The sequence below is a fragment of the Juglans regia genome, chromosome 14 (genome assembly GCF_001411555.2).
Source record: "Juglans regia cultivar Chandler chromosome 14, Walnut 2.0, whole genome shotgun sequence".
NCBI lineage: Eukaryota > Viridiplantae > Streptophyta > Magnoliopsida > Fagales > Juglandaceae > Juglans > Juglans regia.
Genome location: NC_049914.1, coordinates 6,733,869 through 6,846,375, shown reverse-complemented (window position 1 = coordinate 6,846,375; position 112,507 = coordinate 6,733,869). Strand labels below are relative to the sequence as shown.

Below are 112,507 nucleotides of genomic sequence, written 5' to 3'. Positions count from 1 at the left end.
GTTTGTGAAAATTCTTTTATGGAGATTTCACTGATGAAGATTTTACTGATGAAGATTTCGTTGGTGGAGATTCTATTCTTCGGGTAGCCGAGGGCTGACTCGCACTTCTCCGCAAGAGGGCTAGAGCAGCCTTAGGCATTACACTCATTCATTTCACCTCGCCGGGAGGTAAGTTGCTGATGACGATCCCATTAATGTAGATTCTGTTGATAATATCCATGTATTTCTCTTCATTATTCGGGTGGTTCATAGACTCGGCCCGCTCTCCGTCGGGGAGAGGTCGGAATGCCTTATGTCAAACCGCTTCTTTCTCCCTCGAGGAGATAATTCGGACAACAATGTAGCCAGTCTGCTCCTACGCCATAGTGGGGGTTGGGGTAAGTTATTATCGCAAATCTTTAGGTTTTAGTCTCATTTGATATTGTTATAATGTATTATTATTTATTTTATTTTTTGTAAATTGATGTTTTGCATTGTGATGTAAACAATAATGTAATATGTTGTATGCATATATTTTGTGTGTTGGTGTATTATTATTTATTTTGTATAAAAAAATAAAAAAATAAAGGCCTATAAAAAAAGTCTTTTGAATTGTTAAAAGATTTTAAAAAGAAAAAACCTTTTAAAAAGCATTTTAATTTTTTTTTTAAATATGGATATCAAATATGATATTTTTTTTAAATACTATAAAAACATTTTTTAAAATTTTAAAAAGACATTTTAAAAAAAGGTAGTATCGCTCGGATTTACATCCTACTGGTGGTTATCGTCCAGATTTTTTTTTGGGACTTATCTGGGCGGATAGCCGCTCGGTTTTTAAAACTCGAAACGAGTTATGGTTGGATATTTAGATCCGGATCCAGATCCAGTTCTACACCCCTAAACTTATTTATAGCATTAATGGTATCTTTACATCTAAAGATAATTTAGTACATGTAGGTGACTTGCAAGCCTCCAATCCAAACCAAGTAAACGACGGTTAATAAGGTATGTTTCCCTCTCTTATTACTGCAAATATGCTAAATATTTGTCAACCTAACATACATCCTAATTGATAAAATAAATAGCTTGGAGATTTGGACATCGATTTCTTCTTAAAACTCAAACGTGAGTACGGGCTCCGCTAATTACTTTGCTTGTTTTAGTGGAAAACTTAATGGAAGTTAAAATTTCAGTGAATTATGTATGTTATTCGCTTTTCTTTAATCCAAAAATTTACAAAACTTACAAAAATTTACAAAAAAAATTTACTTCTCCATATGTTAGTTATTGATATGCTGAAAATCATTAAATTTAAATTTCAAAAGAAAACAAACAAAATGAATCTTACAAGTAAAAGTATATGAAAAATTATAAATATATGTAGCACTACACTTTCCTATAATACCATGTGTTATATTAAAAGTGATTTTTTATTTAATTGTTTGATTTACGAATAATGAAGTCACTTAAAATTTAAAATATAATTATTTTACTTCAGTATAGACCAAAGTTTTAAATTTCGTACCGTACCGGCTGGTTCGGCCGAAATTTTCTTTTCGGCCGTCCGGCCGGTACATGTATTATATCTATTCCGTACCGGTTAAAATACCGGCCGTACTGGCCGGTACCGGCCATTTCGGACTGAATTTCGGCCTATATCGACCTATATTTCGGCCGATACCGGCCGGTACCGGCCGATATTTCGGCCTGTATGTTTTTTTTTTTCTTTCCAAACTACAAATTTATATTTTAACTCCTAATTTAGACTAGACTATTTATAATTTATATATATATATGTATTTATATATAATTTATTTATATATAGACTATTATTTTGAAATATAATTTTTATATATATTTATATATATAATTTATTTATATATCGACTATTCCGAAACGTTATCCCGAAACGCTATCCCGAAACGGTACCGATACCAAAATATTTCGTTCCAGTGCCTTGATCGGTACGACATCCGGTACGGTATTCAAAACATTGGTATAGACACATTTTTTATGTCACTAAAATAAAAAATATATATAAATTAAATCTTATCATATTAGTGAGGTAGAAAATTAGTTCTTTATTCAAACTTGTAAATAGATTAATTTTTAAAACATAACATGATAATATAACAAGTGATATGATTAAAGACAATAAATAATTACATATTTTAATAATTTAAGTAATACTAGGTATAATTTTAAAATGCGTAAGAGTCGCTTGTTATTCTTTTAAAAAGGACCCACTATTAGAAGATATTTTTTTCCATTTAAGTTTCAAATTTATCTATTTAAAAATAAAAAAAGTGTACGCGACTGCATATCTTATAACTATATAAAACGTTTCCTTAATAATTTTGATTATGTTCGTTTATTACAAATAAATCTTTTTTTTAATAATTTTGATTAAAAAAATTATATTAAACAGTCTTATACTATACACTTATTTTTATTTTTTATCTTTATATTTTTATTCTCTTAAAAAATGTGTAAGATAAGAATGTGAGCAGAATAAGATGGGTTTGAATGTTGAATTAAATTGAGTTGAGATAATAAAATATTATTAGAATATTATTTATTATTATTATTATTATTTTGAGATTTAAAATAGTTAAATTATTTATTATATTTTAAATTAAAATTTAAAAAAATTATAATAATAAATTGAGATGAATTAAATATCCAAATGAAGCCTATCTCTTTTGATTATATTCATTTGATTACTATAGCTAAAGTATTTTCCTCATATTTTTGCTCAAAACTCAAAAGTATATAGATACTGTACAATCGAAGCTAGACTTCGGACATTGACCAATCTCCATTCAAAAGGCACAAACCCAAAACATCAGTCATTTCCCAAACTTGCGTGAAATCACGAAGATTAGTCTGAAGGACTGACTAGTACGACCGTCCCCTCCTACTCCTAGATCTGCCTCAATCTCCCCTAATCTCTCTCTATCCGAGGGTTATCCCCTCCGATCTACGCCGCCATGGCTACCCCCATGCCGGCCGCCAACGCCCCCATCACCATGAAAGAGACCCTAACGGTGAATCCCCGTTCCCTTAGCTCTCTCTGGATCATCTTACGCTTCCGAGACAGTGTAATTTGTTGCGTCGGTTGATCCCGATTCTAGTTTGATATTGATTTTGTTTTTGTGGTGGTTGCAGTTGCCAAGCATTGGGATTAATCCGCAGTTCATCACGTTCACGCACGTGACCATGGAGTCGGACAAGTACATCTGCGTGAGGGAAACTGCGCCTCAGAACAGCGTGGTGATCGTCGACATGAGCATGCCCATGCAGCCCTTGAGGCGCCCCATCACCGCCGACTCCGCGTTGATGAACCCCAATTCCAGAATTCTCGCTCTCAAAGGTACGGAAATGCGTTTGCCCCGATGAATTGTGAATTTCGCTTTCTCATTTCTCAGTTTGGTGTGCTGGTAACAAATATTATGCCCCCGCGGTAAATATAGTAATATGGAAATAATTTGGGCATTGTGGAGGGCAAGACTTTGGGCAAAGTTTGCGTTAGGTTAACTTTCTTTGTTTTATGTCAACGATTGACATTTTTAGTTGGCTTATTTAAGATGATCAAGATGATCAAATTTGCCATTACAGAGTGGGCTATTAATATATTAATAATTATTTTTATTTAATGGTTCGAAATTTGTTCGTGGAAGGGAATGGAAAATGTGAAGGATCATCTAATGGTACACGATGCCAAATCTGAACCGTTTATTAAAAAAATGAATGTTAGAACTTTCAGCGCTCCAATTGGGGCTATCCTATAAAAGCTAGAGGAGCTTATCCTTGTACAGTTAGAAATGTAACACATGATTGTACTGAAATCAAACTTGGATCTGATAATCTACTGAAAATCAAACTTCGCTTACGGTTTTTTTTTTCTAATACATGTAAAAGCCAATCTACTGAAAATTAGTAAACTCTGTGGACATTCTGAGGTGTATCGAAATACTGTGATGAAAATGAGTCTGTTTTGAGTGTTTAAAGCTCATTGAAATAAACTGACCTTTTATCAAACATAAACAGCTTATGTTCAATGATGTAGATGGATCTTAATTTACTATCTTATCATTAGAACACTGGTATTCTCAAGCATTGAAAAAACAACCATTTTGCTAATTAGCTATTGATATGATTAGAGTTTATATTTATATTGCCAAGCATTATAGTAATTTCTTTCTTCTGAGTTGCTGATTGATGTAATTGCTGGGTTTAGCATTCTTTCTTTGGAAATTGATGGAAATATGTACATTTTATACTGTTCATATATTATGTTCTAAACATTTTAACATAAAAGTAGTACTGGATTCCGTTTTGTGCAATAGTAATAACAATGCTATACTGATGAATGACTTTATTCAATTTGAAGCTCAAGTTGCGGGAACTACTCAGGATCACTTACAAATATTCAACATTGAATTAAAGGCAAAGGTCAAGTCACATCAGATGCCTGAGCAGGTGATAGTTTTGTCCAGTTCAAGCATATTCAAAGTGGATGACGTTGTTTTTATCCATTACTTTGTCATATTACGAGTTCGTCCTTATTTTCTCGTTCCTAGAATGTATTTAGGTGTCCTTTTGTATACTTCCTGTGTACACAGGCTATGCCTATTTCATTCGTATCAATGAAATTTACCTCTTACTTATAAAAAAATATATTATGAGTTCGACTTCTCTAAATGTTAATCTTGTACTTTCTCTTCGAATAGATTGTCTTTTGGAAATGGATCACCCCAAAGATGCTAGGTCTTGTCACGCAGACCTCAGTATATCATTGGTCAATTGAAGGTAAGACATCTAACCTTTCCCCGTTTGTTGCTTTATTTTAACAAATTTTCCTTTTATGTTGTGCTCTCTTTCTCTCGTTATTTGTTCTTATACCATTCTTGATGCATCTCTTATTTTAGGTGATTCTGAGCCTGTGAAGATGTTTGAGCGAACGGCTAATTTGGCAAATAATCAAATAATCAACTATCGTTGTGATCCTACTGAAAAGTGGTTGGTTTTAATTGGAATTGCTCCAGGTTCAGCTGAGGTAGGTGGTTAAGTGGTTCTGTCCTTATTGTAATCCGTGCCCATATTGTCAATGTTTCTTTGTTTTTCACACTTGATCTTATCTTTGTATATCTTCCACTCAATTCTTTTATGTGAATGTTCTTGTTGGTTGGGTTCTTTTAGCATGCCATAATGCTGCAGACATTGGACATAAAACACTTTTTTTTCCCATCATTGTGGTTCTGCCTTTAATCTATCTTTTTATGGTAAACAGCAGTGTTGCGCTTTTTTTTTTGGTTTCTTCTTGCAAGAAGACTACAACTTCAGGTAGTATCTTCTGCCCTGATATAATTTTTACTCTCTATTTTGATTGTAGAGGCCACAACTGGTCAAAGGAAATATGCAGCTTTTCTCGGTGGATCAGCAACGTAGTCAAGCTCTAGAAGCACATGCTGCATCGTTTGCTACATTCAAAGTATGACTCTCCTTTGCTGATTTGTTTCATATGGGCTTTTCGTATGTGCTTGTGCTCTGTTATCTTCATTTCCATGTTATATGCAGATTGCAGGGAATGAAAATCCTTCAACTCTAATTTGTTTTGCCTCAAAGACCTCGAATGCTGGACAAATCACATCAAAGCTGCATGTTATTGAACTCGGTGCCCAGCCAGGTCCATCAATTATTCATTGGCAACTGTCTTAACATATACGTGCATGCATGTGGCTAGCTTTGTCTTCCCCACTGCAATCGTTTTTTGTCATATGCATGCTTTTCGTAAGTTAACTGTTTCCGTTACTTGCTATCGTTGTGTACTGATTATGGGTTTTTGCTGTCAGGCAAACCGTCATTTACCAAGAAACAAGCAGATCTATTCTTCCCCCCGGACTTTGCTGATGATTTTCCTGTGTCAATGCAGGTCAGTATAGTCTCTTACTGATTCTCTTAGTTCCATTTAGGCTTACTATAAATTAAGCTGCTATTCTTCATGTGGCAGATATCGCAAAAATATGGTTTAATATATGTGATCACGAAGCTTGGACTTCTTTTCGTGTATGACCTAGAGACAGCTGCTGCAGTGTATAGAAACCGAATCAGTCCAGATCCTATATTTTTGACTAGTGAAGCTTCATCTGTTGGGGGCTTTTATGCCATCAATAGACGTGGACAAGTGTTGCTTGCCACTGTAAATGAACAAACAATTGTGGAGTTTGTTAGTGAATCGGTATGTGTGTTAAGTTTCCCCTACTTTGGCTGCCAGAACAAAGGAGAGATTGTATTTTGAATTTTATTTTTTTGGATTTTGCAGTTGAAAAATTTGGAACTTGCTGTTAATCTTGCAAAAAGAGGAAACCTTCCTGGTGCAGATAAGATGGTAAATTAGCATTGATTTTGATTTCATTTATCATAATGGTTTACTTTTGAGCTATCATTGGTGATATGTAGTTTTTTCTTTTGCTTATAAAAAATGGTGACGTGTAGTGAGCTCTGAGCAGATAAGCTGGTGAACTAACATTGATTTTGATTTCATTTATGATGCTGGTTTTGCTTTTGACCTGTGTCGTTGATATATGGGGAGATTGGAGCAGTGCTTTAACTTATTTCTGTTTTATTCATTATGGATAGGTTATCCAGCGGTTTCAAGAGTTGTTTGCTCAGACCAAGTATAAGGAGGCTGCAGAGCTTGCGGCAGAATCTCCTCAGGGAATACTTCGTACCGCTGATACTGTTGCTAAATTTCAGGTCTGATCTCAGCTTGGCATTTTTTGGTTAGCTTTTGCTTTATTTTCACTCCTAATAAATTGTTGTGCTTTTCAAAAAAAAAATTGTTGTGCTTTTCATTTGGCTCTGTTGGTGAATCAGAGAGCAGGATGCTTCATCTCTAAGAAGTGCATTTGATCTTTGGGGCGTGATTATAATATGCTTGTGTTGTTTATTCGTTGCAGAGTGTTCCTGTGCAAGCAGGGCAAACACCACCATTGTTGCAGTACTTTGGAACGCTGTTAACGAGAGGAAAACTCAATGCTTTTGAGTCTTTGGAATTGTCACGCCTTGTTGTAAATCAGAATAAGAAGAATCTTTTGGAGAATTGGTTGGCAGAGGACAAGCTGGAATGCAGTGAGGATCTTGGAGATCTTGTGAAGGTCTGTATGAGAGTTATTCAACACTTTGGGATTTGCTTAGAAGTTTTCAAGACTTTAAGGCCTCGTTTGTTTTTTGAGATGAGATGAGATGAGTTAAGATGAAAGTTGAATAAAATATTGTTAGAATATATTTTCTTAATATTATTTTTGTTTTGAGATTTGAAAAAGTTGAATTGATATTTGAAAAATTTGAATTGTTCATTATATTTTGTGTGAAAATTTGAGAAAATTATAATGATTAGATGATATGAGTTGAGATGAACTGTGAAAACAATCGAGGCCTAACTCTCTTTTCTTTTAATAATAATTTTTCTTACATATATAAAAATTAGTTTTGAAGACTTAATCAAGTAATGGACTTTCAAGCTGGCAGAGCTTGAATGTGAGCTCATTGGGTGGGGTGGGTAGGGTTATACTTTTTGGGGAGAGGGCTAACTTTTTTCAAACCAAAACTGCATACCATTTTTACTTATTATTGACAACTGCCTCCTTGGATATTTTGCAGCTTGTCTGTTTAATTGGTTCTTTATGGTCCTTTCTTTTAACTAATCTATTTTCTCTTTTTGGTCTTTCTAATCTTTTGAAATGGTTTATTTTGCAGACAGTGGATAATGATCTAGCTTTGAAGATATATATAAAAGCTAGGGCAACTCCAAAAGTTGTTGCGGCATTTGCTGAGCGAAGGGAGTTTGACAAGATTTTAATATATTCAAAGCAGGTGACTTGGATATGCATATGCTTTCCCTACTATTACCAGAATCTTCATATATTATTGAAGCCAATAATTACTTTCTTAATAAATCACTACCAATATTAGACCTTTGTCATATTATGCGATATAATTTGTGATAAGTACTCGTTGATGCTCATCATACTGATGGTTTTCTTTACCAATGCAGGTTGGGTTCACACCTGATTATTTGTTCCTTCTGCAAACAATTTTGCGATCAGATCCGCAGGTGTGTGGATTATTTTGTATTAGTAATTTTGAGGCATATCTTTTTCTTTTTCCTAACTGGGACATTAGAATTAAGTTGGATGCAACATTTGAAGGTTCATATGCCAGATCTAGGTATTAAATTGTATTAGGCTATTGGCAGTTTCTGTTGCTTCGTCAAAGAAATATCTCCTTATTAACTTGTGATTCTCTTCTCAAATGTTGAATGTGTCTTTGTGCAGCACTACATGTTGCCTGATGTTACTTATTAAAAAAAAAGCATGTTGCCTGATGTTTACTGTGTTTGTGATATGGAATAATTTGCGACTTTCTTGATTGCAGGGGGCTGTTAATTTTGCATTAATGATGTCCCAAATGGAGGGAGGCTGCCCGGTTGACTACAACACAATAACAGATTTGTTTCTTCAGGTTCAATTTGACGACTTAATATTTATTGTTTTATCAGTTTACAAGTCTGTAATCTTCTTTTTTCTTTTGAGGATAATGTCTTGGATATGAAGTCATTGAAGTGAGATATCTTGCACTTTTTTCTAATCTCTGTTTAGTATGTTCAGATTTTGTACTTGGAGAAAATTATTGTATTCTCTTGTTACTGATATTTGCAACCTGAAAACTTCTTATTACTGAGGATTTCTGTTGTTGCTCAGAGGAATTTAATCCGTGAGGCAACGGCTTTTTTGTTGGACGTGCTCAAGCCAAATCTACCTGAGCATGGATTCCTTCAAACTAAGGTCCAGTTTTTATTAATCGTATTTGATTTTAATTTCTTATTCTATTTCTCTTAATGTCATGTTTCATAGCTCGCTTTCCACGTTTTTACTTGTTTTGGTTTCATCTCCTGTTCTGTTTCAGGTTTTGGAAATCAATCTTGTTACATTTCCAAATGTAGCGGATGCTATATTAGCCAATGGTATGTTTAGTCATTACGACCGCCCACGTATTGCGCAGCTTTGTGAAAAGGCTGGTTTATATTTGCGGGCCATACAGGTATGCTTGCCGCTGGAACTTTGATTGCAAAACTCGTTACAAGGTAGTGAATTATCTCCTGGTCTGAATTGTTTTTCATTGTGCAGCACTATACAGAGTTACCTGATATTAAACGGGTCATTGTGAACACACATGCAATTGAACCACAGGTTTGGTCTCAAATGCTTATACATAACTTGGTCAAATGTGAATAGGTGAAATTTTCTAATCATTTACTGCTTTCCAGTCTCTTGTTGACTTCTTTGGAACTCTTTCTAAAGAATGGGCTCTTGAGTGCATGAAAGATCTTCTTGTGGTCAATCTTAGAGGCAATCTTCAGATAATTGTGCAGGTAAAGTAGTGTTTCTTTTGTCCGATGTTGCTGTTACTGCTGTTTTTTAACAGAAGCGTTACATGATGTATTTTTGCAGACTGCCAAAGAATACTCTGAGCAGTTGGGTGTTGAGGCATGCATAAAACTTTTTGAGCAGTTCAAATCTTACGAAGGATTGTACTTTTTCTTAGGTTCATATTTGAGTTCCAGGTACCCTTCTATTTATTGTGAAAGAAATGGAAAAACTGATGTTTGACTCCATGCATGAGGTGGGCGATTTTCTTTTCCTGTTAATTTTTATTACTTTATATACAGTGAGGATCCTGATATTCACTTCAAGTACATTGAAGCTGCTGCTAAAACCGGCCAGATTAAGGAGGTAGAGCGTGTGACCCGGGAATCAAACTTTTATGACCCTGAAAAGACAAAGAACTTTCTGATGGAAGCCAAGCTTCCAGATGCACGTCCTCTGATTAATGTCTGTGATCGTTTTGGTTTTGTTCCGGATCTCACCCATTACCTGTACACAAATAACATGCTGCGATATATTGAAGGTTATGTTCAGAAGGTATATATTTTATGAGTTTTGCTTATACACACACCTGTATAAGTTATATATATATAAATATATATTTATATATACAGTCGGTGACTTCTATTTTTTTTTTTTCTTGCGAAGCTTAGTCAATATCGAGTGAAGTATATATTTCCTATCAAAAAAAAGAAAAGAAAAGTGAAGTATATATTTCTTGGTCTGCTTGATAGGTCAATCCAGGAAATGCTCCTCTAGTTGTAGGGCAGCTGTTAGATGATGAGTGCCCTGAAGATTTCATCAAAGGTCTAATTCTTTCTGTTCGTTCTCTTCTTCCTGTTGAACCCCTGGTGGAGGAATGTGAGAAGAGGTGTGCTATTTCTTCATCATGCTCCATTTCCAAAGTCATTTTTTTGTAATGTTTAATGTTGCTTGTCTATTTATTTATTTTTTTCTCTCTCTCTTTTTGCAGGAATCGTCTCCGCTTGCTCACTCAGTTCTTAGAGCATCTTGTGAGTGAGGGAAGCCAAGATGTGCATGTTCACAATGCTCTGGGCAAAATCATCATAGATAGCAACAATAATCCAGAGCATTTTCTCACAACCAACCCATACTATGATTCTCGTGTTGTGGGAAAATATTGTGAAAAAAGGGATCCTACTCTTGCTGTTGTTGCTTACCGCAGAGGGCAGTGTGATGATGAACTTATAAATGTCACAAATAAAAACTCCTTGTTCAAACTTCAGGCCAGGTTTGTACATTTCTGCATCCCAATACGATTTTCACAAATTTTTAGCAACTTTTCCTTTTGCTAGTTAGGTTGATCTCTTGTATACTTCCTATGAACCTTGATACCTCCCTCTTCTGAATAAAAATATTATAGTTTATAAAAAAAAGGGTTTGGACATTTTTGCTTGCGTTTAGATATGAACCTACATTTTAGCACTTTAATTTGGCATGCTGGTTTCATTTATCTGTTTTTCCATCAGATATGTGGTAGAAAGGATGGATGGTGAGCTCTGGGAGAAAGTTCTTGATCCTGAAAATGAGTACAGAAGACAGCTAATTGATCAAGTTGTGTCTACGGCTTTGCCTGAAAGCAAGAGTCCTGAGCAAGTATCAGCAGCTGTAAAAGCTTTCATGACAGCCGATCTTCCACATGAACTAATTGAGCTTCTTGAGAAGATTGTGCTCCAAAATTCTGCATTTAGTGGAAACTTTAATCTGCAGAATCTGCTGATCCTCACTGCCATAAAGGCTGACCCATCAAGAGTTATGGATTATATTAATAGGTTAGACAATTTTGATGGACCTGCTGTTGGGGAGGTTGCTGTGGAAGCTCAATTGTATGAAGAAGCATTTGCCATCTTTAAAAAGTTCGATTTGAATGTTCAGGCTGTGAATGTCCTCTTGGATAATATTCGTAGCATTGAACGAGCAGTAGAGTTTGCATTCCGGGTAGAAGAAGATGCTGTTTGGAGCCAAGTGGCCAAGGCTCAACTACGAGAGGGGTTAGTGAGTGATGCTATTGAGTCGTTTATCCGTGCAGATGATCCCACCCAATTTTTAGATGTCATACAGGCTGCTGGGGATGCAAATGTGTACCATGACTTGGTGAGGTACCTTCTAATGGTTAGGCAAAAGACCAAAGAGCCCAAGGTGGACAGTGAACTCATTTATGCTTATGCTAAGATTGATCGGCTCAGTGACATTGAAGAATTCATTCTCATGCCAAATGTTGCTAATCTCCAGAATGTTGGAGATCGTTTATATGATGAAGCCCTATATGAGGCGGCGAAGATCATATATTCATTTATCTCTAACTGGGCTAAGCTGGCAATTACTCTGGTGAAACTAAAACAGTTTCAAGGTGCTGTTGATGCAGCTCGGAAAGCCAACAGCTCGAAAACATGGAAAGAAGTTTGCTTTGCTTGTGTTGATGCTGAGGAATTCCGCTTGGCTCAGATATGTGGTCTGAACATCATCATACAGGTGCCATTCATTTTTGAAGTGCATCTAATGTTTGTATCATCTTGCTTATGGAAGTTATTATATGGTTTCATATTTGGGTGTTAACCTGTCAAGGTGTAGCATAATGGTCAAAGGTGGGCTTGGGATGAGCTGTAGACTTTGATTTAAGTTTGAAGTTTGATTTGATTCTGCACTAGGAGTTTATCTAGATTACTTGATACATGCTACGGCGGGTAGCGTTTTGTAGTTGAGGTTTACTACCCTGGGAGGTTTTGGTCATAAATTTATGACATAAATTTCCCTCTGATGTAGAAGCAGATTCCACACCTGTCCCCTCCCCCCCTCCTCTCCTGCCGCAATAGATTACGGGTGGTTTAATCATCATCAACCTAATTGCATATTCCTGGGCTGGGATCTGTACTTTTGGTCCACTCTTGTACAAGATAATTAGTTTGTTGCTTGTTTTAGAATCCCATATCTATTTGGTCCACTACTTAATTCTGTTTATTTTGCTATCTAAGGTGGATGATTTGGAAGAGGTCAGTGAGTATTACCAGAACAGGGGATGCTTTAATGAACTCATTTCTCTGATGGAGAGTGGACTAGGTTTGGAACGTGCTCATATGGGCATCTTTACTGAGTTGGGAGTTCTATATGCAAGATATCGTCCGGAGAAGCTTATGGAGCACATTAAATTGTTCTCAACCCGTCTGAACATTCCAAAGCTCATACGAGCTTGTGATGAACAGCAGCACTGGAAGGAATTAACTTACTTATACATCCAATATGATGAGTTTGACAATGCTGCAACCACCATAATGAACCACTCCCCTGAAGCATGGGACCACATGCAATTCAAGGATGTGACAGTCAAAGTTGCAAGTGTTGAGCTCTACTACAAGGCTGTGCATTTCTACTTGCAAGAACATCCTGATCTTATTAACGACCTTCTTAATGTGCTTGCCCTTCGTGTGGACCACGCCCGTGTAGTGGATATAATGCGAAAGGTATGAATTTCAAATTATTTTGTCATTAACATTTTCTCTTATGATGCTGCTCTCAGCTCGTTCTCACTCCCTTAGTGGGAAGATGTTGATTAATTTGTTGGTGGGAATAATTGTCTGTAATATCTTTTTCTTTGCTATCCTTTTGGGTGTCAGGCTGGTCACCTCCGTCTTGTGAAGCCATACATGGTTGCAGTCCAGAGCAACAATGTTGCTGCTGTAAATGAAGCTTTGAATGAGATTTACATAGAGGAGGAGGACTATGACAGACTACGTGAGTCAATCGATCTGCATGATAACTTTGATCAGATAGGCCTCGCACAGAAGGTGAGTTGAAAAATCTTTTACTCACTGGAAGTTCTTGATGGTGGAACTCTTATTAACCCTTGCTGTTAATGAAAAAATGTGCAGATTGAGAAACATGAGCTTCTTGAGATGAGGCGCGTTGCTGCTTATATTTATAAGAAAGCAGGAAGATGGAAGCAGTCCATTGCATTGTCAAAGAAAGATAATCTTTACAAGGATGCCATGGAGACATGTTCACAGTCTGGTGATCGTGAACTTTCGGAGGAGTTGCTTGTCTATTTCATCGAGCAGGTTTGTGTTCTTATCATTTTTTTCAAGATAGTACATGGTTCCAAAATAAAGCAGGGATCAGTAACACATCTATATGTCATTGACTTGTACTTGTTCTCCTCCTCCCTTCCCACCCCTATCATCTTGATTTTTCTTCCTGGATTATGATATTTGGATTAGAAGAAATGTAAGCCATTAGACTATAGTGCTGCTATAATCGTTTTTGTTATATTTTGATCAGAAATTCCACGTGCCTTTGTTCTCATTTTACTTGTTTTCGGGATAATCTCCTATTTTCTGTCTGATGCATTGGTCCAGATGTGTTTACTTGAAGACTTGAAGTTTGGGTTCACCTGTGAAAACTACTTGGTATTATTGTCTAATATGTGCCCTGACATATATGCAGGGAAAGAAAGAGTGTTTCGCATCATGCCTCTTTGTTTGTTATGATTTAATACGGCCAGATGTTGCTCTTGAGCTAGCATGGATGAACAATATGATTGATTTTGCCTTCCCATACCTCTTGCAGGTAAACCTTTTTTTTATGTCAACATAATTCTTCTTCTTCTTCCTTCTTCTTATTCTGTTAACATCTAGTTCTTTAATTTTTAAAAGTTTATTCGAGAGTACACAAGCAAGGTAGATGATCTTGTCAAGGGCAAACTTGAAGCTCAAAATGAGGTGAAAGCTAAAGAGGAGGAGGAGAAGGACTTGGTTGCACAGCAGGTATGGCTATCTGCCAACATCTTTTTGTGTCATTGAGGAAGCCTTTTCTGCACCTAGAAATTATGGTTCTGGGTAGGGTTTGTAAGCAGGTTGCCCCAAACCAATCGGGCTTTGGCTGCCTTGGATCTGATTGTAAGGACACACTGTAGGCCTCATATTTACTAGGAATAAGTCATATATTGAAAAGTTAAATTTCCTTTCTTAAGTATTATGCTGTTTGAAAAATCGTCTAAATTCTACCATTGTTTAGATAAACTTATTTAGTCATACCTGAGTCTAGATCATTATGGGACATTTTGAACTGCCATTTAGCGTAGATAAAGGTGTCTCTAGAACTTTAAAATCTCGAAATTAGTAATGAAAAGACTGATTTGTATGTTTTCCTTATCTGCAGAATATGTATGCCCAGTTGCTGCCTCTTGCTTTGCCTGCACCACCAATGCCAGGTGTGGGTGGAGGTTTTGCTCCACCACCAATGGGCGGGATGGGAATGCCTCCGATGCCAGCCTTCGGTATGCCACCAATGGCTCCTCCCCCTTACTAATCTCTGTGTTGGGGAAGACACACGAGATAACTACTTGTAGGTAGTCCGGGATTTTGTCTTTACAGTCCTATAAAAAAGGTAGAAACTTCAAAGCTTGGTAGCAGATAATCTCCCTCTCTCTCGTGCCAGTTTATTGTTTATGGAGTTGTGGTTTGTCTTATTGTTCTTGAAGTTGCATGACCAAATATTTATTTTGTGGCGGTTGGAGGCTGAGCTGAGCAGGCCATGCTTGACTGATCTTTATGAGACCTGGAATGTGTTTCGGGGTGGCAAGCCTGGCCCGTGTATAGGTTTTTATTTTTGGTTTATTGAAACTTTTGTCGTTAGTGTCAACTGTCGAAAAATATTAGGTTCTTACTGTGGGTTTAGGAAATTTTGTACAATTTGTATTTCCGTGTAATACAGTTTTCTTGTCTAATTTTCTAATCGGTCGCCATTCATGTTTTGTTTTTCCAAATTCTTGCCCGTGTTATTTTTTTTTCTTGGTTTCTCTTTATCTTCAAGTGTTTTGTCAATCTAAACCCTAAGGGGTTGGCCCAAGAGGTGAAAGCCTTGTTCTTGGGGTATCACTTCCTTCAAGGTTCAAGGTTCAACACCTCATAGGTGCAAACAATCATTTGGGACCACACCTCCTGATGAAAAGTCAGCGATTTAACTAGTTTCGTGTTGGAAAATTTTCGAGGGTGTGGTGCACGAGATTGATATTTACCCTACAGGGATGGATTCGAAGGGCCTTACTTTGGAGATGTTTTTCGACATAAAAAAAAAAAAAATAGTGTTTTGTCAATCTATTTTGAGGCACGCATCGGAAGGTGCTGAATCATTCTTTGTGAGAGTGTCAAGATGTGATGGAATTAGTAGTTAGTACTTACTAGGGATTGTATTGATTGTATTTGGGGGGTTCCTTAAAGTTGCCTATGAATTACGGCCTCTGCAAGTTATCCTCGCATTAAGCTTAAGCAGCAAAGACTCTTTCTTTCACACTTTGTTGTAGCCAAGCTTACTGCTAACCTATAGGCTAGAGGCAAGGTTCGATCCCAACTGCACGTCTCTTTTGGTTGCCTTATTCCATCACTCAAGGTCCATGTCAAGCATTGGCAAAGATCTCTCGATTCCTCATGGTTGGGAAAGCTTGGAAGCAAGCTACCTAATACCTAGCTTACCTCTTTTCTTGTTATTAGTAAGATGATTGCCCATTTCCCCTTTCTCTAATAATAAGGTGAGCTTCCAAAGCTCATTCCCTTCCAAAGCTCTTTCCTTCAAAGTGAGCCTATGTTATTCCTGGATCCAATTAAAGAATACAATCGATGGAAAAATCTTTTAGATGTATTATCGCATTCCTAAGGATTGACCCACTTTTTACAGGGTAGTGAAATCTTTATGCACAAAGTTCTGATTTAGGTAGTGATTTATTGAATTGGTACTTCCAAAGGCGTAGGATATGCCATTCTAACCCTTCTAGTGGGATTTCATTTGCAAATGCAAAGTTATTGGCTAACAGATATTGCTCATCATCATTTAGCTATTGTGTTTATGTTTCTCATTGCTAGTCATTTATATAAAATTAACTTTGGTATTGGATCAAATTTTACAGCTTTTTCTTTAGCAATACCTCAATGTGACATGAGTGTGAAAGGAGTTCAACAATCTGTTTTCTTTTTATATGGGCTAAAATAATTTATTTTGGCTTTTTGACCCCATATTGTAGGGTGGATTTCAAAAAGATATGAAAGATCTCCCTCCAAGATGTACATACAACTTTCATTGAACATGACTTTTCGCAGAATCCTATATGTATCATAGCACATCCATTGCTTAACCACTGAGTCAAACAAACTAAGACTCGGATTGGACTCTTCTGCTGCCTATGATGTGAACAAGATGAGACTTCCACTTTTTTTAATGGTAAGCCGGGGAAGACAAAGCCCTTTTAAAGTAAAGTAAGTTCAGGCGGAAGTAACTCAATCTTCTTTCTCACTCCAAATCAAAGGCAAGGGAAGCAATGGAGGCATTTATATACTTAGCAACAACCTACTCTCAGTCATTCCATAGGTTCCCAAAATCAAACTACCCTCAGTCTCAACAAACAACTAATCATAGGCGTCTCGACCTTTTTGACTTCAACATTCGTTCCTATTTGTGTAGCTTAACATTCTTCGAATGATCTTATTTCTCTATCTTTCTTTTTTCCCAAATCAACAAAAAAGGAAATCTACTACAAAGGTACCCAGAGGCAATTACAACGCACCTTTCCTTATGCAAAAAAGAATCGAGATCAAGGGGTCTTGCCTATGGTGGTTCCCGTTGCCTTTGGTGATAGACCAAACAAATAGGATCTACCTAGATCTATGTCCTTTAATAATCGGATGGTCCTTCGACCTTCCTTCATTGGATCTTGACAGCTGCATAGATCTCATGAGACTCGCCCATTAGTCCTATGAAAAAACCTCTACCCTTTCCCTTTCTCAACTATGAATAAGATCGAGAAGGGCCCGAAAACCACCAAACCAAGAATGAAAATGAAAGCCTTTCGATTCACTCTCCATTCATGATTCTTTCTAGCATTAGTTAATCTCACTTTCTATTTTGTTGTATTGGAACACAAACATCGAGAATAGACAAAAAAGAAAACATCTCTTTCATTCCCTGTTGGTTTCATCGGCAAGACGAGCATCCGTGGTGGCTGAAGATCCATTCCTACAAACCACCATGCAAATAAAAATAATTAAAACCTAACAGGAGGGTGGGAAACAAACTCCATTGCCCCTTGCACGGTGGCGTGGAGCCCCTTCCACCGTTGGAGGGGCTGTTGTGGGAGGCGTAAATCCTCTCCCTTCCTACCACTTTTCTCTTTAGGGGTAGATTGAGGTGGGCATGCCCCTTAACCCATCTAGTGGGTTAAGGTGATTCATTTCCCTCTAGCCCTCCCCATAAAAAATTTGGCAATTTCCTCTCCCCTGTAGGTCCTATCTCCACACCTTGGGAGGGGTTAAAACATTAAAGATTTAGAAATTCTCACATATTTTGTTACTAATTTTGGACAAAAAATAAAATAAATTAATGAATGCAGTAACTTTTGAAAGAATACGGGGATGCTTGAAAAATGAGAATATATGAAAAATTTGTGAATAGTAGTGAAATGATTTTGAGTTAAGATATTTTATAGGGTTTTTGGAAAAGGAGAGAGAAAATGTTGAATAAAAATATTATAAAGTTAAAATATTATTAGAATATAAATTTTAAATATTATCATTGTTTTAAGATTTGAAAAAGTTGAATTATTTTTTGTGTTTTGTTTGAGAATTCGGAGAAGTTATAATAATTTGGTAATGATTAGATGAAAAAGTTGAAAATTTGAAATTGAAAAGTGCTTATGTTTGAGTGATGTTTGAGAATGAAATTATGTGAAATTATGAGATGAGATGAGATGAGACGGGTTGTATTTCCCAAACAACCCCGAATTATGCCAAAGAAATCTGAATACTTATAAAATTTGAGTTAAATATAGAAAACCATTTGGCTACCCCATGGTTAGCCCTGAAGTTGAAGGGTGGTTGGCAGAAACTAGTCTGACAATATAGTTATCCATCAATTTTTTGCATCATTTGTCATTCCTGGGGTGGTTATTCATCTGCATGCGAGTTTGAGTGTTTTGAATTGTATGTTTTAGCTTTCACAATTTGCACTAGCATCTTGAATTGGCTAAACAAATTAATGCCCCATTTATGGCAAAATGCCAATTTCTACAAACTCATCTATTCTTTCCACCTAAGTGCAACACTGTTCTCTCGTATTTGTTTGGACCAAATTGTGATATACTTCAGGTGGGATGACATTTTATGGAGAAGATTAGTTTTTAATTGGATTATCTTTCACAGCCCCAAAAGGTTCCTGGGGTTCTATGTTTCTTTGAATCAAACATGTCAATGGAATAGCTAGATAACATAGTTTATGTTATGAGTTCTTGAGGCGCCACGTGGATGGGAGGGAAAGATGAGATAGCAAGGGAAGATTTATTGCTATCAATAAAAGAATGCTCTGAAATGGTATAGCTTATGAGAAAGTGGAACGCTACGTTTTTACTACATATTGCGTTTTACTACAGATTCTAGAAGAATGTATTAGGTTGTTTGTACTGCTGCTAGGTGGAAAGTTTGTTAGTTTGTTATTCTGTTGTATATTTTGTTGCTATGGATGTATATGGGAAGAGGGAACGAAAGGGACATCTTATCCAGAACCTTATGAACGTACGTAATTGTGGAGGTTGAATTATCTCGGACTAATCCATGGCATTTCTGTGAGAATTTCATCACTCATTTTTATCTATTACTTCTTCTATTCATTATAATTGTTTGGGGAGTTAATTTTCATTGGAGTCCAATGGCCAACTTCATAATAGCCGGTATCAGAGACCCGATTCAGATGGCAAACAACACTAGATTCAAGCAGCAGCAAGAGACCTTTCAATGCCAGGTTGAGTCATACGAGGAGAATACACAAGGAATCAAGGAGAGGTTCGAGCAACTCGCTGACATGATGAGGACGATTGTTACTAATCAAACACAGATGGCCAACAGAGAGTTACCCATGAGAAATGAAATGGAGTTACGGGATCCTAAAAGAAATTTTACAATGGGAGTTAAACTGGATTTCCCTCACTTTGATGGTGAAAATCCATCAAAGTGGATTTTAAGGCTCAACGATACTTTGAGTTTCAACAGACCATTAATGCTCACCAACTTCTTATGGCCTTGTATCATATGGAGGGGGAAACCCTAATTTGGTATCAAGATGCTTTGGAGAGTGGACAGTTTAATAATTGGGAGACCTTTACACGAGCACTGCAAGTTATATTCGGGCTTATAGCTTATGATGATTTGATGGAGGCACTCATTAGGCTCAAGCAGACCACCACTATAGTGGTGTATAAAGCCCAATTTGAATCCATGTCGAATCAGCTGAGGGGACTATCAGACAGTCACAAACTAAGTTGCTTTCTCAATGTATTGAAAGATAAGATCAGGCTGCCCATCCGAATGTTGAATCCAATTAACTTGAGTGCTGCGTTTGGTCTGGCCAAGATAGAAGAAGAGTATTTACTCAACACAAAAGGTCTTTAAACCAACTAGGGAGACTCTCACCTCAGGAAGGAAGCTCCCAGACTCATTTGGGTCAATCTGGAGATAATAGTAGTAAAGGTAAGAAGTCCTTCCCACCTACAAGAAGAATTTCATCAGCTAAAATGAATGAAAAGAGAAAAAATGACTCTATTATCATTGTGAATGAAAATATAAATCCGGCTCATGTATGTAAAAATCATAGGATATATCTGTTACAATGAGTGGATGAAATAGTAGAACAAAAAAAGAGATGTCTTCTATGACTCTTAAGGAGGTAGAGAAAGGGTTGGTGGTAGTGACAACAGAGAGGGAGCTTGAGATTTCTCTTAATGCCATCACTGGAACTCCAAGTTCAAATATAATGTGACTGGTTGGAAAGGTGGGTAGTGAGATAGTAGTTATTTTCATGGACTCAAGTACTCATATCTTCTTGGATCCTTCAATAATGAAGAGAGAAAGGCTAGCTATGGATCACACTATCAGATTATATGTGAAGGTAGCTATTGGTGACATAATCAAGAGTGAGGGTTTGTGTAGAGAAGTGAAGATGAAGATTCAAGGTAACCATTTCTCCCTTACCTTCTATGTTTTATCCTTAGGTGGTTGTGATGTTGTACTTGGAGTGCGTTGGCTTGAAACCTTAGGACCTATTATTTGGGATTTTTCCTAGTTATCTATAGAATTTAAGTGGAGGAAAAATGGTAAGGTTAACTGGTCTCAGTTTGAGAAATCTGACATTTGAAAGGGATAATAAACTGATGTTAGCATTAGCACACATGGGGAATGGGTTGGTAGTTTAGTTGCTATCCATGGAAGAGAGTTTGCAGGATGATTATCAAGAGGTGGAAATAAATAAGTTGCTGGAAGAATTTTACAGGGTTTTTGATGAACCCATGGGTTTACCCCCAAAAAGAACTCATGATCACAAGATCATACTTAAAGCTGGTATTGCCCCCATTTCAGCCAGACCTTATAGGTACCCCATTACCAAAAATCTAAAATTTAAAGGTTGATATCAAAATTATTGAAGTCAGGGGGTGATAAGGCCAAGCTCTAGTCCCTTTTCATCACTTGGTTTATTGGTGTGTAAGACGGATGGGAGTTAGAGGTTTTGCGTCGACTATAAAGCTCTAAATCAAGAAACTATAAAAAGAAAAGTTTCCTATTACTGTAGTTGATGAGCTCTTAGATGAATAGCATTGGTCAGTGGCATCTTCCAAACTCGATTTGAGGTTCGGGTACCATCAAATCAAAATTGTGACTAAGGATATTGCCAAAATTGCATTTAGAACTCATGAGAGGCATTATGAGTTTTTAGTGATACCATTTGGGCTCACTTATACCCCATCTACTTTTTAGGGGTTAATGAACCATATTTTTAAGCCATTTTTAAGAAAATTTGTGCTGGCTTTCTTTGACGACATTTTGGTGTACAGTAAGAACTTGGGGGAGCATCTAAACCATTTGAGACAAGTACTGAAGGTGTTAACAGATCATAAGCTATATGCCAAAAGGTCAAAATGTAAGTTTGGTATTTGGGGCACATAATATCAGTAGAGGGAGTGAAGGTAGATCCCTCTAAAGTGGCTTCTATGCTAGATTGGCCAGTACCCAAAAACTCAAAATCATTGAAGGAATTTTTGGGCTTAACTGGTTATTACCGAAAGTTTATTATGAATTATGGACTTATTGTAACCCCATTTACTGCTCTACTGAGGAAGAATGCATTTACATAGGATGAAGGGGCGATACAAGTATTTAATGAGCTCAAGTTGGTCGTGACTAGACTACCTGTTCTGAAGTTACTAGATTTCTCCAAGACATTTGTCATTGAGTGCGATGCAAGTGGGAAGGGGATTGGGGTAGTATTCAAGCAATCGAGATAGCCTATAGCTTATATGAGTAAGGTTTTGAAGGGGAAGACTTTCTTACTTTCTATTTAGGGCAGTATTCAAGCAATCGGGACAGCCTATAGCTTATATGAGTAAGGTTTTGAAGGGGAAGACTTTCTTACTTTCTACTTATGAAAATGAGTTACTAGCTTTAGTAATTGTCATTCAAAGGTGGAGACCCTACTTATTAGGCAAATCCTTTACTATGAAAACAGACTAGCAGGCACTTAAGAGTTAAGTTTCTCTTAGAACAAAATGTGGGCACTGGGGCCTGACAAAAGTGGACAACAAAGGTGATGGGGTATGATTTCGTTAATGAGTATAAAAAATGGAAGAAAAATAAAGTGGTTGATTCACTCTTTAGAAAGCAAGAAGTAGAAGATGAGGTAGAAGGACTTTTGGCAGTAATTACCTTCCCAACACCAGTATGGATTGAAGAGCTTAAGGAGAGTCATACAAGATCCCCAAAAATGATGAACTTGTTAACACAACTCAGGAATAACTAAAAAGTGCCAAAAGGGTTCACTCTCCTCAATGATCTTATTCTTAAAAAGGAAAGGATTGCAATTGTTCCTAAATCCTCTTTTAAAGCCAAGGTTCTTCAATATATCCATATTAATCTGCAAGCTAGACACTTAGGTTATTTGAAGACATATAAGAGGGCAAAGAGGGATTTTTTTGGGTAGGAATGAAGAGGGATATCAAGCAGTTGATACATGAGTGTGATGTGTACCAAATTTCCAAGAATGAGACAGTACCACCTGCAGGGTTACTACAACCTCTTCTTATTCTTCAATAAGCTTGGGAAGACATCTCAATGGATTTCAAAGAGGATTTAACCTTATCCCAAGGGCGCAACGTGATTTTTGTGGTTACAGACAGATTTACTAAGTATGGGCATTTTATGGCCCTGTCTCACCCCTACCATGCACAAAATGTGACACAAGTGTTCTTTGATGGGGTTTTCAAACTACAAGGCCTACCCAAGTGTTCCACTTATCATCCCTAGTTAGATGGTCAAACGGAGGCCTTGAATAAATGTTTGGAAGATTATCTAAGATGTTATGCATGGACTAAACCTAGGAGCCGGTCTTCATGGTTATCAATGACTAATGGTCATATAATAACTTTCAAATCACTATCAAGATCTCTCATTGTATTGGATGCTTCGAGTAATGAAGCTGTGGATCAGTTGTTATGCATCTGAGAACAGGTTAAAGCTTTGTTAAAGGAGAATATAAATGTTGTCCTGAACTGTATGAAGGTGTATGTAGATAGGAAAAGGACAAAGTGGCAATTTGAAATCGGAGATTGGGTTTACCTCCGCCTTTAGTCGTACCATCAAAAGTCTGTGGCCATGAGCCACCACACGAAGCTCGCTTTGTGGTTCTACAAGTAGTTCCAAGTTATACAGAGGCTGGGCAACGTCGCCTACTGCTTGAATCTGCCAATGAACTCAAAGATACACCCTGAATTCCATGTGTCCTACTTTAAGAAGAAGATTCGTGAGTAGATCCAGCCTATCCTAACCCTACCCCTAGTCAATGCATACAGGGAAGTCAAACCGGAACATTAAAAACTCTTGGATCACTGCCTCAAACGTGTGGATCATCGGCATGTGACAGAGGTGTTGGTAAAATGGGCAAGGGCTATGACAGAATACAATAGTTGGGAACCTTTTTGGAAGTTGCAAGAACTTTATGCACACCTTGTGGGCAAGGTTCTCTAAGTGGTGGGAGTTGTTATGAGTTTCTGAGGAGCCACGTGGATGGGAGGGAACGATGAGATAGCAAGGGAAGATTTACCGCTTTCAATAAAAGAATGCCCTGAAATAACATCGCTTAGGAGAAAGTGGAACGCTGTGTTTTTACTACCCATTGCATTTTATTACAGATTCTTGAAGAATGTATTAGGTTGTTTGTAATGCTGCCACATGGAAAGTTTGTTTGTTTGTTATTCTGATGTATGTTTTGTTGCGATGGATGCATAAGTGAAGGGGGAAACGAAAGGGACTTCTCATCCAGAATCTTATGAACGTTTGTATTTATGGAGGTTGGATTACCTCGAACTAATCCATGGCATTTCTATGAAAATTGCATCACTCAGTTTTATCTATTTCTTCTTCTATTCATAATAATTATTTAGAGAGCTTTTTATTGGAGTCGACGAGCTTGATAACAGTTTATAACAATGTTTTGAATACCGTACCGGATGGCGTACCGGTCAAGACACTGGAACGAAATATTTCGGTACCGGTACCGTTTCGTGTACCGTTTCGGGATAGTCGATATATGAATAAATTATATATATAAATATATATAACAATTATATTCTAAAATAATAGTTTATATATGAATAAATTATATATAAATACATACATACATATAAATTATAAATAGTCTAATCTAAATTGTGGGTCAAAAAATAAACTTGTAGTTTGAAAAAACGAAAAAAAAAAAAAACACAGGCCAAAATATCGGCCGGTACCGGCCGAAATATAGGCCGGTATTTTGTCCGGTACGGTATATATCTAGTACCTGTACCGGCCGGACGGCCGAAACGAAAAATTTCGGCCGTACCGGCCGGTACGGTACGAAATTAAAAACATTGGTTTATAATCTTTATGCTTGCTAACTACTAAATTAAGAACCTTTTTTTTTTTGGTTTTTTTTTTTTTTTTGGTTTTGTTTCAGGAGAGCAAAATGCCATTTTAGCTATAATTAGCACGCCATTCCACGTTTATTGGGAATCTTTGTGATTGGAAAAGGTCAACAAGATATTGAGGTCCTATAAACGATCAAGTGGGGAGACTCTATTGTTTAACACATTCCATGTCTTTGATTCATAGAGTATTCGGTTGGACTGACATGATTAAACTATACCTTCCAATGAATAGAGCCGCTCTCTCTACCTACATTTTTTTCATTAGCCATGAGAACTGAATCCATTTAAATTTCACTCAAAACCTTATGTGGGAAGCACAACCCAACATGCGTGGTTACAGAATGATTACCTCATGCTAAAGACACTCACTTTTCTCCACTAATTACTACCAGCTTGTGTAAGACTCAAGTCAAATATCCCATAAAATTCTCAATAATTTCAAACCTGCTCTCACTTTCTCAATAAAGGATTTTGGTTGGTGGACAATTACACGAGTAAATAATGTATAATGCTATGTACCATATCGCTATTTAGACCATAAATGAACCAGTCTGTTTGATAGTCTACTTGGTACTCACCAAGTTAAACTCGAATTGAACTCGACTTATAAAAAGAAAAAAAGCTCGCCCATGAAAGCAAATACCCGCTCAATTAGTAAATGACATATACCCGGCAAAACTCGATTTGACTCGGCTAAGACTCGTTAAGGCATGTTCGTTTATGCCCGAGTCGACTCGTTAGATCGACTCGATTAAAACTCATTCATAGAGTTGTAAAAATAAACCGAAGAATCGAAAAATTGGCCTGAATCAACCCAGTCCGAGATCCGTTCCTCCATTTTAAAAACCGGTCATAACCGATCTGGTCTCAATTTTATGTTTTCTAGGACCGGACCGGTTCGCATATATATATATATATATATTTAATGAACTTTTAATATTATATATAAAAAAATGTTATATTATTATTTATAACATAAAATTTTAATCTTAAACATGAACATATATTTGATCATACATTTTAAATATAAAATTTAGATTAATTACATTTTATAGCTTAATAAATTCTCAACATATTCCTTTTGATAAATATATTAGTAATACTAATATACATTAGTATATTAATTACTATATTATTACTAAAATATAGTAATAGTACTACATCAATAGTATTACTATATAATAATAGTATTAGTGTATTACTAATATTTACATATATTAATATTTATAGATATATAAGTATAAGAGATTAAAGATTTAATATATATTAAAAACTAGAAAACCTGACTAAACCGGACCGGAATCGGTAAAACCGGAAGTACCGGTTTAGGAGGGTAACGGGTGTGGTATCGGTTCTTGAAAATACAAAATCGGTGTATATTGGTTCGATCCCAAAATTTGTCCAAAATATACCAAACCGGACCGGTTACACCCTACTCATTCATATATTGATAAATATATATATATATATATATATATATACCTATATATATATACACACATATATATATATATATTAGCTAATAATATAAGCATAATACTTTTATAATTAAATATATAATATGTAACCAAATTACTTATGTCTCTATATATTGAATATACTCATAGCTATATTTTATAATTTGTACAATAATTACTTGATAAAATTTAATAATTTCATATACTATAATATGGAAACCATATATGAAATAGATATATGCTATCATATTATGTGTATGTATTAATAATTTATGTAAGCATATAATATATTGTTATTATAGATAAATATCAACTAGTTAGACATTAATTATTTATAAAGTTATAAAATTTTATATTCAATAGAGATTCTACTTGTTAGAGCATCCTCAATGGATTAGCTAAAAGTTAAATCCAATGAGTATTTAGCTATTAGAGAGCAAAATATGCTCACAATGGATTAGCTAAATTCCAAATATTTAGAATTTAGTTACAGTGACTTTCAAAAATTTTTTCAAATTTGAAGGTTACTGTATATACATCAATTACATATTTTATTAATTTTTTTTCTCTCTCTTTCTTTCTATCACATATTTTATCACAATTGGTATATTAATTTGAGTTAGTGATATATTAATTTAATAATAATATGATTATTAATTAATATATAATAGATAGAATAGTAAAATATGGTAAAATAAAATAAATTAATAATTAAAAAAATTAAATATTTTTGAAATTATTAGTTATTCATTACTATATAATGAATAAATAGATAATCTAATGTGGAGATTTGATGTGAATAACCAAAACCAAATTCATCTTATATTATTTTATTGTTATATAATGAAAAAATAGTTATTCCAATACGGAGATTTATGTGAATGAAATAACCGAAAGTCAAATTTTTCATACATTCATAAAAAATGTCATTTAGCTTTGGCTAATCCATTAAGAGTGCTCTAATTGTACAAATTCAATATTAGATTTTTTATTTATCTAATTTATTAATTATTAAATCTTATTCAAAAAATAACAAAATAAACAATATTTAAGCCGAGCTCAGCTTGAGCTCAAGTTGGAAATTTAGCTTATCGAATCGAGCTCAAACAAAGAATAAATAAAAATCTTGAGTTCGAGCATTTTGAGTCGAGAAGCTAAAGACCGGCTCGGCTCGACTCGATTACAACCTTAATCGCTATCTTACCAACATCTTGTTATAGTAATGTCAAATGTGGGGTAGAGTGTCAACACCCCCATTCCATCTCATTTAAAATAAAAAGAACAATACTATTATCATTTTTGTGAGTGTCATGTCACCATAATAGGATGTCAATGGGATACTGATATTGTATATCTAAAAAAATAAAAGTGCTAAAAATTATAATATTATCTGAACGAGTAAGGGTGATCTCAGTCTAGTTCGGTCCGGTCTTAGGCAGTTTTATGGACCGGACCTATTCGGTCCAGGGATTTTCTACCTTAGATCGGACCGAGTAATGTATAGGACCGGACCAGACCAGACCGGTCTGGTCCATTTTGGTCTTGTCCAGTCCAGGGTCGACCATTCGGTCTAGATCAATCCCAAAATGGGCCATTTAGCCCATCAATCTGGTTTTTTTGGCCCCAATTTCAATTATTTTCGGCCCACTTTGAATTTTGTACATTTTTTAGCTAAAAATACTAAAAACAAAACTTGATCTTGAAAAATACAATGATAAAAAAAAAAAACTAATCTATAAAAAAAACTAGAAAAACCAAAAAATAATAATAATAATAATACAAAAGTTATTACAAATTACAAATTACAATCTAAAACTTAACAACTTAACATATAATGGGTACATGGCATGAAGATCATATTTTTCAACAATATGAAGACCATATTTTCCAGCAATATGAAGATATTCCTGCACAGAAAGAGAGAGATTTAGCATGCCATAAGATCTGTTCTGCAACTCATGAATGCAAGTAGGAACGCCTTAAAAATTAGATTATGTTGCTACAAAGTGTTTTCAAAATGCATCTCATGGATTTTAAATTTTAACAGTCGCTTCTAACTAAGTTTTGTCAATCCTATCAGGGGTGCAAAGTACTAGCATCTAAGTATGAAACATATAAAGATTGAGTTACAAATTTTAACTTCTCATGTACATTATAGAAGCCCAAAAATCACTCACATGAACATTTGAGTGAGTGCACAAAACCATTAAGCAAGTTTAAGTACCATGTCGAAAAGCAAGTATTTTGGCCAACTTCTTGTTCGGATTGGGCAAGCCATCACTCAACATATTCACTCCCCCACCCACCAAATAATTGTTACAAACAACGTTCATCCAAAGCATAACAATCAACATACGAATCAGCACAGAAATAGAGAGAGAGTATAAAGGAATCAGTCGTAATGAAACTCCATGTTTATCCATTCATTTGTTTTCTTAAAAACCCAAGTCTTTTCATAATGATACTATCACACCATATCAAAATAAAATGAAAAAGAAGTAAACATCAGGATTTGTCATAGTATATAAACTCATTATACTCGCCACTTCTATTGTAAAGATTCAAAGAATTTATAATGAAGGTATATCAAACTATATGTGGTTTCATTACAATCAAATGGAAAATATAAACATTAATTCATAATTAATCATAAAAATATTGAATTATTTATTCTTTACTTCATGACTGTCCATGATCATGTCCCACAATATTGCTGCCATAAGATATTTCTCTTTTGTGGTCCATTCCAACCCACATCACCATCATATTTTCTAACAAAATGAAATTAGCTCGATGATAAAATCCAAGATCAAAAATTATAATCAACAATTTTCTCACCTCTTTAGTCTTTAATCAACGTTTGGTATAGGGCCAGTAGGCATTGAATTTGGCGCCTACACAGAATCATCCAAATTCGAGTTCCTAACAAGTTCTATTCATAAAAATTTAAAACAAAACAAATTAAAATGTTAAAGTTACATAATATAGAATATAAAACACAATAAACCACAAAAGATATCAAATGTAATTTTATTACATACCCATATTCAACTGCTTCTCAAATTTCTCAACTTCATCCATTAAAGTCCTAAGGTTTATTGGAGTAGAAGAAGAACGAAGCCAGTTTTGTGCACATATGAGACCCTCAATACTCATTGGATTTAAACTACTTTAGAAAAGGCCAAGTACACACCCGCAGTGCTAAATGTAAATTCAGAGGCCACAGTAGATATCGGTATTGTAAGTACATTGCATGCAACCTTTGAAAGCACGCAATATCTAACTGAATTCACCTTCCACCAAATTAGAAGGTCAAAACTATCATCTTGATCCTTACATCTTTCAGTTAGATATCTATCAACCTTTAACTTACTTTCCAAACTATCTTCTGACTGTAACTGTTGCTTAAATTGGGCCATCAAATTTGTCTTTCTACTCACCATCTTGTCAATTGAAGGAGCTACATATTCATGTGAGGAACTTGCGTGCTGAGAAGAATGCCCTTCTTCATTTTCCATGTATGCCTCATACATGCGGATAAATGCATTTCTCACATTCCAACTGAAATCAATTTTTTTTTGCATAATCATGTGTATATATTTTTCCCAACCCAAAATCAAGATATCATATCTTGTAGCAAGGATCAAGAAGAACACCAACATAGAGCAACAAATTATGATTTTCCAAGTTCTCCCAATACTTGTCAAACTTTCTTTTCATATTTGTAGCCATTAATCCCACAACGAGATTTTGTTCTTCACACTCCATGTTAATGACATCTTTAATAGTAACTAACTTCAAGAAAAAAACATTGCAAGTTACATATTCACCCTCCGAGAAGCGTAAAGTTGCATCATGAAATAATTGAAGAAACCTCACAAACAACTGTTCCTTCTCCCAATCGGATCCATTGGGAGGCCCTAACTTTTTTGACATTCTCGTATTCACCACATGGTCCACATTTTTATCATCGACATCGTCATCATCGTCATATCCAATACTACCAAGGAAGCACGGATCTTCTTCCTCCAATCGATCAGAAGCCCTTCTAAATTTTGAAACCCTCTCCAACATAAGATAGGTGGAGTGTTAATACATCTAGGGAAACTTGGCTTTTGGATTAAATCTCTTCCAACTCCACACATTTCTTAAATGTACTCCACATTTGAAGGGAGAATTTAACATACTTTACAACACCCCTCACATTCGCAATAGACTCATTATATTCTTTTAACTCCTCACAAACGATTAAATTTAAAATGTGGGCACAACATCAAATATGCAAGAATTCATGTTCCAAGACCGTGTCTATCCTATACTTGTTTTTTTTTCAAATAAGAAACAACCTCATTATTAGAACTTGCATTATTAAGTGTGAGTGCAAATATTTTTGGTCGCCCTCAATCATGCAAACACATCTCTATGCCCTTACCAAGGGTATCACCCTTGTGATTTTCAACCAAACAAAAGGAAAGAATCATCTTGTGTAACTTCCCGTCATCATCAATAAAATGTGTTGTGAGACATATATAGTTTAGGTTTTGCATTGATGTCCATGTATCCGTGGTGAGGGAAATTCGCTGCCCTCTAAGAGCATTTCTCAACTTTTGTTTTTCCTTCAAAAACAAACAAAAGCAATCCTTAGCAACCATCATGATGGAATCCCTACCCACTTAGAGCTAACCATAAGCATAAATTTCCAGAAACCCTCCCCTTCAGCATACCTAAAGGGGAACTCATCAAGAATAATCATTTTTGTTAAGGTTTGTCGGCAAGTCTCAACACTAAATGCAATAAGTACAAGTCCCCCACTACCACTACCACTACCACTTCCTCCCTCCACCTTCCAACCTAGAGTTTTCTAGGATTTATCTGTCTTCTTAAACGGACATTTCTTACATTGATGCTCAATGTAATACTTCATGTTTTTCGTACCATTGGTCTTCGTATCACATGCATACGAAGCATCACAATAATGACATACAGCCATAGGTTTACTCGAATCATCTTTTAGTATTATTGTAAAGTGATCCCAAACAAAAGACCCAACTCTACCTCTTTGTGACCCACCAACTGATTTATCACTTACATTAGATGGCGATGGGGGTGGGGGTGGGGGTGACTCTTGCACATCATTTGAAGAAGACTCCATCTATAAAAGGACAAAAGAATTAGAAAACAAATATTAATTCATGTACAAGCAAAAAGATGATGAATAACACTTTCAAGAGTAAAGAAGATATATAGTTAAGGAGGTTCAATACAATATTGTCAGCTCGCAAAGCTAAAGTTAAGTCATGCATATGTCTTTAAGAGAAGATGTGGGAGTTGTTTTCATTTCTCTCTCTCTCTCTCATTTCATTTCAGCAATGGACTGTTTGCATATTGAAGCATTACAGTCTAATTAAGATCACAAATCATAAGGTTCATAATAATACAATATAATAAAACTATAATTCCTGAGATATTTCTTAAAAATTAGAATACAATTTATCATGTTTTCCTCTTATTTCAATAATATATTTTTTTTTTATATGAAACATTATCAAGTTGATATATATATATATATATATATATATATATATTCATAAGATGTAGGTTGATGATACACAACTTTTCTTGGGGCCACTGATTGAATTTGAGGGGTTATAGAATAACAGAAATATTTGTATTTGTATGATTTAGGTAAGATATCTAGACAGTGACTATTTCTGAGTTAAAACTAGAGGCATGCAATTGCAAAACTTTCATTATTAATATATACATAAGATAAAAAAAAACTTATCTCATGAAGCTAAAAGGACATGACATTAGCTCAAAAAACAATCAATATCTAGTACTTATAATCGTATCTAAGACTATTTAATGTATAAGTTGGGCATTACAGGAAAACTTGAACTCTGCCTACAAAATCAGAGAGAGAAAGAGTACCAATCGATTGCCTGCTGTGATGGAGGGAGGATCGCATCACTTTTAGTTTGCAGGAGGGGAATAAAGGAAAAGTAAAACTGAAGTGGAAATGATTTTTTTTTTTTTTTGGGAGACGATAGAGTCGACAGGTTAGCGACGTTAAATCGAAAAAAATAAATAAATAACTGGATTGCATGAAAGGGAAACCTAGTTATTTTTTTCGCCTGCAGTGACTAAAACGGCACCGTTTTGATCCAATTTTGTACCAAATGACGTCGTTTCTGGGAAGGCAGGCTAGCAGCTCACATGTCATAGTCACATGTGTGTTTTGTAACTTTGTTGTGATTCTGTTATCTTTTTGGCACATAAATTAATTTTAAAAGTTGTTTAAATTAGTAAAATTAAAATTAAAATTAAAAAAATTATTTGATGTGTATTATTTAATTAATTCATTAAAAAAATAATAAATGATAATTATATTTATATTTATGATGTTAAATGTTAATTTCTAATTTGTTACTAACTTAGAGTATGTCAATGACTCAAATTCAATGTATTATAAATTTATAATTTATGATTCTATGAATCTATGATAATTTTCAATTTTTCAATATATTAAACTTTTAAGTTTTTACATTTTGTATATGTAAATTTTTAATATGATTAATAAATCATTGTATTAGCCTATAAGCCTATTAGGTATATATAGTTATAACTTATAACTTATAGTGATATTAATACTATACTATTATACATATATTATGCTATAATACTATAACTCTTATATGAGTATAGTTATTATCACTTATAATAGTTATATAATTAGTATAATATAATACTTATATTATACTAAATAAATATAGACTATACCAATACTAATAGTAATATTAATATTATATATTATACTAATAGTGATATTAATATTATATATAGTTTATAGACTTATAGTAACATATTAAGTTAACTATACTGTTAGTCTATTATATATATATATATATTATGTTATAATTCTTATAATATATTAATATATACTAATCGTGGAATATATATTATATAATAATATATTGATACTAAATTATTACTAATACTATATATTGTATTATGTTATAACTCTCATAATATATTAATATATACTAATACTATATATTATACTATTATAGCGTTACTGTTACTACTATATATAGACTTATAGTGTGTTTATAGTGTGTGTGTGTGTATATATATATTATAATGATATAGTGATACTAATATTATATATTATATAATAATACATTAATACTATAGACTTATAGTGATTAGTTATTATGAATCATGATTAGTATAATTATATAATAGTATTAGTATTAAACTATTAGTAATATAATATAGCTATATATTAGTAATATACTAATATTAGTTATAGTGATTTAGTATAAGTTATAACTATATTTGTATAACCATAACTATAGTTTATATTAGACTATTAGTATTTTTTTTTATACCATATTAGAGTCTAGAGTCTAGACCATTAAAATAATACTTGTATTAGTATAAATATTAGTATTAGTTAATAATTACTTAATGGTGAGTAAGTGAAAGGATTAGGTTAATTGGTTAAATGAAAATTATATAATTAATATATATAAATTATAAAATATATATTTTTAATTTTCATTCGGTCAAGTCTGGTCTGAAAAACCTCTGGATCATGGACCGTACAGAATGAATTCGATCCTATGAAATTCGGATCGAGACCGACTGAGACCATTCCCGATTGCTGTCCGATTCGGACCGAATTAGCCAGTCGAATCGGTTTTTCCGGTCCGGACTGCCCGATTCTCACCCTAACGAGTTTGGTACTTACAAGATAATGTGTAAATATACTGTTTATTTTGTGATCAGTCAGTCATAAAAAAGTTTACACAAATATTTTTTTATGTTAATTCATATTAGTAGAATATCTAGTGGGTTAGTAAATAGAGTTACAAATAGCATTTTTCTATTTCATTTTTATCTTAATTTAGAGTTAATAACCTCGTTAAAAAAAAAAAAAAAAAATGGGAAAAAGGTATTGCTTAACACCGACCCAAGATAGGAAATTCTATATCAGGAGTAGGGTGTCACTACTTCTTGCAACCAAACACACCCCTTGTCTCTCCCAGTTCTCTCGGTCTCTTATAAACCGGGAGCCTCGAGCCTTTTCACGCAAGCTTCTTCAGACACTCTAACCCTCTTTCACTCTGCTAGAAAACCTCACTTATTCCTATCCCTGCAGCCGAATTCCCAATCCCTTTTTCTCTAGGATTTTCGTAGAAGAATATGGCGAGCACAGAACCGGTGCACGAGCACAGAGAAGACGAAGAAGCCGTCGCCAACGAGGACGAGGACACCGGTGCTCAGGTCGCCCCGATCGTCAAGCTTGAGGCGGTCCCCGTCTCCACCGGAGAGGAGGACGAAGATTCCATTCTCGATCTGTACGATTTATTTATATATGTCCTGCCTTGTTCTTCTAAATCTAGGGTTTTTTTAATCATTTTGAAAAGATGGGTACGATTTGATTTTGGTTCTCACCTGCAGGAAATCGAAGCTCTACCGATTCGATAAAGATGGGAACCAGTGGAAGGAGAGAGGTGCTGGTACCGTGAAGCTCCTAAAGCACAAGGAGACCAGCAAGGTTCGCCTGGTTATGAGACAGTCCAAGACCCTCAAGATCTGCGCCAACCATCTCGGTCTGTTTCAATTTGAGTTATTTTGATTTTCTTGGTAAAGGTAGGGTTCTTTTTATCTGATGCGGGGATCTTCGGTGTTATTTTCTCAGTTCTTCCGACGATGACGGTACAGGAACACGCTGGGAACGAGAAGTCGTGTGTGTGGCATGCGACTGATTACGCGGATGGTGAACTGAAGGACGAGCTTTTCTGCATTAGATTTGCTTCCATTGACAGTGAGTCTTGATCTCCTTAATAGAGTCACAGTATATTTGAATTTTGATCGGTAAATCTTGATGTGCTTTTAGATGCTAGCCAAGTATTCTAGTTTTTTTTTTTTTTTCACAATCGATTAGTTTTAATAATCTGAGTGATCAATAATATTGGGTACGGTTCTTTTATGTAAAGAAAAAATATCTGAATGCGCAGTTCACATAGTTTTCTTATTGCCAATAATATATGCAATTATGCATGCATCATGTAAAGATTTTGCTACGTTATTTTGATGTTGCACAAGTTATTAAAAAGCTATGTGAAGTTAGGAGTCAGAGAAAAAACTCAGAATGGAAATGTGATTGCAAGCGTCAAGAATTGTGATTTGTCACTATCACACCTTATTTTCCATTAGTTTAACCACGATGATCTTAATTAAGGTGGTCTCAAATGATTGTAGTACTTATTTCAGGTAATCTTAGAAATTCATTCATTAATTTTGAATGACTCGAGGGTTCTGTAATTGAAAGAGACACCTCAATTCTTAGATGATATCTGTGCTAAGTCAATAGAGGGTTCTGTAATCAAAACCAAGAACTACACGGTGTAAAGTTTTGCTATTGATTGGGAATCTTAATTTCAATTGTAAAGCATGAAAGTAAATCCACTTTATTGGAGAGCTCACTAAGCCTGCGAATATGTGAAGAAATAAGAAACAATGAATGCACCATCTTGCTCTAGATATTGGAATGAATTATGAACTCGTTAGATTCATTTTTTTGGGATGCAAGTGTGCAGGAATGAATGCGTCATCTTGCTATAGATATGATAATCACAGAAAACTATCTTCTTACTTATAAAAACATGATAATCACAGAAAACTGTTTGGGAATTTTAGTTTAGATAGAGATATGAACTTAACTATCCCATAACTTTAGTCAACTAGTATTTTCTGCAGTTTACTAGATGCATTTGTGATAATTTCCAGCAACCATCTCTTGTTAAATTAGATTGTTGCACAAAAGTCGTCCTATTTCCTGTTAATTTAAAAGGTTACCAACCCAACTGTTGTTGACAAATTCTTTAGTGCAGTGAAGAATTAAGTACATTGTCTATATCTTTTTGCCTTTTTCTTTTTAGTAAATGATTCTCTTACTCAGGATATTATTTATTTTTTCCTGTATCAGATTGCAAAGCCTTCATGGAGAAGTTTCAAGAAGTTGCTGAATCCCAAGGCAAGAAAGAGGAAAACAAAGATGCTGCTGCAGCTGCTGGGCTTCTTGAGAAGTTAAGCGTTGAAGAAAAGAAAACTGAGGACAAAGCTGGGGAGGAGGTACCCATTGCATCCGAAAAGGAAACTGAGGACAAAGCTGGGGAGGAGGTACCCGTTACATCCGAAAAGGAAACTAAGAGTGATTCAGAAAAGACACAGAAGAAAGATGAGGAGCCTGCTTCCTCAACTTGAAGAGGTGATGATTTTAATGCCATAAATACCTGGCAATATGATGAGGTTGGTTGGCCGACCTTTTTCCCAACCCATGTCTTGGTATACGCATGCAGCGAAAATTCATAGGATTGTGATTTGTGGGTTGGATGGTTTGGGTCGTCTTGTGCGTCCTTCAGATGGAGTCTTTTTCAACATTTGGTCAAACTTCGTTTCTTGTTTGGGTATTTGAGGGTTGTGTTTTTGCGATCTTGGAATTGTCGGAGTTCAGCTTATTATCAACACTATTTATTTACTTGATGTATGCTGCGAGTCATTAAGCTCGGGAAGGTGCTGCAGGAAAGAGCTATTATACACCGAGTTTTGTGCAGAGTATGGAGTTGTTATCTTTCTAGTTAATGATCAGAAGGTCGTTTTTGTTTCTGCTTGTGCGTGCCTCAACCTTCAATCCATTCGCTGAGTTTAATTGAGGTACAAACTGTGGATTACTTTCTTTCAAGAATTGTGAATTGGAGCGACATATATATATATATATATATATATATAATTGAAGGGAGTGAATTGGATTCATGAGTGCATCTTAAAACCAAAGCTTGGATGCTCTATCCTGAGCAATCAAACACAGCCAACCCAACTGTCTTTTGATGACACATCAGTGGAGGATGTTCTACACTTTTCCAGATTCTTTTGCGCGTACTAGAGTCTCTATTTTGCCCCCTCGATATTCAAGCCCTTGCTACTGGCTCCCTCACCGATGGGATCAAGATATTTCTCGGCCTTCGTGTGCATATTAAGGTCTTGTTTGTTTTTATATTTATCTCATTTCAATTTATCTAATTATTATAATTTTTTTAAATTTTTATACAAAATAAAATAAATAATTTAATTATTTTAAATTTTAAAATAAAAATAATATTAAAAAATATATATTTTAATAATTCTTATTTAATTTTTTTAATTTTAATTTCAATCGAAAACAAACTCAGTCTAACTCACGTTCAAGGACTGCCCAAAAAATTAGGTATTTGGGATCCGTCTGGAGTCTGGACTATGATGTATAATTCAGGTCTTTTTACTTCGATTGAATTGGGAACCATTTAGGTGTTTTTGTGGTTTATCTGTGGTGCTTGCGTGAACGACTTGGGACAACCCTAGTGTTGAGAGTTTCATACTTGTGTCGGCACAGAATAATACTTTAATATTTTGTGGACTTTTTCATGGTCTGGATCGTGTTAGGCACTTGGGCTTAGCGAACACTTTCTCATATGGTATAAACCACTAATCACTTAAATGGACTTTTCTGCCCACATAACATATCTAAAGATCCTTTCAGACCAGAAAATAGAAAGATCCGACCCAAGATACCAGCGCCTTGTAATATATAGTAAGCTCCAATTTGGCCTGATCTCCTGGCTCCAGCTAATATCAATCACAGAAAGAACAGATCAGCATATGCACACGTGGCAACATCTAAGGTTAGAAACTGACTGATTGCCCCCTGAGAGACCCACTAAAACACAGACACGTGGACCAATTGGCTTACCTTTTTTTTTTTTTGGTCCATCAAAGCAACTTTTGGATAGGGTATGTGACCTTTCAAACATCCCACAAATCCAATCTTGGAAGGCCGAGCATTGAATCAAAATGGGGACAAACATAAATATTTGAAGTAGAAAGCACACCTAACATAACATATCCCCAGTTCTGACTCAAACTCTTTCATTCTTTTCTTTTAAAATTTCCACCGTCTCTCTATCTGCAACCTGCAATATGCAATATGCAATGTATTCAGAACTTTAAAACAATTGTGGGTTGGAACCCAATAACATCAGGACTAGATAGGAAAACAGACGACAAAGACCAACTTGGTTGTCTTGTTATTCTAATCATCTGTCTTGCAGTTCAAAGCCACAAGCAATCAATTTTGCCATAAAGAAATCCAATAATGGTGATGAACAAGAACTTGTACGGCTGGAACCCAATGACATGAAAACAAAGACAGTCTGATTTGGTTGTTAAGGAAGATATCTCACTTCCTAGTTATGCATCTTATGATTAAAATTCAAACACAATTATTTTTGCCCATAATGTAACAACCTACCTCACGAGCCTCTGATTGACTGACTGTCCAGCTTCCAGAATTTTTTTAGTTTAAAGTGTCGATAGATTTGTGTGGAATAGAGAGAGTTGGGAGATTAGACATAAGTTAACATCGTATGATCTTTTAGGTTAGTTGATATAATAATGTCTATTTTGTTTCTAATTTGGTGGGTAACATCAAATCTTAGCATCTTATACCGTTTCCTGATAATGCATATCAATCACAATTACTTTGAGGCTGCTTTCAGAATTTTATGGACCACAGATAAGTCAAGCAGTCCAGACCAGCATTTTCTTGACCACCTTCAATTTCCATCTTTAAGAGTCGAACAATACTTCAATTATTCAGCTTTTTTTTGGAATAATGTATATTATTTAAATTATATGAAAATATTACAAACATACTCAGGGCCGAATTTTCAGATTTTGTTAGAATTAATTATTTGAAAAGATTTGGGACCAAAATTTAAATATATGGACTTTTAAAATTTTCAAACTATGATTATCATCCACCAGAATAATACCAACTCTGACAAAAAGGAAATAATTATAATATTTATGAAAGAGTAATGCTAGGCTGCCACCCAGCAATGATCGTTGGACGTGTCATCTAGGCAAAATTCATGTGTTTTATTTTTTTCACATTTTTTAACATTTTTAAAAAATAAAATAAAATATCAATATACTAATAATCACTTCTTTAATCAACAAGTAAAAAAAATAATCAAAATAAGGAGTCAAAATAGCATTATTCTTTACTAAAATGTTCAGTTCAACTTTTTTTTTAAAAAAAATGTTCAGTTCAAAACCATTGACAAGCAAATTTAGAAGGATTTTTGTTTGCTTTCTTGGCCATAAGATCCTCAGAAAATATGGTGATCCTGAGCAAGGTCACTTTTTAGGAGAGGACAAATATGGTGGTCCTAGGGTTCAGTCAAACATATAATTTTCTTTGTGTCACCAACAGCAGAGCAGAATTATAATAGACAGCTGTGATACCCTAGTACTTTCCTAAATCAATCTCTTTTTCCTTTTTTTTTTTTTTTATTTTCCTTTCTTTATTTTTTGCAAAAAGAGATATGCAGGATCTTTACTGTAGAAATCGGAGAATGTAGAGGAAAGGATTTTAGAAGGTACACGTGTGTGTCATGTACAACCTTCTGGCATTTTAGCAGCAAACACCATACATTCTGATATCAGCTGCACATAAGAGTTACATGACATGTCAGTAGCCAGTAGGTATGATTTAGGACCTTCTTGCTGAAGAAGCTTTGCCTAATTTGTTTTAGTACAGTTTGGCTGGTCAACTTTAACGTGGGTTCCCACACTGAATGGAACATGAACCTAGAACTAACAAGAAAATTGTCTTTTTCCTTTTAGGAAAGTCGTTTTTTTCCCCCTAAAAAGATCAAGTTGCTTTTTGGGTCTTGGGAGGTAGAATTTTCTTAATGAAATCATACACATTTATATATGGTAATTAGAATTAGATCGCATGGTTTTTTTTTCCCCTTCTTTATGTTATAGTAATTACTTAAACTTCTCATTTTGTTACAATTCAACTAATTTAGATCATTTGTAATTCAACTAAGCCAAGCTGATGCGAAATTTTCTTTGTCTATATTCAAGCTTTGTATTCTAAAACAAATGAGACTATGATGTCCATTCGTCGATCAAGTGAAAACTGAGAAGTGCTAAATTTCCATGAGGGAACTGTTATCAAAGGCTTTTGTTATGACATTAATGGTTCTACCGATTTCCAGTAGTTGGTGATATTCTACAAGGTTGCTAGAACCTCGAGGCTATTCATTCACCCTTGCCAGCAAGACGGTAATGCCTACAAGAGAAAAAGATGAATTGGGTAATTAAATAGCAATTAAAACAACACGATAAGCATAATATTTTGGTGAATATTCTGCTTTTCAGAATTCATTCTGAAGCCAATGTTCGTACACCATTGTTTTTCAACAAATGTATTAAGAAATTCTTCTACTTTATACTTAAAACAAATAAAATACACTTAATAAAGCACAGGATGAGAAATGGAGAATAAAATAACTGCAATTTAGAGAGAAATAACCCAATGTTTTAATCCAAAAGATTTCTAAATAATTTCTCAAAGGAAAGAGAGGTCGAGAGAATTGAATGCGTTTTGGACATGTACACCACTTGCCAACTTACTGCTGCTCACTTCCTACATCCTCTACTTTCTCCCTCACTATTTATATTCTCATTCTCAGGCATCTTCCTTTTCAATCGCCTCTCTTACTCTGCCTCCCTCTATTTCTCTCTCAGAGCCATGAACCCCTCTGCAGAATTTGTAGAACACGGAATGTCTCAAGAGGTATGCTTCTTCTGTTGCCTCTGAATTAAGCAGTTATGAATGTCGATGTTAGTGTCACCTTTTTCTCTTCAATTTTTTCCTAAAGAGTTTCTGGGTCTATTAGAATTAACGACATTCTATGATATGATTTCTATAAATAATGTGCTTACGAAAACTAACGTAAAAAATAGTGAGCAGTAGCACATTCGGATTGTGAGTGGTTCCCAGGTTGATTAGTTCTATTTTAAATGGAGTTCTGACAAAAGATTGATTGCTGAGTTTTCGTATGATGCAGTAAAAGGAGGAAGGGTGTATTCTGCTTCAATAACGTAGTTCAGGGTTTTTGAATTCCCTAGCTTTTTCATTTTAAATATGACATCATTGTGTGTAAAGTGATGGCTTTTTCATACGCTTCATCCCATGCCTTCTTGATAGCCTTTCAAGCTGGAATCTCAACCAAATATTCTGTCTAATGGCTCTACAGCCTTTACTAAGCTTGCTGCCTCAACCATGCCAATCAGGGAAAAAAGAAAGAAATATGACTTAATCTTAGTCAGGCTTGAATGCTGAACCTGGTAGGGTCGTGAATTTGTGACAAAGCTAATCCATTATAAATAGATTTTGATTCAACCACTAATGCTTGTTCATTTTCTTTTCTTCTAAGTTCATCTCATATATGTTAATAGATTTAGTGTCTTGAACCAGAACTTGAAAAGGGTCTCCCGCACAACAGTGCTCAAGTTGGCTTATCAAAGTCTAGGAGTGGTGTATGGAGATCTCAGCATTTCTCCCCTCTATGTTTACAAGACCACCTTCTCTGGCAAATTGAGCCTCCAAGAGAATGATGAAGAGATTTTTGGGGTGCTCTCCTTTATCTTCTGGACAATTACTCTCATTGCTCTATTTAAATACATATTCATAGTGATGTTGGCCGATGACAATGGTGAAGGTATGACTTTGTCATTCCTTTCAATAATTAATTATTTAAGCTTGATAACGTGATCAAACTTATGAGTCAAATTTACTTATCCCTCAACTTTCCCTCACACCCCTGATATAGTTGACTAGGACACAAAATATTATGACACCATTTGTTGCACAAAGATCATTTCTTGCTCTAAATCTGGACTGCAACTGCATGTATGGAGAACATGCATGCTGCATCGCCAACAACTGAAAACAAGTGGTTTAGTAAATCTTACAGCTTTTATTCAAGCTATTTTCCCTTCTTACAAATTTGGGCAGTTATAATGTCATACTAGCAAGTTAAACACTGCTTACTACAGTATAGTTTCCTCAACACCGAGAAGGAGCAGCTGATGCTTTTTCAAAACTTTGTGCCTGAGATTTCCTTCTGTATTTCATATGGAAGGCATATAAGCATCAGATCCATATTTATGCAAAGAAGAAAGTTAATTAATGTCAACTTTTTGCTTCTGATGCAGGTGGTACCTTTGCATTGTACTCCCTTCTCTGCCGACACGCAGGACTAAGCATTCTACCCAATCAACAAGATGCGGAAAAGAACTTGCCTTCATATTTAACAGAAGAATCTGCAGAAACATGGCAGAGTTCTGCTCTGAAGTCATTCTTCAAGAAGCACCCAAGATTTCGCAAAGGGCTTTTTATTTTTGTACTGCTTGGGACCTGTATGGCGATTGGAGATGGCGTACTCACTCCTGCAATATCAGGTAGCTAGATTTGGTGTAGAAGCTTGGCCTCTGGTGCTTTTTGCTTCTTAACTGATACGCTCTCCATCATTTGAATTTTTCTGATAGCCAGATTTATTCACAGCAAGTCCACATGATATAGATTCAAGTTTAACTAGCATCAAATTTTTCTTAGTTGCATATAGCAAATATGCTGCAGATTTACTAAAGCTCTTAGCATTTCATTTCACAAGTTTGTTTCCATTATAATGAGATTACAGAATATCTTCATGAGATATTGGCAATGAAATTTATAATGAATCCAGATCTTAACCACATAATTCTTTATAAAACATTCCATGTAGTTATGATATAATTTAAGTAATATATTCATTTATGTGATATGTCTAGTTTTGGGACTTTTTAGAAGCAGAAATGTAGGAGTCAGTCATAAATGACTTTTTCACTGATTTTAAAAATTATTTTTGGAAAAGCAAAGAATTGTTCATGTAGAATCCTGGATCATAATTCTAAAAAGAGCCTTGGCTGAAGATGATTCTGCATCATAAAGGAAAAGAGTGTAAAACTAAAATTCAATGGTACTGCGTTTTGGTGGGATGGACACTGGACAGGAAGGATTGTTCATCTTCTCTTTGGTCTTGATCCTACATGCTGAAAGTTTGCCTTTAGAATTTGAGTCAAATGAATATTTGCTGGTCTTTCAATTTTATTTCTGCTTCACTTTTCACTAATGCTCTTGTAAAGATCGACATATGTTCCCATTTCAGTTCTTTCAGCAGTTTCGGGCATCAAACTGAAGATCGCAGAACTTCATGAGAGTAAGTCCGGCTTAATACACTTCTATCTTCCAGTTCCCTTTTAAACTCCTCAGCATCTAGTCTATTTTTGTTGGGCGGTGGGAGGGGGGGCTTCTACTTGTTCTATCTGATTGTCTTTTCTTTCAGATTATGTTATCATAACGTCATGCATCATCTTGGTGGGGCTTTTCTCCCTTCAGCACCATGGAACACACAGAGTAGCTTTCATGTTTGCTCCTGTTGTCATATCTTGGCTTCTTTGTCTTGCTGGTATTGGGGTGTACAACATATTTCGGTGGAATTCTCATGTATATCGTGCACTTTCTCCGATTTACATGTTAAAATTCCTTAGAAGCACAAGGGTTGAAGGATGGTTATCATTAGGAGGAGTGGTTCTTTCAATCACAGGTAACTCCTTCACAATTCCAATATGACTTTCTGTTTATTTGTGGCTAAAAGGAGCAACTGGAACTAGTTTTACTTGGAATATTGTCTCAGGTGTGGAGGCAATGTTTGCTAATCTGGGTCATTTCTCTCCACTCTCAATTAAGGTAATCTGAAACTCAGTGCATGTATGGGACATCAATGGCAAACATCAATGCCTTTTCTTATTATCAAACCTAGTGCATAATACTTGGTTTTCAAATCCCAGATGGCCTTCACATTTCTGGTCTATCCCTCTTTGGTTCTTGCATATATGGGTGAGGCTGCATACCTCTCTAAGCATCATGAAGATATTCAGAGAAGCTTCTATAAAGCCATACCAGGCAAGAAAATACTGAAGTGCCAGTTAGTTTATATCATTCCTTCCTGATCTCATGTTAATGCCATTGTCCTCTGTGCAGAAGCTGTATTTTGGCCGGTGTTCATAGTGGCCACTTTTGCAGCTGTGGTAGGAAGTCAGGCTGTAATATCAGCTACTTTCTCCATCATCAGCCAGTGCTGTGCATTGAATTGCTTTCCCCATGTTAGAATCATTCATACTTCGAGTAAAATATATGGGCAAATATACATACCTGAGGTCAATTGGTTGTTAATGTGCCTGTCTTTAGCTGTGACAATCGGACTGAGGGACACAAACATGATGGGTCATGCATACGGTATAAACTTAAACCACCAGTAAACATGCAAATTTCTAATGCTTCTATAGGCCCTTCAGGTCCATGAATGAACTTGGTTGTTCTGCTGAACATACAGGACTTGCAGTTACTACTATCATGTTTGTGACAACTTGCTTGATGGCATTGGTGATGATAATAGTGTGGAAGCAGAAGATAATTTCAGCTGTTTCATTTCTTTTGTTGTTTGGGTCATTGGAACTGCTTTACATCCCTGCATGTATGTTCAAGGTACCTGAGGGTGCATGGATTGCGCTGGTAATGTCTTGTGTCTTCATGGCTGTAATGTATGTATGGCACTATGGAACAATGAAGAAACACCAGTTTGATGTGGAGAACAAGGTCTCAATGAATAGGATAGTGTCTTTAGGGCCAAGCCTAGGCATGGTTCGCGTCCCTGGAATTGGACTTGTATACAGTAATCTGGTGACAGGGATCCCAGCTGTTTTTGGACACTTTGTGACTAATTTACCTGCATTCCATCAGGTGCTTGTATTTGTTTGCATAAAATCTGTCCAAGTTCCCTATGTTAGTGAAAAGGAACAGCTTCTCATTGGTAGGGTTGGCCCGAAGGAGTGTGGTATGTACCGGTGCATCTTGAGGTATGGTTACAAGGATTTACAGCAAGAAAATTACAACTTTGAGAACAGGCTGGTGTCAAGACTAGTACAATTTGTAGAAACGGAAGAAGAAAGTGCATCAAAAGCAAGAGCTGATTTTTGTTTAGAGTTTGAAAACTTGAATACTGAAACCTTTGATTTTTCAGTGCACAGTATAGAAGGGGACAGTGTGAAGTCTGCACATGATATTCAAGCAATGACATCTGGCATCAGGCATGTCGAAAGTTTTGTCCTAAAGGATGAGTCTCTGCACATTTTAAGAGCTAAAGAATCGGGTGTCACATATGTTCTTGGGCATTCCTATGCAAAGGCAAAGAAATCATCTTCCATCTTTAAGAAATTTGCTATTGATGCAGTATATGCTTTTCTGAGCAAGAATTGTAGAGAACCTAATATTCTTATGAACGTGCCTCCTACTTCTTTGCTGGAAGTTGGTATGGTTTACTACGTCTAATATCTATAATGCTAAAAAAAGAGGGGTTCACCAGCGGTCAGACTCAGAATATCTCTCCACAAGTGTTGTTTCTCCCCTCTCTCTCTCACAGATTATTTGTCACTGATCTTTAGGTTTGCATTGCCAGACTCTGAAATCTTAGGATGTAAATCATATGATTTTCATCGTTTTGACAAGAGTAAATCCATACAGCAGAACTAGCACTTCCTTAAAACCATTTCTTTTTCCTCTATGGTAATGAATCGAATGATAAATTGCTTTGAGCCTTTAGCAAGTTGTTAGTCTACCACCCTACAAGGTCCCCTGCCCAAAGTAGCATTAGAAGCTAAAGAAGGACAAGGCCAAGAGCCCTCTAGAAATTCCAGATCTGTACCAGCTACTGTTCCATTTAAGTCACTTCAATTGCTTTTAAGGTTGTAAAGAAGCATCTAAGTTCTGTCGAACCTAGTAATTGTACCTCAAGTTTACATGTTAAAGTGAGAGGAGTTAAGGGGCATTGAGCAACCTCTCATACTATGTTGTTTAATCTTCTTTACCACAATTATTATTCTATCAGATTCAACTACCACTGAAAGCACAGTTTCGCCATCAAATTACTTTGCCCATCGCACCATCATATTTGTTTATGTAAAAGGCAACAGTGATGTCAAGGAATTCCCAATCAACTAAGATCCCAAAGTATAAGAGATTAATACTAAAAGTTAGTTAGGCTTAAGGAAAAATATCAACTAATTGTCAAGAAGATCACATTCGGAATATGGTAGGCTGTAATAATCAATGCTTTTTGCTTTTTCCTGTACTTTTCACTGTGAGCATCCTTCACCAGTATTCATTTCTCACTCCCTTTTTCTTTACTTCCCAATGATTCGCAAGCAAAGAATACCAAATGGCAATCAAGTCCACGGAGAAATACTGCATCAATCGCCCTAGGAACCTCAGAAATGAAACCAGATTGACCTAATGATTTCACCATCCCAATCTGTGATTGACACTTGGGCCACGAGGATTTCAAAGTTCCAAACATGGGAAGTTGGACTGTTGGATGTTTTCTATCGGTCATATTTCCTTTTCTATTCTACGCATGTTTCAAAAATTATGTAAAAGTATGAAGCAAGTAACACATACCGGCAAATGATCCCAACAACACACGCCATATCAGGCTCATTGGTTTTGTACCATGATTTTGTCAATACCAACATTACACAACACATAAACATGTAGTAGGAACTACAAAATCGAGTTTAATGGTAAATTCCACAAAGAGTTTAATGTTGTACCTACCGAAAACTCATTGAGAATTATCACATGCTAATTTAATCTGACGTTTTTTCAAACTTCAATTTGAAAGACCAAGACTTGCACATGCCGAAAGCATCCTTGTCTACAGTATGTATACTGTATGCCCCAAAGTGCAATTACTAGAATATCCAGGGGGCATTTTCTTGAATACCACTTGTGAGAACATTGCAACCTTCAAAAGCAAGGTCATAGACATAAGAGGGGAGAAAGATATAGCAATTGGGTATGACTCTTGTTCCTGTGTCATCCTTAGTATGAAAGCAGAGCACAAGAGAATGCCACAAGAGGATGATGAATCAGAGATCAACCTCCTCAAGAAGGAACTTGAAGTCTCTCTGCAAAGAATTGATACATTGGAGAAAGAAAACCAGGAGCTAAAACAGGAAGTAAGCCGTCTGAAAGCGAAGATAAGTACCCTTAAAGCATACAATAATGAGAGGAAGACCGTGCTCTGGAAGAAGTTACAGAATTCTCTGGACAGCAACTATACAGATGCACCTCAACACAAACCGTCCGCTTTCATCAATGTATCAGAGCAGATTCCAGGAACTGAAAAATCATCTACTAGAACAAGTTTCCTGGAATCAACAGCGGAAAAACCAGTGAAGGTTCCAACGCCGCCACCGAGACCCAATTCAGTCACTCCCACTTTGCCCAACAAAGTGAAAGGAAATAAAGCTGTATCTCTGTCATCGCCAGCACCAGCACCGCCACCACTTCCATCTAAATCGCTAGCTGGGTCGAGAGCAGTGCGTCGTGTGCCAGAGGTGATCGAGTTGTACCGTTCACTAACTAGGAGAGATGCTGCCCACAAGGAGGACACAACCAATCCTACAGGAACTCCAGCAGTTGCCTCTACTAAGAACATGATTGGAGAAATTGAAAACCGCTCAAAATATCTTTCTGCTGTAAGTATGGTTGCAGCCTACTCTTAAATAATAGTTACTCTAAACAAAAACCCTGTGCTGACAAAATGAAAATGAATGGACAGATAAAATCAGATGTGGAAAGACAAGGGGATTTCATCAAGTTCCTTATAAAAGAGTTAGAATCTGCAGCTTTTAGAGATATTTCCGATGTGGAGGCCTTTGTGAAATGGCTGGATGGGGAATTATCTTCATTGGTTGACGAAAGGGCAGTGCTGAAGCATTTCACACAATGGCCAGAACGAAAAGCAGATGCACTGAGAGAAGCTGCTTGCACCTACCGAGATCTAAAGAGCCTTGAATCTGAAGTAACACATTTTGTGGACAACCCAAAAGAGCCTTTGACCCAAGCTCTGAGAAGAATACAAGCATTGCAAGACAGGCGAGCGTGTACAAACTAAAATATAACAATTCAGTATTTCATTCCATTCTTTAGATTAATTACATGATCTTATTTTAACTTAAAGGTTGGAGCAAAGCATTGACAACATAGAAAGGCTGAGGGAAAGCACAAGCAATAGGTACAGGGATCTCCAGATCCCTTGGGAGTGGATGCTGGACACAGGGCTTATTGGTCAGGTACGTAGAACATAACTGATCTTTGTCCCCAAAGCTTAACAGCTTACCAAAAAGGAAAAGGTTTGATAAGCACTGAAGTTGCAGTTTGAAGTGGTAGAAATCCATCAATTCTTCAAAGGTTTTCTTTCTTTTAACATTTTTGGCTCAAACCTTTGACCGTCCATCCATAACCAATACAGTAAATAAGAGACTAGTAGTCTGTGTCAATATTTTATAACAAATAATGCTAATATACCCTCTCATTTTGCCCTCTCATTTTGACCGTTCATGTATTTAATTTTTTTTTACTTATTCATTAAAGAAGTGATTATTAGTATATTGATTTTTTTTTATTTTTTAAAAATGTTTAAATATGTTAAAAAAAGGTGAAAATAAAAAATAAAAAAGATAATTTTGCCTAGGCAAAAACCCAGAGGTCATTTGTAGCAGCCTGGCATTACTCTTTTCTAACACTAAAAATCCTCATCGACATTTCACCAACCAGCAGCCGACCAAAAGGACAAATAGTCAGAAAAATTACCGGCACAAGCATTCTTCGATCCGGTCTGTGATGCAAATCGGTAAAAGGCAACCCATAAAGATATCTATTTTGGATCCATTTCCAGATCAGTCAATCTGTTTATGATTTTTCTTACTGTTACAGATGAAACTAAGTTCATTGAAGCTCGCCAGAAAATACATGAAAAGGATAACTAAAGAACTGCATGCTCATGAATGCTCGGGTGAAGAGAATCGCATGCTTCAAGGAGTTCGATATGCATATCGAGCACACCAGGTACAATGGGGGCTCCAAACAATGAATGCAACCTTAAATGTCCGTCTAACTAACCATCAGAATGTTCAGTTTGCAGGCGGTTTTGATGCAGAGACCATACAAGCATTTGAAAATCTAAAGAAGGCTGGCTTGAGGAGAGAGTGATTTTTCAACTGTCGCTAAACACCCAATACATGTCAGAATATGATAATGGATAAGTGGTATAGAATAAAATCCACCAGTATTATTAAGCATCCTAGCTAGTTAACTCATATGATTCGTTCAATGATTGCAAATGTTGGTTCCATATTATAGGCAAGGGTCATAGATTAGTGGCCGTAGTTCCAAACTCTAAAGCAAGACATTCAAAGACGTGGAAAACCAACCTTGGTAATTTTAAAGCTTATGAAGCAAGTCCTTCCACCTATTCCACCTATGCAGTGCACAGCCGTTGCAACCCACTAGACGGGGTCAATTCACTAATGGATCAAATAAAGTAGAGAGCCATTCCTTCCTTGGCTGCCTAGGAAGCACTAAAAAATAAAACTTTAGGTGATAATATACACATGCAAGCTCAATATGTCCTAGAAGATTGCAAAAACACCACGCAAAGCTCAACAGCATTTCAGATATTCTGCATGATACAGCAAATCAGAGACTCTGTTCTTTATATATCGCATGGAAAGCATAGTACAGAATGCTTTAAACACAGAGATATCACAGGGGTTGGATTCTACCCATGAGAACCCACGCATTGACGCAAGTGCATCATAGTTAACATAAATCCTAGGAAAACTCTATTTGCAACCGGCTGCAGAACCCCCCGCGTAACCGATGCAATAAAAAATTTTATTCTCTCTCCTCATTTCGTCCCCTCTCTCTTTCTCTATCAATTTTTTTTTGAAAAACTCTATATGCAGGCCGAAGAAGACCTGGCATGACCAGCTGGAAAATGATACAGGCCATTTTGGGGAGCTCGAAAAATGGGATGCGTCTGAGTGGGAGAAATGGAGAGGAGAAATTTCATGTGTTGAAATCATTGAATGAAAACAGTGGCGGAGGTGTGCAGAAGCACATATTTATCTACCCCGGTGATACATTGATCTCATGCCTCTATAGATGTTAGCTTCTCTGTTTCTTTCCATATCATGGTTAGGGAAAAAAATGATTTTTTGTCAAAATCCATGTAATGATCATCCATGTCATGGAGCTCTTCGAAAGCTAGGGATTTCTCTCTCGCGCGAATAGGAGCCGCGATGTCCCTGAAATCCGGACCCAATCCATTGAGGATATATAGGGTAAGATCATCATCTGAGATTGGATGATCTATGAGAGCAATTTCGTTAGCAAGTGCTTTAACAGCTTGGAGATAATCCGGAACCGTGCGATTCCCTCGCTGAATCAAGGTCAGTTCTTCTTTCAACTGCATTGCTCGTGTACGCGACTTGCTAGCATACATATTTTTGAGTTTTGTCCAAGCTTCTTGAGAGGTCTTGGCTATGGCAATGAGAGGTGTGATAATGGTGGATGTAGAAGCAAGGATAGTGCTAAGAATGAGCTTATCTTGGCGAATCCAGTGAGTTCTTTTGGTCTGTGATAAGGGGGTTCCATCGGAGACAGGACACAGAGAGTCACCATTTACGTAGTCCATTAAGTCATAACCAATTAGGAGTGCCTCAAATTGAGCACGCCATTTGGGAAAGGTGGAGGGTGTGAGTTTCTCATTGATTTGTGCAGTTATGTTGAAGACGACAAGAGGATTTTCAGTGGAGGAAATGGTTTGGGTGTTGGTGTTTGTTGCGGAAGCCATTGAAGGGATCGAAAAACTCGTTTGAGAATAGAACTTCTGATACCATATAGAGAATAAGATACTGCAGTTTTCAAAGGAAACTTTCTCACACTTTTTATTGATTTGATCCGTAACTATATATACAATGCAGCTGTTTCATCTTAGGTAAATATATAGTAATTAATGTTAAGATACTAACTGTTACAAAGAATAGAAACGTATGCAAGATTTTAGCCTACACTAATTACAGAGAATATCTTGATTTTGTGAGCTGTCCATCTTTGAATCACTTTCCTTAATATGGAGAAGATAGCTCTTTGATGCTTCATGTGGCCTTGAACTCAGCTTTCTATGCTCCTGTACAACTAAAATGTAACTTCAGTCTTTCTTTGTATGTATGCCATATGAGTTAAAAGAGCTTGCTTGAAGCTATTACATATACACAATCTACCAAATCTGGTAGCAAAATGATGTTCTAGTTTTCAAGAGTAGAAACAGAGAAAGAATGCAAGGGTGTTCTCTGATAACATGATAAATATTGAATTGAAAAATGAAATCATTTCTTACAATATGGTCTGAACATTGGTGTAAATATATACGAAAAAATATTAAAAAAATCACAATAATCTAGGAGAAAATCATGCTATCATGAGCTGTAGTTAAGATGTTGTAGCCGTTAATGTTTAATATGGTATGTGGCGTGATCTCAGGCTTAAGTGATAGATTGCGTATCTGTAATAGAAGCAAAATCACGACAGGAAATTCTAAATAGGAAGCTGAGATACAAGTGCATGATGGCTGCTGCTAGTACACAGCTTCTTAACAATACATTTCTTTGCATCATGTTAGGATGCAAAGCTTCGTGATGATTTGATGGATATCAGCACCTGTTGTGAAAAAATACTAGGATCAGGTTCCTTTGATAGTTACAGATGTAAATATTGTTTTTTCTATAGGATATATACTTCTTTTCCCGTTATTCTTCGAGACTATGCAAATCAGATTTGAGAACGAAGAAATCGAACGGAACTCTGCTCTCTTCTTTGTCGTATATTTCTTCTTCTATTTTTTTTTTTAAACAAGAGCTTACGTGACGACGACGATGCAGCAAAAAAACAAGAGACCCAAAGACGACAACGACGACGCAGTGAGAAAACAAATCTGTTCTTTCACGTTTTCTATTGCTGCATTGAAATTTCGAATTCTTCCCTCACGTTTCGTCAATTTTTTTTTATTTTTTAAATACATCGACTAACGTGGCATAATACCACATCAGCCGATTACATCCGACAGTTATCTGTGGCATTGTTGGCTAAAGTTTTGTTTGATAAATAAACTTATTCTAACTCATCTCAACTTATTATTATAAATTTTTTAAAATTCAATATAAAATATAATAAATAATTTAACTTTTTCAAATCTTAAAATAATAATAATATTAAAAAATAATATTCTAACAATATTTTATCATTTCATTTCAATTCAATTTAGATCAATATTCCATCGCATTCTAAGATATTCAACCGATCGCGTTTGCCGTTCACAGAAACCGTACCCATCACACAAGCATGAAAAAATAGCTGCAACGATGTCACATAATCCATTTCATAAATGCAAAATTAAACGCTTAATAGAGTTAATCACTACGCCAGGATGTATAAATTGAAAGATAAAAACAAAACGTTACGAGATGTTCCACAAAAAGGCATAAACTAAAGCCAGGAAATGAAAAATGGCAGCAAGAGCGAGCCTAAAGCTGGTAAAGAGCTCCATAGGCCCCAATGTTACTCTGCTTCTACTTAGATCTCTGCCTCATCTTTCGGCGCTTCCTCTTCAGCCTCCTCATACGCTTCTTCTTCCACTGCAAAAACACGATCACCATAGTAATTTACCGCGGTGAAAATTCCTTTTACAACAAAAATGATATATTACAATCTTTTGATTACTACCTTGGCTCTCATGGCGTCGCAGAAAGAGAGAAACCTGCCTAGCCTCCTTGAAACCCTAGATGGCTCTGCGCAGCGAAGGAAAACGAAAACTTATGTCTACCGGTGCGTTTGGATGTGGCTTAGCGGTATTTGTATGCAAACCCTAGAACTTTTAACTAGGCCGGTTTTGAAAACTGGGCGAGTCTGGATCTGACCCACTTAAAGACCGGGGCCTTTAATGGAACGTAACGCTTGCGTGGCCACCACACTTGGGAGCCCATGAGCCTAGAGGATCTTCGTGGTTGAAAGAACCAACAGAGAACTAGCAAAACGTCAGTAGTTCAACAAAGAAAAAACTTTTCTCATATTTACTATGTCATGTGAAAAACACTTTTACATTTTAAAAAAAAAATTATAAATATAAAAATAAATAGTAACTGATAAGTAGATAAGAGCATTAATAGTGGCTCAACTTAACCAAAATTTAGTCAAATCTTCGTTAAATTGCAACAAAATTGACTACAATGAACTCTATATAACTACAATGATTTTAGCTCAAGGTATTTTCATTGATCAAATCTGATCAGCTCAAGTTACTGGTCAAATCTTATTTTGTGAATAAAAAATACTCTTCTCGCTTGCTATGCGTCCCGTGCAAAAAGAAAAACACGAAGAAAAGCTTGAACTCCTTTATTTCTCATTGTCCCTGAACTCGTTCATTTCTCAAAAGCTTGAACTCCTTCATTTTGGCCAATCCAGAAGCTACAGTGACTCCTAGTAAGCCACGTTTTCCACCGTCGCCATTGAATGCCTCCTGGTAAGCCACCCAGTCGTCGCCTTTTTTTTTCTTTTTTCTCTTACTCAGTTTTTTTTTCTTGAAAATTTGATTTTTACATGGTTTCTGATTAGGAGTTATATATATAAATATATATATATATATATATATATTTGATTTGTTCATTCCATTTGATTGTCGTAAATCTGTGAAAGATTTATGAGATTTTTCTATTTTAAGTATTTCTTTGTGATTGTCATAAATCTCGTGGGTGGGTGTTTCTCTGTTTTGGGATCCATGGGAAAGGTTTGTCATAGCCGAATGTGACCTATGGTTTGATATCGGTCTGCGTGGGTTGCAGAGAAATCGAGATAGTGTTGGGTCTCAATTGGCCGAAGGTGTGTATACATCTAGTGTTGGGTCTCAGTTGGCCGAAAAGTTCAAAATCATTATTTTAATATAATAGTGTTAGATTTATTAAGTCTGTTATTTGATATTATTAAAAAATGACTTATTAAATTCATAAAAAAAAATTAAAATAAATTTTAACCCAAATTTATTGAGTCCACTCTAACGGATAATAACACAAGATAGAAGAACATTTCTTACAAAAAAAAAAAAAAAGAAAAAAAGAAAAGAGAACATTCGACTATCACAGTTAATAAGACGTGGCAGACAATGACCGGAGTGCATGCGAAGATTCGTGGATTTTGGGGCAAAGTAGGCCATCCCACCCATGTCGTGGTAGCAAAAGGAACGCCCAACGCAGTCACTTTTTATAAGACGGACCCGATAACTCCCACAAGTGCGCATACATGTCCAATGGAAAGATAAGAACCGCCCGTGTCCACTAATCGAAGCCAATGCAAATACACGTGATGTGAGTACGACTTGTCAAAAGCGACCCAAATAACTATGATATCCAGATAAAATTATATATATAAATCCCACGAATTTTGACCCCTTTCTCTTTCTTGTATAGAATTTCCGATTTCAATTTCGACGTGTTTATTAATTTGTCGTGCAGTGCTGTCGTCTAGGACAAGTAAGGAAACAAATTGTGATTTTGACTTATTTTGATGTCACGTTTAGTTATGAATATTTGATTATATAGATTAATTTAAATATAATTTATTAAATTAAATATATCAAATTTTAAAATCTTAATTTAACCTATTTAGATAATATGTCGTATTTTATTATTTATTTTGATCTATTTAATAATTAATTAGAAATATGTTAACATGATATGGCACGACTCATTTTAATCTATTTATTTCATATAAATGGGTTAAATTAAAATACATAACTCATTTAACCTGATTAATATAATTTTACATAAAAATTAAAATATATATATTTATTAATAATCATAATATCTTAATTAAATTTTAACATATAATAAAATCAATATTACAAAACCATACAATAAAAAATATGAGTATAAGTCTAAAACTACAATTCCAACAATAAAAATAATAAAAGCATAATCATACTGAAAAATATCAATATTATAACTTAACAATAATAAAATCTTAATTTTGAAGTGAATTCTAAACAGGTCAAAAATAATTGATTTTATGTTAAGCAAGTTTACCTGTTTATAAATCGTGTATTAACAGGTCAACCTGTTTTAATCCGAACTAGCTAACATCAAAGTCAAACTCACTAATTTCGTGTCATGTTCGTGTTGAATTCATAGGTCATGTCACATATTGTCATCCATAAGGACAAGCTAAAAACCAACTGCAAATAACTACGAAACAATTAAATTTGTCATAAATCAATTAATTTAGACCTTGTTTGGTTATCAAGATGAGATTCATCTCATATAATCAATACAACTTTTTCAAATTCTCATACAAAATATAATAAACAATTCAAATTTTTTTAAATTTCAAAATAAAATTTATATTAAAAAATTATATTTTAACAATATTTTATTAAACTTTCATCTAATTATTAAACTTGTTATCTCTCATTTCTCAAAACTCCATAAAATATCTTAACTTAAATCATTTTAATATTATTCACAGACTATATTACTGCTATTATTTATTATCTTATCTTATCTCATTTGTGTTACCAAACATCAAACAAGGCCTTAGTATATATTTGAGATTGTGGTGTATAATATAGGTTTTAATTTAAGGAGGTTTAGGTTGTGTTTGGATGTTGAAGTGAGTTGAGTTGAGTTGAGTTGAGATGATAAAATATTATTAGAATATTATTTTTTAATATTATTATTATTTTAGGATTTGAAAAAGTTGAATTGTTTATTATATTTTGTGTTGGAATTTAAAAAAGTTGTAATGATGAATTGAGATGAGTTGAGAGGAGTTTGGTAACCAAACGAAGCCTTAGTCATAGAGTTCAAGTTTTGAGTTTTACTATTAAAAAATTATTTATTATTTAATAATCATATGTCTAAAACACTTCAAACATGAAACATGTAATATTTATTTAAAAATAATATAAAAAAATATTTGTTGACTTAAGAATGACATAACAGGTGATTTGAGGAAGTGCCGTGTATGTAATAAGATTACAGGGTAAATATGTAATTATCTAAAAATTTATTGTTATTTTCATCATTTGTTAATCTTCTTTAAAATTGAAACTATATTTCACAATATTAAAAAAAATACGTTTGAGGAAAAATATCAAAATAATTATTTTAAATGTACATTTTTATTTTTATTTTTTAGATTAAAACAACCAAACAAATTAATTTTATCATTAAAATTTTTTTGAAACTATTTAAGTATTTTTTATTAGGAAAAGTCTTTTTGCAATGAGTTTACATATGAAATTGCACGCAAATAATGACATGTAAGGCATATATTTAATGAAATAGTGCAAATTAAAGATAAAAATAATTTTCATGAGATATAAAACTTTTTATTCTCTCAAAATTTGTTTTGTTTTGTTTTTTTTTTTAATAAAAAAATTATGTTAGTGTTGGTAAGCAATTTGGTGTACCTAGCAAAGCTCTCTTTACAATCTTTGACCCAACCACCCCCCCAAAGCTCTTTAGTATACGAAGCCAATTTTATAATATCGACGTTAAAAAATCAAGTTAGCATAATATCTCTTTGCTAATATATAGAATAAAATATACTTCTTTCTATCATCATAAACTTTTAAAATAAATGGTGATTTCATTTGATATCATAGTAGAGGTCATAAGTTAAAATCTTGACTCTATACTCTACTCATTTAATTAAATATTTAACATGTTGGACCCACTCATTGAAAGAGAGTTTGGCCCACGCGTGAATGATAGTGTTTAAGATATAAAATAAAATCTATTTCTTCTTATCAATTTAAACTTTTAAAATAAATAATAATTTCACACTCTCATTTCAAACTCTTATTTTTACTCAAATTTTTATTTATACTAGTCTCATGTATATTCTACTTTTATCTTCTTCTTTTTTCTTTAAATGATTGCCAAAGACTTTGCTCATAAAAAAGAAAAATGTACAAATTATTCTTTACTCCTTAACATAGGGGGGGTTACTCGTATATGTGGGGGCAGGATCTTCCACCCTCCCCCCCGGCACGAGGTGAGGGTCAAGCCCCCCCGCCCACTCTGATGGTACCGATGGTCCATTGAGTCTAAAAATTTATAAATATAATCATAATTTTAAAATTAATAACATAATTTTTAGATATAATTTTTAAATTTGTTAGACTTGTATTTATAAAATTGTATTGATTTAGCCTCCTAAACCAACATTTATATAAAAGGCCAATGCATTACAAAAGTTTTACTTGAGCAATGTAAAATTTACTATAAGTCTAACAAATTGTAATATATACAATTTATATAAATATATATAAGCAGGGGCGGGGCGGGGAAAATGTAGACTGGGGTTGGGCTGCTGAGCCCTCACTGGGAGGCTAGATAAAAAATCATATATGACATGTGGTGTAAATATGATGAGTAGAACTTTTCTTAATAAAAATATTCTCAAATAAATTTATATTATCGCAACTTTATTAGATTATACTGATTGCGCGAACCATTTTTATGGTTATTTTATTAAATTTAAATATTGGATTTATTAAATTAAATATATATTCTATAGGCCAAACAAAATTTTGAATTAAAATCTAGAAAAACACAAATTTTATCACTTGAACTAATTGATAATATTTATGAGTGTATAAATATTTAATAATGGAAAATTCTATACACCACTATTATCTTACTTTCATCATATTATGTAAGATGTGATATATTTATTATAATTAAATAATATTTTATTAGATAATTTTTTATTATTTAATAATGATAAATATGCTACATATTATATAGTAAGATAAAAGTAAAATGAAATTAAATAGTGTTAAACTCGTTATTCTGTTAATCACAAATCAGAAATTAAAACTCTGCTAATAAAAATGTAGTGGATATTTTAATTTTAATTATTTATTTTATTATTTTATAATATGGTATTAGATAATTAGAAATTATTTATTATATTTTTAAATTTACGTTTAATCTCATATGAATAATAAGACGATGATAAGAAAATTGACGATAAATAGATTTTTTCGTTTTCGACATTTCGGAAGAGAAAATCCTATTCCAACGTACTGACCCGGAAGCAAAGACGAATCACTAGTTCATCCACTTCCGTCGATACCAGTAAATTCCAAACGCCTCACCTCTCTCTCTTCATCTCCATCTCTCAATCTCTCTCTCTCCTCTATCCAGTATCAGAAGAAACAAAATGGTGTAACTTTAGAATAAGCTCTGAACACGTTCATATCCATCCGCTTCAAGCACAGGCGGGAAAAATCCAAAACTAGTGGTACAGGTTTTTGTTTTGGGAGAATTGGAATCGGAATGGGAACCGGTGCGTCGAAAAGTACTGACGGCGGGTCTCACGGGGGCGAGGAAGAGCGAGAGGAGAACCTAGACCAGGCCGGCGGCCAACTCTACGTCTCCTTGAAGATGGAGAATTACAAGCGCAAGGGGGACCTCATTCCCCACGTCTACGGCTCCGTCCCTCTCGTTGGCTCTTGGGATTCTTCTAAAGCCGTATTTAATTTCTTCTCTATAGCACCCATTCTCTCTCGGTTATCTCTGCTGCGTTGGATTGCGTTTTTCTAGTTCTAATTTTTTTGAACTTTCTTTTCCTTTTAAAGCTTCCGATGGAACGCGAATCTGCGTCAATGTGGGAATTGAGCTTTGTTGTTCCCCCCAATCACGGTAACCATGTTTCACCATGAGGTCCTTACTGAATTAATCATCTTAATTGCTTTGGAAGTGCTTAGTCGCTTCTGGAAGCATAAAATGTCTTCATGCATGCTCAATAAATCAACAAACAACGCTTCCAAAATATACTAATTTATCATTGTTCTTGGTTTCATAGAACAAAAATAAAAGAAATTGTTGTACTCAATTGAGAAAACTAGTGTAACCACGGCGTAACACCGTGGTAGGCATTGATATGCCCATCACATCAACCATAAAAAATGATTGACTTTTCATGTCAGAAGTGTCACACTAAGGCCTCGTTTGTTTTTACAGATGAGTTGAGATTAAAGTTAAAAGTTGAAAAAAATATTGTTAAAATATATTTTTTTAATATTAATTTTTATTTTAAAATTTAAAAAAGTTGAATTGTTTATTTTATTTTATGTAGAAATTTGAAAAAGTTATAATAGTTAGATGAGTTGAGAGGAGTTGTAAAAACAAACGTGGCCTAAGGGTTCTGCAAGTAGAATTTTTCTTGATATTATCCTTAATCCGTTGGAAAATATGGCTTTAGATGGTGAGAAATGAAGGAAAAAGGAATCTAGTTATTTCAATTTTCAAATATGCAGCAAACAGTTATGCAATAAAATTTAGGGGTTTCGGCTTGTGTATTTCATGTTTTTATTTTGTCTTGGATGTAGAAACATTGGACTTCAAGTTTCTTTTGAAGCCTATGTACAATAATGCACCCTGTATAGTGGAGGAGGGTCCGAACCGACTGCTCACAAGGGGAACCTTGCAAGGGGATGCAAGGCTGGCTCTGTTTAGGCTTAATGCTGAAGAGGTTCTTGAGTATCGGATATTCATCCATGCTGATAGGGTTTCACCATTCGATCTTGCTGCAAGTTGGAGGGCTTATCAGGAGAACCTTCGGCCTTCGGCTGTTCGTGGTATTCCTGATGTCAGTATTAATTCAGTGCAGGAGTTGGGTGCCGAGGTGCATTTTTCACTTACAATCCTTTACCACTAATGCTTCTTTGTTAAGACTTTGTTGAAGAGGTATTCTGATGGAAAATAACTTTGAGAGTTGTATTCTCATTTCAATAAGATATGAAATTCAGTTGAACTAAAAACATATAGAGAGCTTGTTCCTTTCCAAGAGATGATTTTATATAACACCATCAAAATTTGAATTTTCTTCCCCATGCCAAATTAGAAGCTTGAGATATCTCTAGTTCTATTTAAGGCAACTGAATATTGGGTATAAACGGATTGTTTATGAAGTGCCAATGAGGCTTTCTTCGCTTGAAATATGAGTTTATACTTTATGACATGTATTTTGCAATGTCTTATGTAGCTTTATAAGAGTTTTTTTTTTTTGTTTCCTTGTCGTGCAGAATGGTTCTTCAGCTAGTTTGGAGCTTGATCTTGAACATTATCTTGTTCCAGCTCCATCAACTTCTGCCAATTCAGGTTTGGTTTATGCAGCTAACAACACAGAGACTCCAAGGTCATTAACACGTGCTGGGGTTTTTAACAATATGGATGCCTCAGGGAGTGTTTCACATTTCTTTAAGGATGGTGGTGTTTCCGTTGATCGACCTGCAACTATAAAGGTTTTTCTTGGTAACCTATCCTGCAAATATGTAAATTGACTTTATTTTGGGCTTTGGAGTAATTGTAAGCTATATTAGCATGAGGATATGACTTTCGACATTCAGGTGTTCTTTAGTCCATAATGGAATGGAACTTACCATATGCAACAACTAGCATATTTATGTTTGGCACACTTGTTGATTCAGTGGCAACACGGCACTATTACTTAAGGAGCTAGATAAGACACTTCTGGTCGATAAATCTGTCTGACTTGCATATGCCTCCAGCATGTATCCTTTTCTTTTATCAAATACTATGTTATTCTGGACCTAATGGTTTATATTCATTTGTATGTAGGAGATGGAGGTAATTGTCCCTGATTCATCCAGGGTGTATTCGGGCTCTGGAATGGTTGAATCAAAGTCAGTTGGTGCATTTTCACCTTTCCAAAAGCAAGATAGTCACAGGGGTCTCCTCGTAGATAGGGGTGTTGGATCTCCTAGGCTAGTTAAATCGGCTAGTGCAAGTACTTTTGCTATTGATCTCAAAATTGACGCAGAAACAAAGGTTTGCAAAAATATTCATTTCCTCTAATCAGTGAAGATTGTGCTGGTCAAATAATTGCTTTGGTGGTGTTGGTTTTATTAAATGATCATGTGGTTTCTTTTTAATTGTTAGAATTCAATGCCGGCTGCCGCTGGAGCTGTTGCAGCTGCAGCTGTAGCTGATCAGATGCTTGGACCAAAGGAGGATAGACATTTGGCGATTGTCCTGGTATTTCTTTGCAGGACTGGAATTCAAAATTTGAACCTTGCTAGCCTGAAAACTGGGTGTTGGCAAATATTGCCAACATATCAGCTTCCCATTTCTAGCTTCATAAGGAGTTCCATTGAGAGTGAATAGTTCTAAATATTTATTTTGACTTTAGGTTGGTTTGCCAGCTCGAGGAAAGACTTTTACTGCAGCCAAACTTACTAGATATCTTCGTTGGTTGGGTCATGATACCAAGCATTTCAATGTTGGAAAGGTCATTTACATTCTCACCATGACTGTTCCTTTTGCTCTTCAGACCACTTGTTAGTGGAGAAAAATATGAAGATGAAAGCTATCCTGATTTTTTTTTTTCTCTTGGTTGCAACAGTATCGACGGCTTAAGCATGGGGCTAATCAGGTACATCACTGACCTGTTTTCCACATTGATAATTCTTTTAAGTTTTCTGAAGTTTGGTATGAGTAATTTCAGGCAGATCTGACTATTTGATTGTAATCTGTTGAGTGGTTTACTGGTCGTGTGATGGTGGTGTGATAAATACGTTTGAATAGTTGATCTCGTAGTGTTCATAAATGATGCTCTGTTTCCTTCTCTGCTAGTCTCACTATTTCTATATATGATTTTTTTGTCCTTAATCTCACCTCCTCTTATGTCATCAAAGGCTCACAATTTCATATGATTCATAACCGTGAAGATGACATGCAAAAGTGCAAGGCAGAGACGATAGTAGAAAACTATTTTCAGAAATCTTGTCAAATAGCTGATGGATGTGTGCATGAATAATTCCTAAATTGTTTTGGTAGGATTGGATCGGGTTTCCAGTCCACTTTAGCAAACTAATCTACAAGTACATTTTGGGATTGAAGGGGAAAAGAGAACTGGGTGTGGGCTTGGGTTACAATCGGTCTGTCATGATGTAATGTTGGGTGTTGATGCCAATTTTGGTATACCTGCCACTGCCTCACTCCCTGCAGTCAGAATGAACCTCGGAAACCCGAGGGGGGACACCTCCAATACCTAAGTTAGTTCTTTACCCTTTAGAGTGTGTAGTATTAACGAGGAAAAGATAAGGGATCAGGATCTAGGTTTACCTCCCATTTCCTATATATTGCTGGAGCTGCTGGCAAAGCCCCCCTTTTTCCTCTACGGCCCGATATGGACATTTAATGCAGTAACCTGCTCTAAGCGTTTGATCTTTACGCCTTGCCATGGGCATGTCCCTTGAGAGGGCATATCGGGGCATTTAATGTGGCAACCCTCGCTGGGCACACAATTTTCATTCTGCTCTGACATGACCACCAACTGAGCCGGTTGGGATGGAGTGACTGTACTGGCCAATGTCGATAGGTTAGCCATCACGGGTCGTACTCTGCTGGGATGTGGCCGAACGGTGACGCCCATTCGTGGACTTCCCCTCGTTGGGCGGTCCTTAGCCGTGGGAGAGAGGGGGCTCCAGGCCCTCTTTGACCCTGCAATTTTCTGGGCCCATTTCCCATAACATTGGGATATATTAATTTCGAACAAGAGGGAGTTGGAGTTTGATAGGGGGTACAAATGTGGTTGCCTCTAATTATTGTGTCCTTTCTAAACAAGCTAGCCTGGAAGTTTTTGTTGCTGGAGGAAGTGTTGTCTTTGAAATGTTAGGGACTTCATAGTTTAGGAGAGGAAGCCCAATGTTTATCTGTCTGCTACATCTGCCAGTGCAGCAGAGGGCACCCAAGCTTTTACAGGGGAATGTATTTATATCCTTAAGATGTCAGGGTTTTCATATTTTGTCATCAGGCCAAGGTTTCTTTTTGGAACATCTTTTACTAAAGTCTGAATAAGATTTCATTAGTTTTCTTAACTTTCTGGAATGGGTCCTGATAAATAAAGAATATATTTGTGCAGTCTGCAGATTTTTTCCGAGCTGACAATCCTGAAGGAATGGAAGCACGCAATGAGGTGAATATTTACCAGAATGATTTGTTGCTTTGAGTATATCCTGCAAGTATTAATTTGTTCTCTATATTACTCATGGCTTATGTAGATGAGGTGAATGAATATGGTGATGAGGGATAATAGTTAATTGATTATACTATTGTGAATTGGGTGTATCATCCCTCTAAGACCTGATTTGTTATTATAATGTGATACGAGTAGTTTTTTTTTAAAATTATATTCTGGTCAATTGGTAATATTAACGCCATATTAACCCTCTTCTTTGTACATAGTTTTAATATATCACATGCTACTAGGTAGCAGCCTTGGCTATGGAAGACATGATATCTTGGATGCAAGAAGGTGGCCAGGTAAGTTTATCTTAGATTCTTTCGTGTATCTGTGGCTTCTGCTAATCCATTTTTTTCATTAATCCCAATTTGGTTTTAGGTAGGGATATTGGACGCAACCAACAGTACCAAGAAACGAAGGAATATGCTGATGAAAATGGCTGAAGGGAAATGCAAGGTACCATGCCACTGCATGGGTAAGGAACCCCATGCATGAATAGTAGTATAAATAGTATTGAATCTTGATGCATATTATTTTGTTTGAATGCAGATTATTTTTCTGGAAACACTCTGCAATGATGAGCGCATTATTGAAAGGAATATACGACTTAAAATTCAACAAAGCCCTGATTATGCGGAAGAGTATGATTGCTCTCTGAAACCAGTTGCTTCTTACCTTGATTGAAAGTCGTGTACCTCATAAATTATGTCCTAATGCAGGCCGGATTATGAGGCTGGATTGCGGGACTTCAAAGATAGATTAGCCAATTATGAAAAAGTAATTGCCTCAACCTTACTTCTATCAATTGACTAGGTGAGATTTGGTTAGTAGAATGCTTTGCATCATACTAAAATTTGCACCGCGCTCCTGTTACAAGGTTTATGAGCCTGTAGAAGAAGGATCTTACATCAAAATGATTGATATGGTCAGTGGAAACGGTGGACAAATACAAGTAAGTTTGCTGACTTTATTTGTTTGAAGAATCTTATGTAAAAAGTTGTTTTCTAGTAAATCTATGTTTATCTCTTAATCGTGCACTCTGTTAATTGGTTTGAAAATTGCTTGATGATTATTGAGAAATTTTGGATGTGGTATTAATTGCTTATTGTTTGCTTTACTGCCTTATATTTTTGAAGATTAAATTCTATTAAATAGTACTTTAGTTCATAGCATTGGCCTCTTGTATACTCCCTGCGTGCATGGGCTATGCCTAATTATGTGGATTAATAAATTTTTACTTATAAAAAAAGTTCATGGCATAGGCTTCCCTGCGAGGTAAGGGGGACTGGTCAGGGGCAGTAGTTGTCAGTTAACATGTTTGTTGTTTCTTGTAAGCTGTTGTTATTACTTAAAATATATATAAACATATATATGTCCTGCAAATCCTTTGATGTTCATGCATCTTTGTCATCCTCCTGATGTAATTGTGCTGTGAGACCTTGATTTTCAATTTACGGAAGACATTTTTTGTTTCTTCAGGTGAACAATATCAGTGGCTATCTTCCTGGGCGAATTGTATTTTTCTTGGTATGTTCTTGTGAAAATATGGTCATGGTATATATTATATCTTCCTTATTTTATAAGGCTTTGTGATCTCCAGAATCTTTTCTCATCTTGTTTAAGCATATGACCACATCTGGTTTGTTCTTTAGTATGCAAATTGGTCAACTGCATGGCTAGCTCTCACATATTTATAACTCTTGTGCAAAGAATTGTCATTTTTCAAATTTTGGATGAACATCTCTGCGTATGTGGCTGTACTATGTAAACAGCAGGTATGCCATTTGTGTCAATGATAGCTTAGGATGTACTGGATATGGCCTGAATAAGTTTCTTTTTATTTTTTATTTTTTTGCAAGTAAGTGGGGCTTGAAAAAGATCAAATTAAGAGATAGAAGTGTAAACTGTGATGATTAATAATCTTCACATAATAGGTTCCCCACATATTTTCCAATAGATTTGTTTCACTAAATTTAAGCTTGTAAATAGGGACTGACTTCCACATCACTACACTTTAAGATGAATGAGCGTAGAGTAAGGTTACCTGGAAGGTGGTACATTTAATTTCGTGGCATCCCTATGGGAATGTGGAAAGCTTGGGCCCCTTATGTCGTATGGTGGGGGTAAGCTTAGTTGGTTTGCTTCTTGGTCATAATACACATTAGGACACGATTTGGGTCATGTGAAGATCGCCATTTGTATTTATGCATGCATGCATGTAGCCATTTCGGTAGGTAGGTATGTACACGTATGGATTTCACCATTTGTATTGTTGCATTGTTTTCAGATATGAGATGTTTTTGTGCTGTTGCTCATAAAAAAATAAAACGAGATATTTTTTGTGCTGTTACCATGTTTTGATAAATCTTCAAATTCTTGGAATGTTTCATCATATTTGTTGCAGGTTAATACCCATCTCACACCCCGCCCAATTTTACTTACTCGGCACGGGGAGAGCAAGGATAATGTTAGAGGCAGGATTGGAGGTGACACTGCTGTGAGGTATATCTTTCCCTTTCCTTAGAGACAGTATGGTAGTATCTTTAATTTTCATCTGTTCATACAGATATGGTATTCTGTTAGTAGCTGAATTAACAAATTGGAACGAGTATATTGCAGTAGTGCTATCACCAGCCTTTGAGAAATGTCTTCTTTATGGGGAGATTGTTTCCAAGGAAGAAGTTTGGTTTTGACAATCTGGTGATAAGATTTGGAATCTATCCTATTTTTTTTTTTCCTTTTATTGGTGGTACTGCTAGAACTGCACGCTTGGAGAATTTGGAATCTCCCCTATTCTTTTTCATTTGATTGGAGGTACTGCTAGTCTCCACTAGGACCACACTGCAGACTTGGACACAAAGCCATCTTCTTGCAATCCTGCCATCCCGCTTGGGTTTGCTGAAGATCTGACTTCATAGACCAGAAAAGCTATTTTTGCAAGTATTACAAAGGACTAAATTCTACTCTTTTGGCCAATGGCCTATGGGCCAACTGGCATCCACCCTGGTCCTCTGGGACCATGGACTAAAAGCTGGAGGGTTCGACCCTCACTCTAATGCCTCTAAAAGATTTCCTAGCAAAAGAAATAATAATTCTACTCTTTTGCCCTTCTGAGAGCTTCTTAAGAACATAAATTTGGCAAAAGAGACATGAAAAAAATAGAAGAAAGTCATCAGTGCTGTCAATTGGTTGAGGCTGGATGGTTTCTGTGGTCTTCTAAGGAAAACACGTCAATCACATTGATATATCATAACTGTATCTCATCTGAACCTTTAATTAACACGAAGGGAATGATTGACTATGCAAACACCAACTGCTACTCATAAATGCATCAAAAAATGAAGGTCTAGTTGTTTGGATGCTGGTTCAAAACCCAGAGAAGTCATAATATCAATGTTTTGAATGCCGTACCGGACGCTGTACCGGTTAAGGCACTGGAACGAAATATTTCGATACCGGTACCGTTTCGGGATAACATTTCAGGATAGTCGATATATAAATAAATTATATTTCAAAATAATAGTCTATATATAAATAAATTATATATAAATACATATATATAAATTATAAATAGTCTAGTCTGAATTGGAGGTTAAAAAATAAGTTTGTAGTTTGAAAAAACGAAAAAAAAAAAAAAACACTGGCCGAAATTGAGGCCGATACGAAACAGATATAGTACCTGTACCGGCCGGACGGCCGGTACGAAAAATTTCGGCCCTACCAGCTGGTACGGTACAAAATTCACAACACTGCATAATATACCTTCCTGATTTGATGTTTTCGGTGAATATTTTGTATAACATTATACAATGACATGCCAACAGTAACACTAAAGTTCTATCTGAAAATTTGAATGTTTTATCTGTGTACCTAATCTTCTTCTGGCATCTAATTAGTTTTTTTACCCTTTTCCTATCATGAGTGTTGCCCTGTATCTGGTTTCATTTTCTTAAATTCTGAGATATGTGTGCATGTTTTACCCTGTCCGCTTAGCTGTCTAAGCTATGCATTGTGATTTATTTATGAAATTTAGTTCTGCCACGGAAATCGGTTTCAAACCATGATGTGACTCACCCATCTATACTGCAACTTGTTTGTACAGTGATCGTGGAGAAGTTTATGGTAAAAAGCTGGCTAACTTTGTTGAAAAGCGACTCAAGTCAGAAAGGGCTGCTTCTGTAAGCTTCTTTATATTAATGATAGTGATGTTTACTTTTATTGTATCATTTACTTTGAAGCAATATTTTTTTTGCGTTTATAGTGACTTGCATGTATTCTTCCAAGTACAAGAATTGAAGCAATAGTAAGTTGATTCTCGAACCATAGAGGACCTTACTCTTTTTCCTCCCCTTTGCAAGGCAAACAAAATAACCTACTTTTGTTTATTTCGTTCAACCGCTGATAGACTTGGGAATACAACTATCTTTATTTGAGGTTTTGAAATTCCTTTTCTTGCGCTCAACTATCTTTATGAAGCAAATTGGTAATTGATGTTCTCAAAAGCCAGAAGCAATTCCAATTTCCAAGATGTTATGTATTGACCTAAAAAAAGCTCAAACCACATTTGGACTTATACTCTAAAGCTAAAGATCTAGTCAAGGTTATGTATGGAACCTATTGGAATCATTTATAATCCACAAGAATCTTTACCTCCTAGGCAATGTGGGACCCCACACCCCCTTTACTACTAAATCTAGGGTATCGTAATCTCTTCTCCATAAATCTCATCCTGTCAGTCCATTTTGTTGTGGGTGGTTCAGCTCAAATTGACAAACCCTACATTAAAGCATATTCATTACATACAATGTAGCACAAGCATTACATTTTAAAGCATTTGCAAACTTGAATTTATAACATATTGAAAGGCTAGTGACATGGCATATAACATGACAATTCATTTAACGTAATGTAACATTTAAACTTGAACATTAAGGGCATGGTCATACTTGCCTAGACTTGAATGTTTAAAAATGGATAGAACTTTTCTAGAATCATTCTTGCAACTTGTCTATATTGCTTATCACTATATCGATTGACTTTCAACTATTAATTGTTGAACTTCTTTGAAGTGACGGACTACTTTCTTTTATACTTCGTAATCTTTTAGATTTGGACAAGCACACTGCAACGAACAATTCTGACAGCAAGTCCAATTGTTGGATTTCCAAAGGTTTGTCTTGGTCCACAGGAATGTCACTGGACGAAGCATCCTTTTTTTCTACGTTTAAATGATTTTGGTGGGCGATAGATCTCGATTGAAATTTATTCTACAATGTGGGTAGGAGGTTGTGTAATTTCTTTTGTATTTTTGGTAGATACAATGGCGTGCACTTGACGAAATAAATGCAGGAGTTTGTGATGGGATGACATATGAAGAGATAAAGAAGAACATGCCTGAGGAGTATGAGTACGTTGCAATTTTCATTTATTTTATTTTTATATTTTATCTGTTTCTTTTAGTTGGTAAATACAAGAATGTATATAAAATCTCTCCGAATAACAGTTAGTTCAGTACATTTTTTGTTGGTATGAATAAGCTGTGTTTTATTTAAGGTGTGTGCTGGATAATTATGTCATTGAAAAAATGTCAGGGCACGTAAGAAGGACAAGCTGAGGTATCGGTACCCTCGTGGCGAGTCCTATTTGGATGTTATTCAAAGGTCCCAATATTCATAGTCTTTGGATCCATTGTCTTTGAATACTTTGTTTTGCAACACATTCTACAGTTTTGACATCCTCCCACACTGCAGGCTAGAACCTGTAATTATTGAGCTTGAACGACAACGGGCACCTGTTGTAGTGATATCTCACCAGGTTATATATATATATATATATATCATAAACTTCTGTTGTATCAAGTTTTGATGTTGCAGTTATGATTTGGTTAAAGCTTCTCTATTGCTTTATCCTTGCAGGCAGTATTGAGAGCGTTATATGCATATTTTGCTGATAGGCCTCTTAGAGAAATTCCACACATTGAGGTTAGATGGCCTGTAACATTGCCTTTTTATGCTTGAATATATTTTACAGTTATCTTTACATTCCCTCCATGTTTTGTGCATGTATTATGTTGGGGCAAGAGGGGTAAGGATCTTTCTCCTCCACTAGAATATAAGAAATCATCCTTACTAGGGTTTTCAGACAATCATCTGTTATAGTTGTTGATACTGTGTATGTGGAATTTCATCCTAGTAGGATTGGTTTTCTGGTTTTCAGGTGCCACTTCATACTATAATAGAGATTCAAATGGGAGTTACAGGTGTCCAAGAGAAACGATACAAACTCATGGACTAAAATTAGCGTACAAGAACTCTGTAATTTTAGTGACTCAAATGTTGAGGCAAGTTTCCATTCTTTCTATTCTCATTCGTCAACAAAAGATGTAACATCGCCATAAATGTGACATTGAATGCATATTTTCAATTGTCATCAATCCAAATATGGTTCTTACTGCTATTTAAATTTTCCTTGTTCTTACCTCATGGGTGAACCTTTGTTTTGTTAAATTATGGTGTTCTTGATCAACAAGAACATTGTACTCTGCAAATCTAGACCCAGCCAGATTAAGATGCGATTTAGATAGTGAATTAAGTTGAGATAAAAGTTAAAAGCTGAAATGAAACACTTATGTATATAAACGGGTCTTGAAGTTTCATATGGATGTTGGATTTTGCTATAAATTGCGTGCCCTATGACAAGTCTGTCACATTCACGGTGCGTTTGATCCAATGTTTTGAATACCGTACTGAAAGTTGTATCAGTCAAGGCACTTGAACGAAATATTTCGATATCGATATTGTTTCGTGTATTGTTTTTGGATAGTCGATATATGAATCAATTATATATATAAATATATATAATTATATTCTAAAATAATAGTCTATATATGAATAAATTATATATAAATATATATATATAAATTATAAATAGCCTAGTCTAAATTGTGGGTCAAAAAATAAGCTTGTAATTTGAAAAAAAAAAAATTGAAGTCCGAAATTGAGGCAGATATCGATCGGTACGAAAGATATATGGTACCTGTACCGACCCAACGACTAGTACAAAAAATTTAGACCGTACTGGTCGATACGGTACGAAATTGAAAACAGTGGTTTGACCCTTAGCTGTGTCGCATGTCACAAGCCTATAACTAACACTAGAATTTATGAGTCGGATTACTCTGCCGCTCGCTATACTTGACCGATAGTTACATTTTATAATTTTATTTATTTATTTATTTTTTCATATTTTTTTAATATATTTAAATATTTTTAAAAAATAAAAAAATATACTAATTATTTAAAATCACTTTCTTAATTATTAAATAAAAAAAATTAAGCGGTCACATTTGGTAGTCAAAATAACTTTTTCCAGAATGTATAGCACTAGAATTTACTTGCCCGAAACATGCAGCGAAAAAAGTTGGAATCTAGCGAAAGATCTACTGTAGCAGAGGATGGTGGTTGTAGAGTCCAAAGAAAACCTTGTCTCGTAAATTCGTAATGCTTTGATTCACATGGGAGTTGGGACCCCTGTTCCCATTCACACCTTAGTCCTGTGGGTCCTACCTCACCCTACTACCCAGACTGCCATACAATGATACAAGGAGAGCACCAAAAGAAAAAACAAAAAACAAAAAACAAAAAACCAGAAACAAAATGGAGTTGAAAAATTGCGGTAGAAAAAGGAAAAAACTGTCAAAAAGTTCTGAAGAGTTTCAAATTAGAGGAAATCAATCTTAATATATTTATTAGGATCAAGGGTACGTAAAAAAATGTATAAGTTTTGCACAATTTTTTTTTCTAAACATGTGAGTTTCACTATAAAAAAAAAAAAGAAATTTTCAATTTTTTTTAATAATAGAATCCATTTCTTTATAAAATTTTTGTAAAATTCGTTTATTTGAAGTCATTTCTCATTTATTAAACATTTAATACATCTTTGGCTTTGTCCGTTTTCTCTTATCCCAAAGCATTAGGTCTCATTTACACAGTAAAGTAAGGTAAAATGAAATAATTTTAAATAAAATTAAATTTTTAATAAAATATTAATAAAATATTATTTTTTAATATTATTATTATTTTAAAATTTTAAAAAATTGAATTATTTATTATATTTTATGTGATAACTTGAAGCTAAAGCCATAGAGTTGTTTCGATAATTTTATACATCATACTATCATCTTACTTTCATTCCATTGAATATGATGTGATACATTTATTACTATTACATGATCATTTATTATATTTTTTTATTATCTAATAGTGATGAATATGTCACATATTACTTAATATGATCAAAATAAAATGAGAGTGTGGTATTCTTTTTTTATTAGTGATTTAATGATGTTATGAATTCTTTTTTTTTAAAAGAAAATTCTATACACCATATTACCATTCTACTTTCATCCTACTAAGTATGATGTGGCACATTTATTACCATTAAATGATCATTTATTATATATTTCTTTATCATATAATGGTAATGAATGTATTACATACTGCTTAGTATGATCAAAATAAAATAAAAATATGGTATTTAGCATATTCAAATATTTAGCTAGCTATGAACATTACTTATCTAAATTTGGATAACTACTATTCACTCTACAAAAAATATTTTAATAATTTTTTCTCTCTTCCTACTCTCTCTCACAATCCTTTCATTTTCTCTCTCTTTTAATAACACAACAAACTTTTACATACACATTCATTTTATTATTATAATATATTATATTTTTTTTCATTTTATTATATTTTTAATATAACATATAAAAAAATTATATTTTTTATTATTATATTTATATTATTAATATAAGATATATATAGTGGATATTAATTATAAAATATATATAAAAAATTAATTTTAGTAAAAAATTAATATTAATATTTTTTTATTATTTTATCTTAAAAATTCATAAGTCAATGTGAAAATTTTAGATAAAATAATTATGTAAAAAAAGTGATTTTATATATGTATAGACATTATCCAATGCTCGTGCTTTTAAGGGAATTCTCTTGACTTCAAAGCTCGAAATATCCTCCAGAGTCACACTGGCACATAGTGGAGAGCGATCAGAGAGAGAGAGAGATCGATCTTGGCAGTTGCTAAGAAGGGCATTAATTTCACGTAATCGTTCTTTCATGCTAAAGAAGAAGAGGAGCATTCTATTTCTTACATCCCTCACCTTCTCTGCAACGAAATAGTTCGTATGGAGAAATTGAGAGAGAGAGAGACCCACGAATTCTCTGCTCAGTAAGATCACAATGTTTCCTCCTGACTCGCCAAAGCAACCCACCTACATACCGACCCACATTGTCCGGAGCAATATATTCTCCTACGACGGAAACATCATGCTAGCCGCCGTAATATCTCTTCTTCTTGTCATCTTCTTCGTCTTACTCCTCTACGTCTATGCAAAGTGGTTCCTAGCGCAAGCCCAGCAACGGAGGCGACGCTCTATGACCGTCTCGCACATCCGACCACCCTCTCGGATCCACCATTTCCATACCTTCGAGTTTGACACCTCCGTTTCAAACTCTCCTAGGGAAGGTCTCGACGCCTCCGTCATCGCTACGATCCCATTGTTTGAATACAGCTCGGAGGAGCAAAAGGCGTTGGAATGCGTCATCTGCTTAAGCCCGTTTGAGGAGAAACAGCTAGGGAGGAACTTACCAAAGTGCCACCACGGTTTTCACTTGGAGTGCATAGACATGTGGTTGAGTTCGCATTCGAACTGTCCCATTTGTAGAGCTCCGGCGGCGTGTGAAGCTAAGGTTTTGACGGTTGGTACGGAAGCAAATGACGGGACTTCAGCTGTGGATTCTTTCGAGGGAGTGGGAGTTGATCAGCTTGGTGTGAGCAATGGGGATTCTGCATTGGAGATTGTGATTGATGTTCCAAATTCAGAAAATGTGACTGATCAGAATGTAGTGGCGGGCGATACCGATTCTATGTCTGTGTCTTCGTCGTCATCTTCCTCGTTGAGCTGTTCGTTGAAGTGGTTGCTGAACAGGAATAGATCAGAGAATGATCAGACTGATCAGAACGTAGTGGAGGAGAGTTCATTATCAATGTGTTCATCATCTTCGTCCCTGGGTTGTTCATTGAAGATGATCCTGAGCAGGAATAGATCATCAGAACGAAAGGTTTTCCCATCGTATCACGCGAATGAATTGTAACAGAGATCATTGTGAATGCCAAACCCAGATCTTTTGTTGTATAGAATTCATTTAAGTGAACATCTTTTGTCAGTTATGCAACCTTTGTGATAAGATCAATGAACTTGTATACATGTCTTCCTTTAAGCATGGTAAAAGTCTTGATTTTCAGTTGTTGGGCCTAAAAGTTGGGCAGTGATGTGATGTATGACGAATCCTCATTAATGCAGACATGATATTTGCACATGATTTTGTGCACACCTTTACCAGCAGCGGATGTGTCCAAAAAAACACGTTCAAATAATATTTTTGAAAAATTTACCTTTCACCTCAAACCATTAAAATCATTATTATTATTCATTCAATTTAGAAAATGATCTTTAATTCATCCAAGATGTGATATTTAGATAAATACAAAATACATATAACTTGACACAACAAATTACAAAAGGGTAGCATTTGAGCACGAGGAAATAATATTTATAATTTTTAAGTGTTAAAATTCAGAACATTTCTTTTTAAAAGAATGAATAAATATAAAATTCAATTGAAAATTTATTTTTGTTATAATGAATTCTATTTTTTTAATTGAATGTAGGAAATTTACATATTTTAATACTATATCTAACATTAGTAATAACTTTATAATTTTGAATCTTATGATTTTATCACAAAATTCAAGTGACCGACTTAAAATGGTATTTTCTTTCCCTTTTTTTTTTTTTTTTTTACAATTCTTAAAATAGTATATTTACACCAATTAATTGTTGCACGGGTAATGATATCTTTATAATCTTTTTATCGCCAATTTACTACTTTTAAAATATTTATTTATTTTCTTTCAAGTATTTTTTAATATCTTTAATCACTAAATTTTTTTAAAAAAAATATACAATTTTATTAAGAATATTATTATATATATTTACAGTTTTACTTATAAAATTCATTTAGTTAATTTTTTTTAAAATTTAAAATTTTAAAATTTAAATCTCATGATTTTTAATATATAAATAATTGAAATATAGAGAAGTAAATTTTTTTATAATTTTTTTTAAAAATATATTTAACCTTTTTTTTAATTGCATGCTCTATTTTTTTAATTATTAAATTAAAAAAATAGTAGAAAAATAATAAAAGGATGATAAGGCTGCCATTATTCTTGCTGGGGACACTCGAGAGAACAGTCAAGGACGAAAGCAAGGGCACAGCCTTTTATGATTTTCTAGCCGATGTCTTTAGTCTGTCATCAATTATTATGTGAAGGAAAAACGGTCAAACAACTGTTGCTATTCTCTACATTAATTGAGGTCCATCAATATGTACTGCTCATTTGAAATTGAGAATTGCTTCGGTGGTAAAGAGATTTTATAAAAAATAATTTACAAATTTAAGTAATTTTATATAATATATTAGATATATTTTATAATAAAAATAATTTTATAATTTAATATAAATATAAAATCATATTAATTTATAAATTTATTTTTAAAATTTTAAATTGTTTACGGAGTATTGATAGCCTTGTAATCTATTCATAATTTATATATAATTTTAAACATAATAATATTTTTTATTATATTTAAATTTATCAAATTAAAATTAAAAATAATATTATTTTATTACATAATTATAAATAAATTGTTATAAAGCAAAGTATGCCTATTTGTTTTGTAGCTACGTCTGTATGTATGGATAGATACTATAATATATAATAAAAAAGACTTTTTGGGACGAGTATGTTTTAGAATGAAATGAAAATCGTCTTAAAAAGTGAGATTTTGGAACCAATTTTAAATTTCTTTAAAAAAAAAATGGAAGAAAAAAACCGTTTGAACTGTATAATTAGGGACAAAATATTTTATCCCTAATAATGAAACCGTTCAAATGTAATGTTTTAACGTTCGGACGGTTAAATTTAACCGTTCGAACGTACATTTTGGCGCGTTAAGTAATATTATTATAGCAGGAAACTGTTATACCGTTCGAATGATTAATTAGCACTGTCCAAACGTACATTTTGGCTCATTAAGTATAATTATTATAATGGAAAACTGCTCTACATTTGAATGTGCAATTTAACCGTTCGAATGATGAATCTGAACTTGTAATCTGAATGGCTTACGTACGGGAGGAAATTATGTTTCATGGGTTATCGTTGATTTTTACCTAGTGACCATAGATGATGTGGAAATTATAGAATGTTTGATGGAACTGTTGAATGGGGCCAACCTCCACCATATTTGTCTGACGAAGATGTACTTGCACAATTTATAGATGTTGGTTGTAATGAATTTGGTAAAAAATAACGAAAGAGAAAATGAGCTATGAATGAGTTGAATTGAACAAAAAATAGTATATTTTTTTAACTTCCATACTGGTCGAAGTTAAAATTAAGGCATAGTCTTGATGTTATGCATATTGAAAAAAATATTTACAAATCCGTATTGGGAACATTGATGTCAATTGAAGGAAAAACAAATAATATAATAAACTCAATGAAGGATTTGAAGCAGTTGGGAATAAGACGGGTAATGCAATTGCAATAAAATGGTTCGTCTGTCTACATGCCAATTGGGTGATATACATTGTCAAGGAACGAAAGAGTTATATTTTGTGAATGGCCAATGAAAATTAAATTACCAGACGGTTATGCCTCGAATCTAACAAGGTGTGTAAGAACAAATGATTAGAAAATAATTGGATTAAAAAATCATGATTGTTATGTCTTCTTACAGCCTATCTTGCCTATTGGTATCCGTGGGTACTTGACAAGAGATGTGCGCATGACTTTGACTGAGTTTGGTGCATTTTTTAAAAACTTATGTGCAAGGATGTTGAATGTAGAATTTTTGGATCGAATGGAACGGGAAATTGCCATAATATTGTGTAAGGCAGAAAGTATTTACCTACTGTCATTCTTCAACGTCATGGTTCACCTAGCCGTTCATTTAACATGTGAGGCTCGACTTGTAAGACCAATTTAATTTAGATGAATGTATCCCATTGAATGCTTTATTTGAAAGTTGAAACGTACAGTGGGTAACAAGGCCCGCCCAGAATGATCAATTGCAAAAGCATATATTGACGATGAGTAGCATACCTTCTGTTCCAAATATTTTCACGAAGTTGACACTCGGTTTGATCGGCTGGAAAGGAACTTTGACATTGACTAAGCAACACAACGGAATGTGTTTTCTGTATTTTCCCAACAAGTAGGTTCAATTGATGCAGTGCGTGGTTATGACTTGTGTGGAAAAGAGTTCGAGAAAGCTCAGTGGTACGTGCTGAACAATTGCCCTGAGATAGAGAACTACTTGAAGTAAGTTATAAATTTTTCTTAATTTAAATTCGCTCATTTACTTAAAAAAAATTCTAAGAATATAACGTGCTTAAGAAACTGAAAGTAAATTATATAAACCAGAAACATGAAGAGGAGTTCTCGAGATAGTTGGAAGAATGGGTAATGACATTACATATGCTTAACTCAATAACTAATGAAAAAATATTGATTTAAACTTTGATATAATATATACTTTACTCAATATGTAGGTTGTACAAATCCATACGAATAATTCAAATGATATATAGGATGGATTGTATGCATTGGCGCGTGGCCCATCAAGACACGCTGCTCGATATTCTGCATGTATTTCTCAGGGAAGTAGGTATCACACAATGAATCAAGATTGTTATAGGAAAATCCAAAATAGTGGTGTCCTAGTCAAAATAAGTAATGATTGTGAAAATATTGATTTCTATGGGATTATTGTCGATATAATTGGATTGAAATATTTGGGAGAGCTTGCGGTGTATCTGTTTAAGTATGATTGGTGGGATTTAAGTAATCATCGAACTGAAGTCCGTGATGATGAATATTTTTTTAGTGCTAATACATAAAAAAAATGGTATGAAGATGATCATTTTATTTTGACTTCTCAAGTATTCTACTTAGATGACCCGAAGTTAGGAAATCAATGGCAAGTAGTGCAAAAATATTCTCTAAGACATATATATGATGTTATCCCTCAGGCGGAATGATAAGATGAAGAAGAAGATGACCCCTCTACTCAAAAAGCATACAAAGAGAGTCAACCCACCTTAAATTTGTTTGTAGATTTGAGCTAGTATGAGATGATTCCATTAAATAGAGAAGATATTGAGTTTGAAATTGTTGATACGACAGTTGAGGAACATGTTGAATCATCTGAAGTATCCACAGATGATGAGAGCGAATTGTAGAATGAAATTGATGCAAATTATGATTGACCAATTATGTGTTAACATTACACTTGATGACAAATATTTTACTTATTGAATGTATCGAATTGGCAAATGAAATTGATACAGATTATGATTGACCAATTATGTGTTAATATTACACTTAATGACAAATATTTTACTTATTGAATGTATTAGTATTTTGAAATTATGCCACCAAAGAGGAAGAAAGTTCGCAACACATCTCTACATGTTCCTAACTCTCATTCAAACTCACTATTATAGATTGACTCTACAGAACAAGGTAAAAATCTAATACTCATAAAATTTATTAATTAAGGTCTTATAATAGACATATAATAGAAATTTATTATAATGTTATATTTTATAAAGTCTACAGTACAATCTCGTCAAGGTCGTGGCACCACAGAAGGGGTGAAGTTGGAAAAATATCGTAAGGTGGGTAAGATCACGGTTAACATTCCTGACGAACATATTGAAGGCGAAAGACAACCAGCAGCTTGGCTTGTATCGCATGTGGGTGTTCTTACACGAACTTATGCACATTTGGCAACGACTTCATGGAAGAAAGTCTCCCAAGATGTTAAAGAGCTTGTCAAAAAACGTTATTTGGTAATGTTTAAAACATTGATTCAGTAGAATAAATTTCTATATTTTACTTAAATTTAGAATATTATAAATGATAATGTGTTTGTGACCATTTTTTTTAAGGATGATTTCGAATTAAATTTTGTCGAAGAGAAGAGCGTAAGACTGTGGAAGAGTTTATAGGTAATGCATTCTACAAATATAAGGCGATGTGTCATGAACATTATAATAAGTTTGAGAAGAATGAAGATGCATGCCAACATCCTTTTCAGGATGTTCGACCTTCTGAGTGATAAAAATTTTGTGACATGTTTGAGGATCCATCATATCAGGTATAATTAAATTTAATTATTTTACTTGTCCTATTTATCATTTCGTTTCATAATATTTTCAATTTCTTTGCAGGAGCGAAATTCTATAAACAAAACAAATAGATCAAAATTGAAGATTAATCATCATGGAGGCTCAAGATCTTTCCATCGTCTCTCTAAGAAATTGGTATTACTATTTTTTTCTATTGGATATAGTTAATTATTTGGATAATTATAATGACTTTATATCTTAACACATATTTCTTGTAGCAAGATTCATATACCAATTATAATCTGACAAAATTATATGCTGCATCGCACACTGATCGTAATAGAGAGTGGACTTATCCTGATGCCTGTGAAAATTATGTAAGTATTATAACCTGTTTTAATTAGTTATATTAGAATATTTATGAAGATATTAATTCTTTATTTTATATATGTCTAGGATAAAATGGTTGCTCTACGTGCTGAATCTGTGTCAGATCAAAATTTCTCAACAAGTGATATTGATATTTTTACATAAATCCTGGGTCAACGTTTAGGAAATTTGAGAGGTTTGGGTCATTGTGTAAAGCCTTCTCCCTCTTCCTTTTCTTCCAGGTTTGCATCTATGACTTCTATAGTGTTAGAGAATGCGAATTTCAGAATCGATGAATTGACTGCAATGTAGTATGAGTTAAAGGCTCAATTGGCAAAATAAGCAAACATGAAGATGCGCCTCAAACAATATGAAGAACAACAAAAAGAGTTTAGAAGACATATGCAACTCCAAATGCAGCAGCTTATGCAACAGTACATGCCTCCAAGCAACTGATGGTTTTTTGCGTACAGATTTTGAGATTATCTATTTATGTACGAACAATGATAGTTTCACGATTATTTATTTAGTTCGCATTTATTATAAAACTTTTGTGAGTATTAAACAGTTTCTAATATATTTTTTCAAATATTATGAATATCTATTTGGTTTTTTTATTATTGACTTTAAATAAAATAGTTATCGTTCGAACGACCACATAACGTTCGAACGCTCTAATTGTGTAGAGTTCGAACGATCACGTATCATTCGAACTCCATTTATATTCGTAGCGTTCGAACATAATATATACCGTTCGAATGCTTATACCGTTCTATCTGACCCTTTAACGTTCGAACGGAAAGCTAAATTAATTATGTTCGAACGTGTGTATAATTTATTTTTGTTCGAACGTATTTTGCAATCGTTCAAATACATTAATATTGTTTGAACATAAAATTGTAATCGTTCGAATGATATTCTATGATGAATTTCAACCGTGACAAAATAAATTTTCGTTCGAACAGTTTCCTTCAAATTCATCCCAAAAGATATTTTTTTACACGGAATGTTGATTATCGTTTCAATACATTTTTTGGCATAGTGTTGTTAGAACGAGCTCGGGATGAATTTTTTTCGTCCTAAAAGATATTTTAAGATGAAATGTCTATAATTTGGGACGAAAATTTTTGTCCCTAAAGAGCCTTTTTGTTGTAGTGAGACATACATAAATATATTAAAAAATAAAGAAAGTCTGCCTCCACGGGATTAAAATCTTCGCCTGTTGTTATCTGGATTTTACTTCATTTAATCATTTCTTTGTTAAATTCTATAAAACTCTCAATTTTTATTTTATTGGAGGTTTGAAATTTGAGTTTTGCTACTCATCATCTCACACACCACACACTACACTTGTTTTTATTTATTATTTTTTTGATTTTATTATTGCTAAACTAATTGAATTCTTGTAGTTATTATCCCTACAATCACATACTTGTTAGGAGAAAAAATAAAATAAAAAATTATGTGCAGTGTGTGGTGAAGGAATATGTTGAATATAAATTTTCTTGAAATTTAGATAAAAACTTAAAAAATAACTCTTTCATGCTCCACATGCTGCTTTATTTTTAGATAGTTGGAAGCTAGAGGTCCAAGGAACATATAATATAACCTCAAAACTCTTTATGTTTCATTTGGGTTACCTAATTATCATGTGATCGATGATGTGAAGGATATAAAAGGCCACATTAACACTTTCCATGAGGATTTGCTGCATGACAAAGGACCAAGGATGAGCTGCTCATCTTTGTTTCGAGCTGCAGACGATGAACTATGACATGGTGCAGGAGTACTCTTGCCCTCTTTACTCTTGTCAAATTATATTTGCAGTTTTATGGTCTGTAAGTCTCATATATTTTTTTTAAAAAATTGTATAAATTTAGAATTCATATAAACAATTATTTTTTAATAATAGACTTTATTTATTTTTATTTATATATTATAAAATTATATATAGCATTACTCTACTCTTAAACAGATAGTACAAGCCAATTGTTTTTGGGATACAGAAAAAAGAATAGAGACAAACAGTATAAAGCTCTTTCATATTTATGACAAAAATTGAGCTTCATTGCTGGGGAATTCTTTGAAGAGAATTAAGGGGATGCTTGATTAGAACTTGTTCTTCAAAAAAACATGGAACATGAGAGTCACTAGTGACCTTTTTATTTTTTAAAATTAAGTCCAAAAAATTATTTTTACAATCTTAAATTGTTTTAAGTCCAAAAAGAATATGATACTTATCTACTTTAATTTACGACTATATCTAATATTTTTTTATTATGTATATAGAGAGGGAGTTGACTAGTGGGTATACGTATTTAACAAAAATATAATGATAGTCTAGTCTCACGACTCTTCTATTATCTTTCTATTTTTTTATAATTTTTTTTAAAGTTTTCTTTTATTTAATAATTAATAAAGTGATTATTAATAAAATTATATATATTTTAATAATAATTAAAGATATTACAAAATATTTAAAAGAAAAAAAATATATTAAAAATAGTAAAATGATGGTAAAAAAGATGTAAGTTAACAAAACACGTATGCAAGAATGCCGATTTGACAGGGGCGTCTGACATGGGCTTTTTGAGGAAATGTATGAGTCTGCTTAGTGGGGGGGAATGGGTCATTATATGGCCTGGAATCATGAGGCCCAATTGTCTATTACAACAGCCAAGTTAAAATGAAATAAAAAAACCCAAGAACAATTAGATGGTCCCGGCGGGGCTCGAACCCGCGACCTTCGGCTCATAAGACCAACGCTCTAACCAACTGAGCTACGGGACCTTTCTCTTGAGAATCAGAAATATTTATTTAGTCTTTTATAAAAGCAACCGACTCTACAAGGCCAGCCAGTCTAGTTTAGGTAAGTTTTGTTTCTAAACTATAACCATGAGTTAATTCGGAGAAAAAGCGATTGGAATAGGAGAGAGAGTTTTAATAAACAGTGTTGGGTTTTGTCTTTTGTGTGTATGATTAATGTGTTTTCATTTATGTCTAATAAAGAGTCGTTTACACTATCTATCTATCTATCCACTTCGTTCTCCACTCACCTGATCAAACTCCTTTCTACAACTTTTAAATAATGCTGGTGCTTGTTTGTGCACTTCCGTCTCGTCTATATTTGTTTAGATTATATATACATGCACTCACACATTGTTTATACGTGGGAATGACACGCAGATCGATGATGGTACTACACTGCTAAAGGTATGAATAATTATACATTCAAATCACAAATGTACACGTCATAGGTTTTTATAAATTAATAGTATAAAAAACATTCATTTTTTCTTAATGGAGCTCACTTTTTACAAAATATTTGGTAAAACTTGTATATTTCAAACTTATCTCTAACATTGCTTAGAACCCCGCAAGATAAATACTATAATTACAAAAAGATTATATAAAAACAAACTCACAATCTGATCTGATATAGTTTTATAAGATATGTTTTATAATAAAAATAATTTACAATTTAATATACTATATCAGTCATGTCCGTTTGTAAATTTATTTTTGTAATAACGATCACTTTATAGCTAAAATCTCTCACAACCATCCTCCCACAATTTTGATTAAGATGTACATTTCGGGTAATGGCCGAACCAACCCAGCAGATTTTTTCAATGTTTATTCCTAAAATTAACAACCAAAACCCCAAATTAAAGGGTTTAAGCCCAAAGGGCAAGGATAGACATTGCAGTAGAGCCAAGGGTTAAGGCAATGTAGGAAGCCTTTTTCAACCATGGACTGGAACTCATCATCTTGTTGTGGAAGAAATCGACGGCAATGAGATCGACGAGAGCCATGTATATTAGTATTCCTGAAGAGAATGACCCCAACAATCCCTCCATTATCAAGGCATTTTTGCTACTGTCATCGTAACCTGTCACCGAGAATATAATCATTCCCATCACTATCCCTATCGGCGTTGTCACTGAGAACATGAAGCACATGTATGCCGTCGTTGCAAACCCAAAACCCGCCTGTAATTTTCACCATCATCACCGCCATTAATTAGGTACAAACAACGATGATTATTAATCCTAATATGCATGAAAAGTGAAAACATATCATTCCTAAGATATTGTCTCTAAATCCTGAAACCAACCAGATAACGTGTCTCTCAGTTTGAGATAGCACTTCCTCTGGTCCCCATGTCCGAAGTCGGGGTCATTGCCAGTGTAATAAGAATGTAAACAAACACGTGTCGGCATGTTGGCGATTGCGTTTTACGTCAGTCTATTGACTGCTAGTACTTTAGGATGTTTGTAGCCTGAATTATTCAAAGCTATAGAATGGAGAACTGTCACAAATAATATTACAAGTTGGGAAATGGTAGACACTGAATTCGTTGGATTCCAATAGGATGATAGTACATCCAAAATAATTAACTCTTAAAATGACATTAATTTACTGCCGTTATTGCTACAACTAGCAAGATTAATTAGGCCTTCAAGCAGGCTTTGATCATTAGGATTGATGCTGTGTTAAATTTGGATTATGATTTTTTATAATCAGAAATTAAAAAAGTAAATATACCTGAGCAATGCAGCCTCCCAGACCCATGCCTTCAAAGATCTGGTGAAAAGCAAGAGCGGCCACGAGAGGCCTGATGGTGCACTGGTTCTGAGACATCCCCATCGTCACTCCGATTATCACCGAGTGGAATATAATCCCTATCTCCAGCACCTGCGACACCAGCCTCTGCTTCTGCCTCACCAGCTCTGCCGCCACCCGCTCCTCCTCGCTCGTTCCCGACTCGCACCTCGATTCCCCCGATTTTTTTCTCTCCATCAGCTCCTCCTGCGTCAGCCCCGGCACCGGCGAGTAGTGATCGGCATGGCTGTGGCTTTGCTCCACGTGCGAGCTGGCGGTGATGTCAACGAGAAGAGCGAGCAGCGCACCCACCATGGTGACCAGGCCCGAGAAGGGGAAGTCCTTCCATGGATGATGGGAGGCGACTTGGCAGTCAGAGATGGCGGTGAAGGCCTCGGGGAGTACGTGGACGAGGGATGTGGAGAGTATAACTCCGGCAGCGAAGCACTTGATCAAGAGGACGGCCTTGTCGTAGAGGGGTTTTCCATGGAAGTAGCGGGCGAGGAGCACAGGCGAAGATATGCCTACGACGCTAGTAAAGAAGATTACCCAGATGGAGATGAACTTCAGGTGCGCCGCCGCCTTACCGTCCCGGCACGCCAAGGCTCGAGCCGTGTCCAACACGCACGCGGCCATGGCGTATACAATTGAACTCGGATTACAAACAGTTTCAGAGACAGATAGACCCGAGTACGGGGTTTACTTTGTGGACTTTGTTGCGAGAGCTAGAGAGAGAGAGAGAGAGGGGATTGTGCGGTGGTGGAGTCTAACATGGAGAAAAAAGAAGTTGAATTAAATAGAGTGGGCCATTTGATGGGGTCCACGGAGTGATAAACGTGGACGCTTTTCACGGGTTCCTTACTCTTCTCCGTACCTGAATTTTAGGGCCCGTTTGTTTTCGGAGATAATCTGAAAATTTTGAAAACCTAAAACCAGTTTTCGTACGATTAGATGGGTTCCTGAAAACAAACACAATTTTATCCCAAAGTTTTCATCTCAGCCGTTCTCTCCTATCTCAACACTGTTGACAGGTTTCCATCTCACATCCGTGCGAATCTCACATGCTTTGTCTCCTCTCTCCCGTGATTCGAACGCTCTCTCTGCTCTATGCGTGTAGCCCATTTCCATATTCAAGCCGTGCGAATCTTGAAAACGGCCATCCCATCTCAAGATTTCGATTCCCTTTGATATTCGTTCAGAACTGATTTTGGAAAATCCCTCGCCTGCAGTCACTCATCCTCGCCAAGCTGATTGCCTTCCAATCGACATCCCGAGAAGGCACATCTCCAAGAAAAATCGGACTCTGTGTCCAATCTGTTCTTGCCGTGCGAATCTCCCCTATTCCCCCACCCATCACTGAACTAATTGCTGCGAAATCCTCTTCTCCCCTTTCATTGCTCCAATCGCCCTACATATACGAAAATGCCGAAAGCTGCCAAAACCCCCCGCTCGTCCACCACGGTTCGATGCTGCAACCTGGGTTTAGCTCTCAAAAACCACTGCCATAAACGCTCCCTCACCATCATCTCCAAGGGCAGGACGGGTCCGAGAACGAGATCATACCAGGTGAGCTTGCGGTTGGTCCCCTCTAAGATTTATTTTTTTTATATCAATAATTTGTGCAAATGAATTGCATTTTTGTTGGTGATTGATGCTTTGGGACTGATTTATTTGTGGCTGTGGATCGATTAGTGGTTGTTGACTGTTTTGGGTTTGAGACTCCTTGTGTGTTAGAAGTTAAAATGGTAGAACATGAAACTGTAGAAGGAAATGTAAACTTTGTAAGTGAAGTTGTAATGGCTTATAAAAACATATTGCTTCTGAAATCAATATGATTTCTTTCTTCATAAAGAATAAAAAAAAAGGAGAGAAACAAAATCAAACATGGTTGTTTTCACCATTATAACTTACTGGAAATAGAAAAAATGTATATGAGGCAGGATGTAATATTTGAAAAAGAATGCAGTTGTATTTCCAAATAGCTTGAAACAAAGACAGGAAAAAATTGCTGAATGACACTTCATGAGGACCCCACCAGAGTGGGGAAATATATTCAGAAAGATTTCGTACCCTAAAACCTTTTTTAGGCAGGCCCCAATACTATAATACAAAAGCACCTGCTCTAATACAAATTACCATTATTAAAAACTTGGTTACAAGAAAAAGCAGTATCCAGAAATTTGACTAGTATGCACTTGGTTGTAATATTCAAACCGCAGGGGGGGGGGAGTTCTTACATACTATTTTTCATGCAACAGTCCAATAGAATAAGCTTTTGAAGCAATTAATGCTTGCTTAGCAGATATTATGATGATGATGATGATATCAGGAAACAACAAGAATAATGCTCCTCTACTAGCAAAAAATTAATCTATGGACCCTTTTACCATGAAGGTTTTAAAATAACCACTCCCCCGTTTTCTTTTGCAATTAACAACTACTAAAATAACTTCTCCGAATTGTTTCAGCTCTTCTTCAGAAAGAGCTTCTACCAATTCTTAAAAAGCAATTTGACGAGACTTGTCTCATCCTTTTGTCACTCTCATTGGTTTTTTAATATAATAATAAATTATTGAGCAAGAAAATGATCTAGTACTAGAAATTATTTTGATATGTAAAATATAAAGTTATATAATCTACTCTCATTATTCTGTGCTAATAAGTCAAAATCATATTGTCTATCAACTAGTTGAAAGGAATCGGTCTTTCTACATATCCATTTGGGAGAAAAAAAAAATCACCTGTGTGTACTATATTAGTCACATTCTCATCTCATTTCAGTATGTAATAATAAAAATAATATTATAGAACATCTTGGGTTGATTATGTGGGTAATATATGTCAAGCTCGTATATGATCACGTGACAATTTTTTGGACGCACACATCTTTATTTTGGATTCCATATTGGCAACAAACTGTTTTTAACAACATTTTTAATTTGTTAGCGTTACTACCTACGCTCCTCTCCATTACCTCACCCTCGGCAGGTATGACCCACTTCTAAATTAAACAATTTGGATTTCATTTTATCATTTATTTCGCCATATGATATAAATGTCTTTGGATTAAAATATCATATTATTAGCATTTTCAAATGGACCCCGATACCGACATTCCACACGTTGATCCAATGATTTGGGCGGATGGAATGGAGGATGTCTTCATTGACATGATGTTAGCGGACGCCCTTCATGGTGCATTGAGGGCTGGAAAGATCACTTCTAGGGACCATGCTTCCTATGCTAATCGTCTTATGGCAGTGGGCGTAAGGACGTATGAAGAGAGCCAAATCAAGGGGAAAATACATCGGCTTAAGATGATGCAACGACTTTTCACGGACCTCATGCACCAAACTGGTATGGGATGAGACCCCGATACGAAAACGGTTATAGGGAGCGATGAACACTGGGCAAATGCCATTAGGGTAATACTTCTCTAAGCATGCCATATCTTCATATTACGAAAATTATCCCTTTATTATATGTCACTATTTCCCGCGGTAATCCCTCCCTAATATGTTGAATTTAAAATTCTTTATCCAGGCCAAGCCACAAGTAAAGAAGTTTCGTACGTCGGGTTGCCCACGATATGCAGACCTCTGTACCATTTTTGGCGCTGCTGTTGCCACCGGTACGCTCCACCACGCGTCCACCCAACCACCACCCTCTTCCGACGAGGAGGAGCGTCTTGATGCTGAGATGCGCCGTCGGGGCCCAGCGCTTGGCACCCAAGGGAACTCTGATTTTTCCATGCACGGCCCGTCCCAATTTTCCATGGACATGGAGACACCATCGACTCACTCGTCCCGACGACGTCAGAAGGGAGGGCAACGCAACCAGCACGACGAAGATATATCGAACATGGTTGCAGTGATCACGAGTTCCTACGAGGCACGCCGAAAGTGTTACGAGGGCAGAGGCTCCGCGTCAGGGGAAAAGCGGAGTAGGACCTCCGCACATTGCATGGAAAGTGATGACGGTTTCGATTCTTTTTCCCACTGTGTGGCCATATTACAAGCACTTCAACCCCCACTGCCTCCCGATGTTTTCTCTCGTGCGTTTGATCGCTTAATGAATCCCATGGCACAACGAGGATTCTTGGTATTGGATGATGCGCATAGGCACGCGTGGGCATCGCATAGTTGAGTGATCGAACTATGCATAGTTCGATTAGTGAGTAGGATGTCTTGAGTGGTTGATTAGTAGCTTTGCTTCGTTGTAATTAATTATCGGCGTTATGTAATTTGAGTTTGCTAAATACTTGTTAACATTTGTTCGTTTGATGGATATCTTTGGACCAGTTCCATGCACTTTTTTTAATTCAAATCTAGTTGTGATGTTGCGGAATGATGCCAACATTAATTAATAGTATTGTCTTATGTGTTGGGTAGATCAACAAAATTGTGTTGATGGTTTTTTCCTAATGTTATTGAGTTTGTTTATATCATTTTTTTCCTGCCTCTTGAATTTATGTCTGATTTTGTGCTCTTCCCAATGACCAGCTGTAGGTTGTTGTGAACGTGATCAACTTTTCACAAAGGCATCTACTCGACGCCCCAAAGGTCTTGGTTGCTGCCCCCTAGGTTATGCTTCCTCTCAAACTTTAATATTTTTGTTGTTACGGATATCATCCCCTTTATACCCCACTTGTCAAGGAATGGATGGAAGGAAAAAGCCCAGAAATTTTGATGTTAAATATTTGGTTGGTTCATTATGTGGTAGGACCATTATTACATGTTTTTAATTAAAGATTGACATGGTTACAGATTACTGTGTTTTAAAACTGGCTGTTGGAGCTGCTGATTTGTTATTGTGATGTTATTGCAAACAACTTGTCCATAGGAACATGTTTAGCTTGTGCATAGATATATTTGTGTTGGTTATTGTGATTAAATATATTCCATATATATTCATACGAACTTGGGAGTATATATATATTCTAAAGACATGTTAATGATACAGATTGTAGTATTAATTTTAATTGTGAAAATATCTTTTAACAGCATGGGCTGAGTCCAGGAGGGCCACGCCCTCTAACCCCCCACCCCCCCTTCTTCTGAGGTAAAGTAGCTCCTTTGAGACGGGCCGGTGTATTGACTGTTTAGTGGTAGTTTGTTTTAGCTATAGAGAGCTTTTTAGAATCGTGTGGTTGATATTCTTTTACTATTTTTCGATGGATTTCATACCATTTATTTGTTTGTACAAGTTAATAGCTTTTGAAAGTACTCATCCATATAGAGTTGCATACGAGTGAATAACAAAGATAATAGTCCAACAAATATATCAGTGAATACAGTGAATAAAAAACTCTTTCTGCTTGCTTTTCCCTTTTCAATTCTCTGTCTCATGTCAGCAACAATGCTACTGGCCCCATTGAGCAAGATTTCTGCACGATATTGATGGCTGCCCTTCATCGAGTCCGTCCATTGAATATCTATCTTGTATTGGGGATGCAAATCCATGTTTATGAACCAAACTGCGAGTTTATCCCTTATAATATTTTCATTTTTATGTTCTTTTCCGTCTGAATTGGGTGTCTAATTGATGCACACTTACGTTCGTAATTGTATCCATTCTCTTATATTTTTTCTATCTTTAAGCCCCATGATGGGCTAACTACTAAGTGCTTTCTGAGTCGTCTGCTAAAAAGAAAAAGGTCAGTCGGCAGGTAGCCTTTTTCAACCTTTTGTCTGCCATCTTCTGCACGAAACATTGGTATGTATATCCCACTGAGTTTCGTTGATTGGGAAAAAAGAAAAATTTCACATTGATCCGAAATGCTAGTGTCTTTATTTTGCTTTTCGGACAAATGATTTAATCAATTTATGACACTTAATACTCGCAAGTTAGTTTAGAATATATATATACTCTCAAGTTAGTATGAATAGTAGACACAAGACATCGACTAACATGTCTTTACTGAACTAATATAGAATATATATATATATATACTATATTCATAAGAATTTATAAATATATTTTCAAGCATATATTTTCTATGTTTTGCTGAAATAATAATGTAAGTTCAATTTACATGAAAATTACATATATGGGATATTGTTAAGAATCCATTAACTATGCATGGTTCTTTGCATATATTACTTGGTTTCTTCTCTATAATTGCAACATACACTCATGAAAAATCCTTAACAATGCTATAGGTCCCTCCTGTTGGTCTATTCCAGAACTTGTCTTGAGTTTTTAGACTAGTTCGACATCATATAGTAGAGAATGGCGCATAACAATTCTTGGACCGACGAGAGTGATAGTGATGATCCGATGGAGCCCATAGATATCATGAATATTATTAGGATACTGTCCCACCGACAGCGAAGGAATCCCCCAAGGCCACAACATAATATCGGCCTCCGAGGGCATCAATATATATTAGGAATTCTAAATGGCCATCCAGATAATTGCAAGATTATGTTTCGTATGGAGGTACCTACATTCCGCTGTTTATGCGGATTGTTACGTACCAATCACTTGGTACGTGATTCTAGAAGAGAAGTGACGGTAGAGGAAGCTGTGGGTATGTTTTGTCTTCTTGTGGGCCATGCGGAAGGCCAGCGAATTGTTGGGGACAGGTTTCAACATTCGACGCAAACAATCAATAAAAACGTTAGAAAAGTCATTAATGCATTATGTGAGGTTAGGAGGCATTTGATTGTGCCAACTCCAAGAAACAGCGTGCACCCTTATATTTCAAGCAACAATCGTAATTATCCTTGGTTTCAGGTAATTTTATAAATTCAAACTTTGTTTTACAACAAAACATGTAACAATAGTATTATTAGCATTAGTTGGTTGTGTTAGGCAGTTGGGATTGATTTGTTGATATTATAGGGTTGCATTGGCGCGATGGACGGTACGATGATACCAGCTGTCGTCCCAGCTGAGTTGCGCGAGGCATATCGAAATCAGTTGGGTAGAGTTGCCCAAAATGTGTTGGCAATAGTTGATTTCGATATGAAGTTTATATTTGTTTACACTGGATGGGAGGGATCCGCGCATGATGCACGTGTGTTCCACCATGCTGCCAGTGATCCAAAAGCCCGTTTTCCATGGCCACCAGAAGGTAATATTTCTTTTCCAAACAACTTTGTTAAATATTATGAAGTTGGAACTTTCTTTGTGATTGTCGTTATATTAATTGAAATTTGTGCTTTGAAAATAAATTGACGCTCAGGTCAGTATTATCTTGTGGATTCAGCTTATCCATGCACTACGGGATTGTTGCCCCCCTATCCAAGAGAACGTTATCACCGGAGTGATCGTCACATGGACAGAGGTTTTCATGGGTATAAAGATTATTTTAATTATCGTCACTCAACAGTTCGTAATATTGTAGAACGAACATTTGGTGTTATAAAAGAACGATTCCACATTCTCTCCAACATGCCTCCATATTCAGTTGGGAGGCAAGGACTTATTATTACAGCGTGCTGTGCACTGCACAACTATATTAGAACGGTCACCCCCGATGACTGGATATTTCAGACGTGGAGTACGATGCGTCTACCAGTTATTGAGCCTGCGGTTGGTGACGGGGGATCCTCACCTAGTCATATAGACTTGTCAACTGAGGCCCAAAACAATATGAGTGCAATTAGAGATGATATTGCCATTGCTATGTGGGAAGCAAGGGGTGGCTATTGATGGTGTTATTTAAGGCATCTATGCGTGTATTTAATACTGATATTTTTTTGTTGTGATTGCACGTATCCTTATCTTCGAGAACATGATATATTTTATGGGAGATGTGAATTTAAACATGATATAATTCTCGATGTGGATTGCTAAACATTTGATCATGGTGGACATATTATTTATTTAATGGCAAATGGTAGATGAATTACGTTATTGGATTTGGTTATTTCTTTGTTTATTTATTTGGTCCCTTCCAAATGATTAGTGTTTTTAATCTTCGTTCAAATTAAAATAGGTTTGCCGAAGCTTCCGTTATTAACACACGTGTTAATGTATATAAAAAATTACTGAAATACCTTTAAATATTAAAAATAATAAATTCTTTCTTAGCCGTGCATCACATTTATTTTAAAGTTTTTTTTTTTTGTTTTTAACGAATGTCTGCTGTAGTAACAATGAATGACAAAAATAATATTAAAATATTAGGAATGAGTGAGACAAATATTTGATAAAATAGGTACTGCATAGTTCCAGATTTTTGCATATTATTTTATAAAAAACTGCTGTTTTTTTTTTCCTACATTACAAAAAATTCCACCAAACTAAATTCAATATTTGATAAGATGGGTCATAAATTATTACAACCTGGGTTTAATAAAGCAAGCATGCATGCGTGTGTGGGAAATAAAAATGAACATGAATGTCGCAATTGGGCACTTGACAACGCTAGCAGAATCTCACATTCTGGATTTACTGTTCATGCGCGGGTTGCTAGCATTTCGGCGGCTGACGTTTGTTTAAAAATAATATTTTTAGTTGTGGGTCCCACGGCAATCAATTCTTAGTACAAAAAAGTCAAACTAATCTCATCTCATCTCTATAAACAAACACAATTTTATCTCATCTCATCTTATATCATTTATACTCAATATATCTTAATACTATTCACATATATCTCATCTCATCTCTGAAAACAAACGGACCCTTAGAGCGGTGGAGTGATGTGTGTTAGCCATATTCATTTTTCAATAACATGGAAAAATTGGGCAAATAGTTCAGTCGTGATGGATGGATTCATGTACTCTTCACTGCATTTGGGTATGCAGAATGGTATTCAATTCCAGCTCAAACTTCATTTTGAATTTTCTATATACCCCTTTTTTCCTCTAAGTTTCTTTATCATATAAAGTTTGAATTATTGCTAATTTATTTATTTATTTTTTCCAATTTTTTTATTTCATGATAGACTTGTTTGAATGGTTAGATTTCGTTAAGTATTTAACTTGGTGTTTCGGTAATATAGCATTTTAAGAAGTATTTTTTGAGTGTTTTTATTGCTATAACATTTTAGGATTGTTTTGTAAAAGAACAAAAAAAAAAAACATAATAGTTTTTTTAGTAATGATACACAACCTCCCATCCTCCACACTATATATTTTTTTAAAATTTAATATTTTTTAAAATTTATTCTTTTTAAACTAATTCAATTTTTCTATTTATTATTATATATTAAATATTTGATAAAAGAAAAAAATAATGAAAATTAAAAAAAGTGTGATGTGTGAAGGTTGTATGAATAGTAAAAAGTTGTGTAAATTTTTTTGATAGTTTTTACTTTTTACTCTCGGCAATTTGGTGGGTCCACACGATGTACTTTCAATTCTCTTATAACGTTTTTACAATTCATTCTACAATAAATCATTATAAACATGTCATTTTATTAAAATAAATTTCAATTTTGTAAAACTAGCCTTCATTTAATATAGCATTAGTAAGAGAATAATCTTCTAGTGCTATATATTCCTTTTTCCTTCGCAACTAATGCAAAGCATCCTATTTTTTCTATGACAAATAACTTTTATAGGAGAATAATTCAAGGATAAATAGTAATATCACGATGTGGAGATTCAGGGAATATTTTAGGAAGTGAAAAAAAATGAAAAATTGATATCTTAAGCTCAATTTCTAATTGACATAAAAATTACCTTTTGTGTTCAAACTCTTAAAATAAGAAATATGTTCGTGAAAATGCTAGAATATTAATACTATTGATTATAAGTGAAATGGAGAATACATCAAATGAGATCGGTATTTTGCATTAAACCTCGTTTGTTTTCGTAAATGAGATGAGATGTGTTGAGATAAAAGTTAAAAAATGAATAAAATATTGTTAGAATATATATTTTTAATATTATTTTTATTTTAAAATTTAAAAAAGTTGAATTATTTATTTTATTTTGTATGAAAATTTAGAAAAACTATAATGATTAGATGAGATGAGTTAAGAAATTTCCTGAAAATAAACATGAGAATTGGGCGTTGAGTAGATTTATCAATGTGTTTGTATAGATGCCAAAAATCATGCATGGGAAGTTATTATTATTAGTATTATTAAAAGTGAAAAATACGAGAAAACCAAGTTTTATACATTTTTGTGAAAGTTATGGTTTGACCTCAAGATATGTCGGGTGGTGAAAATTTGTGATAAATATTTTTTTAAACAAATTATTATTTGAATTAAAAAATAAAAATAATAAAAATTACTGGTCATGCACCTCGTGGGTCCCCCACCGGCGATCTAATTTGAGCCTCCCATGGTGGTGGCTGACGTTGGCCACCTTTGAGGGGCCCGCAATGGGCTGTCCAAGGAGTAACTTGCGAGCGGCGCCACTCCATCCGTGGTTACTCAATTTATTATTTTTCTTTTTATTTTTGATGTTATTTTAATTGAAGAAATGAAAACATGTTTGAGATGAGGAGTGAAATCATTTTTGAAGTTAGATGGTTTTTGTCAAATAAGTTTCAATGAGTTGTGCAGCTTGTGCTCATTGAAACAAAAAAAAGATTGTGGGTTTGGATAGTTTTAGAAATGATGCAATATAAATGGATTATATAAAAATAATCTTTATAATCGGATAGATTTCATGTGATCCTTTAAATATGTTTTACGATAAAAATAATTTTACAATTTAACAAATTACATCAAATTATATTAATTTATAAAATTATTTTTATATAATGATTTTATGACTAGAATATTTTCTCTTTCTAAAATCATTTATTCTAAGCAACTTTTTATTTATAAATTGTCCTAGAATGAAGAAGGTGTTGATGGGCCGTAAGAGATCTGAACTCAGACAAGCAAGGCCTAGTTCTAGTACTTAATTTATATCCTACAAAGTTCTATGTTATTAAGCGAGGCCCAATGTGATTTTCTTAATATTACATGGGCCTAACAATATATGATATTTTGCTTTGAAAATATGTGGTCTAATTCCAGTGCTGCTCCAACAAATGAAGTCCCCGCTTATTGATGTCAAATCCAATATATCGTCAAGTAAGGAGTAATGCTAAGTCCTAAATATACAAGTCTTTTGTAAAAATATAAGCTCTACTTTAAAAAAGTGAGTTTTTTCAAATTTTTTTATAGGGAGGTACTCCACTTTTTTATAAAAGGCTCGTATGAAATTTGTACATTTAGAACTTGTATATATCATTTCTGATCTAAAGTAAATGACGGAAGAAGAAAAGAGAGAACACGAAAAAAGCTATGTATTTTCTGTAAGGGTGGTGCTAGGACCATCGAGAACCATACCGAATTTTTGTATTGAGGAGTGCAAATTTTTATTTTGGTTTCTTTTTTTTTTTATAATATTTTTAAACTCTTTTAAACATTTAAAAGAAAAAGAAAAAATTTTACAAACTTATTTAAAAATACTTCCATAATAGTTAAGTAAAAAAAAAAAGAGCCATCCTTATCTTTTTTCGGTAGCCACTCTCGAACATTATGTTTGGTACCAAAGAAAAGGGGAGTACAGTGCAAGAAAAGTATAATAATATTCCAAAACATGACGATCTAGCCAGCTAGGTTGAATAATATTAGTAGTACTGGTCCAAACTAATCTTTGAAATCAGGATTTATGCCAACCTAGCTTCGTGGAAATTAAGGTGGGCATATTCTTAAAATTTTTTTGCAATGAATTCTAACAGATTTAGATTCTCCATCATTTAACTTGATTATGGCTTTCTTAGGTTGAATTTTCCGATATTGTTGTTGGATATTCACATCATACTGTTAATTATTAGTGGTCCAAACTAATCTTTGAAATCAGGATTTATGCCAACCTAGCTTCATGGAAATTACGGTGGGCATATTCTTAAAAACTTTTTGCAACGAATTCTAAACGGATCTAGATTCTTCATCATTTAACTTGATTATGGCTTTCTTAGGTTGAATTTTCCGATATTGTTGTTGGGTATTCACATCATACTGTTAATTATTAGTGGTCCAAAACTAACCTAATCAATTCTGGAAATTAATGAGCATGGGAATTAATGTAGAAAGAGACTGCACGTGCATGCGCATGCAGATAGTAACATATATCTGAGCTCATTAATTTAGACCATAAACTCTTAACAATTTAACATGATCTATTGATGCAGCTTATAATTATACTTGGGCGATCGATCGATCGAGTTGGGTACGTTTCATGTCAAGATTCCAAATTCCAGTCCAGTTAAGGACCACCTCATGGCTAGCAACCTATAATTTCTTCTTCTTTCAAGTTCGTGAAGATTTGAGAAATAGACATATCAATCGATAATTTCTAGTATTTATTAAACGTCGACATTTCATCATGTGGTGCTAATTAGAAATTTCATGAACATTAATAAATATTGCATGTGGAGCTTACATCTTCCACAATTAAGGCGCCGTTCAAACTTGGACAAAGGATCTTTGATCTTTCTTGGATTTAGGTTCCTTTCTTGGCTAAGCAATTTTTTTATGTGTGTGTGTGTATATATATATATATATATATATATTTTCACGTCATTATTTTATTTAGGGCCGACGCTTGCGGGGGTTTGAACTTTTTGAAAACAGACAAATAGTCACGAACTAGAGATCATCGTTGTGGAGGCCATCGATCATGAGACCAGACTCTTAACTCATCATCGTTTCGGTCGGATATTGAATTTGGAAGAAATCATTTAAAAACTGAACGGACGGAATTGATTATTTTATTATAGTAATGCTTGCAGATATAGTCGGAGAGTGTATAAGTCTTGCACACTCTATTTGAGAAAAAAAAAGGATCATCTACTATTAAAAAAATATTTTTTTCATGTGAGTCATAAATTTAACTATTTTTTTTAAAAAAGTACATGAGGCTTGCATATCCACACAACCCTAATTAACTTCCTTTCATCTTTGGGACATGATGATCCTTTTAGTCCCACAGTAATCTTCTTTTAGTATGTCGTTGGATACATATATAGTACTATATATATACATATATATATATATATATATATATATATATATACCATATATTAATACAAATTCATATGATCAGTTTGTTTGGCTGCCTAGCTAGCTAGCTACGTACTTTGGTTTCTATTGATCTGCAATTCCATATTAGATATATTTCTCGTACTTAATCTACTAAATTTTAGAAAATTGCTGATTCATTTGAAAGTTTAATCGTAGTAATAATAAGATGATCGATCATGTAATTAAATACTTGATTTTCCATCCCTTATTCATGATGTATATTTAATGCATGACCAAACAAAGTAGGCTGCACAGCTACCTCAGTATTAATTCAACTAATTTACTCACTATTTCTTTCACATGTGCGACATTCTATAATGGTGTGGAAGTACTGATAGCGATCTCTAATTTGCGACCAGAAAATTACCCTTGCATGAATTGGTGCGGTAGTTGGCTGGCTTGTTCATGCATGTTTAGCCTCCAATGTCCTATCCATTTCAAAGACAGGCAAATATATCTGTACGTACATAGATTGTCAAAGATCACATGAGTCTAATATATATAGGAATTAGATACAAATTCCAATTAGCTAGCTAGCTTGGCGTTTATCCATTTCTTAGGCTTATCTTATTCTTATCCTTCTCTCAATTTCTCATTTATCGGAGAGATTAAGATATAGTTCGTACGTTGGATTTCATTGTACAAGAGTGGTCGACAACCACGGGCACCGCAACCCACGGAATGCAGCATTAGCCGAAACTTTCTGCAAAACAAAGATTCAGGGTTCCTTGAATAGATTTGGTTCTGTAAGTGATCTCCATTCCACCTATATATCTAAGATTTATTCTTAGGGTTCCGGCCAGCTTTTTTTGAATGAACAAGAACTAATTAATTTTGTGAAATTTTATTAGACAATCATCTGGTTTATGCTGCTGCTTCCGTTTCTAGGCCGTTTTCTACTGATGGAAAGTTTCTCATGATCTCTCAAGTTCTTTTCATTATTTTCTGCAGTAATTGGGTGAAGAAGTTTTGCCAAATAGTGATGATAGTGGCCTCATAAGCTTATAATATATATAGCATTGTAGGAACTAATTACATCATGCTACTGAGGTTTGGATCGAAGATCAGTTCATTATAGTGTGCCCAAATGAATCTGCCAGTATTCTAGCAGGTAGCTAGGACTTCAATGAGCAACATATATATTCCCATGCATTGATGAGCTACTTTGACGATTGATGCACAGATATTAATTAATATTCAATACTAATGATAAAATTAATTTTTGGACCAACAATGTCATTGTCGAGGCCCTCAAGTGAAACACCACTTGTTTGCCACTGATCAACCCGTGCCGAATGTTCCACTGACTGCAAATTTTTTCTATGAAAAGGATAAAAAGCCTCTTTAAAGAGCCGAAGTCCATTGTAGTATGATTGTTAGCTCTGTGAATGGACTTTTCCAATCTCCCATCTTTCATATATATATATATATATATAGAAAAATACTATAGACACAAAGGAATATCACAAAAAGATATCACATACTGACGTGACACTGCTAGTGTACCACGTCTTCCCCTATTTGTTTTCTCTTTCTTTCTCCCCTCCCCCCGTGCCGCCACCCCTGCCCTCTTTCCGTACCGGTTGGGGACCACCTTAATGTGGATAGAAGACACCGACAGTCCAAACAGCACCGCTGGCATGGAGCTCACGGCAGCTCGCCGTGCACACTATGTGTTTGGTCGACCGCGAGCCGCTAGGTAGCTGGGGTGGTGGGATTTGAACTGATGGCTTGTCTTTTGGCAGTTTGTGGTGGTCGGGAACCATCCTGGGAGGGCAGAAAACACCGGCGAGGATGGAAAGGGGGAGGAGGGGATCAGGCACTGGAGAGAGGGGAGAAAGAGAAAAAAAAAAAAAAGAAGAAAAAAAAGAAAGATGTGCTAGTGTACTACATCAATATGTGAGATCACTTTATATCTCTAACAGCCCTTTTATATATATATATATATATATATATATATCCAATTAATAAAACTAGCATCGGCATCAATATTATATTCCCTATAATTAATCAGGCTAATAATTATCATCGTTCACGAAAGGGCACAAGCTGCTAAGGTCCTTTTTGGCATACACTGTCATGCGCGCGCGCTTACACACATATATATACACGCGTTAACTTGTTGATGATCATCTTTTTTAGTTATATATACTGACAGTAAAGGAGCTTAATTAATTAGTTACTTCTTTGGCAGGAGTGCATAATACGCATCTAGCTAGCTAACTCATGCAGCTTTATCTAATCTTTGATACGAACTTGACTTTCTAGAGCCGTGGAACCGTAACCAACGTTTTCTATCCACGAAACTAGCTAGGGTTATGGATAATGGAGTATTCCGCATTTGGCTGCAGAAGACAATGCTCTCTGGCAATGAAAGAGGTCCAAAAGTTCTTCCAATTATGCTAACCTTCTTTGTAGGAATATTACATTTAGTGGTCAAATTCCCGATAGAAACCGACTTGTGTTCATTACATATATATGATGTTCATGTTCTCGATCCTTTCATTTGAATGGAATTAATCTCAGTTGTCAGCATGCTGTTATGGCATGTAATTAGGGAGATGGATGGTGTGATGGGACTCGACAAAAGAGGGGGGATGGTCCAACTAAAACTTTTACCCGAATGGATGGAGACAAAGTTGGACCACTGCGCCAGCTTATTGATTAGTCTGATTCATGAGGCGCAAAATCTAGTTGCGAACAAGGACAACAAAGGGCCGGGTGGCACCTATTTAAGGAAATCTTGTGTGATTTTGTGTCACCGATGTGAAAGGAACAAGAGGAAAACCCCCAGTACCCCAGGAGAGATGGATTGGACTTATCAAACAGTAAATGAGGTGGGGTTTGGCTCTTAGGCAAAGAAAAGAAAGGTCGGAATATTTTTTTGGTTCGTCATACTTCTCTGGGGTCTACAAAAAGAGATCTTGCTGGTGGGCTTTTTGTCAATTCATGGAGGCTGTATTTCTCTTCAACTTTCATGGCCTTCATGCACCACAGATCTTCCAGGCACGAGAGCAATTTCCAGTGTGGGATGTGATGTCTCAGGGTGTCGTTACCTGCAACTTCTGTTACGATAACCTTACAGTCCTTACACTTTGTAGCCATGTTGTGTACGAATTTGCACAAAGTCCTCACCAGCTTTCCAGACATTGGACCCTCCCGGTGCACCCCATACATGAAGTAGAATCCAAATGGATGGAAGAAATCCGGCAGGAAAGGCAGTTTGATGCACGGGAAAAACTTATCCATCAAACTCGAGCTTTTTGTGTATATTAAGCAGGATAAGGGTGCTTTCCCTAGCCTTAGCTTGAATAGCTCCCCGCTGTTCCATACGCTAAGCATGGCCCAACTACTCGGAACCTGCCCATGATTAGAACCAAAACACTCACCTCTAGGATAAGCCACCCATGTCCCCAAAGTTAGCCTGTTCCTTAGCACGTTGTCTATGTCATGGGGGAAGAACTCTACGGACGCCATGAATCTTCTGTACAGAAATTCAGCTTCTTCTATCTTGAGCTTCTCTATCGCAACGTTGGACGAAATACGAAATGGCTGATTGTGAACCGGGTTAACGAGTATAGCAGGAGTCCTGAACTTGATATAGCCAAACTTGTTCACGAAGAGCTTAACCGAGGCCCCGTTATCTTTGTCAGTGGCCATGTATGCATAATCCACATCGTTGGCACCGAACCATTCCTCAAGCCGGCGCACCAGACTCGAGCCAATCCCTTTTTGTCGATGGAGGGGTGCAACCCTTAGGCCTAAGATGTAGCCTACCCTGGCTAGATCCTTTGGGGGAGGCCTGTCAACCGTGACAACCTTAATAGAACCTTGAATGACACCGACCAATTCCTTGTCCAACATCGCTACCTAACATGATCAGTAAATATTAGTCATGGATATTTATCAAATGGTGCAGAGAAAACCAAAGAAGAAGATGCATGAAAAAAGAAAGAAAGAAAGAAAGGCTGCATGCATGTACGCGCGTACCAGCATCTTGTACATCGGACTGTTTCGAATTCTGCAAATGGGGTCACCCATAGTATCCGTCAAGAGTAACACTCGTTGATCTGCTGGCCCTACCCCACATCTTCGCTCGAGATCTTCCACTTGAGCTCTATCGGATTGCTCTTCATAGCTTCGAATTGTAGCCTCCTCAAACCCCATTCTATGCCAATAAACTTCCACCCAGCTAGCTTACCACTGAATATGTAAAAAAAAAGGAGAGATAATACTAATAATAATAATATTTTAAAAAAAAAAAAGCATGCAAAAGAGGGTGGTTTGAGTGAGGTATATATAACACTATAACTGCTATAATATATATATATATATAGAGAGAGAGAGAGAGAGAGAGAGAGAGAGAGATCAGAGAGAGAGAACTTTTGCCCTGCTTTGAACTTTCATAATTATCATCACTTATATATATGGAGGGAAAGGAAATGGGATTGTTGTCTATCATAATCAGCATCAACCTCGTCTTCTACAATAATACTTGTAGACAATAAGTAAAAGGTGATTAAAAATAGTATATGTGTTTTGTCTCTGGCTTATAAGTACTACATAAAAAAGTCTATCCACACGTTAGGATAAGTACCTCAGGCTCACGCCAGGGTGCACGCGGCCTGATTTAAGTCTTCTGTGTTGTTGGCCGACCCCGATTCGTTAGCCCAAAACCTAATTGACTAATTTACAAATTAAGATAATATTTTCTTTGTATAAATTATATATTTATTATATGTAGTAATTATAATTAGTATATATAAATTTCTAGCTAATTAATTAACCTACTATAAATTTGATATCATGACGTACGTCTATATATAGTATTTTTTTAAGATAAATATCAATTATTAAATTGACAGTTTAAATATATATTTAAGACAAGTACTGCTAATTTTAATTTTACAAAATATCAAAATAAAAATCTTGATATTCTGAATTAATTAGAACATGATTAAAATAAACTTTCTATCAATTTAAACCTTTAAGGTCACTGATGATCATGATTTCAATATCTATCTATCCATGGCTTTTGTTAATTTGGTCTGCAAACATTATAAATATAATCTCAATCGAAAAGATGCATTTAATAATTTTACCTAAATTAATGAATAGTCCGGAGAGTAGTGTCGGCGGGCCGGAGTACTACTACTACTACTACTACTACGTGTATACCCGCGTATTGTGCATGAAAACAAAGATTGAATTATTTTAGTGTTGGGGATTAATTATAATTAATAACGTGTTTAGAGGGTTTGTTAGTTGGAGCTGTATGGAAGGATCGAAGTCCCTTTCTTTTCGCACTAATCCTTTTAGTTTAGTTTTGTATTATTATTTTAATAATTAACTATGATTATTATTGCTAATTGAGTGAATGCTGCTGTGTGGCTTCTTTAATTAGGTGGTCCATCCCCCCTTTTGGACACTCAGATTGGATAATATTAGTGAAAGTGAAACCCCCCCACTAATAATTATAAATATAATATACTTGCCTCGCTTTCTGCTAATTAATTAGGTAAAAAAATAAAAAAATAAATAGAAATAAAGAAGCTTAATTATATATATAGTTTATATATAATTACTTGTAGAGAAAACCCGATCTATTAATTAAATCCTTAATTTTCTTCTGTATTTCTTAATTAAAAAACAAATTAAGTTTTCAGTTATTTAATCACCAAGGGTATGTAACAGATCTACGATCAGTCTTTTAAAAGATCAATGTGGAGCATATGAACAGCCAGGAATTAGAGAATCTGGCATTACATCCATCCAAAAGGAAACGAATTAGAAAAGTTAAAAAAAATTCTGAATATCACAATCGTAGTCCCTGTAATAAGTGACCCTTTCAAATACTTTATGTTTCGTTTTTTTAATCCTCTTAAAGTAGTAAACCTCTCTTTCATGTATGGAAAGGTAATGAGATATTTCAATCGTGTATTATATAATATATATATAAATGGCACAAAAACCCAAAGCACTAAAACACATGCATCAAACAGAATCCCCAATAACCAGCACTAATACAAGATATATCTACATGATTAATCACTCTTAATCAACTCCCAAAACCCACATAAAACGGCTCATGATCTCTCAAAAATCACTATAAAAAATTATTTATTTGTGGTCATTTATTTTTTATAAAAAAAATTATTTTTTTATAAAAATAAATTTATTTTCATCGTAAATAGTCATTATCAGCATAAATATTCGCTTTTCTTATGTAGTGAATCGTCGGCGCTATTATATATCATGATCTTTTCATGCCAATTTCTTTAGATCCCTTCCTTTATGGCCCTCCTATAGCTTTAACCTACTTAGTTCCAACTACTTCACTCTTCCTAATTAATCATTAGGCCTCCCATTATTACCCCAAAAGACACCGCGCGCGTACACCTTCTATCACATATGCTCCATTAATGACCAATAGCAAAGTAGACACGTGGGCAAAAGCCCTCCTCCCCCCCCTCCCACCCCCCACCAAGTAAATCACACTTGCTACTTAGTCCCCACCTCACTCATTATTATTCAATCCTCCACAAGTGCTCCTCCAAGAAGTGTACAAACTCATGTCTTCTTTTGTGTTAATATTCTTTGCATGCATTATGTTGTCCTCGACATGCTTTCTTGGATGGATACTTTGGAGCTATCTCCTGATCATCATCATCATCATAATATATATGTCCATGAGTAGTAGTGGGGATCCACATTCTTCATGTAAAAGGAGATAGCGCACTTGTGCAGGTTTTCCGGGAATTTGATTGTTTGGAGTTGTCTGACTGGACGAGGGTTGTTCCAAATGATTCTAAATATTCACAGCACGATCGATGTGCGAGCAGCAGTACCCTGTTAAAGCATATGAGAGGTTTTTGCTATACCCAGCTTGTCATGTTAATGCTGTACGTACGTACGTTAATTAATTGCTAATTCTTAGTGTGTGTGTATATATATATATATATATAGAGTAATTCTATATACAACAGTGAAGTACGTAAATATTGCGTAATTGTTTTGAAAATGAGTGGAGTCCACTATTAAGAAATTAATTTTTTTCATGTGGACTTATGTTTTATTCACTTTTTTCAAAACTATTATGGACGGTTATACAATTCACAGTTACAAATATCGTTTCTCATATATATATATACTAGTAAGATGTTACGTGCCTGAGGCACGTATGCGCAGTTCAAAACACTAATATATTTTATTAAAATAAAAATAAAGTACATATATCTTATTATTTTATTACTAATATATATCTTAAAAGCTATTGAAAGATAGATTATTTATAAATTATTATAATACTTTCCTATTATAATGAATACGAAAAGACAAATCTACATAAATCTGTTTTCCTATTATAACGTATTTTCAAATTGGAAATTGAATCCATGATTATTATTATAATAAATCTGCTTTATTAGCATATTTAAATATATTAATAGTGGAATAGAAACCAACAGAAATCATAAAAGTAGCCATAAATAGAATGTAAATGAAAATACAATTGTATCTCTGTGTTCTGTAATTATTACAAATAGATGAAAAGTTAATGAAAACCAGCATATTCCGTTAAAATAAAAAATTTCTGTTAAAACAAGAAAATTCTGTTTCATAAACTCTTTATATATATAGAGATATATGTATGTTCCACGTACACGACTTTTTTTTTTTTCATTTTATCATGTCTTAATTCGTCTTTACATCGATCCCTGTCTGTCTCTCCAAACCTTTTAGGAGATGTTTACTATGTTGGAATAGAGTCCATTGGCCATGGTACTTTATCTTCTTTGTCCATTTCTCTCAAACCCTTTTAGAGATGCTTACAGTGCTAAGACTCGTCTTTATATCCAAAGAAGGACGGAACCAGGAAGTGAATCTCCTGGGGGGGTCGGCTTCTGTAGATTTTTCTTTTGGAGGGGCCGCTATTAATTAATTAATTATTGAGTAAATGAAAAAGAAACCCTAGAATATTTCCTTAATTTCACAGATATTATCTTTCGGTGGGTTTAAGGGTCCCACTGCTCCAACGATATATCTCCCCTTAATTAATTCGTCCCTGATCATTCCAATTAAGATATTGCATAAACAAGATCAGCAGCTAGCTAGCAATGATTTAAACAAGCTTTAATTTCTTGAAACAAGATCAGGAGCAATGATGTATAGGATATGTTAGATTAAAAAATGAATGGGAACTTGATCATATATGGGCCACTATTGTAGTTTGTAACGTGTCCTAATTCTGTACACACACACGTATATATAATTAACTTACAATTGGGATAAGAACTTTCAAGAATATGATAGATATATATATATATATATATTTATATATTATATATCTACTCTATTATATAATAAGTGGCTATCTAATTATGAATATTAATTTTTTTTAATTTTTCGTTAGGCTCGTTTGATTTTAGAGATGAGATGAGATGAGATTAAAATTAAAAAGTTAAATAAAGTATTATTAAAATATATTTTTTAATATTATTTTTATTTTAGGATTTAAAAAAGTTGAATTGTTTATTTTATTTTGTATTGGAAGTTAGGAAAGTTGTAATGATTAGATGATATGAGATTAGATGAGATATTTTCTGAAAACAAACGAGGCCTTAATTTTTTTGTTTTTCTGTTAAGTCTGTTAAGTCATGTTTTACCAAAAGACCATTAAAATCCTTATCATTTGACATATAACTCCCATGTAGAATTTAATGAAAGATCATGTTTTATCAAAACGTCCTTAAGACTCTTGACCATTTGACGTGTAACTCTTTTGTAGAATTTAATGAATGATCATGTTTTACCAAAAGACCCTTAATAGTCCCGCGGTTAGATACTTTGCTGAAGTTTAGATTTTTTTTTTAATCTTAATTTTTTGTCTTTTTTTAACCTTACATTTTCTTTTCCCAGACAAATAAGCTACTGACTTTTTCAATTTTTTTTTTATTTAAATCATTATATCAAATGCATTCCATGGCTTACGCACCTGAGACTGTTCCCTAGTGTGGACACACACACAGATACACACCATAAATTATACTTTAATTATAAAAGATTTTTATAAAAAATAAATTTACAAATTAATGTGACTTGATGTGATACGTTAAATTATAAAGTTAATTTTTATTATAAGATAAATCTAATGAATTAATACATGATTAAGCCACATCAATTTATGATTTTACTTTTATAAATTTCCATCGTGACGGTAACACTTGATCTATGCCTTTTGGACGGATGTTTGGATGTAAATGGGATTGAGTGGAAGTGGAGTTGCAAAGCATCAATTCATTAGACATGAGCTCCGTCGACGTATAGAAGTTGGAAACCGAAATTAGTACGCAACGTCCTTGCTATCTATTTCTACACACACGAACGAGATCAGCCCCCCCGGCCGGCCCTTAGTACGTACCAGCTGGTGACTGCATGCAAGGATAAATATTTCCTTCTCCAATTTACTAATTAAACTACACTTTATGGGATCGATGCACATCAATTATTTATTTTATATATTAAGAGTTATAAAATAAATAATATCTTTTTATATATATTAAGCGGTGTAGTAAACTTCCGCATCATCCAATTCATGATCATGATAGTCTTGTAGATTAGATTTCTTTTCTTTAAATAGTAATCGTGGGCACGTTTTCTCTTCTTGAAAGCTAGCATCCTCCTCATCCATATGAACGTATACGAAGACAAGATCAAGGGCCAAATAAGAAAAGACATTTACTAAAATATAGACAACATCATAACAAATAATGGACCCGAAAATAACATATTCATTCAAATCATTAAAATTAATAGTCCTATTTCAGTTCATTTTATATGTTCACAAAAGTTCTATTTTTTTACAAAAGTTTGATTTTTTAATCCGTAATTAGAGAGAAACTCAAAGAGGGTCTGGATGCATTAAATGCTTGGACCTTAGGCCTAGCAGCAGATATGTGTGTAAGGGCCAGTCAGGACTTGAATTGAGGGGCTACCCAGATAGTGAAGGGGTGGGTATATGCACTACTGTCTACCATAGTGGTCCATGAGGTTAAGGAAAGTAGAGGATTGATAATAGGAAAGGACCATTTACTTAAGCCCATTAGTCCAGAACCCAACCTTGTTTAGTGAGTCTTCTTCCAGCCTAAGACATATTGACATATACTTTTTCTTTTTAAAAAAATATTATTATATTTACTAAAGAATAATGGTTTTAATGATAAATATTTTAATATTTTTACATCCATTAATGTGTGGTTATAATTACACTTCATAAGAAAATATTACAATTTTTAAATTTAAATCTTAAATTTTACATGACTATCCTCTTTTTAATACTCTTAACTGGAGACTATACGTAGCATTATTAAAAAAGAAAAGCCAATTGAAAAACCACAATGAAATTGACATAACTTCTAAAATATAGGAAAAAGAAAATCACAAAAATCTACTGGATTATAGACTTACAGTTTTAGTAAGTAAGGTGGTCCTTGAAAGGTTTGTTTTTGCCCCCGCTGTCCCGTCCCCCGACCGCTTCGCCCTCGTGAGGTGAGGTAGATTACCCCGTCCACCACTGCGGGGTGCGGGGGGACCCTGCCCGCATATGGGGCTTCAAGCGGGGGCAGGGGCGGGGGGCTCTGTTTGTAATATATATATATATAAATTATATATATATATATATTATATAATACGTATTATATAAAAAGAAATATCCAGGCACAAAACGACGTCGTTTTGTGCTTGGGTGTTCTTTTTTTTTAATACCCCTGCCCATAATCAAAACGACGACGACGTTTTAATTATGGGTTAATACCCAGTCGAAGAGCCCCCATTGCCCTTGTTTCTCTTCTTCCTTGCGATTGATCTTCCCCTCTCTATCTCTCTCTGCGATTCGCCGTTTGCCTCATCAATCACCATTCTCATCTCGAGTTGTCGTCGCCGTCGCAGATTTCCAAAGCCGTTTTAGCCTTAGAGCTGGGCGAATGTAAATAGGGATCAATGGCTCACTCTCGAATCTCTTCGTGAATCGCCCCATATTTTATATTTTTTTTATTATTTGTGGATGGAGATCGGAGGATGGGATTAAAGGAGAATGAAATTATGAATTGTAGAGGATTTGATTGTGTATGTGGTTTTGTGAATTGCTTGATTGTGCTCAATGTGCTTTGAAATTGTTAATTACTGAATTGAATTTGATTGGAGGGGCGGGGGCCGGATGGTTGGAGGTCCACCCCCGCACCCCCGTCAACGGACAGGGGCGAAACCTGGGGGAAAAATCCCAACCCGCCCATGCGGGGGCGAGGGGCACGATAGAGGTGGCCCCGTCCCGTAGGGGCAGGTAGCACCCCTAGTTTGTTTCTAAGGTTGAAATTTCCTCGTAGTCTCCTTCCAACAGCTACAGACCAAAACGCCTACTGCATTTGCAATGGTTGTCACTTAATCTCGATCATATGCAACATATACATGATCCATTACTGAGATAAATATGGGTCCTATAGTATCGCAAATCTTCAACATTTTATAATCATTAGAGGCTCCCGAAAAATTACAATCTATGGTGAAAATTACATGAGTCTTCTTTTATATTAATATAATGATGTAACAAATTTTATTTTGAAAAAGAGAAATTTTGTTTGCAATCTCCGAATGAGGACTGCTTTGCACGCCTTACGTGACTTTTAATTTAAATGAAATGGATCGTTTCATTAAAGTGAAAAAAATAGAACGAAATTTGACGCCCATTTCATTAGAGATTCAGAATATCCCCTTCCTTAGAACACTGCGAATACTTGTTCCCTTCTCAAATCAACTTCGTCGTAGTTCGCCATCGCGTGCACAGCTTCCCATTGCCATCGATGTTGCCGTCCCCTTCCTCAAGTTCGTCGTCGCCACACCTAGTTTGCCTTTGCTATTTGGCATTGCACTTGGAAAATCAATGGACTGAATTAATAGTTTTTTCTTATAAATCTAGTGCTGTCATATTAAGAACCCTGTCAACACACTATAAATCGTGTTAAAATCTAGTCCCAGAGCTATCACCCACCTTAAGTCAAGTATTACCAGGAAAAATTTCATATCCTTTTATGATACTTTTACATAGCCCCAAGCCCGTGCTAGCATGTACCTCAGTTGTACACCACCCAAGTAAGTATTTTTGATTTCTTGTCGTTGAAGACCAAAGGCAGTGTAAAGTTTTATGCTTTCTCATGGTTGAAGACCAGAGGTAGTGGCTATTTGGTCATTTAACTAAAGAGTTTTTCTATAGACAACCGCCACTGCGCAAACGAGATGTAACCTGGGGGACGTGGCACAACTTATGAAAAATAAAAATCAAACAGAAGAAATCAAACATCATGAAACCATTCTCTCTTTTCTTGTTTATTATCTTCCTGATTTCTTTATGTGACAAACACAGTTACCTTCAAGCAGAGATGGGATGTTTCAGTTTCTGCAGCTCCAAAACCCCCGCTCCCATGCAAACTTCCTTATCTGAAACTGCTCAACAAGACCCAGAACCCAAAAATCTCATATAAGAGGTCCTTTTGCAAATTTCAAGATGCAAAGTTCATCTGATGGATGAAGGAGAGGCCACAGACCAATCAACAAGAGTCGTTCCTCAGTGAGACCAAGAGAGAACTTGGTGATGATGGTTTCAATAATGACGAAACTCACCAGGAAAGGCCAGTTCTAATTCCATTCTCTCTTGAAGAACACCGGCCACGGATCGAACTTTACATCTTCTATTCGTTTTCTTTTCCTCAAATTCTACTCTCTCTTCAAAGCACATATTATGTAAACGAAAAAAAATAAAAATAAAAAAGAGGAAGAGGAAGAGGAAGGTTTCTCCTCCAACAAAGACAAACTCACTTTTTACATTTTATGTTTAATAGGTTTCTCTCAAATCCATTTCCACGATTTCTTTCTTTTGTTTTTGCCCTAGGAATTTTCCTAAAGTTTCCAAAAGTTCTCCAGCTCAAGGTGACAAACTGGATAGATGGAGAGGAAGAGGATGAGTGTTGTTTTTGAAATCGGAGAGGGAGGTCGGCGAGTTCATAGAAACAGAGGTGAAGAGGGAAAATTGAGATGGAAAGGGAGAGGGAAAAAAAGATGAAAAACTATACAAAGGAGAGGGAGAGGGATAACATTAAAAACACACCATTTTGGTTTTAAAACAAATAGCTAAAACACGATCGTTTCATTAATGACATGCACACCACATCAGCAATTGCACGCCGGTTGTCCCATTGCCGATTACATCCAACATTTTTGTTAACTGAAACACACGTGCATGACTGCAAAGAGTCCTAGAATGGAGAATGTACATAGCACAACTCTTTTAAAAAAGAATTTTACTACTCATCATCCTTACACACAATATTTTTTTTTTAAATTTTTTTTAGTTTTATTCTTCTTAAACTTATTGAATTCTTCTACTCATCATTCATATACCACACATTTGAAAAAATTAAAAAATATAATACATGATGTGTAGGGATGATGAATAAAAATTTTTTATAAAAAAAAAAAAAAAATCAGAACCCCTCAAATGTTGGGAGATCCCCATCCTTCCTAGTTCCTTTACTTTTGCATGCTCTATTCACTTGCTCTAGCCTCTCTGCCAGCCCCATCCCCTTTCCCTCTATATTCCATGACTTTCATCTAATTTGGTGACTATGAAAAGCTCGACTTCAAAGGGTATAATAAATGATGGCTCTAATAGAGAGATAGGTTGGGAGCTCAGGCTCGGTGACATGTTTGTGTTGACCGATTCTTGCTCATGAAGACGTTTGTGAGTGAGAGTCTATCATCTTAAGAGTCCTTTAAGTGGTCAAACACTCCTCCATCAATTTAAACTGATCTCATGAAAATAGGATCACGTGGGACACGTAAACTTAAAATTTGATGGGAATTTCGGCTATAAATACATGTGTTTGGTCCCCAAACTCACTGACTCAATTCCCTTCGGTAATACACCATCTAAATAGAGTAGAGAAGAGTTTGGAAGAGCCAAACACAGTGAAAACTGAAACTTTTACAGTGAATTGCATCAATGGCTGGAGGTAAGATTTCTTGGCGTTAAACCCTTTAATTCTCATTTCTAAAGTGTTATTCTGCATTAGAGAATTCTATTTAAGTCTAACAGTTGGTATCAGAGCCTTAAAATCCTCTATCTTGATGTTTAAATTCAAAAACCCGAGTTTCTCTGTTTTTGGCCGTGACTTGAAAATTTTTTTTGGGTTTTTATTTTTTGGACGTTTTTTATTTAAAAGAAGTTTAGAAATCATAAAAAAAATATTTTTTCTAAGCTTTCTGTGATTAAAAACATGATTTTTGACGTGAAAAAATACTGTAAAATGCAAAAATCGCGCTGTGTCTGGAGGTAGAAGACGACGCGAACGACATGTCGTTTTCAGGCTTGTTGAAAACGACATGTCGTTTTCAGCAGCTTTTTGTTTCATTCGGTTCTGCTAAACGACAGGTCGTTTTCAACTTTGATGAAAACGACATGTCGTTTAGCATAATGATTCTTATTCCCGTATACTACTAAACGACACGTCGTTTTCAATTTAATGAAAACGATATGTCGTTTTGTTTCGGAGCCCGTTCAAGTGTAATGACAAAAACGACACGTCGTTTTTCAATTGATGAAAACGACATGTCGTTTTATTCGGTAGTCGTTTATCAAGCCTGAAAATAAACGACATGTCGTTTTGAGTTTCAGTAAAACGACATGTCGTTTAGAGGCTGTCTGTGTTTTAAGAAATGGGAAAAACGACACGTCGTTTTTTCCTTCTTGAAAAACGACATGTCGTTTACTTGGTGCAGAAAAAAAAAAAAAAAAAATTTCCATTTTAAATGGCTTGAATAGTGGGTTTTTGGGTCTATGCCCTTTGTGCTTATAATTTTTTTTTTATTTTTAATTATATGCAATGAGGTTTTTTGTTTATTATGCTCATATTTAGTTTGCATGAATTGATTAATTTTTTACTTTTTACATGCAATTTTTGATGAGTATATAGTTTAGAGCATGAGATTAAATGTTATGCATAATATTATAATCTAGATTGTGCAATATTTATGCTTATATTATGAATCTTTTGTGCATAATTATAACATGTGAGTATTAGTTAAAATTATGTAATTCATAATATTAAGCTAGTCTTATGCAATTTAAATGTCTAGTGATCCATATAGTTTTATGTTAATTAGAGAATAGCCACATCATCTTTAATTAAGTAAAATTATAATGATTGATTAAGATCACATAAGGAATATTAGACATTAATTGTAATTAATTATACATAAATATAATAAATTTTATCCCACAGGAATTTTTATTATATTTATATTATTAATTAGGATAAAATATCAAGTTATTCATAATTTACCCACATGAATTATGAATGAAGTAAATAATTTGATAGTTTTATCATAAAAGTCTAAGATAGAATACACATCAAATTCATAATATACCCTTTAGAATTATGAATTAAGTAATTATATTGATAAAATTCTATCATATAGATTAATTGGATCTACTGGTATTAAAAATTTAGCCCACAGGCAATTTTATGTCATTAGATTCAATTTTTAGGCATGATTTACATTGGTAAAACATGAATATTTATTTAGGCCTCAATTTTAACGTAAACATGTAATTTATATGCAGTTTCACAACCTACAAATTTCTCTGATATTCGTTATGATATCCCTGAACTTAAGGGAGATAACTATAAGGTCTGGAAGGAGAGAATTCTTCTTCATTTAGGGTGGATGAACATAGATTATGCTATTAGGAAAGACGAACCACTAGCTGTAACTGATACCAGTAATGCAGCAGACATTGCACTTTATGAGCGATGAGAGCGATCTAATCGCCTAAGCATGATGTTCATTAAGACTAGAATATCAGCTGGTATTCGTGGTTCTGTCGATCAGCATGAAAAGGTCTGAGACTTGCTAAAAGCCATTGATGAACAATTTGTCACTTCAGACAAGGCACTAGCAAGCATCCTAATTATGAAGTTCTCATCCCTAAGACTCACCAGTGTGAAAGGTGTGCATGAGCACATCATGCAAATGAGGGACAATGTGGCTCAATTGAAGAAACTCGAGATTGAAATGTCGGAGTCCTTCCTAGTGCACTACATCCTGAACACACTCCCGCATCAATATGGACCCTTCAAAATCTCTTACAACACACATAAGGATAAATGGTTAATTAATAAACTCATGACCATGTGTGTTCAAGAGGAAGGGAGACTGATGATGGAACATGGTGAAAGTGCAATGCTGGCATCGCATGGATAGTGCAAATATCAAGCCAAACTGAAGGGAAAAGGCAAAATACCTCCCCAATGTGGTATTAAGAAAGATTCCAAGTGTTTCTTCTGTAAAAAGAAGGGACACATGAAGAAGGAAT

General features: G+C 34.9%; 9 protein-coding genes, 1 long non-coding RNA gene and 1 other non-coding gene across 12 annotated transcripts; 7 read left to right on the top strand and 4 right to left on the bottom strand.

Annotated features, from left to right (window-relative positions):
- Positions 1 to 2,807: 2,807 nt before the first annotated feature.
- On the top strand, positions 2,808 to 15,210 carry LOC109002362 (clathrin heavy chain 2). The gene is made up of 30 exons (XM_018980070.2): positions 2,808 to 3,029; positions 3,151 to 3,355; positions 4,376 to 4,464; positions 4,716 to 4,794; positions 4,914 to 5,041; positions 5,378 to 5,476; positions 5,563 to 5,671; positions 5,838 to 5,917; positions 5,996 to 6,223; positions 6,308 to 6,373; positions 6,625 to 6,741; positions 6,945 to 7,142; positions 7,744 to 7,860; positions 8,042 to 8,101; positions 8,422 to 8,508; positions 8,748 to 8,831; positions 8,953 to 9,087; positions 9,174 to 9,236; positions 9,314 to 9,418; positions 9,498 to 9,610; positions 9,716 to 9,968; positions 10,166 to 10,302; positions 10,405 to 10,683; positions 10,922 to 11,924; positions 12,425 to 12,910; positions 13,064 to 13,234; positions 13,319 to 13,504; positions 13,890 to 14,012; positions 14,099 to 14,209; positions 14,604 to 15,210. Exons 1-30 carry the CDS (start codon positions 2,973 to 2,975, stop codon positions 14,751 to 14,753), a joined length of 5,118 nt encoding a protein of 1,705 aa, XP_018835615.1. The 5' UTR covers positions 2,808 to 2,972; the 3' UTR covers positions 14,754 to 15,210.
- An 18,765-nt stretch (positions 15,211 to 33,975) lies between these two features.
- LOC109002368 (ran-binding protein 1 homolog a-like) lies at positions 33,976 to 36,567 on the top strand. The gene is made up of 4 exons (XM_018980079.2): positions 33,976 to 34,249; positions 34,353 to 34,504; positions 34,594 to 34,719; positions 35,884 to 36,567. The coding sequence occupies exons 1-4, from the start codon at positions 34,095 to 34,097 to the stop codon at positions 36,159 to 36,161; spliced, it is 711 nt and encodes a 236-aa protein (XP_018835624.1). The 5' UTR covers positions 33,976 to 34,094; the 3' UTR covers positions 36,162 to 36,567.
- Positions 36,568 to 40,516: 3,949 nt separating this feature from the next.
- LOC109002374 (potassium transporter 1) lies at positions 40,517 to 45,704 on the top strand. Of its 2 annotated transcripts, XM_018980093.2 has the most exons (9): positions 40,517 to 40,581; positions 41,266 to 41,509; positions 42,006 to 42,251; positions 42,998 to 43,048; positions 43,175 to 43,435; positions 43,526 to 43,578; positions 43,680 to 43,794; positions 43,873 to 44,127; positions 44,225 to 45,704. In XM_018980093.2, the coding sequence occupies exons 1-9, from the start codon at positions 40,537 to 40,539 to the stop codon at positions 45,217 to 45,219; spliced, it is 2,265 nt and encodes a 754-aa protein (XP_018835638.1). In that variant the 5' UTR covers positions 40,517 to 40,536; the 3' UTR covers positions 45,220 to 45,704. The 2 variants fall into 2 exon arrangements, with proteins under 2 accessions (XP_018835638.1, XP_035540939.1); XM_035685046.1 differs by lacking the exons at positions 40,517 to 40,581; positions 41,266 to 41,509 and having other exon boundaries at positions 42,053 to 42,251; positions 42,975 to 43,048.
- Positions 45,705 to 46,592: 888 nt separating this feature from the next.
- On the top strand, positions 46,593 to 49,183 carry LOC109002395 (protein CHUP1, chloroplastic-like). The gene is made up of 5 exons (XM_018980119.2): positions 46,593 to 47,426; positions 47,510 to 47,826; positions 47,912 to 48,023; positions 48,667 to 48,798; positions 48,868 to 49,183. Exons 1-5 carry the CDS (start codon positions 46,608 to 46,610, stop codon positions 48,940 to 48,942), a joined length of 1,455 nt encoding a protein of 484 aa, XP_018835664.1. The 5' UTR covers positions 46,593 to 46,607; the 3' UTR covers positions 48,943 to 49,183.
- Positions 49,184 to 52,143: 2,960 nt separating this feature from the next.
- On the bottom strand, positions 52,144 to 52,837 carry LOC109002424. Its single transcript, XR_001998005.2, has 2 exons — positions 52,516 to 52,837; positions 52,144 to 52,427 (listed from the first exon to the last, which is right to left on the bottom strand). It is a non-coding gene; the product is annotated as an uncharacterized LOC109002424 (long non-coding RNA).
- A 5,064-nt stretch (positions 52,838 to 57,901) lies between these two features.
- On the top strand, positions 57,902 to 69,320 carry LOC109002381 (6-phosphofructo-2-kinase/fructose-2,6-bisphosphatase-like). The gene is made up of 23 exons (XM_018980103.2): positions 57,902 to 58,322; positions 58,430 to 58,493; positions 59,183 to 59,478; positions 59,879 to 60,097; positions 60,435 to 60,644; positions 60,756 to 60,851; positions 61,006 to 61,104; positions 61,219 to 61,248; positions 62,740 to 62,793; positions 63,087 to 63,140; positions 63,220 to 63,297; positions 63,391 to 63,482; positions 63,561 to 63,618; positions 63,719 to 63,793; positions 64,321 to 64,368; positions 65,246 to 65,343; positions 66,944 to 67,019; positions 67,949 to 68,011; positions 68,157 to 68,248; positions 68,433 to 68,501; positions 68,592 to 68,655; positions 68,757 to 68,822; positions 69,058 to 69,320. The coding sequence occupies exons 1-23, from the start codon at positions 58,128 to 58,130 to the stop codon at positions 69,133 to 69,135; spliced, it is 2,274 nt and encodes a 757-aa protein (XP_018835648.1). The 5' UTR covers positions 57,902 to 58,127; the 3' UTR covers positions 69,136 to 69,320.
- A 2,529-nt stretch (positions 69,321 to 71,849) lies between these two features.
- On the top strand, positions 71,850 to 73,079 carry LOC109002172 (RING-H2 finger protein ATL63-like). The gene has a single exon (XM_018979813.2). It carries the CDS (start codon positions 72,105 to 72,107, stop codon positions 73,017 to 73,019), a length of 915 nt encoding a protein of 304 aa, XP_018835358.1. The 5' UTR covers positions 71,850 to 72,104; the 3' UTR covers positions 73,020 to 73,079.
- An 8,134-nt stretch (positions 73,080 to 81,213) lies between these two features.
- TRNAI-UAU lies at positions 81,214 to 81,287 on the bottom strand. The gene has a single exon. It is a non-coding gene; the product is annotated as a tRNA-Ile (tRNA).
- A 763-nt stretch (positions 81,288 to 82,050) lies between these two features.
- Positions 82,051 to 84,110, bottom strand: LOC109002436 (zinc transporter 6, chloroplastic). Its single transcript, XM_018980191.2, has 2 exons — positions 83,046 to 84,110; positions 82,051 to 82,489 (listed from the first exon to the last, which is right to left on the bottom strand). The coding sequence occupies exons 1-2, from the start codon at positions 83,736 to 83,738 to the stop codon at positions 82,175 to 82,177; spliced, it is 1,008 nt and encodes a 335-aa protein (XP_018835736.1). The 5' UTR covers positions 83,739 to 84,110; the 3' UTR covers positions 82,051 to 82,174.
- Positions 84,111 to 89,963: 5,853 nt separating this feature from the next.
- Positions 89,964 to 90,761, top strand: LOC108996879 (putative nuclease HARBI1). Its single transcript, XM_035685556.1, has 2 exons — positions 89,964 to 90,180; positions 90,292 to 90,761. Exons 1-2 carry the CDS (start codon positions 89,964 to 89,966, stop codon positions 90,759 to 90,761), a joined length of 687 nt encoding a protein of 228 aa, XP_035541449.1.
- Positions 90,762 to 98,556: 7,795 nt separating this feature from the next.
- On the bottom strand, positions 98,557 to 100,259 carry LOC108996903 (probable N-acetyltransferase HLS1). Its single transcript, XM_018972946.2, has 2 exons — positions 100,078 to 100,259; positions 98,557 to 99,957 (listed from the first exon to the last, which is right to left on the bottom strand). Exons 1-2 carry the CDS (start codon positions 100,252 to 100,254, stop codon positions 98,980 to 98,982), a joined length of 1,155 nt encoding a protein of 384 aa, XP_018828491.1. The 5' UTR covers positions 100,255 to 100,259; the 3' UTR covers positions 98,557 to 98,979.
- Between the last annotated feature and the right edge of the window lie 12,248 nt (positions 100,260 to 112,507).

What these genes read in the sequence shown, in the direction of transcription:
- LOC109002362 (XM_018980070.2), top strand. Translation starts at nt 2,973, where the DNA reads ATGGCTACCCCCATGCCGGCCGCCAACGCCCCCATCACCATGAAAGAG. An exon ending in TTGCTCCAGGTTCAGCTGAG is followed by an intron (nt 5,042 to 5,377) that starts GTAGGTGGTTAA and finishes TTTTGATTGTAG; the next exon opens with AGGCCACAACTGGTCAAAGG. An exon ending in TATATTTGCGGGCCATACAG is followed by an intron (nt 9,088 to 9,173) that starts GTATGCTTGCCG and finishes TTCATTGTGCAG; the next exon opens with CACTATACAGAGTTACCTGA.
- LOC109002368 (XM_018980079.2), top strand. Translation starts at nt 34,095, where the DNA reads ATGGCGAGCACAGAACCGGTGCACGAGCACAGAGAAGACGAAGAAGCC. An exon ending in GAAGATTCCATTCTCGATCT is followed by an intron (nt 34,250 to 34,352) that starts GTACGATTTATT and finishes TCTCACCTGCAG; the next exon opens with GAAATCGAAGCTCTACCGAT. An exon ending in GATCTGCGCCAACCATCTCG is followed by an intron (nt 34,505 to 34,593) that starts GTCTGTTTCAAT and finishes TTATTTTCTCAG; the next exon opens with TTCTTCCGACGATGACGGTA.
- LOC109002374 (XM_018980093.2), top strand. Translation starts at nt 40,537, where the DNA reads ATGAACCCCTCTGCAGAATTTGTAGAACACGGAATGTCTCAAGAG. An exon ending in ACTCACTCCTGCAATATCAG is followed by an intron (nt 42,252 to 42,997) that starts GTAGCTAGATTT and finishes TTCCCATTTCAG; the next exon opens with TTCTTTCAGCAGTTTCGGGC. An exon ending in AGTGGTTCTTTCAATCACAG is followed by an intron (nt 43,436 to 43,525) that starts GTAACTCCTTCA and finishes ATATTGTCTCAG; the next exon opens with GTGTGGAGGCAATGTTTGCT.
- LOC109002395 (XM_018980119.2), top strand. Translation starts at nt 46,608, where the DNA reads ATGTATACTGTATGCCCCAAAGTGCAATTACTAGAATATCCAGGGGGC. An exon ending in ATACAAGCATTGCAAGACAG is followed by an intron (nt 47,827 to 47,911) that starts GCGAGCGTGTAC and finishes TTTAACTTAAAG; the next exon opens with GTTGGAGCAAAGCATTGACA. An exon ending in ATGCATATCGAGCACACCAG is followed by an intron (nt 48,799 to 48,867) that starts GTACAATGGGGG and finishes CAGAATGTTCAG; the next exon opens with TTTGCAGGCGGTTTTGATGC.
- LOC109002381 (XM_018980103.2), top strand. Translation starts at nt 58,128, where the DNA reads ATGGGAACCGGTGCGTCGAAAAGTACTGACGGCGGGTCTCACGGGGGC. An exon ending in GAAACGGTGGACAAATACAA is followed by an intron (nt 63,794 to 64,320) that starts GTAAGTTTGCTG and finishes TTGTTTCTTCAG; the next exon opens with GTGAACAATATCAGTGGCTA. An exon ending in CAATTGTTGGATTTCCAAAG is followed by an intron (nt 68,012 to 68,156) that starts GTTTGTCTTGGT and finishes TATTTTTGGTAG; the next exon opens with ATACAATGGCGTGCACTTGA.
- LOC109002172 (XM_018979813.2), top strand. Translation starts at nt 72,105, where the DNA reads ATGTTTCCTCCTGACTCGCCAAAGCAACCCACCTACATACCGACCCAC.
- LOC109002436 (XM_018980191.2), bottom strand. Translation starts at nt 83,738, where the DNA reads ATGGCCGCGTGCGTGTTGGACACGGCTCGAGCCTTGGCGTGCCGGGAC. An exon ending in TGGGAGGCTGCATTGCTCAG is followed by an intron (nt 82,490 to 83,045) that starts GTATATTTACTT and finishes TGAAAATTACAG; the next exon opens with GCGGGTTTTGGGTTTGCAAC.
- LOC108996879 (XM_035685556.1), top strand. Translation starts at nt 89,964, where the DNA reads ATGGACGGTACGATGATACCAGCTGTCGTCCCAGCTGAGTTGCGCGAG. An exon ending in TTTTCCATGGCCACCAGAAG is followed by an intron (nt 90,181 to 90,291) that starts GTAATATTTCTT and finishes ATTGACGCTCAG; the next exon opens with GTCAGTATTATCTTGTGGAT.
- LOC108996903 (XM_018972946.2), bottom strand. Translation starts at nt 100,254, where the DNA reads ATGGGGTTTGAGGAGGCTACAATTCGAAGCTATGAAGAGCAATCCGAT. An exon ending in GTCCGATGTACAAGATGCTG is followed by an intron (nt 99,958 to 100,077) that starts GTACGCGCGTAC and finishes TGATCATGTTAG; the next exon opens with GTAGCGATGTTGGACAAGGA.